This window comes from Eleutherodactylus coqui, chromosome 8 (genome assembly GCF_035609145.1).
Source record: "Eleutherodactylus coqui strain aEleCoq1 chromosome 8, aEleCoq1.hap1, whole genome shotgun sequence".
In the NCBI taxonomy this organism is placed as follows: Eukaryota; Metazoa; Chordata; class Amphibia; order Anura; family Eleutherodactylidae; genus Eleutherodactylus; species Eleutherodactylus coqui.
The window spans coordinates 16,432,508-16,558,391 of NC_089844.1; the positions used below are offsets into that span (position 1 = coordinate 16,432,508).

Here is a 125,884-nt window from a genome sequence, read left to right on the forward strand (position 1 = left end):
GGCTGGCTCATATACGCTCCCATCTGAGCTGTCTATCCCCTTCTCTCCCCCTTGCCAGCTCTCTGCCTTTCTCCTCCCGCTAACTCCCATTGCTGGCTACAGACAAGGGGCAGAGTGGGGGTGGGGGCTTAGCTCCACCCCCTTCCCCTCCCATTGCAAACAGCCAGAGGGGAGGAGAGAGGCAGAGAGTCGGCGAGGGGGAGGGAAGGGCATAGACAGCTTAGATGGTGGCGTATATCGGCCGGCCAATATAAAGCCCTTAGGCAGTGAGGGCTGTTTTTTTTTGCAGAGTGAGCTGTAGTTTTTATCGTTACCATTTTGTGAAATATACATCTTTTTGATCACTTTCTCTTAAATTGTTTGAGGAACTGGGATAGAAAAATAAAATTATAAAACGCAATTCTGGCATTCTGTTTTTCATTTTGTTTTTCTTTTTTATGGCCTTCTCCATGTGGGATAAATATTGTGATATTTCAATCGTTTGAACTTTTACGTACACGGCAAGACCAAGGATGTGGGGTTTCTTAATTGCTTAATTTTTTATTGGCAAAAGATTTTTTTTAGGAACTTTTAAAAATGTTTTTTTTTTCCGAATTGTTAAAAACATTTATAAAATCCTTTTTTACACTTTCATTTAGTCTCCATGGGGGACTTGATCTTGTGATCATTTGAGCTGTTGTACTATATACTGCAGTACTTCAGTATTGCAGTATATAGTAATTTTTGAAATTGCCTTTCAAGCTCTTCCTCAGGCAGTTTTGAAAGGCATCTATGTGTGGCAGCCTTGGAAGCCTTCAGTAGCCTGAGGTAAACCCTGATCATGTACGCTACAGGGGATGTGGGAATGGGTTTCCCTCCTTGTTGACTGTTTTGATGTGTGGTCAGCCTTGACTGTGGGAGCTAAACAGTTAACTGCCATGATCAGAGCGAACTCTGATTACCAGCGGCTGATAGCCACCAGCTATGGAGAGGACCATACACACTTCAAGTGATCAGTCAGTTATTGAAGTTGATGTTGGAAGCAGGAAAAATGGAGAAGTGGGCAAATCTGAGCGACTGTGACGAGGACCAAATTGTGATGACTATTCAGAGCATCTTCATTATGGCCGGTCTTGTGGGTTGTTTCCAGTATGTAGTGGTTAGTACCTTCCAAAGGTGCTCCAGGGAACGAACACCGGTGACTGATGACAGGGAGATGGACGCTCAAGGCTCATTGACCTGTGTGGGGTGAAAGCCGCTCGTCTGGTCCGATCCCACAGAAGAGAGGCTGTAGGAGAAGTTACTGATCAAGTCTCTACCGGTGATAGAAAAGTGTCAGATCACACTGGGTATATGGGGTGATGTAGCCACAGACCGGTCAGAGTGCCACAGCTCACGGTATATGGGGCAATGTAGCCACAGACCGGTCATTGCGCCACAGCTCATGGTATATGAGGCGGTGTAGCCACAGACCGGTCAGAGTGCCACAGCTCACGGTATATGAGGTGATATACCCACAGACCAGTCAGAGTGCCGCAGCTCACGGTATATGGGGCGATGTACCCACAGACCGGTCATTGCGCCACAGCTCAATGTATATGGGGTGATATACCCACAGACCGGTCAGAGTGCCACAGCTCATGGTATATGAGGCGATGTAGCCACAGACCGGTCATTGCGCCACAGCTCAATGTATATGGGGTGATATACCCACAGACCGGTCAGAGTGCCACAGCTCATGGTATATGAGGCGATGTAGCCACAGACCAGTCAGAGTGCCACAGCTCTCTGTATATGGAGTGATGTAGCCACAGACCGGTCAGAGTGCCGCAGCTCACGGTATATGGGGCGATGTACCCACAGACCGGTCATTGCGCCACAGCTCGATGTATATGGGGTGATATACCCACAGACCGGTCAGAGTGCCACAGCTCGATGTATATGGGGTGATATACCCACAGACCGGTCAGAGTGCCACAGCTCATGGTATATGGGGCGATGTAGCCACAAAATGATCAGAGTGCCACAGCTCACAGTATATGAGGCGATGTAGCCACAGACCGGTCAGAGTGCCACAGCTTGCTGTATATGGAGCGATGTAGCCACAGACCGGTCAGAGTGCCACAGCTCACAGTATATGAGGCGATGTAGCCACAGTACTTATACATTTGTCACCTTAAAAGTTTGGGCGCAACCCATATCGGACAGTCCACGGACACTCATCCATGTGCTGCCTGACCTCTATGAACGCTACACATTGCACATCCTATTCCCGTCTGATGACAATAGGACAGAGATTTTTTTTTAAATGAATATTGGTCCGTATGATAAGTTATTCAAGTGAAGAGCCTGATAGGTTATAATGGAATACAGGCAAAGTGTGGCGGTGTGAGCTGGCCCGAGTCTGGTGGCAGCCGGTCATGGACCACAGATCATCTGCTGCAGTTCTCTTGCACCACCTGTGGCACCTTGACAGCAACTTAGGAATTTTCTTCCAGTTGAAAGGCAAATTGTAACGTTCATCACACGGAAGTCATTAACTTCAGGGAAGCTACTGCCAAACAAAAAATGACAAATAACTGCAAAGTGTCTCATTCAGAGGTGTTAATTTGCTGCTTGGGGCAGAGGTTGACACTGCGGAGGTCATGTCTCTCAGGCCGATCCCAGTGATTTGTAACTTTTTGGATTTACTCACAATGTTTTTCTTTTTGTACAATTGTATCGGATTCTTTGATTTAATGCACATTTGTATATTGCAGCTCTTTTTGACCTGTTTGATGGATTCTGCATGCTGTGGGTCCGCATTAATTAACTTCTCCTGACTCACCACATGGGAGCATTCACATCAATGAGACTCGCTGGTAGAACTCGGAACGGCCCATATAGATAATACAATGTTCTGAGCATGAGCATCTCTCCACGTCACCATTAATTACTAACAGGAAAGGCAGAAATTTGGGAGTTTTTTTAGTGCATTCATTTCACCTCAAAAAAGAGATGGGGTACCGGGTTGGAGAGATAACTGGTGCCTTTAAGTACGGCAGTTGCAAGACCTGTATATATATTTAAAAATTTTCCAAAGTTTTACCATGGGTAGGATCGATTCTAAAAGAGGCTTTGCCAGCTGCCGCTCCACAGGAGTAGTCTACATGTGTACCTGTGCATGCCCCATTACCTATGTGGGCAAGACCAAGCGTGAGTACTTGAGCATATAGGAGAAAATAAAAGTGATAAGACCATTCCCAACCAAATGAGGTCAAGACATGCTGACAACCCGGTAGGTCTGACGTTTCAGGTCATAGAAGTGATTCACTATGACGAAAGAAAAGGGAATTGGGACAAAGAAATACAAACAAAAATAGGCCGGGTGGATCAGGGGCGTAACTAAAGGCTCAGGGGCCTGGGTGCAAAAGTTCAGCTGGGCCCCCCTCCTCCATCTGTACTTGTACTCATACCTAAACCGTGCTGCATACAGCTGCAAAACAAATTTACATACATGATCTAGCCTCTTAGCGTAAGTGTAACACCCCAGAGGACTCTTTATTCCATCATCTTGAATTCACCGCGGAGAACAGAACGGTGGCATCACACATGGACTAAGGTAAACCACTCATAGGTTCACCTATTTAATAGCCTGCTCTCGGCCCCTTGGACGTGTCCCCGGTTACCCTCCGGGTGGGAGACAATAGAGCCACCGTGACAAGGCCTAAATCTACACCCTGCTGTTTCCTAGGCTTGGGCCCGCTCCTCAGACGCTGCATCCTCCCAGCGGATTCCTCGGTATGTGTCTTGCAGCCGATTTCATTACACCCGGCAAGGTGCACATCAGTACCGTTATTGAGGTTGTCCAGAGACTGCTGTGAATACCGCAACGGCCGACCCAGATAACACCTCCACCACCGCTTGCCAAGCCTATCCAGACCAAGTGATCAAAACCAAAATTTCCCCTTATAGAACTACAGAAGGTTTGAGTGTTGCAGTTCTAATAGATCCAAGCACTAAGATGCGGCCCTATTACGGCATCTGCTGCCCAAGTCTGGCCATTCTAGAAGATCTTTTCAGAGAGTTCCGTGACTTGTAATTTATGGAGTGAATTAATTAAGAAATGTGGTCCTGGGACTCGTGCAACTGGCATCTCCGGTTACATCGTCTTGTATTGTAGGATCTCCATCTTGACTTTCATTAAAGTTAATTGTGTATGAGATCTGAATCCATTTTGCCTGGAGCGCAGGATTAGTCAGGAGGGTCAATGGGGAGAGAGACTCCATTATGTAGATTTAGGAGAGTAATTAACCGCAGAGCCTTTGGTGAGTAAAGGAGAGGGTAACGAGTTTACACCTTCAGAGAGGGTTCATCAGCTAATGTGTGAATCGCCCTCTGGTCAGCCATAAGGCTCGCAGCTTTCTATCCTATCTGTGGTTTAAGGTTCCCAAGGGCCTGGGGCTTGATGAAAATTCTGGGCACCCCCTCCGCAATGAATCCAAAATTCTAAAATATTCTGACATTTACTACATAGAGACAATACCAGAACCAAGCTTACTACATAGATACGGTACCAAAAATAAGCATAAAGGGAATGTCTCATCAGAAAATGACCTATTATATAAATCACAGTTTTTATTAAAAATTTTTGGTGATTTTTTTTTGTGGTCACAATGAATATTTTGGTGTAAATCCTAAAATCGTGTTTTTTCCCATTAACTACAGATCCTAATGATCGTCTGACACTTCCTGATTTGTAGAGAAAGCAGCATTGATAAATATTGTATGCCCCACACATCTGAATACATGATCACACACGTACAGCTTTATTTACTTGCGCGCTCACACAGCGATACACCTTAGGGTTCTCATGTAACGGTGTGGAGAGTATACCAAAAAGGCGTGATGGGGAAAAACGTGCAGCAAAAAGGGTCCTGCGGACGATGTCAGGAGTCATTCTGACCAACAGGCGCTCACTGTCAAGTACATTTGTTTTTTTGTAAAGATTTGCCAGAGCTGCCCATAGGAGTCAATCAGGAATGCTGGCCACTCAGCCGATCAGTGCTGGACCAGCCAATCGTAGCTATCACTTCCTGGAGGCGGGAATTATGATTCCCGCAACCAGGAAGTCAGGAGCGATCAGAGGATTGCAGGCAGGAGCGTCGAAGAGTGAGAGGACCGGACAGCAGGGAGGACCCCAGCTGAGCTTTCACTCCCCTCAGTTATAGCACCTGGGGCTGCCCCCTTCTACGCCGCTGGTTTAACTACAGGACCACATGTCACAGGAGTGCAGCTCTGGAGTATAATACAGGATGTAACTCAGGATCAGTACAAGATAAGTAATGTATGTACACAGTGACTCCATCAGCAGAATAGTGAGCGCAGCTCTAAAGTATAATACAGGATGTGACTCAGGATCAGGACAGGATAAGTAATGTATGTACACAGTGACTTCACAGCAGAATAGTGAGTGCAGCTCTGGAGGATAATACAGGATGTAACTCAGGATCAGAACAGGATAAGTTATGTATGTACACAGTGACTCTACCAGCAGAATAGTGAGTACAGCTCTGGTGTATAATACAGGATGTAACTCAGGATCAGTACAGGATAAGTAATGTATGTACACAGTGACTCCAGCAGCAGAATAGTGAGTGCAGCTCTGCAGTATAATACAGGATGTAACTCCGGATCAGTACAGGATAAGTAATGTATGTACACAGTGACTCCAGCAGCAGAATAGTGAGTGCAGCTCTGCAGTATAATACAGGATGTAACTCCGGATCAGTACAGGATAAGTAATGTATGTACACAGTGACTCCACCAGCAGAATAGTGAGTGCAGCTCTGCAGTATAATACAGGATGTAACTCCGGATCAGTACAGGATAAGTAATGTATGTACACAGTGACTCCAGCAGCAGAATAGTGAGTGCAGCTCTGGAATATAATACAGGATGTAACTCAGGATCAGTGCAGGATAAGTAATGTATGTACACAGTGACTCCACCAGCAGAATAGTGAGTACAGCTCTGGGGTATAATACAGGATGTAACTCAGGAGCAGTACAGGATAAGTAATGTATGTAAACAGTGACTCCATCAGCAGAATAGTGAGTGCAGCTCTGGGGTATAAGTCCGACTGTAACTGAGTAGCAGTAGTATAGGGTAAATAATGAAATGTATTTACAAAGTTACTCAACCTTTTATGTAGATGAACATATCTATAGTGTAAAATGATGTTCCAAAGTGAACATCTATCTTTAATACCCATTTTATCTCCAGGTGACTGTAATACATTCCTGGCTGTGAAGATGCACACCGGGTATCACAATCATTTTATCTCTTGAGATAACTTGTAACCTGCAGTAAAGAACACAGCTAAAGGACTGCGGGAGTGCTGATGTCATCGCTAAGGTTGCTGATGTCATCGCTAAGGTTGTTGATGTCACCGCTAAGGTCGTTAGCGCCAGTGCAGAGCGTTTAGTCAGACTTCACTGCTGGATCGCTGGGTTCTCGCTGGCTTCTTTCTCAGCGCCTCACCTATGAGAATGCTGAACCAGCAGCGATTACACGGAACGAGTAGCGATAGTTTTTATGTTGACTGAAAACCAACAATATCGACTTGCGAACGAACAGTGAGCGATATTTTTGCATTTACACTGCATGATTGGTGGTCACATTTGTTCGTTTTAACGAGTTTTGAGCGACAATCGTTTCGTGTAAACGGCCATTAGTGAGGGGATCCCTGATTACACCTCTGGTAAGAGATTACAGGAAGGACTCATCACAGTCTGTAGAGATACGATGGCTACAGTATCAGGGCTTAGACAGAGGACGATCTGAAATCGCGCCCGACAAACCTGACAAAGCGAAACCATTGATTTCCACGATTGGTTTTCACGGCCGGCCAGGTCTTTCTCTCATGTAGTTTTTATAAGTCCGGCACAAACTTTTTTGTTCCTTTGATGCATTAGCATTAGAGATGAGCGAACGTGTCCGTTACGGACACATCCGCACCCGGACACCGGCTTTAGCGAACACTGCAGTGTTCGCGCGTAAGTGTCCGGGTGCCGCCGGGGGGCGGGGAGATGCGCGGCGGCGCGGGCGGCAGTAGCGGGGAACAGGGGGGAGCCCTCTCTCTCTCCCTCTCCCCCCCACTCCCCGCCGCACCCCCCCGCGCTGCCACGGCGGCCCCCGAACTTTTTCGCCCGAACACCGAGGTGTTCGCAAAGTTCGGTGTTCGGGCGAAAAAGGGGCGGGGCCGAACGTGTTCGCTCATCTCTAATTAGCATCAAAGTTTGAATGTTAAATTACAAGTACTCTCCGCAGCGGTCAGCGTATTTGCGCATGCATCTGTCGAAGCCTTCAGACGTAAAATAGGAGAATCGCCCAATCTGGGTGGGGAGTTTGCAGAGAAGGCCACTCAGGAGTCTACAGACACATCAAGAAATGAGGAGGAGGAGGAGGAAACAATAGAAGTCATGTCAGGTGACGGCTGCTTATTAGCTGGTGATAATGTCTGAGACATCGCTACATTCCAGTAATGTATAGCAGGAAGGTATAGCGCAGACATGTCAGAGCAGGACGGCCAGGAGAAATGTCAGGTATGCTAGATGAGTATCTATGGCGCTGCTCTCTGGTGTCACCTCTGCTCTGTAGGGGATTCCGGAGCAGAAATATATCGCCCCCCCCCCCCCCTTCCCCAGAGAAGCTTCTATATTGAATCTATACATATCATTCCAAAATTCTATCAAACCCCAATTCTGTGCCAGATGACCCCATGAGATCTGTTTATATGGTTAGGCTGAATGCACAAGTAATAACTCTTCGTGTTGCAGCCATAATAATGGGCATCTGATACTAGATATACATTTGGTTTTCACTTCGATATATCATACATTTTTTATATCTGAAAAAAAGAGGCTTATAGTAGACATGTAACTAGTACAGTGACTGGCACAGGGTGCTTGTATCATCAGTACAGTGACTGGCACAGGGTGCTTGTATCAGTGCAGTGACTGGCACAGGGTGCTTGTATCAGTGCAGTGACTGGCACAGGGTGCTTGTATCAGTGTAGTGACTGGCACAGGGTGATCATCAGTGCAGTGACTGGCACAGGGTGCTTGTATCAGTGTAGTGACTGGCACAGGGTGCTTGTATCAGTGCAGTGACTGGCACAGGGTGCTTGTATCAGTGCAGTGACTGGCACAGGGTGCTTGTATCAGTGTAGTGACTGGCACAGGGTTCTTGTATCAGTGTAGTGACTGGCACAGGGTGCTTGTATCAGTGTAGTGACTGGCACAGGGTGCTTGTATCAGTGTAGTGACTGGCACAGGGTGCTTGTATCAGTGTAGTGACTGGCACAGGGTGATCATCAGTGCAGTGACTGGCACAGGGTGCTTGTATCAGTGTAGTGACTGGCACAGGGTGCTTGTATCATCAGTGCAGTGACTGGCACAGGGCGCTTGTATCAGTGTAGTGACTGGCACAGGGCGCTTGTATCAGTGTAGTGACTGGCACAGGGTGCTTGTATCATCAGTGCAGTGACTGGCACAGGGCGCTTGTATCAGTGCAGTGACTGGCACAGGGTGCTTGTATCAGTGTAGTGACTGGCACAGGGTGCTTGTATCAGTGTAGTGACTGGCACAGGGTGCTTGTATCAGTGTAGTGACTGGCACAGGGTGCTTGTATCAGTGTAGTGACTGGCACAGGGTGCTTGTATCAGTGTAGTGACTGGCACAGGGTTCTTGTATCAGTGTAGTGACTGGCACAGGGAGCTTGTATCAGTGTAGTGACTGGCACAGGGTGCTTGTATCAGTGTAGTGACTGGCACAGGGTGCTTGTATCATCAGTGCAGTGACTGGCACAGGGCGCTTGTATCATCAGTGCAGTGACTGGCACAGGGTGCTTGTATCATCAGTGCAGTGACTGGCACAGGGTGCTTGTATCATCAGTGTAGTGACTGGCACAGGGCGCTTGTATCAGTGTAGTGACTGGCACAGGGTGCTTGTATCAGTGTAGTGACTGGCACAGGGTGCTTGTATCATCAGTGCAGTGACTGGCACAGGGTGCTTGTATCATCAGTGCAGTGACTGGCACAGGGTGCTTGTATCAGTGTAGTGACTGGCACAGGGTGCTTGTATCAGTGTAGTGACTGGCACAGGGTGCTTGTATCAGTGTAGTGACTGGCACAGGGTGCTTGTATCATCAGTGCAGTGACTGGCACAGGGTGCTTGTATCAGTGTAGTGACTGGCACAGGGTGCTTGTATCAGTGTAGTGACTGGCACAGGGTGCTTGTATCATCAGTGCAGTGACTGGCACAGGGTGCTTGTATCATCAGTGCAGTGACTGGCACAGGGTGCTTGTATCAGTGTAGTGACTGGCACAGGGTGCTTGTATCAGTGTAGTGACTGGCACAGGGTGCTTGTATCAGTGCAGTGACTGGCACAGGGTGCTTGTATCAGTGCAGTGACTGGCACAGGGTGCTTGTATCAGTGTAGTGACTGGCACAGGGTGATCATCAGTGTAGTGACTGGCACAGGGTGCTTGTATCAGTGTAGTGACTGGCACAGGGTGCTTGTATCATCAGTGCAGTGACTGGCACAGGGTGCTTGTATCAGTGCAGTGACTGGCACAGGGTGCTTGTATCAGTGTAGTGACTGGCACAGGGTGCTTGTATCAGTGTAGTGACTGGCACAGGGTGCTTGTATCAGTGCAGTGACTGGCACAGGGTGCTTGTATCAGTGCAGTGACTGGCACAGGGTGCTTGTATCAGTGCAGTGACTGGCACAGGGTGCTTGTATCAGTGTAGTGACTGGCACAGGGTGCTTGTATCAGTGTAGTGACTGGCACAGGGTGCTTGTATCAGTGTAGTGACTGGCACAGGGTGCTTGTATCAGTGTAGTGACTGGCACAGGGTGCTTGTATCAGTGCAGTGACTGGCACAGGGTGCTTGTATCAGTGTAGTGACTGGCACAGGGTGATCATCAGTGCAGTGACTGGCACAGGGTGCTTGTATCAGTGTAGTGACTGGCACAGGGTGCTTGTATCATCAGTGCAGTGACTGGCACAGGGTGCTTGTATCAGTGTAGTGATTGGCACAGGGTGCTTGTTTCAGTGCAGTGACTAGCATGGGGTAGAGACATCAGTGTAATGACTGGCATGGGGTAGAGACATCAGTGTAGTGACTGGCACAGGGTGCTAGTATCAGTGCAGTGACTGGCATGGGGTAGAGACATCAGTGTAGTGACTGGCACAGGGTGCTTGTATCAGTGCAGTAACTGGCATGGGGTAATTGTATCAGTGTAGTGACTGGCGCAGGGTAATTGTATCAGTGTAGTGACTGGCGCAGGGTAATTGTATCAGTGTAGTGACTGGCGCAGGGTGGAGGTATCAGTGTAGTGACTGGCACAGTGTGGAGGTATCAGTGCAGTGACTGGCGCAGTGTGGAGGTATCAGTGCAGTGACTGGCACAGTGTGGAGGTATCAGTGCAGTGACTGGCACAGTGTGGAGGTATCAGTGCAGTGACTGGCGCAGTGTGGAGGTATCAGTGTAGTGACTGGCGCAGTGTGGAGGTATCAGTGCAGTGACTGGCGCAGTGTGGAGGTATCAGTGTAGTGACTGGCGCAGTGTGGAGGTATCAGTGTAGTGACTGGCGCAATGTGGAGGTATCAGTGTAGTGACTGGCGCAGTGTGGAGGTATCAGTGTAGTGACTGGCGCAGTGTGGAGGTATCAGTGTAGTGACTGGCGCAGTGTGGAGGTATCAGTGTAGTGACTGGCGCAGTGTGGAGGTATCAGTGTAGTGACTGGCGCAGTGTGGAGGTATCAGTGTAGTGACTGGCGCAGTGTGGAGGTATCAGTGCAGTGACTGGCGCAGTGTGGAGGTATCAGTGCAGTGACTGGCGCAGTGTGGAGGTATCAGTGCAGTGACTGGCGCAGTGTGGAGGTATCAGTGCAGTGACTGGCGCAGGGTGGAGGTATCAGTGCAGTGACTGGCGCAGGGTGGAGGTATCAGTGCAGTGACTGGCGCAGGGTGGAGGTATCAGTGCAGTGACTGGCGCAGGGTGGAGGTATCAGTGCAGTGACTGGCACAGGGTGGAGGTATCAGTATAGTGACTGGCACAGGATGGAGGTATCAGTGCAGTGATCGGCACAGGGTTAAGCATCAGTGCAGTGACTGACACACGGTAGAAGCACAAATTCAGTGACTGGAACACAGTGGAGGCATTAGTGCAGTGACTAGCACAGGCTAGAAGCACCAGTGTAGTAACTGGCACTGTGTGGAGGCATAAATCCAGTTACTGGCACTATGGAGGCTTTAGTGTAGATAAGCCTGGACACTGTATTCAGGATGGATTCGATGGGGGAAAGCTCAGTGAGAAGAAGAGCAATCAGTGGGGAGTTACAGGTGAGAGCACATCAGGGGAGCAGTAAGAGTTTTTGCAATTTCTACAACAGAATCTGTTGCCCAGAGTGACGTAGAGGCAGACAACGCCGCTGCTATGTGGGTACATTGGGAAAGGAAGTGACTGCTCCTGCTGCTTTCCTTTACAGTCATGTGAAAGGAAAAATTCTGCTTACCTGTAGCCACCACTAGAGGGAGTCACTGCATACATATTTCTACAGCTTTGAGTGAGCCAACTAACATTGACCTATATGTCCACTACCTTCCTAGAGGTGGCACTAGTGAAACAGTTCTTCTTCCTTGAGGGAAAGCTAATTAGCGTACCTTTTTTTTTTTTTACCCAGAAAGCATTGCATTGCCTAGGCCAATTTAGTACCCCCAGACCCAGCTATGGCATTTATAATTTATGCCTCATTTGCATATTATAGCCATCAGCAATATCTAGAAATGCAAACGATGAGGAGAAGATTAAAAACCGCCAAGAATTTTTGGTAGGAAAAGCAAACATTTCTGAAAACCTGACTTTAGAGAAACAGACGCAGTCAGAGATACATGAGCCAAACCCGACTGGCTGTGAGGTGTTACCATCTCCGTCATTGTGGGGTTCTCATCTGTGGCGCCTCCTGTGCTTGGAAGGTGTACAGAGTTTGAAAAAACCTTCTGGTCCCTTTAAACATTTCCCATAAATCAGAGCAGATGAAAAGATAAGAAAAGGAAGAGGATGGAGATTCATCTGGAGGAGACGTTTTCTGTCCCTTCTACATGCAGAACACAGAGAACCCCGTGTAACAGCAGGTCAACGCCCTTCAGTAAATCACATCTGCAGATTCGGTGACGCTTCCACGTCTTCTGTCCCGGCTAAATGATAAATACGGGAAATTTGCTGCCTGCCTTATTCAATTTACAAAACAATGAACCTTAAAGGTGTACTATCAGTGGGACGATGGCCCGTCTACAGTATATGTCATCAGTGGTAGATCACCGTGAGTCTGCTGCCTGGGACCCCACCTTATACATTTGTGCACTGAGCTGATGCGTGCAGGAAGCGACTGCTCCGTTCTCACTACAGTGGCCAAACCTGGTATTACATGTCATTCACTTCAATGTTAATTTTGCCTGTAATACCAGATATCAGCTCAGAGCACAAGTACACTGTCCCAGAAAATAGCTGATTGGTGGGAGCCTCTCAACAATCTATTATTGATGACCAATCCAATCCCAGGGATAAACCATCACTATTTTCCAAACCTGTAGAACCGTTTTAAAGGGGTTGTTCACATCCATTCATTTCAGTGGAGCAGAGCAGCAGCAACAGATAACCCATGGACAGGCGCAACACTATTTCTGGACCACCCCTTTAAGTATTACTTGAAGTCATGTCACACTTCTTAAACACTATAATAAATTAACTGCGCTGCGGAATAAGTTGGCACCATACAAATAACGATTATTATTATTACACCAAAATCCGGATTCTCAGATCTACATAATAAGAGGAGCTTTCAGATGACGACATATAACTTTCGCTTTACCTGCGGTTGCCTCACATGTGTCCCATCTTAAGGGTGGACAGCCACGGTGTTTTTATTTCTTGAGCTGCGAGAGCACGTAGAAACACTCACCTCGCAGCGCAAGAAAAACACTGCGATATCGCCAGTGATTTCAATGGGGCCAGAGCTGCCTGTAATTTGCTTAGCACTCAGCCAATCAGCACAGCCCTTTCAGGAGGCGGGGATTTTTAAATCCCCGCCTGCTGAAAGTGCTGAACAGCAGTGCAGGGGAGCCAGCCGGAGGACGCGTCTGAGTGGCGGAGAGGTGAGTAAAGTTTTTTTTTCTAACCAGCTAATGATGATTTTCAGGGAAGTGCTTATATTTCAAGCCCTTCCCTGAAAATCATGCTGTGGGGGTTGCCCCAAAACCGCTGCCTTCAATGGGGCGGCAGCAGCGCTGACCCCATTGAAAGCAATGGGATAGCATCCTGGACTTCTGCCACAGCTGTGGAAGAGGATTCCTTCATCCCCGCGGAGATGAAGGAAACTCGTGCCACAGCTGTCACAGCTGTGGCAGAAGTCCGCGATATTCTCCCTATGTTTTCAATGGGGTCAGCGCTGCTCCATTGAAAACACTGAGTGATATCGTAGGAAATAAAGGTCCGCTCTAATTTTGGGAAACTGCGCCATTCTTGTCCGCTGGCTGGGTATTGTTGCACAACCTAATTTCCTTAGGGCTTCTTCACATGGCGTGATTTCATCCCGTTATGCCATAATCACGCCTGCACGTCTGTTGTAGATCCATGTAACAGCATCACACAGACTGAGAAACTGACTAGAAACTGAACACACAACTCCAAGAAGATCAGCTGGTCAGAAATGAGATCACATGACCATCTGAGGAGAAAGAGGCCGGGAGTCTCAGATAGAAAGGAACAACTAACCAAGATAACTCTAGACCACTTATATATATACGGGGGGGGGGGGCTGCATACTGAATGAACAAAAAAAAAAACGGAGTGGCCCTTTAACTTCTCAGGTCCCACCTCCACCCGCTCCAGTAGCTGGATAGCTGGCCCTTGGCACGGTTTAGCCTGGTTTCCCCAATGCAGCCCAGCTTATATTTGGTCACACTGACTATCCGGTCTGCATTGCTGTATTCGTACGATGTTACTTATATGGTGCTGCTGCAGGTCACCTGTTTCTAAAGCTGCAGGTAAGGACAGATTGATCGATCAGAACATTTGGAAGAGCCCAAGGGCGCCGCTGATCGCCGGTCATAGATGGTTGTATCTATTGTGTGTCAGTCCTTCGCCATCAACTGTCTCTGTGGAAGGAAACACATCATAACCGCGGCTGGATGAGTCTCTCGCTGTACTTTAGCGCAATCCCATTGTATACAAGACAGAACGCTGAGATCTAAGTGTCAGAGGTCACATTATGTGACAGGAGGACCCCGGGGCCAAGACACAGGTAAATGGAAGGCATGAAGTGAACTCCAGATGTAGGAGAACCTGCACTTCTAGACGAAAAGCAGAGATTATGGGCTCATGGACACCCATATATTACCAGGGGGGCCCCAAATCTTTATTCTGCCTGAGGCGAAGTGTAAGATTCCCAAACCGCAAACAAAACAACAACACTAATTTTACAGGCATTGGAATCGCCAATACACAAGATACCCAACAGATATTTGACACAGTGAGACTTGTCTGAAGTGGCAGAGTAATAGCGCCCCCAGTAGTAGCCCCAATAGTGAGTCCCCCTTAGTGGCTGAAATAGTAATAGTAACCCCCTTAATGACCCCAGTACGTTAGTGGCCCTAGTAGTAATAGTAACCCCCTTAATGACCCCAGTAGTTATAGTGACCCCCCTTAGTGGCCCTAGTAGTAAAAGTGACCCCCTTAACGATCTCAGTAGTAATAGTGACCCTGTTAGTGGCCCTAGTAGTAATAGTGCCCCCATTAATGGCCTCGGTAGTTATAGTGATCCTGTTAGTTTGCCCAAGTTGTAATAATGACCCCCATAACGGCCCCAGTAATAATAGCGAACCTCATAGTGGCTTCAGTAGTAATAGTGTCCCACATAGTAGTTCCAGTAGTAATAGTGATCTCCATAATGGCCCCAGTCATAATTGTGACCCCATAGTTGCCCTAGTAGTAATAGTAACCCACTTAATGCCCCAAGAAGTTATAGTGATCCCCATAGTTGCCCAGGAATAATAGTATCTTCCATAATGGCCCAAGTAATACTAGTGGCCCCCATAGTGGCTCCAATATTAATTATGTCTCCCATAGTAGCCGCAGTAGTAATGGTGACCACCATAGTAGTCACAGTAGTATAAGTGTCCCCCTATTCATCTCTGGCCCAGCAGTAACCTGACAAGCTATTCAATCACCCAGTCTGTAACCCCTGAAAGGCCGGTGTCCGTATACAGGAACGCAGACGCCAGGTGGAGAGGTCAAGGGTCACACGCCCATCAATGGTAGCTGCAGGCTAGGTGAGAGAAATACTTGTGGGTTTGCTGCCCAACCAGCTCGCTGCTGGCAATTAATTCTTAGCAGCCATCTATGGCCAGCCGGGTGGCAACCGCTGCCCCTTTGAGGTCCTGCAGGCTGCTGCCTGATGCAGCATTCTCTGGTTATGGTATGATAGGGGGCGCTCCTGTATATTACTGGCACTTATAGACTACTATGGGCGTTCTTGATTGAAAGCCTCGGCCACCTCATGTTACCGACCATCAGGATGATCTCGGCTCTGACCTGGATTGTCCCTGGTATCTTCTGGTTCCTGATAAGACCCGTGATTAGTGCTTTCCATACCACATAATTCAACATAACAGCTTTACTAATACTCAACATGACATCATAATTCAAAAATGGTTGCAGATGTTGAATGACGGCACCCATCAATTTCTGATGAAGTTCTAGCCTTAAATCACGTATCTCATGACCCTTTTTACATTGAGGCTTCTTGGGCTGAGCCCACCTAGATGGCCCATAGACACCACCATAGAGCCAAAAGTTTTCACCACCCATCTAAATGTTCTACAAAGTTTCCTACTTGTATCTCTTTCTGTTCAGAAGATATTCTGGGTGGCCCTGACTTTTGAATCCCCCCCTATATGTGATGTTGCTTCTGTATATGCAGCGTTTGCTTATTAACAAGAAGTTGGTGAAACCGAAAGGATTGTTTTACTGGGATGAAATAACAGTCCCGCTGGTCGCACCTGTCGTGGGTTACTTGGCATCGGGAGTCGGCTGTGCTTGTAATGACCATCTGCCAGGCACTTCCCTTGCAGCGGGACGAGCGGCCCCTTCTGTTTGGAAGATGTTCTTCTTACAGTTCGACGGAATTTTCCTCCTGAGGGTTTCAATTGAGAATCTGCCAGGTATGAATGAAAATCACTTAATTTAGCGCAGGTCACATGATGACGGTCATTCAGCACTAGAGATGAGCGATCTCCCTTCCGTTCCTCCTTGCTCTCCCCGCTCCCCGCATCTTTAGAGACGAGAGGGGAGATACTCGGCTATATTCAGCACTAATGAATATCTGCCTTGGTGATGTGTTATCTTTAGGGACATCACTGTGGCGAACAGCTGGGTCCTGTAGTCACGTAAGATGGCGGGATCTCTGGTGGCCATCAGAGGGGGAAGTATAACGTTTAGCTGTCAGAGCTGTAGGGGTGGCCGTCCCCAGTGCTGTTGGGTTAGAAGAAAAGAATAATCTATATTGCACTTATAAACTGTCTGCCTGTATTGTACTTGTGCAGAAATACCAAGACCAGAACAGCTCTGTGCATAAATACTGTACCAGAACCAAGTTCATAACATAAATACAGCCTCAGAACCAACCTCTGTATATAAATACAGAACCAGAACCAAGCTCAGATAGATACAGCACCAGAGCAAACCTCAGTAAAAAAAAAATAGAAGCAGAAACAAGCTCATAACATAAGGACAGTACCAGAACCAAGTTCAGTACATAGATACAGCATCAGAACCAAACTTAGTACATAAGTATAATACGAGAACCAAATGATTGAGTTGTGGCACCAACGATCTGACAGCAGCACCTCAGAACATCAAAGGGAGGAGACAGAGCCAGGAGGAGGACATTGTGACACGGAGAAAGAAGATAATCTAGTTAGGTGGTCCTAAGGGAAAGTGGGGCGATTGCCTCCAGTCTCCAGCTGCCTAGTGCCCCCCTTACAAGCTGATAGCCGGCGCCTCATGCAACCACATGGGCAGCACAGAGCTACGGCCGGCCATGGCAGTGTCATCCCGGTCTTGGTGTCTGAGGGGTCCAAAAACCCCACTTCCATATAAGAAGACACCAGCATTGTAAATGGCACATGGTGTGAAGGGAATGGTGCAGATGTTGTATTGGGGTCCGGGAGGCTTACGTTGCTATCACTGTGAGCTTATCTGGGCCTAGGGGGGAATTTAGTAAAGGCTTTACAAAAGGCACAAATTGTTATACCCGCCTCATTGGTTTGGGGCTTCTCTCGCCACTTTTCTATAAGGGTCCTTTTACACTGAATGATTACACTGGACAACAAAAATGCACTTTGACATTTTTTCCTTTCTCAACATAGTTGAACTGCCCCAATTTTGGGTCCAGACACATGAATATGACATTCGATTTTGTTTATTAGCTCTGGTTGGAATCGCTGTCCATGTTTGTCACTCCGGCACCGCAGTTGTCAGGGAGGAAGTCCAGGTGAGAATGTAGGAGATGGATTTGGAGTGACGCGTTGCAGCCTAATCGATGGGACTTTTCTAGAAGTTTATTTACAATCTCAATGTTATTCAGCTCTTTTTACTATATATACTTTTGTTGATTTAATGATTTCCCTCTCTGGCCTAACTATAGGGGATGCAGGGGTTGCGGTTGCATCCGGGCCCAAGGGCCTTAGGGGGCCCATATGACCTCTCTTCTCCGTATAGGAGCCCAGTACTAGGAATAAACCATTATAATTGGGGTCCCTGTTACATACTTCACATTGGGGCCCGGGAGCTTCAAGTTACGCCTCTGATTTCACTCAGCTAACCGTCTGAATAAAGGTACATGTATTTAACGTAAATGGGCCCCATCTCAGAGCCAAGAGCTGACTCAAAGTTTTCAATGTCATCTGTTCAGTTTATTGCTGGATCATTCAAAACGGAATGATAGTCGTTCCGTATAAACACCGACAGCGACTCAACGACAGACAATAATTTCTTCGTTCGGTTGTGCAGACATAAATATCCCGCCGACAGGCCGTGTAAACCGGCAGCCGTACATCTATGAACAACTGCTTACTGTGAATGGAGGCGGCTGCTGGAAGAGATCTCTGGCCCGATCTGGCTCCATTCACTGAATGGTTGTCGCTCCTGTGTGAAACTTTAGGCACCCCACAGTTGACCTTTGTAAAAAGACCCTTAGGCACTCACGGTTTCTGTCATTTGAGGGGTCTGGCATGCCTTTTCCGTGATCGAATGGAAGAACAAAAGCGGTATAAAGGAAATGTGAACAGAGCCTAAACGGGCCAGAATGTTCACTAAAATGCTCTTTACCTGATCACCGGATTGTGTACAAGTGCAAAGGATCAGCTGAAGAACGAGCCAATGTTTGTACGTTGGTTGATCGCCTCGTTTATGTGGGTATATAACAGCGTCGCATGTTCAGTACATCTCCGTACACTAGATGTGTAGCCGACCAATGACCGCTGTAAGGGGACAAACGATCATGTTAACGCTTGTTCATCTGCTCATAGAGTCTGAGTGCATGAGTATCAATCTCGCTAATTAACCCTCGTCTACCGGAGCAATCACTCTTTATACAAGGATCTTAGGAATTAGAAAACATCTTTAAGTACAAAGTCATTGAGTCCTATTTTGCCAAGTTGCTCAAATTTTCAGTTTTTGTATGATATCCTTTTTTGGGAAAGATGGACGACTTCCAATATGGCTGCCATCCCTGCATCCTCAGAATAGCCTTCATGGACTGTAGGAAGGTTGAAGGCTAGTTGGGAAAACGTTATTCTACATGTAACCGTTTTAATGAGTTTTGTACCCTTCGGTGGCGGTGGTGAAGTGGCCCAGCTTTTAAGGGGCAGAGCTCCGTTCTGCGTTTGGGTTTAGGCTATGCCAGAAAGCGTAGTAGTGGAACACAACATTGTTTGTGAAAGGAGCTCAGAGAGTACTGTGCCGTTACCATGCGCGTCTTCTGGCCAGTGTGGATCTGTAAGCGTCTCAGCCCCGTATGTTCCCAGGGTTTTGAGTAAGACACTGGAATCCATTTTGGGCATCTGGTCTCCTATCTGCACTACCCGTCCACGGCACTAGACACCGAGGCACTGCTATCGTTCGGCACACCCATGTTATCGTTCCATGTCAATAAACCGATGATCATGTTTCAAGCAAACAAAGGTTTGTTACCGTGTTAGCCAGTAGAACAAAATGTGATTGTTCTCAGCAAGAGAAACCAAGTAATCCTGTAGATATGAGACCTTTTAATGGCTAACAAAAAGACATGATGTTATAGCGAGCTTGCGAACCTCTCGGGTTCTTCATCAGGCTGAAATGGAACAGATCCGAAGAGTTATGCATATTTATACACACTTATGACAAGGCACAGACATGGATGGGATTGGTTCGTACTTAAAAGGAATACTGCAACAGAAAACAAACTTTTTTGACTAGGCACTAGAGATGAGCGAGCGTACTCGGAAAAGCACTACTCGCTCGAGTAATTTGCTTTATCCGAGTATCGCTGTGCTCGTCCCTGAAGATTCGGGTGCCGCTGCGGCTGACAGGTGAGTCGCAGCGGGGAGCAGGGGAGAGCGGGCGGGAGAAAGGGAGAGAAAGATCTAGCCTCCGTTCCTCCCCGCTCTCCCCTGCAGCTCCCCGCTCCGTGCCAGCACCCGAATCTTCAGGGACGAGCACAGCGATACTCGGATAAAGCAAATTACTCCAGCGAGTAGCGCTTTTCCGAGTACGCTCGCTCATCCCTACTAGGCACTGATAGCGGAGTGAAAGTTTTATCGTCCCTAAATTACTGTTAGTGGGGTTTTTCACCAGGCCAGCAGTCTTATCTGTGCTATAGATGTCTCACACCTCCCATTCACCCATAAATCCTGGGGAATAATTTAACCCCGTATTCAGCGGGTCAAAAGTTGTTATAAATTTATATTCCCAAATTCTTCTTTGGTTTTGCGACTTGAAACCACCCTTCAATATCAAAACTCTCATATCTCCTATGTCATGTCCATGGTTAGAAAAGTGCTCGGCCACAGGCAATTCTCTCTTTCTGTGATTAATTGTGTGGCGATGAGATCTCATCCTGGCTCTCAGTCTTTGTCCTGTTTCTCCGACATAAAGACCCCCAACAGGACATTTACTGCACATGATCAGGTACACAACATTGGACGAAGAACATGTGAATGTCCCTGGGATCTTATAGTCCTGCTGTGTGTTGGGGATCCGTATCCTGTCCGCGGAGTTTGCTTCTGTTGCAGTATCTGTGCAAACCAATCACATCCATATCTGTACCTTGTGATAAGTATGTGTGTCATAAGTGTGTATAAATATTCATGCCTCTTCGGATCTATTCCATTTCTAGCCTGATGAAGAGCCCGAGAGGTTCGCAAGCTCGCTATAACATGATGTATTTTTGTTAGCCATTAAAAGGTATCATATCTACAGGATTACTTGGATTCTCTTGCTGGGAACAATCACATTTTGTTTCAAGCAAGAGACTTTGCATTGTCTGTGTGTCAGAATATCCCTCTGTACTGGTTGAGATGTCGGCCCTCACACAGCGCTTCCCAGTACCCGAATCCCAAGTAAAGGGTCCAGATTATGGCTTGCCTTCCCCTACACTAAGTCAAGATAAGCACCTGCCTGTAGGCCCCATGGCTGGGGGATTCCTAAAGAACCACCCTGTGAATGTAAAGTATGTGGACCCCTTGCCAGAGGAGGGTTCCATGCCTTTGATGATGTGGCTAGCATGTCAACGGCCAGAAGATTTGGCCCCATGATAGGGGAAGTGGAGGACTATGCTAGGCCCTACCTAAGCCACTGTCTCCATCGCTATAACATCACAAGGGTGGCAATAAGCCATGCCACCATGGCCATGGTACTTAGATACAGGGCTACAGGTCAACAAACTGCATCTTGGGCTCAGCTGATGAAGGACCTTTCTAAGCTTCTAAAGAGGTGTGTATATTTTTGCAAATGTTTTTGCTGACATCTTCATTGACGGACGATAACCTTGTAAAGGAAGGTACAAAGTGAATGTGGGCTTAGGAGAAGGGCGGATAATAAGGAGCCCGTATACCCACCGTCGCATCTCACTCCTCATAAATGACCTTTAATGACATTAATGTCCGCCTTTAATCTATTGTGGCTTATTGTACCGCCGCATACAGACCCTTTATACTGAGGAGGGAGACATGACTGAAGGAGGTTTAATAGCTTGCCGGCATTCATCGGGCTCCGTCCGGGTCCTGGGACAGTGCTCACACCCGGCTCACAGAAGGATCTTGGCAGCTAATCCCTCCACTGGGCAAAACTCCTTTCTGATTTTCTGCCTGACTGTTCTGGGAGCTGATTGCCCTGATTAAAAGCGCTCATTAGCTCCCTCATTACTTGTCACTCCGGTAAATAAAGCGATGGACGCCACCAGCGCTTAATAATTAGGCAACAAGTATTCCTTTCATGTCCATCATGTTTTCTCTTTGATAGCGAGCAGCTTGTGGAAAAATTTGAAAACTCTTTATACTCCTAAATCCTCGGCCCGGGGCGGGAATCCCTTTGTGATTTGCGCTGATCCAGTCGGGCGCGGGCTTAGAACTTTATTAGTCATTGTCTAAAGCACAAGTTGTTTGTGTCGATGCCCGCCGCTTGTTTCATGGGCATCTGTTCTATGGTATTTTTGCTGCAAATCTCCAATTTCTTATTGCGGCTACCAGGCCCAGCATTGTGGCACGTGAGAGGGTTACAGTTAGGCTAAATTAACACGGGCGAGTGCGATAACGGGCCGAGGGACTCAGCCCAATAACGCTCTTGCCAACGTGTGATTTTCACATCGTTTTTGATTAAAAATTGCATTGCATCGCTTCTGTGAAATTGCGGTCCTCAGGCGTGTGGAACATTGCATCGCACTCGCATGTACATTGCAAGGTTGCATTGAAAACAATGGGCGAGACGTTCCTAGGGGACGCCCAAAGAAAGCGCAGCGATGCTGTAAGGAAAATAAATCGCTTGTGTGAATGAATCCATTCAAAAGAATAGATTCCATATTTGTGCGAGTTTTGTGTGCATCGCATAAAACACGCACAAGAATATCATTCTACTAACGTCTGATACACTTCAGCTAGGATTTCCCTTCATTCATCCTGCAAATGTCTGGGGATTCCCTCAAAGAAGATGAATACTGGTCATATTTACGGACCCTATGTTCCAGTTCGTCCAAAAGATGTTCAGTAGGTTCAGGTGCAGCCAGTCCAATCGTGGAACATCCATATCCTTTAAACCAAAGTAAAGCAGCGTTGTATGTATGACAAGGCGCGTTGTCTTGTTGGAAGTATGGCCGACCATTCCCAGAGTATTGCCACATTGTCAGCAGCACATTATTGTCTAGAATGTCAGGTTCACCTCCGTGTTTGCGGTTCTTGTCACTACAACCAACGGACCGAAACCATGCCATGTAAAGCATCCCCAGACCATAACGGAACCACCGCTGTACTTACCTGATGCCACAACACACTCAATCAGCATAAGTTGTACGCCAGGATCCTCCACACCCGGGTACGTCCATCTGATGTGAAGATGGTGTAGTGTGATTCGTCACTCCATAGAATGTTCTGTCCAATGACAATGCTTCTTGCATCATTGTAGACGGGCCGATGCATTGCGCTTCATGATAGATGGCTTGTGTGCAGCAGCATAACCCATATATCCAATAGCGAGCAGCTCCCATCAATGTATGGCTGACACCCCCGAGGGGCTGCATCTCATGTACACTGGTTTGGGATTTGTTACCTGCTAATAGGGCACGATCCAGTCTACTAATAGGGAAGTCCGAATTCTTTTGGTAGGCTAATGCATATAATCTTTAGGATTCAGAATTTTTTCCAGTGTGTCCAGAATAAAGTGTCGCCTGTCTGTGACTTTTGGATAAGTTGTCCAACTCAGTTGGCGACCTTGAATGGGGCCACCAGCGCACCGTCCATCCAAGCCCGATATTCGCCTGTCATGCTAATTCTCAAGTGTCTTCTTCAACCTGTCATCACTTGTAAACGCCGCCTGTCGCTCAGCGCCCCCCCCCCCCGAGCTCATTAGTGTTATTGTCAAGAACTACAAAGTGACAATAGCTTCATCTGAGGAGCAGTAAGGGCAGGTGATGCGCGGGTCACAAGTGGATGCATCTGCGTCGGGGCGAGAAATACTCGAGTTGTAGAGCAAAATCCGAAACATCACTTCTGTCTGTCACCACATGAATTGCGCGGCAAGTCATACGTCGGATAAAACAATAATTATGCAAATTAGTCACATTTTATATTCATGAAGCTGCACATCTGTTACTTAAAAGATATCCGAGAAATCCCCACACGATGCCTTAACCCTTTAACTTGCAGTTTTTTCTTTTAATATTCCTTTTCGTGTTTCCGCTCTGCTTTTTTCAAGCCCAATAACTTTTTTCTATTTTTCTGTCAACGAAGCCGTATAAGGACTTGTTGTTTGCGAGGCGAGTTGTATTTTTTAACGGTTCCATTTAATGTATCATTGTTACCATGCGGCGGCTGCGGCTCCTCCCGAGGCGGTGGTGTGCTGGGTCCCGCGGTTGGGGCGCAACATCCTGACTTGCGGTCCGGCTGCCGGTGGGGGTGGGTGCCGGGCCGGCGTGGTGCTGGTGGCTCGTGGCGCGGTGCGCGCTCGGTAGTCCTGGCGGCGCCGTGCGAGCGCACCTAGCAGTGCAGCTGCTGTGCACGAGCTCCCTTTTTATGTGCTGCTGGGAGTTGGCTGTTTCCCTCTCTCTGCCTCTGGGCGGAGGCTTCTTCTTAAAAGTCTGGCAGTGACTGCAATCACTGCCAGTTATTGGTTTTCCTCAGGTTGGTAGCTAGTCTGCATCTGTAGGTCTCCTGCCTCTGTCAGCTTGTCTGCTATTTTGTTACCATCTGCCAGGTTGTTCCATCTGCCTCGGTACTATCAGTATTGTTTCATGTTGTTTTTTTTCATCTGCCTGTCCTGTTGGTAGTCTACCCATTTCATCTAGGTACACCAGCACTCTTTCTCGGTCCCTAGATAGCGTAGGGACCGCCGCCCAGTTGCCCGCCTGGGGTTAGCCAGGAGTGGAGGCAAGTAGGCAGGAACAGGGGTTGTGGGTAAGATCCAGGGCAACCCGGGCTGGCGTATCCAGGGTAGTATACCGTAACATAATAACTGGCCGTTAAGTTTGACCAGCGGGTTTTGTTTTTACTCTCCAATGGAGGCCATGAGTACCCTCACATGTCGGTTGCAGGAGTTAGTGGTTGTGATCCAAGACCTATCTGGTCGTATGGTGGCCCAGGAGCAGCGGGAGTCAGTGCATGTTTCTGCTGCTCCTTCCATTCCTGAGACCAAGTGTCCTCTTCCAGAGGTGTTTTCAGGGGAGAGAAGCAAGATTTTTGTTTTTCAGCAGGCATGTAGATTGTACTTTTGGATGCGGCCTCGATCATCTGGCTCAGAGTCCCAGAAAGTGGGATTGATTATGTCCTTACTTCAGGGTTCCCCCCAGACATGGTCCTACTCCTTACCCGAGAGTTCGGCTTGCCTGCAGTCAGTTGATTTGTTTTTTCGTGAACTTGGAGGTGTTTTTGATGAACCGGACCGTGCGGGGTTGGTGGTATCTCATCTCATGTCCTTTCGTCAGGAGGAGCAGTGGGTAGAGGACTATTGCTCTAAATTTAGACTGTATGCAGGGGAAACCTCCTGGAACGATAGTGCACTTAAGGATGTGTTTTTGTTGGGTCTTTCTGACGCTGTCAAATATCTACTCATTTCTCATCCCGCTCCCGTGACACTCAATGAGACGATGAAATTGACAGTCAAGGATGAGATCTAGAAAAGAGGAACGTCAGGCCCACAAAGCTAGGGAATCCAGCAGACCCACTCCCTCTTCTCCCAGGCCAACTTCTGGTGCCCAGCATATGGAAGTGGACCAGCTAAGTCCCGAGGAACGGTGATGGTTCTGGATGAGTCAGCGTCTCTGTCTCTATTGTGGGAAAGCCAGACATTGTGTAGCGACCTGTCCTCAGAAGCCGATGCAGCATCAGCCTGAACCAACGGAAAACTTCAGATCCTAGGCGACTGTCGAGAGGGTCGCCTAGAATCACAGGTACTCCCTAAGTTGTTGGTGCCCTGTCATATTGGCTTCCAGAATTTCACTCGGTCTGGTCAGGCTTTTATTGATTCGGGTGCTGCCGCTAATTTGGTTAGTCTAAGCTTTGTCAGACCTCTGATGGCTGAGTTCTCGGCATTGGAGATGCCCATACGCTTCACTAGCATTGATTTCACCCCTCTGTCTGCGGGTGTTGTCCAGTGGAGGACTCCCATGGTACAGTTCACTGTGGGTGTTCTCCATTCTGAGAATCTGTCATTCTTGGTAATGGAAAGGATGTCTGTTGATGTAGTGCTTGGTATGCCCTGGTTGGCACTGCACAATCCCCGATTTGATTGGTCCACTAGGTAATTGACACATTGGAGCTTCTCCTGTTATAGTCACTTAGCTACTGTATCCATGTGTTTAGCAGATGCCGTACTTATTCTGGAGTATTCATCTGATTTTCATGACGTATTTTCCAAGAACCTGTCTGATACTTTGCCTCCCCATAGGGAGTGGGACTGTGGCATTGATTTGATCCCCAATAGTCCCATCCCTAAGGGAGCCATTTTCAATTTGTCTGTGCGTGAGCACGAAGCCCTTAAGTCCAACATCTCAGAGTCTCTGGCTAAATGACACATCAGGCCATCCAGGTCCCCTGCTGGGGCAGGTCTCTTCTTTGTAGAGAAGAAGGATGGGACATTGAGGCCTTGTGTGGATTATCGGGCTTTGAATAAAATTACAGTGAAGAACCAGTGTTCCTTGCCCCTGATTCCTGACTTATTAAATCAGGTGGTAGGGGCCCACTGGTTTTCCAAATTGGACTTAAGGGGGGCGTACAATTTAATTCGCATCCGAGAGGGAGATGAGTGAAAGACTGCGTCCAACACCCCGTTCGGACATTTCGAATGTCTAGTCATGCCCTCCGGACTTTGTAATCCCCCCGCTGTGTCCCAGGGGATTTATGAACACGGTCTTCCACGACTTCCTGTGGGTATTTTTGGTCATATATCTCGATGACATTCTGGTGTACTCTCCAGACTGGGATTCACATGTGCGGCACCTGAGGCTGGTTCTGACTCGTTTGTGTGAGTACCAACTTTTTGTCAAGTTGGAGAAATGCAATTTTGGTACTAAACAAGTGTCTTTTCTGGGTTATGTGATTTCACCCATGGAGATTCAAATGGAGTATGATAAAGTGGCAGCAATCTCCCAATGGGTCAGACCAGATAACCTGAAAGCTCTCCAGCGGTTCCTAGGGTTCCAAATTTTTACCGAATTATTTGGTTATTGCGCAATCCCTGACCAATCTTACCAAGAAGGGAGCCGACACGGTAAGATGGTCACCAACGGACCTAGAGGCTTTCAGTCGTCTCAAAGGGGCATTTACTGCCGCCCCGGTACTAGTACAGCCTGAAGCATGGCGACCGTTCTTCATTGAGGTTGATGCGTCTGAGTTGGGGGCAGGGGCTGTATTGTCTCAGGAAGTCAGCGGGAGACCTGGGTATAGTCCATGTGCATTCTTCTCGCGGAAGTTCAGTTCAACGTAACGTTATTGGCGATTCAGTGGTCTCTAGAAGAGGGGCGTCACCATCTTGAGGGGGCAAGGCATCCCATTACCGTATATACTGATCATAAAAACTTGGTATATCTCACAGCTTGTCAGGCCAGGTGGGCTTTGTTTTTTGCCAGGTTTAACCTCGTCATTACATATATTACAGGGGAGAAGAACATGAAGGCAGACACCCTCTCACAGAGCTTCAGTTCGCCTGAAAGTGAGACAGTGGCTCCCGAGAATATCTTGGCACCTGGGGTGGTGGTGGCAGCTGTAGAATCTGATCTCGTTCCTCATCTACGGGATTGTCAGCAGCACGCTCCCCCGGGGGCTCGTATGTAGTTGCGTAGTGGGAGGAGTCTGTCGGTATCTGAACCTTACATGGTGGGACACAAGGTATATTTGTCTTCAGGAAATCTTAAATTGAAGGTTCCGTCTTTGAAACTGGCAACACGTTACGTGGGTCCCTTTGTCATCACATGGGTAGGTAATCCGCTTGCTTATGAACTTGATTTGCCAGCTACATGGAGGGTTCATAGGGTTTTCCATAAGTCTTTATTGAAACCTCTGTCCCTTCTGTTGATTGGACCAGCAACAGAACAACGCAGCATGGGAAGTAAGGTCAAGAAAGAAAGGACAGGGAACTACTGGCAAAATACTAGGCTTGTTGCATGCCCCCTCCTTGGTAATTTCTCTTTTTTATGCGGCGACCTGTAACTTTTATTGGTCCCATTTTTGAGTACATACCAGTTTTTGATAACTTTTTCTTCAGTTTATTTAGAAGCCCGGGTGCCTAAAAAATTTCATTTTTAGTTTTTTGTATTGTTTTTTTAATGACATGCAGGATTAATAGTGCAATATTTTAATAGTTGGAACTTTTACACGGTAATACCAATCTAGTTTATTTAATAAATATGCTGATTCATATGCCCAAGGTTTGGGGTGTCTGGTATAAATGGGCGGGGCATAGATTAAAAACAAGTGCACATTAGGCTTCGCCCACCACTTGGTTCATCTCTTCTTGGGATTTCTCTGATGTCTTTTCTGAAGTGTAGGTTAGACTGTAATAAAGGGCAATCTACCTGCGTCTCAGTAGTCGTGTTATGACATTGCTGTCAGCTATGTCACACAGCCGACGAGAGGGAATTGCCCGTTTCACAGCTAAACCCAAACACGTGTGTAGCATCTTGTGCGCCGCCGCCATCTTGCAGAAGCGACAGTAAACTATTTCTTGAACTTCATTTATCAGTCTGACACAAAGGTTTTCAGATGACAGATTTTGTGTTGTACTTGGCAAACCCGGCTGTTCTTGCAGCGTGCGACTCCAAACCTCAAGTGCTAATACCACCTTGAGAGCTCCTTCACACTGGTGTTCAGAATATCGCCGCTAGAAAATCGGGGCAAAATCACAATTTTTGAGCATCAGCGCTGCTTTTTCTCATGAAAACATCACTACCATTTCCGATTTTCTCGCATGTTTTTTTCATGCGATTTTACAGCGTTTTTTTAAACGCAAAAGTCAATAGGGCCTTCCAATGGTAAAACCGCATTGTAAAGCTTGGGAAACATGGGAGATAAAAAAAAGCGCAAAACGCAGAAAGAAAGGACATGCTGCCATTTTTTTTTCTCGCAGTATTGCATGAGTGAAAACATCGCAAATGTAAAGGAAACCATTGCAACTCATTGGCTTCATAATTCGAGGTTTTCACTCACTCTTGCATCGCTCAAAAAATGTGCGATTTTCTCGCAAGTGTGAAGGCATCCTGATAAGACTTTGACCTCTTGCACACGGGTGATAGCAATATCGCCACGAGAAAATCCCAGCGATATCCCAGCTGTGTTCTGTGCAATATCGCTGCGTTTTTTACAGCAGTATCGCGATTTTGTGGCGCTACAAAGTTATGCGACTTTGTAGCGCTCTTTTGCCAGGGTCTTCAGGGGGGGGTGGGGGGTGGAAATATAAGCCGTACCCTGAAAATAAGCCCTACCTGCTTTAAAAAAAACAGCAATACATTACCTAACAGGCGCTGTCTGCTCCGCCGCACTTCTCCTTCGGCAGTTCCGCAGCACTTGTTTGTAGTCTTCAGCTGCTGCTTCCTGGTCAGGGGGTTCATAAATCCTGCCTCCAGGAAGTGATGGCTGTGATTGGCTCTCAAGCACAGTGGCTCAGCCAATCAGTGCAGCGCTCGATGAACCAACCATAGCCATCACTTTCTGGAGGCGGGATTTATGAACGACCTGACCAGGAAGCGGCGACTGAAGACTACAATCAACTGCCAGAGGAGAAGTGCGGCGGAGCAGACAGCGCCTGTTAGTTAATGTATTGTTTTTGTTTTTTTTTAAATGCAGAGAGGTCTTATTTTAGGGGAAACAGTAAGACTTCCTGCTGTACAATGCGATGCAACACAAAGGAAGGCTCCATAGGGAAACATGGGCTACAAAACATTGCAAATCGCGGCTCGATAAACCAATCACAGCCATCACAGTAAATGGCTATGATTGGTTCATCGAGCACTGCAGTGATTGGCTGAGCCGCGGCACTTGAAAACCAATCACAGCCAGCGCTTCCTGGAGGGGGAGATTTTGAACCAGGAAGCGCCGACTGGAAACTACAAGCAAGTCTGAGGTACATGTGACTTTTGGATCGCTTTTTATTATGGTATTTGGAAGGTGAACAAAAGAAAAATAGCAATTCTGCTATTACTTTTTAAAATTATTTTTACACCATGTGAGATAAATAATTAAATATTTTCATTATTTGGCTCATTATGAATGCAGTAATACCTATTATGTGTTGTTTGTTTGTCTTTTTTATTTTTGGTATTTTATCCTATTAAAAAAGGTTTTTTTTCAATTCAAAATTCTTAAAATTAAACTTGCAGGATCTGAGGTTCCTCCACTACTGGCTGTTAGAGCAGGAGCCTGGTTGTCAGCCAAGCCACCGCCTTACGCTCTATTCACATCTGCGCTATGGATTCCATTTTTCCACGCCATTATGGAATCCCCTGGATGAACAGACCCGTTGAATAACAGAATCAAACTGTGCCGAATGGACCGCACATATATAAGGAGTTATTAGTAACAGGACCTTGGAACGAAATCATTCAAAATACGTACTGGTTACTGGTATTAGTGTATCTTGACACCACCAGGAAGTCCTGGTGGAGTCAAGACTGACAGGGGGTTGACGCCCCCTGTACCTGATTGGCTGAATATCAGGCTGCCAAATAGCTCCTGGAAGCCCACTAAAATAAGTGGTAACATGCTTGCCTGCGGCCCTTTGTGCAAACGGGCAGGCTGCCTAACAGTTGGAGCACAGAGGCTAAATAGTGTTGAAGCCCTTACTACTGAGCCGGCAGCGGTGCTTCACAAGCGGCACCCCCACCCACACGCGATGTGAGTTGAGCAGAGTGGCGGCAGCAGAGAAGCCACAGGACCGGGGGAAAGAGATATTAGGCGCCGGCCGCAGAGTGCAGGAGCACACAAGGCCGCATTCCACCCCCAGCTGATGCGGGTTTCCCAGCGGCGGACCACAAGTGCAGAGGGCCGCAGCTGTCAGCAATGGAGCACCCGGCATGGATGTCACATTAATGGCAGTGGAGCACAACCGCTAAGGACGGCAGCAGTGAGTGCAGAAGCGGGGCACACGCACCTCAGACAGGGGGACATGAGCCTTTAAGTGCAGCGCTGTAGCCCGCAGCGCAGCCGGGGGAGGTGAACATCGCAAGCGGGGAGCAGAGATGGAGGGGTGGGGGGAACAGAACATAGCCTATTCGCTGAGCCCCGCCGCCTTTTGCCACTAATCCAGGGTACTAGCACCTTCAGCTCTTGAGCCAATCCGAAGCTAGGGATGTGAGAGGGGCATTCCTCCTGTCCAACCCCTAGCTTCAGGTGGTGTCAAGGTACACTAATACCCTGGTTACTAATCACATTTGATCTCATTTCATTGTTGCTAATAGTTATAATAAACATTTGTATTCTTGTAAGTCCAGTGTCCACCTCGTATCCGGCTACTTGTGTCACCCACCACCCCTCATTACAGTACTAGTAATTATTAGGAAATTATAGTACCAGTGTTTCTGGTGGCACAATGCTCTGCTACATGCATGTCACACACGCACAGCTGTGCTACATGGTACATCCATTATGATCCCCACACATAACAGACAGCTCTAATACATCCATCCTGATTCACACACACAGCTGTGGTACATCCATGCTGATTTCCAGACATCACCAACTCAGCAGACTCCTGGATACAGTGATCCGCCTCTGGTCATGTGATCCCTGACTCCACCCACACGGGTGATCACATGTAGGTGACGTCATCACAGGTCCTAGGTGGCTGCTATTGGCTCATCCAGTATACAGTACTTTCGACCTAACTGTACAATGGCCCCTCCCCCAGCAGTAACGTCACCGCAGGTCCTTCAGTCCACCGGATCTCTGTGTGGCGGTAGTTCGGTGTCTTCAGGACCACTGAGTTGTGTCGGAGATAATAACGGCTTAGTTGTATTCTCATTTTGTTATTTTTATCCTCCCCTTCCCAGAGCCCTAACTGTGTTGTTCTTCTGTCGGTCAGGCTCTGTGTTTTATATATGTTGTAGGACCTGTGATGACATCACCAGGGTGCGGAGCGATGATGTCACCAGGGGGCGGAGCATGAGAAACACCCACACTCAAACATACATACTCACGGTCAAGTGGTCGTTGTTTGAATATAGACTGACCACATAGAAGTTTCTGGGTTTAGGCCACATCATAGATTTGGAATGTTTTCAATGTATGTTGCTACACATACCAGAAATACCGGAATATCGGCGAAAATGTGAGAAATCTTTGTCTAGGGCCACAATTAGTAGATTTATTACCTGGACCTACAGCAAGTCACCTCCTCATATATCACTGTCATTCCCTTGCAGGAGCCCTGCAGTGACACCAGCTCCATCAATGTCACCTACCATTGGAGATACATGAGGTAACCCAACAGGTGTTCATGTGTGATGCAGCTAATGTGACATCTGAAGTCCATAATGATTATCGGATTATATGAGAAGGCAAGCACACAATACCGGAACCAAATATACCCCGAATGGCAACTTTATTAGAGACCCCCATCTGGCAGAATGTTGGACTTCTTTGGCCTTCAGAACCGCAGTAATTCGTCATGGCGTATATTTTACTTGGTGATGAAATAGTTCTGCAGGAATACCGGCCCCTGCGGACAGGAAGCTTCTTGTAGTTGCTGCAGATTAGATGTTGGTGCTGACATGTTCTAACCAGCTGACAGGAAGGGGTCAGCGATTCATGCTGCTTGCGCCAAATTCCGACCTCCTATCAGCACAGTGCAACAGATATCTGGATCCATCTGACCAGGAGATGTTTTTCCACCGCTCAGTGATACAAGTTTTGTGCTCTTTTGCCCATGGAGTCTAGTCTATCTCTTTCCCTTAGACACAGCGGCGCTGGAGCTGATCGTCTGCTGTTATAGCCTGTCCGTGCGGAGGAACGGCGAGTTGTGCGTTCGGACATGTTATTTGGAGCATCAGTGTTGTAGTCACTTGCTCATGACTGTGCAGCCTGTTGGTCGGAACGATTCCTGACATCCTCCTCTGACCCCTTTCAGTGATGAGTTGACTATCCTTTCACTGGATATTTTCTTTGATCGGGCTATTCTTGATATACACTCCACACCGTTACCCGAGAAAATACCACAATGTAGTAAACAAACAATAAATATCAATGAGACAGATGTATGTGTGTATATCTATCTATCTATCTCATATCTATCTATTAGAGATGAGCGAACGTGCTCGTTTAGGACAATTACTCGATCGAGCATCACCTTTCTCGAGTAAATGCCTACTCGGGTGAAAAGACTCGGGGGCGCCGTTCGCTCATCTCTACTATCTATCTCACATCTATTTATCTCAACTCTATCTATCTCATATCTATCTCTTATGTATCTATCTATCTATCTCATATCCATCTATCTATCTCATATCTATCTATCTATCTATCTATCTATCTATCTATCTAACTATCTCACATCTATTTATCTAACTATCTCATATCTTTCTATCTTCTATCTCTCTCATATCTATCTATCTCCTATCTATCTATCTCATATCTATCTAACTATCTCATATCTATCTATCTAACTATCTCATATCTATCTATCTCCTATCTATCTCCTATCTATCTCCTATCTATCTATCTATCTATCTATCTATCTCCTATCTATCTCCTATCCATCTATCTATCTCCTATCTATCTATCTCCTATCTGTCTATCTATCTCCTATCTATCTATCTATCTAGCTCCTATCTATCTATCTATCTATCTATCTATCTATCTATCTATCTGTCTCATATCTATCTATCTGTCTATCTATCTGTCTATCTCCTATCAATCTATCTCTCTATCTATCTATCTATGTATCTCATATCTATCTATCTGTCTGTCTATCTCATATCTATCTATCTATCTATCTTCTATCTATCTCATATCTATCTATCTATCTATCTCATATCTATCTATTAACCTATTTTTCTATCTGTCTATCTATCATCTATCTATCTATCTATCTCATATCTATCTCTCTATCTCTCTATTTCATATCTATCTAACTCTTATGTATAATCTATCTATCTCATATCTATATCTTCTATCTATCTATCTCATATCTATCTCTATCTATTTATCTATCTATCTATCTATTTTATATCTATCTATCTATTTTATATCTATCTATCTCATATCCAACTATCTCATATCTATCTATCTATCTATCTATCTATCTATCTCATATATATCTATCTATCTCATATCTATCTCTATCTATCTATCTATCTATCTATCTCATATCTATCTATCTCATATCTAATCTATCTATATCTTCTATCTATCTATCTATCTATCTATCTCACATCTATCTATCTATCCATCTCTCTGTATACCTACAGTATATACATTACGACAGTGGATAGTTCTGCGTGTTTATCTCCGTGTCCTGTAAACTTTCCATGAGCCTGTTCTGCAGTTGAACATGAAATTGATCGCCCTCCTCTCTTCAGATCACACAGGGAAGGGCAGACAGGCCTTGTCACCGAACCAATGGCCAAGTCATGCAGGGCTGAGCGCCCTCCCATGGGCGGTGATGATGGCAGCCCTGAGCGATCCCTTGTTGTGGCTGCACTAATGTATTCAGAGCCGCTCACACATCATCCACAATACACAGTGTGGGGATTCATTCCTGATGGATACATGACGGAGCAGCCTATGGAGTGAGCAGGTGGGTGCGGGATGGCACACAAGGGGTGCGGGTACGTCTGCTCCTTCCTCTGACAATAAACTCCTCTCTTTCTTCTACCTGTTGGTCTGTGAGCTCCTGGAGCCCATCTCTGCCTAGATAATACATTCTGACGTGGGGGTATATACATGCTGCCTACCGCCAGCTCTTTCTGAAGTTGTGCCCAGCGGGTAGGCCCTGGGTGTACGGGCGATTCGGACTAAAATTAGCACCCGTCCGTATAATCAGGTTGTCTACGGTGACAACAGAATTGTTCACGACGGATGAGATTTGTTCTTTAGTTCTGGAACTTCGGAGATCCCTCTGTTATTGGAGAGGCAGAAAAAAGTTTTTGCATCTGTTGTATTTATTCAGCTGTTGACTCATCATGTGAAAAACATGTAACCGCATTGATCTGCGCCGCGGTCACGGCTGATCTGCTTGTATGGGGTTGGTAAATGGGGTAAACAAGTCTTGGAGACCATGCCAGCCTCGGGGGGTGCAGGGGGTACACTGAATGGGCACCCCAGTCCACGTACTAGGATGATGCCTGAGGCATGAAGAAGATTAGTGGTGCGTTCACACGGGCGACTAGCATGTGCAATATCTGACCGAATGCGATATGGTCCGATATCACGCATGAAAAGAACATGTTACGTTTACTGTGTTTTTACACGATCGTTTTGTATGTAGATGCCATTTTCGTGCGAGTTTGATGCGATTTTTCTATTTTTCGTATTGAAACGAAATGCAATTTTTCCAAAAAGTTTCATATTGCTGTTATGCGATACGTTTTACTCTCAAAGTGCATGGAAATTGTAGCAGATACCGCAGGTTTGCATAGGTGAGTTTCTCCGACCAATATCGCGCTTGCCCGTGTAAGCGTGCCCCAAGGGTATTGCGTTCACCTTTGTTTACACATCTGGTAATTTGGCTTCACCTCAATGCTAGGCTGCTGCTTGTAAAGCTATTCATTTGCTTATAAGCAGCATTCTGTAACATGTGGCTTGGCGACTGTCAGGGCTGGCTGGGAGTTGTAGTCCCACGAGAGCTAGAGAAGCATACGTTTTCTTACAACGCGACTCTTGAGGATGAGAAGGATGATAATGCCTTGCAGTCTGACGCACGTGGCGCAGTATATTCTAATATAAGGCCCTTTGTCACGGACCCGTAGCACTCTAATGCACAGGCGTATTTGCGCTCCATATCACACGCATGTGTGTAATATGGGCAGCATAAACCTCATTAATTCGTATTGGGGTATTCAGAGGTGAAAAAAATCGCAGCCTGTCCTATGTCAGTCCATCATACCAACCAAACTTTCCCATTAATCTCAAAGGGATCACGTAAATATGTGGTGAACACGTATGATGCATATATATTCACTGCGCATTTACATATGAAGGCAGGAGAAATCTACTGTGCTTCCCCGAAAATAAGACAGTGTCTTATATTAATTTTTGTTCAAAAGGGTTTAATTTTTTTACATGTATAGCTGCCTGGACACTATTTAAATTGACTTTTTTAATTAACTGTTAGCAGGGCTTAATTTTGGACTAGGGCTTATATTTCAAGCATCCTCAAAAAGCCTGAAAAATCATTTTGCATCCTCAAAAATTCTGGAAAATTATGCTATGTCTTATTTTCAGGGAAACTGGGTAGGGAATCTTCTTGTGGGTTTTTCCGTGCATGTAAGGCGCAGTGAATACGCATGCCATAAAACCAACTCAGTAAATGCATCTAGTTTCGGTCCGTGAAAACACTGCGCATTTCATGGACCGAAATGGCATACGCCCGTGTGACTGAGCCTTAATGCACAGGGGCCCTCGTCTCCTAATGACTAGGGCCCTCATGGTCTAATATACGGTCCCTTTAGATTGTAAGACTGGATTTGCCGAGCGAGTGTGATATCGGTTGCAGAAACGCAGACCAATGTCGCACTCCTAAACCTGCGATTTCTACGTGAGTGCGATGCATTTTTGCGAGAAAATTTCGATGGGATTTTTAGTAAATAATGGGCGAGTTTCCTGCGGTCTGACTGAAAAATGGACCCCGCTACAGTGTGTCTGTGATGTAAAGAAAAACACCCATTAACCCCTTGGAAGCAAGTTGTGCGGTTTTCTTGCCTGTGTAAATAAGCCCTAAGGCGAACGTCCTTGTATTCTAATTACTGGGCCCTTTGTAGTGTGATGCGGCGCGCCCCGTTGTGTTGTTATATACAGGTTTCTCCAATTCTGATGCACAAGGATACTTTTTCTTGAGGTCTCTCCTTGTACGGGGTCCCTAGTATCCTAATCACCGAGCCCCCTGTTTGCTCTTGTAGAAGACCCTTTCCAGCATTCCAGCTCTCCTGGCCCCTCAAGGTACCAGACCCCTCGTACTGTAACCGGGCCGTGACCATGTATAACTACACTTACAGACTGTTTATACATTCTCTGGCCTGCAGGAAATCTCAATGTTTGACGATTTGTATATAGATCTCAACTTTTTGGAATTTGTTATTTACATTTTCCTTTTTTTTAGGTTAGTTGTATATTGTAACGCTACACTGCAATATAAGTACTGCACATATATACAACGTGCGTTAGTGTAGGTGGGCATACTGGTTCAGTAAGTCTACTGTTGGAGATGTTATGGAGGTGACTTGCCCCAAGTCAATGAGCCATCTGCTATGTTTAACTCTATGGATGTTCATTCGGTGCGTCCGCCACATGTAGGTCCTCCGAACACCTTTGGAGTTAATTGCTATTTATGTACATACTCTGCTGAAACTATATTTGGGTGGCAAGTATCATATTAAATATTCTCCTGACAAACCGTACCAAAATCCTATCTTTTGGCAAATATTAGAAGGAAGGGCCGAGAACTTTTTATTTATTTTATTGGCATGTCTGATAACTTGTTTGAAGTGATGGAAGATTTTCCATCTGACTAAACTTTATTGCTTTAGTCCTGTAGAGCCAAGCAAAAGTGGGCGAGCGTCCGACCATTAATGATGTCTTCACAGGGACAGTTAACAAGTGTAAATGAGTAATGACATACTCAACGCAGGTTTTGTGGTTGAAGCCGTCCAGATGACAATCCAGAGTTTCTCTGAGTCTGAGGTTCCGTGTTACATACATTACATATGGAACGTTGTCTCCACATGAGCTGACGAGCCACCACCCGATTTATGGGGGGTCTATAGTTTTTGACAAACGATTTCTAAAAGAACTGTGCAAAAGTAGTCAGGGTCATCGGACTGGTCCACCAACCAGAGGACCCTTCAATGGCCGGGGGCTGACACAGTAATGGGCCACGACTGCAACAAGGCCACAAAGGTCCAGCAGAAGACAACTGGATTTGGAGATAAATTTGAAGCCGCCTTGACCCACTGGGGTCCCCAAGTATATGTTGTCCAGTATTGTATGCGTGCAATATCCCTGTTTTGTGACTCGGAACTTGGAGAATAATCGTCACATATAATTGGCAGAGCATCGGCATCCCTAAATCTTTGATAAGAACACAATCAGATCTCACTTCTAATATTCGCCACCAGCCGGACAACACATCAGTTGGGATACAACCGGCAACACAGGAGCAAATCTCATTTTCTGGATTCCTCTTCTGGGTTTGCAGAAGATTATTTAACGCTTTAATGACCAAAGCTACCAAAGACTTTGAGCAGTTTGTGCCGTGTGCCGTCCACGTGTTTATGTATTATAGCAGTTATTATATTTATTATGGGCTATTTTGTGAAAACTTGGGTTTAAATTTATAGATTTTTTTTTTATTAAATAGATCTCAAACATTTCCTAGAGTTATATCTAAAGAAATCCTAAAATATTTCATGACTATGTACAGCAGTCAGAGAGCAAACCTTGATCATATAGTGCAAACGGGGTCTAAGTGGACTACAGAATATTACAGGAGACTGGGGCAAGAGTCTATTGTGCAAGAATACCTGTACCCTCTGAATGAGGGGCTCAACTGGTGTTAATCCACTGCCGACCTTCTGGAGCCTGGAGCCTCTGTCATCTAGATAGATAGATCATTTCCATCTCTGTTCCTGTGGAGCATACGATCAGGCTGGAGGGGCGGGATGTAGAATATATGATGTTGGGAGCAGCCGGATAGCACTTGCTGCTGAGCGAGCCGAGGAGCGGGTAGGATGATATACCCTCCCGCGGTGTAACCGAGTAGAGGACTATGGCTGTGGAGGACTTTGTGAAGACATTTTGGATGAGATCCAGTATTGAACTTACCGGAAAGACTTCAACTTGGAATGCAGAGTGAATAGAAATTTATCAAAAAGCTGCTTGGAGGAAAATTAAAAGTAAATGCGTAGATTGCGGAACACGACGGATTTGGGATTTCAAATGTCTTTCTTCATGGTCAAAGTTTTTACTTTAAAGCAAAAAATTGGAAAAATCCACACGTCATAAAATTGAAAAAAAGTGTATTTTAGTCCCTAAAAAGATAGACCAGTTAGCAGACAGACCCCCGGCCAATCCTGTTTACATGTTTGAATAAGCAGACAGACCCCCGGCTAATCCCACTTACCCGTTTGACCGGCACTGTCAGGATACAATACAGGGGTGAAGGGAGTGAAGACGCTACAACACCCGCGTGGAGCACCACAACACCCGCGTGGAGCCTCTCGTGAGCTTTATACTATTAGAGGATGAGATATATAAAGAGTTAGGGCCCGTCCAATACAACCCTGTATACAATACACATAATACAACGTATAAAACGGTAATGAAGAACCCAACAGATTAGGAGAAAAAGCAAAACTTAGACAGTAAAATCGGAAGTCGATCTTGAGGCAATGAGACGCAGCAGCAGCAGGAGTTTTATTACGCGCCCTTGTGAATTGTTGTTGTTTTTTTGGCCTTGGCAATATAATCTGAGATTGAGGGCGTTCGCCGTACGAGGAACGCATCCTATTCAATGTAAATGAGAGGTTTGGGAAGAGATGTGATGCTTTGACATTTACAGATATTATATATAGAATTTACTTCGCTCCTGACTAGGATTGTTTTATATCTTTTTTTTTTTTTTCTACATTTTTAGATCCGTATCCCGATTAACAGCACATAATAACGTAATAGATAATTGTATTAATAGTAATTATGACCCTCAGGGGCCACTCCATTCACTTTCAGTGGGACGGTCGGAGATACGGGTACAAGCTTGGCTATTTCTGTAAGCCCTACTGAAATAAAGGGAATGGCAGCCACACATGCATGGCCGCTGATTCTAATGTGGGAGAAGCGAGTGACGAGAAGAGGCAGACATGGGAATCGGTGGGGGTCCAGCGGCAAGACCCGCACTAATCAGACTCTTATCCCCTATCCTGGGTATAGCTGATAAAAGTTGATTCAGGTACGACCCTTCAGTTTAGGATCTGCAAAGATCTGACTCTTCTTGGTAAACCTCCTGCATACAATCGGTGGACTTTTCCAGTGTTTTTTGTAACTCCTTGAACATTTAGTTTTTTGTCAAACTTTTGGTTTTCTGGTAACATTTTTTTAAGGATTTTTTGCCATCATTAATTAATATTTTCTTCTATTTTTCTTGTTTGTTTTTTTACATTTAGGAAATAATGAAGCTTTATTAGTTTGCCCAGGCCCATCCTACTTACATTAAGCTCATTATATGGCAAAACTGCCACAAAGCCATCACTTATGATCATTTGGTAAATGACAGGGTTGCTCCTAGCGGATTACGGAGTGCGGCTGCTTGACTTAAGTAAACATTAAACTGACTCCTCAGGACTTGAATGGGTTTCCATAAATGAAATGTAGCGGTGCTGTATATGGTGGCGCTGCCCGGTGTATCCTGAGTGCCATTTAGTAACCACACAGGTGATAAGTATGTTATCTGCCTTGTTCCTTCTTCTTTGGATTAACAAATTGATGGAATTTCTAGTTACTTGCCAACAGAACAAGGATGATATGACAGTCCATACCGTCTATGAGGCCGTCTACACAGAGGCGTAATGCAAGGGTGGTTTGTGTTCTTACAAAGTGTTGTAAATTCCATTAAATTCCAGGAAAGAAAGGGTTAAAGGGCAATTCAGAATGAAAGCTACTGCTCTTAGATATTCTGGAGGCATGAGGGTGTGAAGAATGGGCATCCTCTAGAATGTAGCCCACGAGACTTGTGTGTTTTGACTATTACAAAGTCAATGGTGGTTCAGTAGCTGCAGCTTTTACTTGTTTTGGCTTTCGACTTGGCACAAAAAGTAAAGTCCTGTGGGGCCTTCACTGTCTGCAAAACCGTTTCTTTAGGACCTTCAGGGATGAGATATGTGTGTATTTATAAGAACCGCATCTTTCCAGGTTTAATCCCAATGCCCCACAGGTTGACCCATGTGGCCATAGACGGCGCAGTAAATGATACATTTTTAAAGTTTGTATTAATACCTCATTGTCAAATTTCAGAGATTTGAAGGGAAAATGCATTCATACTTGGAGTGTTTTTGCATTATCAACATTTTTGTAAATTCACACATTTGCAAATTGACGGTCAATAGTTGCACATTTAGCCAATTTTATTTAGTTTGCTCTATCAGATTTTATTTTAGAAAAAAAAAAAGAAAAGAAAATAATGTCTGGGATCAAATGAACTAAAGGGGTTGTACCACAATGACAAGTAATCCCCTGTCCACGGGATATCCACAGAATAGGGGATAACTTGTTGTTGAGACCCTCGGCAATCTCGAGAATGGGACTCCTGTGTCCCGTTCTTCCTGTCACTGCGGGGGTCATTTCTCCCTCTGCAGTGATGTCAACATGAATGGAGTGCGAGGATGAGCGATCAGCGTTCCATTCATTTCAGTGGAGCTGACGGAATGAGTAGGTGCCGTTCGGGTATCTCCGTAGTCCCACATCCAGCACTCCATTTAGTCTTCTCTCCACTGCGGGCGGTGCAGTAACCCTGCAGTGAGGAGGATGGGGGATCTGGGACTCCTGTTCTCGAGATCGATGGGGGTCTCATCTGTGAGACCACCACTGATTAACAAGCTACCCCCTATCCTGTGAAAATCAAGTCAATAGGGAATAACTTGTAATTATGGCACAACCCATTTAAGGCCTTTTAGCATGACCTGTTTATTGGGCAAGACCGTTTGCTCAATCATGGGTCCATGTAAAAAGGACATTAATCTGTCGGCTGATCATTACTTTTCAGCAAGCATAAAAAGGAACCTCCAATGCAGATGTGAACCTGACCTGCATATAAGGCACTTGTCAGGCCCCACATGGAATACTGTGTACAGTTCTGGACTCCGGTGCTCAGGAAGGATGTTGCAGAGCTTGAGGGGGTTCAAAGAAGGGCAACTAAACTAATATATGGAATGGGAGGACTGGAATACCCAGAGAGGCATCAAAACTGGGATTATTTACCCTGGAAAAACAACTGCTAAGGGGCGACAAAAATAACTATGTATAAATACATGAGGGGACAATACAAGGATCTCTCCCAGGATCTGTTTATACCCAGGACTGCGACGGTAACAAGAGGGCCTCCGCTACGTCTAGAAGAAAGCAGGTTTCATCACCAACATAGAAAGGGATTCTTTACTGTAAGAGCAGTGAGACTGTGGAACTCTCTGCCTGAGGAAGTGGTGATGGCAAAATCCATAGAGAAGTTTAAGAGGGACTAGATGCCTTTCTAGAGCAGAAGGATATTACAGGATATAGACATTAGGGGACCAGCGGGTTGCTGATTCCGGGTAGGAACTATCAAGCGTTGATGCAGGGATTATTCTGACTGTCATTGTGGAGTTGGGAAGGAATTTTTTTCCCCCAAGGGGCTAATTGGCTTCTGCCTCATTGTTTTTATTTTGCCTTCCTCTGGATCAATAAGGAGGGGTGGAAACAGGCTGACCTAGATAAGCATTGTCTTCCATCAGCCTAACCTACTATGTTACAGTAGGTAGGGGTAATAACACTTAAAAAAATTATAAAGCAACAAGTCCTGACAGATACAATTATATGGCTATCTTTAGAAGAAATGTCAAATTGGGACTATCGGGCCATTGGGCACTAAGAGCAAGGGGAATAAACGATATGTAGTATTGTATATATCAGGTTCTCTAGAACATTACATATATTTATGTGGATAGAAGGATCTTTGTGTTTTCTTTTATTCTGTAAGTAACATTCTGTCTTTGGATAATACAGCAGAACAGCTGAAACCAGTGTTTTATGTCACAACTATATATACAAAAGCGAAAGCCCTCACTGACTGACTGACTCACCAATAATTCTATAACCTCCCGGTGTCGTACAAACATGAAATTTACCACGACCATTCTTTACGCCCTAATAGGAAAAGTAAAGGGGTTGGACTTTCAATATTCAATTCTATGTGTAAAAAACTGTGGAAATCCACGATACATGACATATCTCTTTTCTCAGAAACCATAAAGCCTAGGGAAATGATTTGTATACTGAGGAGAATCTACCTCACCTCTAGGTGTATATAGTGAGGAGAATCTACCTCACCTCTATGTGCATATACTGAGGAGAATCTACCTCACCTCTATGTGTATATCCTGAGGAGAATCTACCTCACCTCTATGTGTATATACTGAGGAGAATCTACCTCACATCTACGTGTGTATACTGAGGAGAATCTACCTCACCTCAAGGTGTATATACTGAGGAGAATCTACCTCACCTCTAGGTGTATATACTGAGGAGAATCTACCTCACCTCTATGTGTATATACTGAGGAGAATCTACCTCACCTCTAGGTGTATATACTGAGGAGAATCTACCTCACCTCTGTGCATATACTGAGGAGAATGTACCTCACCTCTAGGTGTATCTACTGAGGAGAATCTACCTCACCTCTATGTGTATATACTGAGGAGAATCTACCTCGCCTATATGTGTATATACTGAGGAGAATCTACCTCACCTCTATGTGTATATACTAAGGAAAATCTACCTCACCTCTATGTGTATATACTGAGGAGAATCTACCTCACCTCTATGTGTATATACTAAGGAGAATCTACCTCACCTCTGTGTGTATATACTGAGGAGAATCTACCTCGCCTATATGTGTATATACTGAGGAGAATCTACCTCACCTCTATGTGTATATACTGAGGAGAATCTACCTCACCTCTATGTGTATATACTGAGGAGAATCTACCTCACCTCTATGTGTATATACTGAGGAGAATCTACCTCACCTCTATGTGTATATACTGAGGGGAATCTACCGCACCTCTATGTGTATATACTGAGGAGAATCTACCTCACCTCTAGGTGTATCTACTGAGGAGAATCTACCTCACCTCTATGTGTATATACTCAGGAGAATCTACCTCACCTCTATGTGTATATACTGAGGATAATCTACCTCACCTCTATGTGTATATACTGAGGAGAATCTACCTCACCTGTATGTGTATATACTGAGGATAATCTACCTCCCCTATATTTGTATATAATGAGGAGAATCTACCTCACCTCTATGTGTATATACTGAGGAGAATCTACCTCACCTCTAGGTGTATATACTGAGGATAATCTACCTCACCTCTATGTATATGTACTGAGGAGAATCTACCTCACCTCTATGTGTATATACTGGGGAGAATCTACCTCACCTCTATGTATATGTACTGAGGAGAATCTACCTTACCTCTATGCTGGTATACTGAGGAGAATCTACCCCACCTCTATGTGCATATACTGAGGAGAATCTACCTCACCTCTAGGTGTATATACTGAGGAGAATCTACCTCACCTCTATGTGTATATACTGAGGAGAATCTACCTCACCTCTAGGTGTATATACTGAGGAGAATCTACCTCACCTCTATGTGTATATACGAAGGAGAATCTACCTCAGCTCTATGTGTATATAATGAAGAGAATCTACCCCTTACCTCTACATGTATATACTGAGAATTTACCTCACCTCTATGTGTATATACTGAGGAGAATCTACCCTCACCTCTACGTGTATATACTGAGAAGAATCTACCTCACCTCTATGTGCATATACTGAGGGGAATCTACCCCTCACCTCTACGTGTATATACTGAGGAGATTCTACCTCACCTCTATGTGTATATACTGAGGTGAATCTACCTCACCTCTATGTGTATATACTGAGGAGAATCTACCTCACATCTATGTGTATATACTGAGGAGAATCTACCTCACCTCTATGTGTATATACTGAGGAGAATCTACCTCACCTCTATGTGTATATACTGAGGAGAATCTACCTCACCTCTATGTGTATATACTGAGGAGAATCTACCTCACGTCTATGTGTATATACTGAGGAGAATCTACCTCAGCTCTATGTGTATATAATGAAGAGAATCTACCCCTTACCTCTACATGTATATACTGAGAATTTACCTCACCTATATGTGTATATACTGAGGAGAATCTACCCTCACCTCTATGTGTATATACTGAGGAGAATCTACCTCACCTCTATGTGTATATACTGAGTAGAATCTACCTCACCTCTATGTGTATATACTGAGGAGAATCTACCCTCACCTCTACGTGTATATACTGAGGAGAATCTACCTCACCTCTATGTGTATATACTGAGGAGAATCTTCCTCCCCTCTATGTGTATATACTGAGGAGAATCTACCTCACCTCTATGTGTATATACTGAGAAGAATCTACCTCACCTCTATGTGCATATACTGAGGAGAATCTACCCCTCACCTCTACGTGTATATACTGAGGAGATTCTACCTCACCTCTATGTGTATATACTGAGGTGAATCTACCTCACCTCTATGTGTATATACTGAGGAGAATCTACCTCACCTCTAGGTGTATATACTGAGGAGAATCTACCTCACCTCTATGTGTATATACTGAGGAGAATCTACCTCACCTCTATGTGTATATACACTGAGGAGAATCTACCTCAGCTCTATGTGTATATAATGAAGAGAATCTACCCCTTACCTCTACATGTATATACTGAGAATCTACCTCACCTCTAGGTGTATATACTGAGGATAATCTACCTCACCTCTATGTGTATGTACTGAGGAGAATCTACCTCACCTCTATGTGTATATACTGGGGAGAATCTACCTCACCTCTATGTATATGTACTGAGGAGAATCTACCTTACCTCTATGCTGGTATACTGAGGAGAATCTACCCCACCTCTATGTGCATATACTGAGGAGAATCTACCTCACCTCTAGGTGTATATACTGAGGAGAATCTACCTCACCTCTATGTGTATATACTGAGGAGAATCTACCTCACCTCTGTGTGTATATACTGAGGAGAATGTACCTCACCTCTATGTGCATATACTGAGGAGAATCTACCTCACCTCTATGTGTATATACTGAGGAGAATCTACCTCACCTCTGTGTATATACTGAGGAGAATCTATCTCACCTCTATGTATATATACTCAGGAGAATCTACCTCACCTCTAGGTGTATATACTGAGGAGAATCTACCTCACCTCTATATGTATATACGAAGGAGAATCTACCTCAGCTCTATGTATATATACTGAGGAGAATCTACCCCTTACCTCTACATGTATATACTGAGAATTTACCTCACCTCTATGTGTATATACTGAGGAGAATCTACCCTCACCTCTACGTGTATATACTGAGAAGAATCTACCTCACCTCTATGTGCATATACTGAGGAGAATCTACCCCTCACCTCTACGTGTATATACTGAGGAGATTCTACCTCACCTCTATGTATATGTACTGAGGAGAATCTACCTCACCTCTATGTGTATATACTGGGGAGAATCTACCTCACCTCTATGTATATGTACTGAGGAGAATCTACCTTACCTCTATGCTGGTATACTGAGGAGAATCTACCCCACCTCTATGTGCATATACTGAGGAGAATCTACCTCACCTCTAGGTGTATATACTGAGGAGAATCTACCTCACCTCTATGTGTATATACTGAGGAGAATCTACCTCACCTCTAGGTGTATATACTGAGGAGAATCTACCTCACCTCTATGTGTATATACAAAGGAGAATCTACCTCAGCTCTATGTGTATATAATGAAGAGAATCTACCCCTTACCTCTACATGTATATACTGAGAATTTACCTCACCTCTATGTGTATATACTGAGGAGAATCTACCCTCACCTCTACGTGTATATACTGAGAAGAATCTACCTCACCTCTATGTGCATATACTGAGGGGAATCTACCCCTCACCTCTACGTGTATATACTGAGGAGATTCTACCTCACCTCTATGTGTATATACTGAGGTGAATCTACCTCACCTCTATGTGTATATACTGAGGAGAATCTACCTCACATCTATGTGTATATACTGAGGAGAATCTACCTCACCTCTATGTGTATATACTGAGGAGAATCTACCTCACCTCTATGTGTATATACTGAGGAGAATCTACCTCACCTCTATGTGTATATACTGAGGAGAATCTACCTCACGTCTATGTGTATATACTGAGGAGAATCTACCTCAGCTCTATGTGTATATAATGAAGAGAATCTACCCCTTACCTCTACATGTATATACTGAGAATTTACCTCACCTATATGTGTATATACTGAGGAGAATCTACCCTCACCTCTATGTGTATATACTGAGGAGAATCTACCTCACCTCTATGTGTATATACTGAGTAGAATCTACCTCACCTCTATGTGTATATACTGAGGAGAATCTACCCTCACCTCTACGTGTATATACTGAGAAGAATCTACCTCACCTCTATGTGCATATGCTGAGGAGAATCTACCCCTCACCTCTACGTGTATATACTGAGGAGATTCTACCTCACCTCTATGTGTATATACTGAGGTGAATCTACCTCACCTCTATGTGTATATACTGAGGAGAATCTACCTCACCTCTAGGTGTATATACTGAGGAGAATCTACCTCACCTCTATGTGTATATACTGAGGAGAATCTACCTCACCTCTATGTGTATATACACTGAGGAGAATCTACCTCAGCTCTATGTGTATATAATGAAGAGAATCTACCCCTTACCTCTACATGTATATACTGAGAATCTACCTCACCTCTAGGTGTATATACTGAGGATAATCTACCTCACCTCTATGTATATGTACTGAGGAGAATCTACCTCACCTCTATGTGTATATACTGGGGAGAATCTACCTCACCTCTATGTATATGTACTGAGGAGAATCTACCTTACCTCTATGCTGGTATACTGAGGAGAATCTACCCCACCTCTATGTGCATATACTGAGGAGAATCTACCTCACCTCTAGGTGTATATACTGAGGAGAATCTACCTCACCTCTATGTGTATATACTGAGGAGAATCTACCTCACCTCTGTGTGTATATACTGAGGAGAATGTACCTCACCTCTATGTGCATATACTGAGGAGAATCTACCTCACCTCTATGTGTATATACTGAGGAGAATGTACCTCACCTCTGTGTATATACTGAGGAGAATCTATCTCACCTCTATGTATATATACTCAGGAGAATCTACCTCACCTCTAGGTGTATATACTGAGGAGAATCTACCTCACCTCTATATGTATATACGAAGGAGAATCTACCTCAGCTCTATGTATATATACTGAGGAGAATCTACCCCTTACCTCTACATGTATATACTGAGAATTTACCTCACCTCTATGTGTATATACTGAGGAGAATCTACCCTCACCTCTACGTGTATATACTGAGAAGAATCTACCTCACCTCTATGTGCATATACTGAGGAGAATCTACCCCTCACCTCTACGTGTATATACTGAGGAGATTCTACCTCACCTCTATGTGTATATACTGAGGAGAATCTACCTCACCTCTATGTGTATATACTGAGGAGAATCTACCTCACCTCTATGTGTATATACTGAGGAGAATCTACCTCACCTCTATGTGTATATACTGAGGAGAATCTACCTCACCTCTATGTGTATATACTGAGGAGAATCTACCTCACCTCTATGTGTATATACTGAGGAGAATCTACCTCACCTCTATGTGTATATACACTGAGGAGAATCTACCTCAGCTCTATGTGTATATAATGAAGAGAATCTACCCCTTACCTCTACATGTATATACTGAGAATTTACCTCACCTCTATGTGTATATACTGAGGAGAATCTACCCTCACCTCTACGTGTATATACTGAGAAGAATCTACCTCACCTCTATGTGCATATACTGAGGAGAATCTACCCCTCACCTCTACGTGTATATACTGAGGAGATTCTACCTCACCTCTATGTGTATATACTGAGGAGAATCTACCTCACCTCTATGTGTATATACTGAGGAGAATTTGCCTCACCTCTATGTGTATATACTGAGGAGAATCTACCTCACCTCCATGTGTATATACTGAGGAGAATCTACCCCACCTCTATGTGTATATACTGAGGAGAATCTACCCCACCTCTATGTGTATATACTGAGGAAAATCTACCCCACCTCTATGTGTATATAGTGAGGAGAATCTACCTCACCTCCATGTGTATATACTGAGGATAATCTACCTCACCTCTATGTGTATATACTGAGGTGAATCTACCTCAACTCTATGTGTATATACTGAGGAGAATGTACCTCACCTCTATGTGTATATACTGAGGAGAATCTACCTCACCTCTATGTGTATATACTGAGGAGAATCTACCTCACCTCCATGTGTATATACTGAGGAGAATCTACCTCACCTCCATGTGTATATACTGAGGAGAATCTACCTAATCTCCATTTGTATATACTGAGGAGAATCTATTCAATCTCCATGTGTATATACTGAGGATAATCTAACTGACCTCTATGTGTATATACTGAATGGCTGTAATGTGCATAAGGAAGCGACCATGGACTGCAGGGATGGAGCCTTTAGGGCTAAGAAGGGGCAGCAACCTCCCATCTGGGGTTACATTTGACTAAAAAGGGGCGATACTTTTAAGGGTATAAAGTGAGGAGAGTGGGAGAGGTGGCACATTCTGCAGAGGGACATCGGTACATGCAGCCTGAGAAGAATCTTAACGCTCCTCTGTATGTATACAGATTTTATTCCTCGGTTCCTCTGAAGTAACCTCCACTTCATAAAATTTTTCGTGGAAACAACAGGTAAACATCTGGACCAAGTTAACTTGAGCGACGCCGGGTATATCAGCTAGTCCATTATGGAAGTGAGGGATTTAGGGCCCATTGTGTATTGTTTAGCAGGTGAGGTGCAGAACAATAGCACCTGAGTGGTGATTGCAGAAGTGTATTCAATGACTTAGCACTAGAAAGTCATTTAAAGGGAAAGTGTCAACAGAAAATCATTACTTATATAAATACATTTTTTATGTTAAAATAGCTTTTGGGAATTGTTGGTGATTTTTTTTCATCTTTTGATACTACAAACTATATTTTAGAAATTTCTATAACCCTGCAGTACTCCCACTGACCAATAAGCCTAATAATAGTCTGACACATCTGTTCTGTAGAGTAAACCTTTCAGACGTCATCTCATTATCATCACAGGCAGGCTTACAATGAGAGGTGATATCTATATATATAGATAACGCAGGATCCACCATTCGCAATAGTGATGTCACAGCTCACCTCCTCCGCCCTCCCTGCACACTGACCACTAAGCCTAAAAATAGTCTGACACTTTCTGTTATACAGCCAAGCGCTCCGTGCGGGGTATGCAGAAGAAAAGTGGGGCCGTTTGTCTTCTGCATCCAGCTCTTCCCCGCTCGGAGCGCCCGGCTGTTATACAGCCGAGAGCTCCGAGCGGGGGATGCAGAACACAGCTGGACCGCTGTGTTCTTCATACCCTGCCTGTGTTCAGGGAGTGGGAAACAGCTGAAACAATAGTATCAGCTGCATCCCGCTGTGAATTCCTGATAACTGATCGCCGATCTTTCAGCACGCTGAAAGAGAAAACGATGAGCGACTGGTAAACGAAAACTGCACGATGCCAGTGCAGTTAGACACAACGATTATCGCTCAAAAGATGGCTTTGAGCGATTTTTGAGCGAAAAATTGTTGTGCCTAAATCAACCTTTACACCTCTGTGTAGATAACACAGTATCCACCATTCACCCTCCCTACACACGTCACGCAGTTTACCCACAACACTGTCCTTTAGAAGAGTGTCGGTGATTGTCACAGCTCACCTCCTCCCACTCCTTGCACAGAGCATGCCAACAACACTCTTCTCTAGAACTGTATAGGTGATGTCACAGATCACCTCCTCCTCCTACCTGCATAGGTCACAGAGCATGCCTAAAACAACATCTCACATAACTCAATTAGTCAGCAGCACCTGTTCATTGTGTAAAAGGCCAATGAAGCTGCTGTAAAGCATTTCTCTTAATGCTGCTGTAAAGCATATCTCTGCAGCTAAGGCAAGATGACCGCCCCCTCATGGAATAAAGAAAATCTATAATAAGAAAATTAAAAAAAAACAGATTAAAAAAAATGGAGCATGTTTCACCATCTGGTTTTAATGAGTAAAACATATAGGTGATACAGGAACCGACTGAGGCCATTCTTTGTGTAAAGGATTTCCATCGACAAGCTAGTAGAAAATGTGAGGGGAATAGAGTTCCTCTGTTTCTAAAAAAAAACTGAACGATCACTGCATTAGCAACAGAGGCAAGTGACATCTTGTGATCAGTAACATGGTACCACGTGATGGACACGTCACAATGTGCTGACCTCTCCGCTGCGCAGCAGAAGGCAACATTTTGCAGTCATGGGTACACGTGGTGACTTTGACCGCGGGCAGATTGTTGGTGCTCGGAGATCTGACAGTATTTCCAAAACAGTCGTACTTGTTAGCTATTCCCGAACAACAGTGTCAAGAATGTACCAAGACTGGTTGACCCATGGACAGACTTTCCACAGAAGATCACACAGTGGCAGGCCACGCGTGTTTGATCCTAGAGGTGAGCATCGGTTGACTCATCTGGTATCTGATGTGCTACAGTGGGCCAGCTGGCCCAGCAGTACAACAATAAGGAAGTCAGACAGATAGCCACAATGACCTTACGTCGACTGGAGTTTAATAGTCGAAGACCAACAAGGCTGCCCCTGATGCCCTCTCATGGGTCCACAAAAGAAACGGACACATGGCAGAATGTTGGAGTAACGGGTCCCATTTCCTGATGACCACTTGAATGGCCAAGTCTGCATCTGGTGAAAAGAACCTGCAACTGTATGCCATGGGTGTACTGTAGGGATTCAGAAGTCTGGTGATGGTGGTGTGATGATCTGGGTATCATTTACCCGCCAAGGCGTAGGACCATTGGTCATTATACCACAATCTTTGTATGGTGAATACTACAGAGACCTGTTGGCTGACCATCTGCACCCATACTTTTAGAAAGCCTTCCCCGAACACAATGTCATCTTTCAACAGGACAGCGCTCTGTGTCATCGAACTTGGATCACTAGAGAGAAGTTGGAGGAACACGACAATGAATTCACAACATTGCCTTGGCCCCCAAACTCACGGGACTGTATCTCCATTGAAAATGTTTGGGACATGCTGGAAAGGGCTGTGAGATCCGCAACAACTTATCCATATTCCACCAACTGATGGAGCTGCTGCAGCGGGCGCGGGGTGAGAGGAGTACGGAGAACGTTCACCATCTTGTGGAATCTGTTCCCCAACGCCTGAAAGCAATGATTGCCCAAAAAGGTGGACCAACCCGTCATTGGATACATATTCCTAATGCAGTGATCGTTCAGTGTATATACAATGCATAAACTATAAGGATGACGTTCTGAACTCAACTTCTCTTTCTTGTCTAACAGATATTTAAATGGACCTAAAGCTACTAATAATTACAAGTTTCGATCGTTTTGCTCCCGAGGGAATTTGAACAATAATCGTCCCATGTAAATGCATGCAGAGAGCTGAAGAACATGCCTTTCGGTCACTTCAGAACGACTGTATGCTTACTGTGAATGGAGGGGGGTGGGGAAAGAATGCTCCTCAGCCGACCCTCCTCCTTGCCGGTTGCAAGTGATGCCAGCAATACTCGCTGCTATGTAACAGCACAGGAGCCAGCATGACTAGGACGAGCTGCCGGGCATTGTTCGCCCAATGGCTCATTCCGTGTAAATGGACCATAAAACCATAAAGGGCCTTTTACATGGCCAATGAACGGTCTAGAATGCATGTCTATGGAGTAATAGCCGAATGAATATGCAGCTGAAAGCTATCTAAAGTATATGGGCACCTTTAGGTGGGTTGGTGGCAACCAAATCCATTGTTTTTCAACCCAATTAAATCTCTTCCACTGGTTACAACTGTGATTGGTCATACTTCAAAACTAGAGATGAGCAAACTTTTGAAAAGTTTGGTTCGGCCGCTTCCTCGAATTTTTGGAAAAAGTTTGCACCATTATTTTGAAACGAACTGGAACTTCACCAATACCTCTAAATAATGATCCCAGCCAAACAGTGGTGGTGGTGGTCCTGTAGCTCAGTACTTAGCACTGTTGCCATGCAGTGCTGGGGATCTAGGTTCAAATCTGACAACATCTGCATGTTTTCAGTGACTATGTATGTTCACCTTGCGTTTCATAATAATCCCCTTTATTTATATAGCCCATACATAGTGCACAGCACTTTACATCACTTGATACTGGGTTTTGTCCCCGTTGGGGCTCGCAATCTGTATTCCCCTAATTCATATGTGGGAAGACCCCAGAGTACCCGGCAGAAATCCCCAGAAACACGGGGATAACGTATAAACTCTATGCAGATGATGTCAGAATTGAACCTCCGACCCCAGCGCCACCATACCATTACCTTCCTATGTGGGTTCGGTTGGGACGAACCTCCTGAGGTTCACCGTGAACTGGACGTTTAGCGAAGTTCGACCTTAAGGGGGGGTTCAACTGGTTCTTTTCGCTCAGCGCTATTCATGTTTCTTATGATTAGTTAGGACTGCAAAAATGTTAGAAAGTGTCTGCGTGTTCCCGTTCGGGGTCCGGTCTCTGTATGTTGTGGTTTGAACCTGTCATCTGTTCAACCAGTTCTCATCAATGCAAAGTCCCAGTTCTGCGGGCGTGAAGAGTTATGCAAACAACATATACCCATTAATGTTTTTCTTTTCTTTTTATGATTGACGGGAGATTCTAAGTAGCCTTTGTAGGAGCAACCACCATTGCAAAACAAGTGGAGCTACATGTAGCGCCGGCACCTCGTCGGTCACCAATCAGAGGCATGGAGCGCGGCGGGCGCCGGACAGCAGTTCATGGTCACACTTCCTGTAAAAGTCGCGTCAATGAACTATTTTTTTAAAATTCATCTATATTTTCTAAATCTGGTCTTGTAAGTGACCCCGGCCATCCACTCACTGATGCTTCTTCCCGGCCCGGAGCTGTCAGACCCCCTGATGGTCACAGGAGCAGCTTTGATATACTGATTAGGTTTTGGAAACGCCCGTCATTGTTGGGTAGAACCTGCCGCCTCTCCCAGAAATGTGCGCATTGATCATCACAGGGCTGATGTTATCAGTCAGGTGGAGGGGGGGGGGGGGGGGGGGGGGGTGATATACCGGGGTCACAATATTCAGCTATTTATACTAATTATGTTCATTGCAGCCTCTGGCGACTGGAAGGGTCCTTAACCCCTTAATGACAGAGACCGTATTCTTACATTTTTGTGTTTCCTCCAGTGTAGCCGTCTGGGGACTTGTTGTTTTTTTTGCGGGATGAGTTGTATTTCACAGCAGTAATACGTAATGTACCAAATAACGTACTAAAAAAGTTAAAAACATTTCTAAGTGGAACGAAATAAAAAAAAACAACACAGTTTTGTCATCAGCAAAAAGGACATGATGACTTATTCTATCGGTTAGTGGAATTGGGAATGGTCTGTCTGTGATAGCACTCACACCCGCGATCAGCACTGGCGCTTATTGCGCCTGTTAACCCTTTAAATGCCTTACAGGGGGACTGAACAGCCTGGGGTGTTAAATGGAGGTTAAAGGGAATCAGGAAATTATTTATTGTGTAAAACTTTTGTTTAAGCTAATTTTTGCGATTTAAAATATATATATTTATACTTGTATATGTTATAATTATTATTATTATTATTAAAGCACCATCACATCACATGACAGGCGGTGTGCAGTTGATGTGGGAAAATACACCATATTACATAGACACATGCAAATACTGTTACATATATAACCACATTACATAGATAAGACAACAAGAATGGTAAACATCCACTAACTAACAAGTTGATACAGAAGAAGAGAAGAACCCCGAGGGCTTATTGTGTACAGGAGAAGGAGACAAAAGGTGGGAGTAGTAAGTGCTCATATTTAGGAGGCATCAAGATATAAGGTCAGAGATGTATGGAGGGACAGGTTGTATATAGATTACATGTGGGGGTATCAGTATATTAGGTCAGAGATGTATGGGGGGGCAGGTTGTATATAGATTACATGTTGGAGGTATCAGTATATTAGGTCAGAGCTATATGGAGGGACAGGTTGTATATAGATTACATGTGGGGGGTATCAGGATATTAGGTCAGAGATGTATGGGGGACAGGTTGTATATAGATTACATGTGGGGAGGTATCAGGATATTAGGTCAGAGATGTATGGAGGGACAGGTTGTATATAGATTACATGTGGGGGGTATCAGGATATTAGGTCAGAGATGTATTGAGGGACAGGTTGTATATAGATTACATGTGGGGGATATCAGGATATTAGGTCTGAGATGTATGGGGGGACAGGTTGTATATAGATTACATGTGGGGGGGGGGTATCAGGATATTAGGTCAGAGATGTATGGGGGGGATAGGTTGTATATAGATTGCATGTGGGGGGTATCAGGATATTAGGTCTAAGATGTATGGAGGGACAGGTTGTATATAGATTACATGTGGGGATATCCTGATATTAGGTCTGAGATGTATGGAGGGACAGGTTGTGTATAGATTGCATGTGGGGGGTATCAGGATATTAGATCAGAGAAGTATGGAGGGGACATGTTGTATATAGATGACATGTGGGGGGTATCAGGATATTAGGTCAGAGATGTATGGAGAGGACAGGCTATATATAGATTACATGTGGGGGGGGGGACAGATTGTATATAGATGACATGTAGGGGGTATCAGGATATTAGGTCAGAGATGTATGGCGGGACAGGTTGTATGTAGATTACATGTTGGGGGTATCAGGATATTAGGTCAGAGATGTATGGAGGGGACAGGTTGTATATAGATTACATGTGGTAGGGTATCAGGATATTAGGTCAGAGATGTATGGAGGGACATGTTGTACATGTGGGGGTATCAGGATATTAGGTCAGAGATGTATGGAGAGGACAGGCTATATATAGATTACATGTGGGGGGGGGGGACAGATTGTATATAGATGACATGTAGGGGGTATCAGGATATTAGGTCAGAGATGTATGGCGGGACAGGTTGTATATAGATTACATGTAGGGGGTATCAGGATATTAGGTCAGAGATGTATGGAGAGGACAGGCTGTATATAGATTACATGTGGGGGGGTATCAGGATATTAGGTCAGAGATGTATGGGGGAGACAGGTTGTATATAGATTACATGTGGGGGTATCAGGATATTAGGTCAGAGATGTATGGAGGGGACAGGTTGTATATAGATTACATGTGGGGATATCCTGATATTAGGTCAGAGATGTATGGAGGGACAGGTTGTATATAGATTACATGTGGGGATATCCTGATATTAGGTCAGAGATGTATGGAGGGACAGGTTGTATATAGATTACATGTGGGGATATCCTGATATTAGGTCTGAGATGTATGGAGGGACAGGTTGTGTATAGATTGCATGTGGGGGGTATCAGGATATTAGATCAGAGAAGTATGGAGGGGACATGTTGTATATAGATGACATGTGGGGGGTATCAGGATATTAGGTCAGAGATGTATGGAGAGGACAGGCTATATATAGATTACATGTGGGGGGGGGGGGACAGATTGTATATAGATGACATGTAGGGGGTATCAGGATATTAGGTCAGAGATGTATGGCGGGACAGGTTGTATGTAGATTACATGTTGGGGGTATCAGGATATTAGGTCAGAGATGTATGGAGGGGACAGGTTGTATATAGATTACATGTGGTAGGGTATCAGGATATTAGGTCAGAGATGTATGGAGGGACATGTTGTACATGTGGGGGTATCAGGATATTAGGTCAGAGATGTATGGAGAGGACAGGCTATATTAAGATTACATGTGGGGGGGGGGGACAGATTGTATATAGATGACATGTAGGGGGTATCAGGATATTAGGTCAGAGATGTATGGCGGGACAGGTTGTATATAGATTACATGTAGGGGGTATCAGGATATTAGGTCAGAGATGTATGGAGAGGACAGGCTGTATATAGATTACATGTGGGGGGGTATCAGGATATTAGGTCAGAGATGTATGGGGGAGACAGGTTGTATATAGATTACATGTGGGGGTATCAGGATATTAGATCAGAGATGTATGGAGGGGACAGGTTGTATATAGATTACATGTGGGGATATCCTGATATTAGGTCAGAGATGTATGGAGGGACAGGTTGTATATAGATTACATGTGGGGATATCCTGATATTAGGTCAGAGATGTATGGAGGGACAGGTTGTATATAGATTACATGTGGGGGGTATCAGGATATTAGGTCAGAGAAGTATGGAGGGGACATGTTGTATATAGATTACATGTGGGGATATCCTGATATTTGGTCAGAGATGTATGGAGGGACATGTTGTACATGTGGGGGGTATCAGGATATTAGGTCAGAGATGTATGGGGGGACAGGTTGTATATAGATTATATGTGGGGATATCCTGATATTAGGTCAGAGATGTATGGAGGGACATGTTGTATATAGATTACATGTGGGGGGTATCAGGATATTAGGTCAGAGATGTATGGAGAGGACAGGCTGTATATAGATTACATTCGGGGGGGGGGACAGATTGTATATAGATGACATGTAGGGGGTATCAGGATATTAGGTCAGAGATGTATGGCGGGACAGGTTGTATATAGATTACATGTAGGGGGTATCAGGATATTAGGTCAGAGATGTATGGAGAGGACAGGCTGTATATAGATTACATGTGGGGGGTATCAGGATATTAGGTCAGAGATGTATGGGGGACAGGCTGTATATAGATTACATGTGGGGGTATCAGGATATTAGATCAGAGAAGTATGGAGGGGACATGTTGTATATAGATTACATGTGGGGGGTATCAGGATATTAGGTCAGAGATGTATGGGGGAGACAGGTTGTATATAGATTACATGTGGGGGGTATCAGGATATTAGGTCTAAGATGTATGGAGGGACAGGTTGTATATAGATTACATGTGGGGATATCCTGATATTAGGTCAGAGATGTATGGAGGGACAGGTTGTGTATAGATTGCATGTGGGGGGTATCAGGATATTAGATCAGAGAAGTATGGAGGGGACATGTTGTATATAGATTACATGTGGGGGGTATCAGGATATTAGGTCAGAGATGTATGAGGGGACAGGTTGTATATAGATTACATGTGGGGGGTATCAGGATATTAGGTCAGAGATGTATGGGGGAGACAGGTTGTATATAGATTACATGTGGGGGGTATCAGGATATTAGGTCTAAGATGTATGGAGGGACAGGTTGTATATAGATTACATGTGGGGATATCCTGATATTAGGTCTGAGATGTATGGAGGGACAGGTTGTGTATAGATTGCATGTGGGGGGTATCAGGATATTAGATCAGAGAAGTATGGAGGGGACATGTTGTATATAGATTACATGTGGGGGGTATCAGGATATTAGGTCAGAGATGTATGAGGGGACAGGTTGTATATAGATTACATGTGGGGGGTATCAGGATATTAGGTCAGAGATGTATGGGGGACAGGCTGTATATAGATTACATGTGGGGGTATCAGGATATTTGATCAGAGAAGTATGGAGGGGACATGTTGTATATAGATTACATGTGGGGGGTATCAGGATATTAGGTCAGAGATGTATGAGGGGACAGGTTGTATATAGATTACATGTGGGGGGTATCAGGATATTAGGTCAGAGATGTATGGGGGACAGGCTGTATATAGATTACATGTGGGGGTATCAGGATATTAGATCAGAGAAGTATGGAGGGGACATGTTGTATATAGATTACATGTGGGGGGTATCAGGATATTAGGTCAGAGATGTATGGGGGAGACAGGTTGTATATAGATTACATGTGGGGGGTATCAGGATATTAGGTCTAAGATGTATGGAGGGACAGGTTGTATATAGATTACATGTGGGGATATCCTGATATTAGGTCAGATATGTATGGAGGGACAGGTTGTGTATAGATTGCATGTGGGGGGTATCAGGATATTAGATCAGAGAAGTATGGAGGGGACATGTTGTATATAGATTACATGTGGGGGGTATCAGGATATTAGGTCAGAGATGTATGAGGGGACAGGTTGTATATAGATTACATGTGGGGGGGTATCAGGATATTAGGTCAGATATGTATGGGGGAGACAGGTTGTATATAGATTACATGTGGGGGGTATCAGGATATTAGGTCTAAGATGTATGGAGGGACAGGTTGTATATAGATTACATGTGGGGATATCCTGATATTAGGTCAGAGATGTATGGAGGGACAGGTTGTGTATAGATTGCATGTGGGGGGTATCAGGATATTAGATCAGAGAAGTATGGAGGGGACATGTTGTATATAGATTACATGTGGGGGGTATCAGGATATTAGGTCAGAGATGTATGAGGGGACAGGTTGTATATAGATTACATGTGGGGGTATCAGGATATTAGGTCAGAGATGTATGGGGGACAGGCTGTATATAGATTACATGTGGGGGTATCAGGATATTAGATCAGAGAAGTATGGAGGGGACATGTTGTATATAGATTACATGTGGGGGGTATCAGGATATTAGGTCAGAGATGTATGTGGGGGACAGGTTGTATATAGATTACATGTGGGGGCTATCAGGATATTAGGTCAGAGATGTATGGGGGACAGGCTGTATATAGATTACATGTGGGGGTATCAGGATATTAGATCAGAGAAGTATGGAGGGGACATGTTGTATATAGATTACATGTGGGGGGGGGGTATCAGGATATTAGGTCAGAGATGTATGGGGGAGACAGGTTGTATATAGATTACATGTGGGGGGTATCAGGATATTAGGTCTAAGATGTATGGAGGGACAGGTTGTATATAGATTACATGTTGGGGGTATCAGGATATTAGGTCAGAGATGTATGGAGGGGACAGGTTGTATATAGATTACATGGGGGGGGTATCAGGATATTAGGTCAGAGATGTATGGGGGACAGGTTGTATATAGATGACATGTGGGGGGTATCAGGATATTAGGTCAGAGATATATGGGGGGACAGGTTGTATATAGATTACATGTGGGGGGTATCAGGATATTAGGTCAGAGATGTGTGCGGGGACAGGTTGTATATAGATGACATGTAGGGGGTATCAGGATATTAGGTCAGAGATGTAGTGGGGGACAGGTTGTATATAGATTACATGTGGGGATATCCTGATATTAGGTCAGAGATGTATGGAGGGGACAGGTTGTATATAGATTACATATGGTGGTGGGGGGGGGGTATCAGGATATTAGGTCAGAGATGTATGGGGGGGACAGGTTGTATATAGATTACATGTGGGGGGTATCAGGATATTAGGTCAGAGATGTATGGAGGGGACAGGTTGTATATAGATTACATGGGGGGGGTATCAGGATATTAGGTCAGAGATGTATGGGGGACAGGTTGTATATAGATGACATGTGTGGGGGTATCAGTATATTAGGTCAGAGATATATGGGGGGGACAGGTTGTATATAGATTACATGTGGGGGGTATCAGGATATTAGGTCAGAGATGTGTGCGGGGACAGGTTGTATATAGATGACATGTGGGGGGTATCAGGATATTAGGTCAGAGATATATGGGGGGGACAGGTTGTATATAGATTACATGTGGGGGGTATCAGGATATTAGGTCAGAGATGTGTGCGGGGACAGGTTGTATATAGATGACATGTAGGGGGTATCAGGATATTAGGTCAGAGATGTAGTGGGGGACAGGTTGTATATAGATTACATGTGGGGATATCCTGATATTAGGTCAGAGATGTATGGAGGGGACAGGTTGTATATAGATTACATATGGTGGTGGGGGGGGGGGTATCAGGATATTAGGTCAGAGATGTATGGGGGGGACAGGTTGTATATAGATTACATGGGGGGGGGTATCAGGATATTAGGTCAGAGATGTATGCGGGACAGGTTGTATATAGATTACATGGGGGGGGTATCAGGATATTAGGTCAGAGATGTATGGGGGACAGGTTGTATATAGATGACATGTGTGGGGGTATCAGTATATTAGGTCAGAGATATATGGGGGGGACAGGTTGTATATAGATTACATGTGGGGGGTATCAGGATATTAGGTCAGAGATGTGTGCGGGGACAGGTTGTATATAGATGACATGTAGGGGGTATCAGGATATTAGGTCAGAGATGTATGGGGGGGACAGGTTGTATATAGATTACATTTGTCGGATATCAGGATATTAGGTCAGAGATGTATGGAGAGGACAGGCTGTATATAGATTACATGGGGGGGTATCAGGATATTAGGTCAGAGATGTATGGGGGAGACAGGTTGTATATAGATTACATGTGGGGGGTATCAGGATATTAGGTCTAAGATGTATGGAGGAACAGGTTGTATATAGATTACATGTGGGGGTATCAGGATATTAGGTCAGAGATGTATGGAGGGACAGGTTGTATATAGATTACATGTAGGGGGTATCAGGATATTAGGTGAGAGATGTATGGGGGACAGGCTGTATATAGATTACATGTGGGGGTATCAGGATATTAGGTCAGAGATGTATGGAGGGGACAGGTTGTATATAGATTACATGTGGGGATATCCTGATATTAGGTCAGAGATGTATGGAGGGACAGGTTGTGTATAGATTGCATGTGGGGGGTATCAGGATATTAGATCAGAGAAGTATGGAGGGGACATGTTGTATATAGATTACATGTGGGGGGTATCAGGATATTAGGTCAGAGATGTATGAGGGGACAGGTTGTATATAGATTACATGTGGGGGGTATCAGGATATTAGGTCAGAGATGTATGGGGGACAGGCTGTATATAGATTACATGTGGGAGTATCAGGATATTAGATCAGAGAAGTATGGAGGGGACATGTTGTATATAGATTACATGTGGGGGGTATCAGGATATTAAGTCAGAGATGTATGGGGGAGACAGGTTGTATATAGATTACATGTGGGGGGTATCAGGATATTAGGTCTAAGATGTATGGAGGGACAGGTTGTATATAGATTACATGTTGGGGGTATCAGGATATTAGGTCAGAGATGTATGGAGGGGACAGGTTGTATATAGATTACATGTGGGGATATCCTGATATTAGGTCAGAGATGTATGGAGGGACAGGTTGTGTATAGATTGCATGTGGGGGGTATCAGGATATTAGATCAGAGAAGTATGGAGGGGACATGTTGTATATAGATTACATGTGGGGGGGTATCAGGATATTAGGTCAGAGATGTATGAGGGGACAGGTTGTATATAGATTACATGTGGGGGGTATCAGGATATTAGGTCTAAGATGTATGGAGGGACAGGTTGTATATAGATTACATGTTGGGGGTATCAGGATATTAGGTCAGAGATGTATGGAGGGGACAGGTTGTATATAGATTACATGGGGGGGGGGATCAGGATATTAGGTCAGAGATGTATGGGGGACAGGTTGTATATAGATGACATGTGGGGGGTATCAGGATATTAGGTCAGAGATATATGGGGGGGGACAGGTTGTATATAGATTACATGTGGGGGGTATCAAGATATTAGGTCAGAGATGTGTGCGGGGACAGGTTGTATATAGATGACATGTAGGGGGTATCAGGATATTAGGTCAGAGATGTAGTGGGGGACAGGTTGTATATAGATTACATGTGGGGTTATCCTGATATTAGCTCAGAGATGTATGGAGGGGACAGGTTGTATATAGATTACATATGGTGGTGGTGGTGGTGGTGGGGGGGTATCAGGATATTAGGTCAGAGATGTATGGGGGGGACAGGTTGTATATAGATTACATGTGGGGGGTATCAGGATATTAGGTCAGAGATGTGTGGAGGGGACAGGTTGTATATAGATTACATGGGGGGGGGTATCAGGATATTAGGTCAGAGATGTATGGGGGGGACAGGTTGTATATAGATGACATGTGTGGGGGTATCAGTATATTAGGTCAGAGATATATGGGGGGGACAGGTTGTATATAGATGACATGTGTGGGGGTATCAGTATATTAGGTCAGAGATATATGGGGGGGACAGGTTGTATATAGATTACATGTGGGGGGTATCAGGATATTAGGTCAGAGATGTGTGCGGGGACAGGTTGTATATAGATGACATGTGGGGGGTATCAGGATATTAGGTCAGAGATATATGGGGGGGACAGGTTGTATATAGATTACATGTGGGGGGTATCAGGATATTAGGTCAGAGATGTGTGCGGGGACAGGTTGTATATAGATGACATGTAGGGGGTATCAGGATATTAGGTCAGAGATGTAGTGGGGGACAGGTTGTATATAGATTACATGTGGGGATATCCTGATATTAGGTCAGAGATGTATGGAGGGGACAGGTTGTATATAGATTACATATGGTGGTGGGGGGGGGGGGTATCAGGATATTAGGTCAGAGATGTATGGGGGGGACAGGTTGTATATAGATTACATGGGGGGGGGTATCAGGATATTAGGTCAGAGATGTATGCGGGACAGGTTGTATATAGATTACATGGGGGGGGTATCAGGATATTAGGTCAGAGATGTATGGGGGACAGGTTGTATATAGATGACATGTGTGGGGGTATCAGTATATTAGGTCAGAGATATATGGGGGGGACAGGTTGTATATAGATTACATGTGGGGGGTATCAGGATATTAGGTCAGAGATGTGTGCGGGGACAGGTTGTATATAGATGACATGTAGGGGGTATCAGGATATTAGGTCAGAGATGTATGGGGGGGACAGGTTGTATATAGATTACATTTGTCGGATATCAGGATATTAGGTCAGAGATGTATGGAGAGGACAGGCTGTATATAGATTACATGGGGGGGTATCAGGATATTAGGTCAGAGATGTATGGGGGAGACAGGTTGTATATAGATTACATGTGGGGGGTATCAGGATATTAGGTCTAAGATGTATGGAGGAACAGGTTGTATATAGATTACATGTGGGGGTATCAGGATATTAGGTCAGAGATGTATGGAGGGACAGGTTGTATATAGATTACATGTAGGGGGTATCAGGATATTAGGTGAGAGATGTATGGGGGACAGGCTGTATATAGATTACATGTGGGGGTATCAGGATATTAGGTCAGAGATGTATGGAGGGGACAGGTTGTATATAGATTACATGTGGGGATATCCTGATATTAGGTCAGAGATGTATGGAGGGACAGGTTGTGTATAGATTGCATGTGGGGGGTATCAGGATATTAGATCAGAGAAGTATGGAGGGGACATGTTGTATATAGATTACATGTGGGGGGTATCAGGATATTAGGTCAGAGATGTATGAGGGGACAGGTTGTATATAGATTACATGTGGGGGGTATCAGGATATTAGGTCAGAGATGTATGGGGGACAGGCTGTATATAGATTACATGTGGGAGTATCAGGATATTAGATCAGAGAAGTATGGAGGGGACATGTTGTATATAGATTACATGTGGGGGGTATCAGGATATTAAGTCAGAGATGTATGGGGGAGACAGGTTGTATATAGATTACATGTGGGGGGTATCAGGATATTAGGTCTAAGATGTATGGAGGGACAGGTTGTATATAGATTACATGTTGGGGGTATCAGGATATTAGGTCAGAGATGTATGGAGGGGACAGGTTGTATATAGATTACATGTGGGGATATCCTGATATTAGGTCAGAGATGTATGGAGGGACAGGTTGTGTATAGATTGCATGTGGGGGGTATCAGGATATTAGATCAGAGAAGTATGGAGGGGACATGTTGTATATAGATTACATGTGGGGGGGTATCAGGATATTAGGTCAGAGATGTATGAGGGGACAGGTTGTATATAGATTACATGTGGGGGGTATCAGGATATTAGGTCTAAGATGTATGGAGGGACAGGTTGTATATAGATTACATGTTGGGGGTATCAGGATATTAGGTCAGAGATGTATGGAGGGGACAGGTTGTATATAGATTACATGGGGGGGGGGATCAGGATATTAGGTCAGAGATGTATGGGGGACAGGTTGTATATAGATGACATGTGGGGGGTATCAGGATATTAGGTCAGAGATATATGGGGGGGGACAGGTTGTATATAGATTACATGTGGGGGGTATCAAGATATTAGGTCAGAGATGTGTGCGGGGACAGGTTGTATATAGATGACATGTAGGGGGTATCAGGATATTAGGTCAGAGATGTAGTGGGGGACAGGTTGTATATAGATTACATGTGGGGTTATCCTGATATTAGCTCAGAGATGTATGGAGGGGACAGGTTGTATATAGATTACATATGGTGGTGGTGGTGGTGGTGGGGGGGTATCAGGATATTAGGTCAGAGATGTATGGGGGGGACAGGTTGTATATAGATTACATGTGGGGGGTATCAGGATATTAGGTCAGAGATGTGTGGAGGGGACAGGTTGTATATAGATTACATGGGGGGGGGTATCAGGATATTAGGTCAGAGATGTATGGGGGGGACAGGTTGTATATAGATGACATGTGTGGGGGTATCAGTATATTAGGTCAGAGATATATGGGGGGGACAGGTTGTATATAGATGACATGTGGGGGGTATCAGGATATTAGGTCAGAGATGTGTGCGGGGACAGGTTGTATATAGATGACATGTAGGGGGTATCAGGATATTAGGTCAGAGATGTATGGGGGAAAGGTTGTAGGTTGATTACATGTTGAGGGTATCAGGATATTAGGTCAGAGATGTATGGAGGGAAAGGTTGTATATAGATTGCATGTTGGGGGTATCAGGATATTAGGTCAGAGATGTATGGGGGGAAGGTTGTATATAGATTACATGTTGGGGGTATCAGGATATTAGGTCAGAGATGTATCGGGGGGACAGGTTGTATATAGATTACATGTGGGGGGGTATCAGGATATTAGGTCAGAGATGTATGTGGGGGACAGGTTGTATATAGATTACATGTGGGAGGTATCGGGATATTAGGTCAGAGATGTATGGGGGGACATGTTGTATATAGATTACATGTGGGGAGGTATCAGGATATTAGGTCAGAGATGTATGGGGGAAAGGTTGTAGGTTGATTACATGTTGAGGGTATCAGGATATTAGGTCAGAGATGTATGGAGGGAAAGGTTGTATATAGATTGCATGTTGGGGGTATCAGGATATTAGGTCAGAGATGTATGGGGGGAAGGTTGTATATAGATTACATGTTGGGGGTATCAGGATATTAGGTCAGAGATGTATCGGGGGGACAGGTTGTATATAGATTACATGTGGGGGGGTATCAGGATATTAGGTCAGAGATGTATGTGGGGGACAGGTTGTATATAGATTACATGTGGGAGGTATCGGGATATTAGGTCAGAGATGTATGGGGGGACATGTTGTATATAGATTACATGTGGGGAGGTATCAGGATATTAGGTCAGAGATGTATATAGGGGACAGGTTGTATATAGATTACATGTGGGTGGTATCAGGATATTAGGTCAGAGATGTAATGGGGGGACAGGTTGTATATAGATTACATGTGGGGGTATCAGGATATTAGGTCAGAGATGTATGGGGGGGACAGGTTGTATATAGATTATTTGTTGGGGGTATCAGGATATTAGGTCAGAGATGTTTGTGTGGGGAAACGGGGGGACAGGTTGTGGACGACCTTGTATTTTAGTGATAATAACTTAAAAAACCTTTAGTCCGGTGTCGCGAGTAGAGCGAAGCGTGATTGTTCTCAGTGAGAGAAACCAAGTCATCTTGTAGATAGGAGACCTTTTAGTGGCCACCAAACATACATGATGTTACTGCGAGCTTTCGGACCTTCTCAAAGCATGAACATCATGTATGTTTGTTAGCCATTACAAGGTCTCATATCTACAAGATGACTCGGTTTCTCTCACTGACAACAATCACATTTTGATAATAACGTCAACTGGACGCTCTGGCCGGTCGGCAGACGGTGAAGGGATTGGCAGAGCGGAGAGGTGGAGAGTCCGGGCAGCAGATGGATTGGGTAACGGGGGCGCAGGGGCATTGGAAGGGCAGCCACAGAGGAGAGTATTGCAGTAGTCTAGGCAGGAGATGATGAGGGCAGCGCTACCAGTTGTGTTTGCTCAGTGTGTTGACTTTGGTGCGGTGTCATGATATGGATTGTAAAACATCCTAAATGGTGCAGTTCTCACGCTGACCACTAAGGGGTCATCCACACTGTTATAAGTGCATTTCAGCCCGTGAAATAAGCAGCATTTTTACTGCATGTACATTTGTGTAATTGCTGCATATGTGTTTATGTGTTTTTTTCACGGGCACAAAAAAAAATCAAGAAGACACAATTGATTTCACTAGTTTTATAACCGCTGTCTCCTGCCAACATGAGTAGAAATGTACTGAATGTGCATGCAACTGCGTGATTGCTGCATATTTACACAATACCATAGACTTCAATGGGCGATTTTGGTCCGGGCGTACGCACCAAAATAGGACATACTACGGTTTTTTGCATGCAATGAAAGTGGCATGAACAATGTAGTCATCTGAATACCCCAATGCAAATGAATGGGGTCTATTTGTCCTTAAGGGCTTCTTCACACAATACGCAGAGAATAGAACTTATTGATTTCCATAGGTCTGCTTGTAAGAGCGTGTTTTGTACGCACATTATTTGCACATGGTCTATTCTTGTGCCCATAGAAGTCTATGGGAGGTGCGCTACTACGAGAGGCAATGCGTGAAACACTGTGCAAAACTGCGGAGAAAAGAACACATCTGGACCTCATTAGGCTAATAGCCTTTTAATCCATGGAAGGGTGCATCACACGTGTGTGAAATGACCCTGCGTGCGCAAAAAGTACAGTACTATGTGCAGACACGTGCCAAAATCTACCTGCAAGCAAACGACTCATTCACTCGTTCATGCCAATTAACCGCTTCATGTAATAGAGCCTAATAATAGTCTGCCACTTCCTGTGGTGCAGAGGAAACTTTTCAGCTGTCATCTCATTATCATCACAGGGAGGATTACACTGAGAGATGACACCTATATAGAGGTAACACAGGAGCCACCATTCACAATAGTCACAGCTCACCTCTTCTCCTCCCTGCTCACAGGATTACACTGAGAGGAGACACCTATATATAGATAACACAGGATCAGTCATTCATAATAGGTAATATCACAGCTCACCTCCTCCCCTTCCTGCACACCATTGACTACTAAGCCTAATAATAGCCTGTCACTTCCTGTTCTGTAGAGAAGACTTCTCAGCCATCATTGCATTATCATCACTTGCAGGAGGTTTACACTGAGAGATGACACCTATATATAGAGAACACATTATCCATCATTCACAATAGGTAATGTCACAGCTCACCTCCTTCCCCTCCCTGCACAGGTCACAGACCATGCCCATAACACTCTCTAACAAACCCCGTTGTCAGCTTTACACCTGGTGACATCCCCCCACCAGACCCTGTTGTCAGCTCTACACCTGGTGACATCCCACCACCAGACCCTGTTGTCATCTCTACACCTGGTGACATCCCACCACCAGACCCTGTTGTCATCTCTACACCTGGTGAAATCCCAGCACTAGACCCCCATTGTCAGCTTCACACCTGGTGACATCCCACCACCAGACCCCGTTGTCAGCTCTACACCTGGTGACTTCCCACCACTAGACCCCCATTGTCAGCTTTACACCTGGTGACATCCCCCCACCAGACCCCGTTGTCAGCTGTACACCTGGTGATATTTCACCACCAGATTCCATTGTCAGCTTTACACCTAGTGACATCCCACCACCAGACCCCATTGTCAGCTCTACAACTGGTGACATCGCCCTACCAGACCCCATTGTCAGCTCTACACCTGGTGACATCCCCCTACCAGACAACGTTGTTAGCTCTACACCTGGTGACATCCCACCACCAGACCCCATTGTCAACCCTACAACTGGTGACATCGCCCCACCAGACCCCATTGTCAGCTCTACACCTGGTGACATCCCCCTACCAGACAACGTTGTTAGCTCTACACATGGTGGCATTCCCCCACCAGACCCCATTGTCAGCTTTACACCTGGTGACATCACCCCACCAGACCTTGTTAGCTCTACACCTGGTGACATTCCCCCATCAGACCGCGTTGTCGGCTCTACATTTGGTGACATCCCTCCACCAGACTCCGTTGTCAGCTCTACACCTGTTGACATCCCACCACCAGACCCTGTTGTCAGCTCTACACCTGGTGACATCCCTCCACCAGACTCCGTTGTCAGCTCTACACCTGTTGACATCCCTCCACCAGACCCTGTTGTCAGCTCTACACCCAGTGATATCCCTCCACCAGACCCCGTTGTCAACTCTACACCTGGTGACATCCCCCCACCAGACCCCGTTGTCAGCTCTACACCTGGTGACATCCCCCCACCAGACCCCGCTTTCAGCTCTACACCTGGTGACATCCCCCCACCAGACCCCGTTTTCAGCTCTGCACCCGGTGACATCTGATGGTTTCTGTACTGGGGTCTCCTGTGTTATCCTCTCTTTTATTCCTAATGCTCAGACATCACCGGACCGTACAGGACTGCTGGGGGGGCCAATACTTTCTTCAGTATAGTATATAAAGTAGATCCCAGTTTCTAATCCAATTATGCGAGAGAAATCTTCCAATTTCAAGTACTCCGTAACAATTTCAATCACTGCTGGTAACAACAGCAAAAATATGTGCATAATAGTGCCAACCACAGTGCCCCATAACAGTGAGGTGAGCTGATGTACGGAGCTGGAAACAGTGTCCCATAATAGTGCCAGCCACAGTGCCCCCATAACAGTGAGGTGAGCTGATGTACGGAGCTGGAAACAGTGTCCCATAATAGTGCCAGCCACAGTGCCCCCATAACAGTGAGGTGAGCTGATGTACGGAGCTGGAAACAGTGTCCCATAATAGTGCCAACCACAGTGCCCCATAACAGTGAGGTGAGCTGATGTACGGAGCTGGAAACAGTGTCCCATAATAGTGCCAGCCACAGTGCCCCCATAACAGTGAGGTGAGCTGATGTACGGAGCTGGAAACAGTGTCCCATAATAGTGCCAACCACAGTGCCCCCATAACAGTGAGGTGAGCTGATGTACGGAGCTGGAAACAGTGTCCCGTAATAGTGCCAATCACAGTGCCCCCATAACAGTGAGGTGAGCTGATATACAGAGCTGGAAACAGTGTTCCATAACAGTGCCAACCACAGTGCCCCCATAACAGTGAGGTGAGCTGATATACAGAGCTGGAAACAGTGTCCCATAATAGTGCCAGCCACAGTGCCCTCATAACAGTGAGGTGAGCTGATGTACGGAGCTGGAAACAGTGTCCCATAATAGTGCCAGCGATAGTGCCCCCATAACAGTGAGGTGAGCTGATGTACGGAGCTGGAAACAGTGTTCCATAATAGTGCCAGCCACAGTGCCCAAATAACAGTGAGGTGAGCTGATGTACGGAGCTGGAAACAGTGTCCCATAATAGTGCCAGCGATAGTGCCCCCATAACAGTGAGGTGAGCTGATGTACGGAGCTGGAAACAGTGTCCCATAATAGTGCCAATCACACTGCCCACATAACAATAGTGACCGCATAATTGAAAAAAAGAAGACTTCTACACTTGGCCACAGTGAGAGTTCTTGACTTTGCAGACCCCATTGTGCACCTTTCTCTGTATATTCCGGGTTATAACTTGTGTTATTATACGGACCGCCTTGCTCTCCTCATTATCGCTCTTTTGTGTCATCTATTTCTGGTGGCTTCTGATTTCAGACTAATAAAACCCTCCATTAGTGTCGTTACCCGTTGATTTGTCACACTTATACACTTGCCAGTCTGTTGTTGAGTTTTACAACGTCTGCAGCGATCTTGAGATTGTAGGAAAACTCTTAATTACCTTGCAGAGGGCAAGTAGCTGCAGGTCACCGACAACCATCTATCATTACGAAACCACAAGACGACTTTCATCCTATCAGGATTCCTCGCTGAACCTGCTCACATTAGACATTTGTCTTCTCCACCTGTTCTATGATGGCCCAAGTGTGACACAACGTTATCATTACCGTCTGCTTATAAAGAGGCTCGTAATAACAGCGGCTCGATGGAAACACCCAACATCAAGACAGCCGTCGGGTTAACTCATGTGAAACTCTTTGATATCAGTGAGATTTGCAGATAATACCATAAATGGGTCACTGCTTTGAATGTGCACATCCTAGAGGTCGGTCACACTTACAGTGGTCAACGTAGTCTTCAGTAAATCAACTTAAGAACAGAACATTGAAAGATTATGTTCTAGCAGAAGATGGAAGGACTGTAGGTATCTCCAGTATAGGTCATGGTGTGTTTGTGGTAGAGCCACACTGCCTACAAAGAGTGCAGAGTCACATGCAACATCACATCCAATGACTGTCAATCTGGTTGCGGTGTGATTGTCATTGAACATCCTGATTGGCTGGATTTTGACCCAGGTTGCAATTCAACTTTTCCATCCTGGACAGTGTTAGTAATGACGCACCTAATGTGACTGACACGACAGCGGCAGGAAATCCAAATCTGTTGAATTTTGGATGCAAGCTAATCTTCCCCCATTAATGTAAATCACATGCAAATTGCCTTTTTTTGAACAGCCAAATTGCAGATCTGAAGAAATCACAAACAAGTTGCACAAATGTTTTGGCGCCGTGTAGCCCTGGCCTTAACCCTTTGCAATCCAATTTTTAAATCAGGGTTTCCTAGGGGGCTCTCTCTTTCTGCCAATATACAATGGCGCCATCTGCTGGCTAGAGCCAGTACTGTGATATGGGACATGCTGGAGAGGCCCCCCCGACAACAGAGCGGCCAGTAATATCCAGTAAGAATACCCTGCTGGACGTCTTCTGACATTGGGGCTGTGCAGCCTTCAATCAGAATGTCTTCAGACGTCAGACAGTGGATTGGAAAGGGTTAAAGGAGCACTAGACACAGAAAATACAGAAAGAAACCCCAAGACATCCAACCTTAAAGGGGTTATCCGGGGCTTTCAAAACTGATGGTAGCCCATCCATGGCCGATAGTGGAGGGCCAAATCCCTGCACCCCCACCAATCAGCTGATTGGAGGCTTCATGGTGGTCGTATGACCACTGCAGCCTCTTCACCGCTTACATCGGTCCTCCAAGCCGTTTGTACCCAGAATGCCATACTGCCATGGGACAGAGAAGTTGAGGTGCTCGACTATCTCCCTCCATCCCACAGAAGTGAATAGAGCAGTGGTCACATATGCGCTTCCACACGCCATTTACATGGGCTGCACAGTTTTGGTGATTGCCGAGGTCCCAGCGAACAGACCCTCAACAATGAGACATTTCTCAGCTATCCTGTGGATTGGGGATAAATATCTATAGTGGGAAAACTGCCTTAAAGGGGTTGCACCAGGATTACAAGATATTCCATATCCGCAGGAGACCCCCACCAAATGGAGTCCTGTTATACCTTTGCGGTTATTGCACCCGCACAGTGATGAGGAGATTGTATGGAGGGCTGGTTGCACAAGCTCGCCGCCGCCATATGCATTTACATTGGGACTACAGAGATAGCTGAGCGGCAAGTGCTCCCGTGTTCCCGTGAACTACCAACTGCGCATGCTCAGCCAGCGCGCCATTCATCGTGACGTCCCTGCAAAGGGAGAAGTAAGCCCTCAGCAACAGGGAGGGAGAATTGACCCCCGTTCTTAGGATTGGTGGGGGTCTCTCCCACCGAACAGCAAGTTTTCCGCATCCTTTAGGTCTGTAGGAGCTCCTGAGAGTTGGATATACGTGTTACTGCCATATTTACGGTATTATACCCGCGATTCTAGGTCTGTAATAAACTGAAGCGACTGATCTTCGTTATGGCAGCTATAATCCCATCAAGGAACGCCGCCATTTGGATGCAAGTCTGATAAATTGATTACACGGGAAGTTCACCTTTAAGCAAGGATTAAATCCCAATCATATTAATCCTGACCAAAATTTAGGGCGGGGCAGGCGAATTCGGCAGAGGTGCGACAGATGCCCCCAGCTGTTCTTCCTTTGCCAGGAGATGCTTAGGACGGCTTGTTGGCATCATTCGCACTTAATCCCATCGGCGTTGTCTGTAATGTTCGCAGTATTATGTAAACGCTTCTTGTCTTATGAAGAATAGCTGTACACGAGCCCCTATAAGACGGCAGCGCTGCCAGCATATTATTTCACTGCCTCTTAAAGGTAACTGCTTAAAGGAAATGTTGTATAAAGCTGATAGCTACAAGTTCGGCTTCTTCCACCCCCAACCTTTAGGAAAATTTCCATCTGCACTAATAGGGTACATGAATAGAACAATCCCTTTAAAGGGGTTGTCCCGCGGCAGCAAGTGGGTCTATACACTTCTGTATGGCCATATTAATGCACTTTGTAATATACATCGTGCATTAATTATGAGCCATACAGAAGTTATAAAAAGTTTTATACTTACCTGCTCCGTTGCTGGCGTCCTCGTCTCCATGGTGCCGACTAATTTTCGGCCTCCGATGGCCAAATTAGCCGCGCTTGCGCAGTCCGGGTCTTCTGCGGTCTTCAATGGGGCCGCTCGTGCAGAATGCCGGCTCCGTGTAGCTCCGCCCCGTCACGTGCCGATTCCAGCCAATCAGGAGGCTGGAATCGGCAATGGACCGCACAGAATAGCTGCGGTCCACGGAGGGAGCAGACCCCGGCGGCCATCTTCAGCAGGTGAGTATGAAGCCGCCGGACCGCCGGGATTCAGGTAAGCACTCTCCGGTTTGTTTTTTTAACCCCTGCATCGGGGTTGTCTCGCGCCGAACGGGGGGGGGGGGGGTTAAAAAAAAAACAAAACACGTTCCGGCGCGGGACAACCCCTTTAAGGCTCGGTCCACATCTCTGTTCGGGGTTTCCGTTCAGTCATCGGGATAGAAAAACGGAAGCAAACGTTTCAGTCTAATTTGCCATCGATTTCAGTGGTTTTAGGGCTCTCATGTCGTGGCCGTTCCATCAGATTTCTGTTTTTCTCATGGAAAAAGTATCGTAGTTCGCTACACTATTGTTTCCTTCCAAAAACCAGAAACCTGACGGAAAGTTTTTTTCCCCCCGTCAGACATTTACATCAGGAGTCCTCGTGGTATATACTGGGTTTTTCGAACTATGAGATGCGTTCAAGTTTATACAACAGAAAATAGTATAAAAACATTTCATACTAATTAAAACTTCTGTGGCGGACTAAAGAAGTGGACCTAATAGTAATTGTGCCCCTTCTCAGTCACCCCTATAGTAATCGTGCTCCGCCTCAGTGGCCCCAGTAGTAATAGTAGCCCCCCAGGGGTCCCAGCATTAATTGTCACCTCCAGTACTCCCAGTAATAATAGTGGCCCGCAGTAGTAACAATGACCCCCAGTAATCCCAGTATGAATAGAGTCCCCCAGTAGTAATAGTGCCCCTCCAGTGTTCTCAGTAGTAATAATGCCCCCCAGTGGTAAAAGTGCCCCAGATACCTCAGACCGGACAGAACACCACCAGGAAGTACTCTACCTCTCCCGTAGCTCCAGTCCATACACCGCTGGTTATAAAGATTCTGACCTCTCCTCCTAGCATCTGTGGTACTGCACATCCTGTATGTAGCGCAGACAGCGGGAGGAAGGGTAAGAGGTCACAGTCCCTAATAATCAGCAGAGGCTGGACTGGAGTTATAGAGTGAGGTAAAGTACTTCCCGGTGGGGCTGGTGGTCCCAATGGTCAGTTATAGTGCAAAACTGCTGAGTCTGATCATTCTAGAAGTGGTCCGTACCGCTGACTGGAGGCTCCGAACATAGTCTGGACGCTCCCTTACATGTTCCATTTAACGGATCCGTTTTTCTCTTCCGCACATGCTCAGAAGGAAACTAGAAAAATGACTTAAGGCTCATTCGCTTCTATGTTAGAGGTTCCATTTGGAAGCTTCATTGCAGATTCCATTAAGTTGCCAGGAAAAATAGTACAACGTGCGGCGCTATTCGGTAAAAAGCTGGACACTATAATGGAAAGCTTTCAGACCCCATTATTGTCAATGGGGTCTGTCTGGCCCCATTGGTGATCTGGCAGTGCCGTTACTTTCCTTGTTCTGTTCTTACAACATGGCAGAAAGTTATAATGGTGTCAGGCTCCAATGTGAACGAGCTCCAATACTAAAAAACGGAATGTCCAAACAGATGCCACGCGGATACGAATGGGGGATAATGTTTCCGTTTTTTTAAATGAATCCAACAAACTGATCCGTCAAAAAAAATGGAAACCATAGTTTACATTTGATTCAGTTTGGCATCTGCTCATCAGATTGCAGATGGATGTGATAAAATATGGGAACCTGAAGGCAGATGTAAACAGAGCCTAAGGCCCAATGCACATGGGCAGATTTTTGCTGCGGAATCAACGACGGGCGTCTGCCCGCGGGTCCCACAGCACTGTCCATCCATAGTGATTGTTCCACGCACACAAGTGGAAAGTGTTTTCTGCACGGATGGCTTCCATAGAAGTCAATAGAAGATGTCTGATCTGCGGCCTATCCGGAATGACAATTGTAGCAACGGCACAGTGAAATCTGTACTGCGCATGTGTGCCGGGGCGACGGCCAGCACAGCCGCAATACAGAAGACACGGACAGGTATGCAGGGTTTCGGCCGCGGGCATCTGTCGCGGCATCTGTGCGGACCGGAGTGCCTTCAGCCTAAGGCCGCCTGCACACGGGCGGAAATCCCGCGGCGGCATTTCCGACGCTCAAAGCCTGCATAGGATTGCGTTAACAAACGCAATCCTATGCAGACGGCCGCGGTTTGGCCGCGCAAGATATCGCGCGGCAAACAAGCCGCGGCATGCCCTATTTCTGTGCGAGGCTTGCAGAGACCCGCACAGAAACGTCGCTCACCTGGCCGCTGGCTCCGGTCTGCGCATGCGCCGGCTGCCTGGCAGCCGGCACATGAAAGAGCCAGGGCCGCTGGGCGCGGGTGAGTACACGCTCGTCCCTGCAGGCACTCGGGTCGGATCCCACGGCGAGAATCCTCGCCGCCGGATTCGACCCGCTCGTCTGCAAGTGGCCTAAGAGTGTTTTTACATGGGCTAAATTCTCAGCCAGATACATGCACATGTAGTGGCCCAGAGTTAGTGGGGCCCCTCCACCAGTGTATGTATTTGTTTCGTGCTTACTGTATGGTCAGTGTCTTCTATGTGTATGAATATGATGTGTATTGCTTAGCTGAGGCACTGAATGGGTTACTGCTCGGGTTATGTCTGGAAATGTATCTTTTGTTAGTCATGTGATCGTGCTATGTATGTGTAGTTGCAAGTAGTCTGCAAGAGGGTGCTGTTCTGGGCTTGCAAGAGAGAAGAGCTAGAGAGTGCTGTCCTGCAAGTGAGCCACACAGAGTCTATCTGCACTGTGCGGTCCGGAATGGAGAAGGCTGAGAGGAATTCAAGGTCTGTACTGGGCCTGCTCTGCCTGGGAGATGCCGGTGTTGCCCTTGAACACCGAGAGAATGAGGAGCCGCCATGCAGCGTACTCCTATGTCCAAATGTGAGTGATGACCGGTAGAGAGCTGTGGAGAGAAGGAAGTGTGTTGCCGGGATCAGGACCCACAAATAACGGGACTATGGTTTCTCCTGTGTACCCGTGAAACCTCCCTGTCACACCACTTTGTGTCTTGTACTACTTTCCTGCTGGCATGTATTACTGAACTGTTGATTTCAAGTAAACGAGCTTCCCCGACCTTTCCCGGTTTGGCTCTGAAAGTTAATTCCCCGTGTGTGGACTTTTTATTGGTAACAAATGGATTCACCACAAAGGATGGAACGGTGGCGTCACGAGTGAGAAAAGGACTACGGTAAGCCACTCATAGGTCAACCTATTTAATAGCCTGCCCTCGGCCCCTTGGACGTGTCCCTGGTTACCCTCCGGGTGGGAGACGGTAGAGCCACCGTCACAAGAGCCTACCATCAATCCCCGCTGTCTTCTAGGCTAGGGCTCGCTCTTCGGACTCTGCACACACACTGTACACACAATATAGTGGGTTTACTAACCGTTTGGCCAGAATGCCAGATTCCCCTGGGAATGTAAAGGGACGGGCATTCAGATACTGCCTCCCTGCTGATTGGACGTGCAATGCAGCATGGGAAGTAAAGGCAAGAAAGTCAGGACAGTGAACTACTGGCAGAATACGAGGCTTGCTACAGGTAACCTCCCTGTTAGTGAATAGCAAACTAGAGAGCAACAGAAAAATGTGGAAGACCACCTAAAAACAGAACTTATAAACATGAAACAGGGTGCAAACAGCTGCAAATAAGAAGTAAGGAGAACTTGGGGTATTTTAGAAAACTTGTTGAAGACTAAGGTATGTTTTAAAGCTGTCATTTTCAATATATCAACAGGAGGCAAGTTATAGATGAAAGAGAAGATTTATCTAATTTATGGCGCGAGTATTGTAGGAGGCACAACGGAATTTTTTATTTAAAATAGGATAAAACCTTTAAAAGTACACAGGATTGTATAGTTATCGGGTACTGCGGCAGTAAACGTGGCCCCATAAGCCTGTCTGAACTATTAACTGATGTCTAAGTTCTTGTTTCTTGCTACTAAAAAAAAATTCTGTCGTGTCTCTAGAAAAATGATCTGACCGCCCCCAAAAGTCTACAATAATGTGTCCGTTCCGGCGCACAACTCAAGATATTTTTGTTTTTTTTCTCCGTCTAACATAAGGATTTATGGATTTCCTCTAGAACAGAAGGGAAAATCCACCGTGTGCGTTTCCTGGCAGAACGTCGTCATCAGCAAACTAAGCAGAAATGTAGTATTTTCAAAAACGGTAAAATAATATTTTTCATGGTCAGGGCGAGTTTGTTTGGTTTCTTGGTTACTAGATGTGCGCACATCGAATTCACAACCTTCACTTGCATGTGTGAGGGACTGCAGAGTGCGCTGCAGCGATCACTGGTACCATTATGGGGCGCTTTACGATTTCTTGATCATCTTTTTTTCACTTTTTTCTTGGCCAAAAGGTTGCTTAAAAAAAACAAACAAACAGAAAGTTATAAACTCGTATACATATCATATGCTGAGTCCTGCGTCGTTATACCACCAGTGATACACGCTCCATCAGACATTATATTTACAGAGGTTGAAAGGAGTATGGCTTCTAAAGGACACTACCTCCATACAGATGGGGTCTGATGGAGTCTATATGACAGCGTACAGACTGGTGAGGTCAACATCCACTGCCGTACAGGCTGCATGCACTTTGTGCATGAGAATTAAAGGTGTCCAATCATATTAGGTGAAAGTTGGCCAAATGTAACGATGTTGGTGGGATCCATTGACCACCTGATATGGGCAGAGGAAACTCTCAAGAAGTCTCATAGAACTGAGGCAAATGTAACAAAAAGTTTGTTAATGTCCTATTAAAGTGACCCTCTGATCCTAGGGACAAAATTTGTCTGTTGTCTGGAGGGTGGAGTTACATTACCTGCCTCCTCCCTTTTCTTGGTTTGGTCACCAATCTGCTTCTTCTTGGGACCCCTCTTCATTCTTCCAACACGGCTGTAGCGCTCCTGTCACACTGTCCGTCGGTAGTCAAACACTGCATGTGTTGGCCAATCAGAGGAGCATGAAATGCCCCAGAATATTGATGTGCCACCAGTGCTTAGTGTGCATCGGGCAGTCTAAGAATCACCATGGCCATCTTGAAAGAATGAAGATGGACCTTTGGAAGAAGTGGGTCGAAACGTGGTTTGAAGTGACCAAACTTGTAAAAGGAAAGCAGCAGGTAATAAAACTTATGCCTACTGGTCCTTGGACAAATCTTGTGCCTGGGAGCAGAAGGTCGCTTTATATAAATTATTGAAAAATGCAAAGAAAAAGAAAAATATTCAAATTTTAAAAAGTCGATAACATTAAATCACAAAGTCCATTAGTGGAGTTTTTGGAGATATCACCATTCATATTACATTAGACTTATTCATGTAATACATATAGAAATGCATTAAAACCACCTCCTAACGATTTTTCATCATCAGTGCTAAAGGTCCCAAACATTTGTTACTTTGACCTTCCGCCTCCCCCGGGGTGTCATGTGATCTCGTTATCCTGCAGAAATCCTTGGTCTCTATCCTCGTACCCGCTCTTCTTAAGTTACTTAAATTTTGTTTGATGAAATTGGAAACTTGAGTAGCCTGTCCGTCCCCCCCGGGCGTTATCCACACAACAGCCTTTGGGTTCAGAAGGTGGATAAGTTCACGGAGTAGTTAGGTTCTTAGCACTGGGATGACAGAACAGACATGATGAGGAGGTCACTCCATGCTCTAACTCTTGCCGTGAGGTAGGATTAGCCCCAATGAACCACCATGAATTCTGTCACCCACTAATGACAAGCCAACATTTTTCTTGTAGGCAATAATTTTAATGTTTCTTCAAAAACATTTGTCAGATTGATCAATTCCATTCATCCAGGTCAGCAGCATGACCGACATGATTATAGCCTCTCCGTGTGAGGTGTAAGTACAAGGAATCTTAGATATAAACCTAAACCTTTGAGGTTGGACTCGTGGGGACATTTGCCCCAAGTGCGCTAACAAGTCTACATCGTGGGGGCACTTTGCCTAAGCCCGGAGATTAAGATACAGGGCAGCAAACTGAATATTTGCCCTGAATGATGCAAATGACCGATAGAATATGCCTCCACAGCATCACCAATTTGACTGGTAGCTGCCATATGAGTCAATATCCAATCATTTAAAAGGCCTTGCAATATTGACAAGGGATGTAAGCCCAACCAGAAAATTCATGTTGACTCATAGGGTAGCTACCTTCCAATAGGTGAAGCTATGGAGGATTATTTTATCACTCATTTGCATGGTTTTTTCCCAAGAAGCATTGCATGGCCTATAAGACTCCCTAAACCCTTGTTGTGCTCTCCTCAAGCAGAAACGTTATCTCCTTGACCCTGGGTGATGAAAAGCTAAAGTCCACTGTGACCATTACCCAATAACCTGGAGATTGATCTAAATACGGTATTCTGCTATAGCTATGCAGCTAACTGGCGGGTATCTAGAACTACAATACATAGTGTGTTTACTTGGCACATCATGGGCCCTCTGATATCCATGGATGGACACCATGATGAATTACTGCAGTTCTGAAGGCCAAAGGAGGTCCAACTAGTGTAGTGTCACTAATAAAGTGCCCATTCAGTGTATAATATCTTATGAAGGCAAGTTATATGGAAAGAAAAGTAAAACGCCTTATCAGCACTTTTCTCTAAGCTCCCGGAGACGCTGATCCGTCTGCTCGGAGGGCGCTGGGTGACAGGTCATCACTTCAGAATGTAATCCCATAATGTGCTCTTTACCTGTCAGCAAGAACTTGCAGATTCAGCAAGTGAAAATTACAACTCGATTATTCAATGCTAAGTGCAAAAGTATCGGCACCCCCTGTGTAATGTACCTAATCTAATTCTCTAATTTCCCAGTATCATGCAAACATGAAATTTGGCACAACCATTCTTTAGGTCCTAAATAGGAAAAGTAAAGGCGTCACAACTCGATTATTTAATGCTAAGTGCAAAAGTATTGGCCCCCCCCCCCCTTGTGTAATGTACCTAATCTAATTCTCTAACTTCTGGGTATCGTACAAGCGTGAAATTTGGCGTGAACATTCTTTAGGTCCTAAATGAGGAGAGTGGGAGGGATGGCACATTCCGCAGAGGGACATCGGTACATGCAGCCTGAGGAGAATCTAATGCTCCTCTATGTGTATACAGATTTTATTTCTCGTTACTCTAAAGTAATCACCACTTCATAAAACTTTCCGCGTGAACAACAAGTAAACACCTGTATCAAATTAACTTGGGTGAGGCCGGGTATATCAGCTAGCATATATATATGAAGATGAAGCCGGGTATATCAGCTAGTCCCTGTAGAAGCGGATGAGAGGGACTGAACATTAGGGAGTCAGGAAGGAATTTTTTCCCCAAAAGGGCTAAATTGGTTTCTGCCCTTGGGGTTTTTTGCCTTCTTCTGGATCAACACAGGAGGATAGACAGGTTGGACTAGATGGACATTGTCTTCATTCAGCCTTACGTACTATGATACTATGTAAGCGCTGTTTAAACCAAGAAGGGAATGAGTTAACGGTGGCTTTTATGCCTGCAGAAATTGAATGACGATTGATAAGTGGATGATTCTTGTTCGTTGTTGGCTCGCTTTGCATGGAACAATTACTTTTGCTCATTTGAACAATTTTTGGAATGATAACCGTTCCGTCTAAACGCAGCATTACCTTCAATGGAGGCACAGATGTAACTTGGTGGAGCCATTAATAGCCGACAAGGGACAATGTCTGATAGTGGTTCGGTTGACTAGTGGTCGTCCAGTCCTTAGAATGACCCCTTAATGAGTAGAAATGTGAACCTTGCTTTATATATCTGTCATGGCGCACTACCACCAGTGCCCGCCTGTCACCGCAGCTATGGTGGGTGGCACCGTTCCCCTTGTCCTGCTGTTAATCTCAGTTCAGGTTGGGCTATATTAGACATCCTTCTCCTATGGAAGAAGCCTGCTTGACCACTAGGACTGGGGGGACTCACTACTTCCCCTATTATCGCTCCTTTCCCAATAATTGACTACTTGCACCGTTGGCTGGCTTTTATCGTGTGATAGGACACAGCTTTATTAAAACATATTTCTAACAATTTGTAAAAATTTTTACATTTCAAAAGACCAACGGTCCTTTCCATGCCTCATAAAAAACTTGAGTCCAAAAACGAACCAAAAACGAGGCGTAAGAAAGCCCCATAAAATGGGCTTGAAAAGCCACCTTCCAGACGATTGCTAGAATGGAAAGTACAAAACTCCCACAACCCTTCAGCTGTGACAACTTCCATCTCCGTAAGTCCACAAGATAAGATCTAGGTCTATCCCCCTATTCCCCCCCCAGATCCTTGGATGGGCGGACGGGTGTCCTCTTCCTTCTTCTCCCTGGTCCCAACTGTCAGGCTCCTCCTCTTCCTCCACTTCCCTAACCCATCCTTCAGCCGGTCGCGTCTCCACCCCCTTTACTAAGCAAACATGCCCCCCAGTCCCTAGCAGCCTCGTTAATCACTTTGCTGCTTTACATTCACAGCATCAGTTACTGCGTCTCGGCCCTATGCAACGTCAGAAGCCACGGGAGTATTTGCACAAGTAATAGCTTGGGGACCCCGCAGCAAAAACTGTATCTTACTAGGAGGGGTCAATGGAAAAACCAGGGTTTCCCGGGTGCTGCCACCTCAGCCCACAGCCAAACCATCTGCAGGTCATGTTTTCTGGATGTCCTCAGTATTGCACAGGTGATGTCACTACTGTCGGTCCTCAGACAGTGCCACCGGGGTTCTTACCATTGGATATCCGGAAAACATGACCTGTTGGGAAGCACTGATCTGGAGGGACTATTCCCGCTCACAGCTGTCTGTCCTGGGCGGCAGTACAACGCACTCCATCCTTCTGTTGGGCCCATAGCGATTCACCGGACTACTTCTGCAAGTTCAGCTACCGTCAACAAGGGGTCCTCCGCTGTCTGACACGAGCGTCCGTTTGCCAGCTACCGCCAGCAAGGCACACTGCATGCTTAACCTCATGTCAAGGCACTAATTTACACGCCTTATATACATCATGGGCCCCTTTCTAGCAGAGGGGCGTTTGTAGCCTGAAAAGAGGGGTTGCAGCAATTAAAGGGAATCTTTGACCATTGCCAAGTGGTGTACGACCAGCAGTGGTACGTGACATGGAGATGTGGGCGCTAATCTACATGTTTGTGTTCCAGGCCATGGACGGATATTCAGAGTTGGGTCGGGCAGCAAACAATTTGTCATCCAGAAGACTGAAAACATGAAGCCCGCGCACTGATTACAGCGTGACTTATTCTGCGGCTACTTGGGTTTTCCTCTTCATTGGATCGGTAAGTTACATTCCTATCTGCTCCTCATTTCATATAACTGTTGAGGGGAAAGCTGGATGCCATCCAACATGGCTGCCATGTAAGGGCCCCGTCCGTAGTCAGTCACATGACCTGCAAAAACAATTCTAACAGAAGGAAAGTACAAAAACAAAGAAGAAACCAGGAAGCCAGTGCATAACGGCGTCCGTGAGATACGCTGTCATGCAAAGGCATACGCGATCAAAAACACGGTGATATACAGCTCCACCTGACGGTAAAATGCTGAGATTTTTAAGCAGCGTTTTACCATACGGTCGTGTGAGCCCGACCAAACTTGGTTCTGGTTCTGTAGTTATGCTGTGAGTTTGGTTAAGGGGCTGTATTAATGTTATGAGCTTGGTTCTGGTGCTGCATTTATGTTATGAGCTTGGTTCTGGTGCTGTATATATGTTTCGAGCTTGGATCTGGTACTGTATTTATGTTATGAGCTTGGTTCTGGTGCTGTATTTATGTTATGAGCTTGGTTCTGGTACTGTATTTATGCAGTGAGTTTGGTTAAGGGGCTGTATTGATCTTATGAGCTTGGTTCTGATACTGTATTTATGTTATGAGCTTGGCTCTGATGCTGTATTTATGTTTTGAGCTTGGTTCTGGTACTGCATTTATGTTATGAGCTTGGTTCTGTGCTGTATTTATGTTATGAGCTTGGCTCTAGTGCTGTATTTATGTTATGAGCTTGGCTCTAGTGCTGTATTTATGTTATGAGCTTGGCTCTGGTGCTGTACTTATGCAGTGAGTTTGGTTAAGGGGCTGTATTAATGTTATGAGCTTGGTTCTGGTGCTGTATTTATGTTATGAGCTTGGCTCTAGTGCTGTATTTATGTTATGAGCTTGGCTCTGGTGCTGTATTTATGGTATGAGCTTGGTTCTGGTGCTGTATTTATGCAGTGAGTTTGGTTAAGGGGCTGTATTAATGTTATGAGCTTGGTTCTGGTGCTGTATTTATGTTATGAGCTTGGTTCTGGTGCTGTATTTATGTTATGAGCTTGGCTCTGGTGCTGTATTTATGGTATGAGCTTGGTTCTGGTGCTGTATTTATGCAGTGAGTTTGGTTAAGGGGCTGTATTAATGTTATGAGTTTGATTCTGGTGCTGTATTTATGTTATGAGCTTGGTTCTGGTGCTGTATTTATGTTATGAGCTAGGTTCTGGTACTGTATTTATGTTATGAGCTTGGCTCTGGTAGAGTATTTATTCACTGAGCTGATGTGGATATTCTTCTATATTGCTGATTTCTGCAATTGCAGATTACATACAGACTGCCTGTCAGCGCAATATATAACTCTTTCTTATGACTGGGAGAGCACAAAAAAAATTCTGCAAAGGGTGCCATCTTATCCAAGCCTGGCAGTGCCTGGCAGCGTCATATGAGACCTGTTATGATATCTCTCATGACTTTGACCAGCTATGACAATATACGCTTCTGACTGTATACTTGGGAATATTCACCCCTTTTCCTTTTTTTGTACCCTTTGCATTGTTTGTACGAGGCACTGATCTCTTTTCCTAACTTTCTCCTAACTTTTTGGCCCACTCTCTTGACCTAGGCCGCCTGCACACGAACCAATTTCAATTGCAGAATCTACGATGGGCACCTGCGCGGACGATCTGCTGTAATCATCGCTCGTTGGAAGGCATTAAGTTCCGCAGCTTCAAGCAGGCTTGCTCTATTTTTGCGCGGATTTTGTGCGGACGGCCTCCACTGATCTGTATGGGAGCGATCGAACATTACATTACGGATGGGCGCGGATTTGTAGGCGGATAGTTCGCAGGTTGCTAGGAGACAACATAACAAAATGAATAAAAGGAAGCAGGAAAGCGGGGAAAGATTGCAGGACCGATTTTTTTCAGAGAAGAACCCCCCATCGTCCATCACAGCGGCCGGGGATTGGGTATGGGCTGGTTCAGAGCCGTATGCCCTTCTGAAGGCTCTAAGCGCTCACCACCACAAAAGCTGAAGAGTCTGTCGTCTGGGCAGTAACCTTTTGTACAGGGGGTTGGGCAACTTTCCGATGTAATCACCTGCTTGCGATCTTTTTTTACGAGCGGGCGATACGCTGCACATCCACGTACATCCGCGCGGAAAAACAGTTGCATCCGCGATCATCTGCAAACAATCACGATTCATTTCCACAATGAATCGCAGGTATTCTGTGGCAGAAATCCGCTTGCAGAATCTGACCCGTTCGTGTGCAGGCGGCTTTAACCCTATTCCTAACATACAATCAAATGTCGCAGTCAGCTGAGCCTTTGTCAGTTCTGGCATCTGATATGTTTTATCTCAAGCACACCTGATACAACTAATGAAGCCCCTGATTTGTTACATCAGGTGTGTTTGAGACAACTGAATTACAAATATGCGCTCTTAGGAGGGATGCTGATCGGGGGTGAACATGCCTGAGACTGCAGTAGTCATTTGGAGATCCGCTTGTTACATTAGTTGTGCTTTTGTTCTCATTTGGTTGTTTTTTTCTGCACTCGGCTGAAAGTTTGTAAATTTACAATGCAGATGGAATAATTCAGATTGCAGTTGTTACATAATGGAGATGGTGACATTTTGCTCTGGGCAAAGAGAGACTCCAGTATACTATCAGAGTACAGTGTACACCGCCCCTTTAAGAGGAACGGTATTGATGTCACGGACGTGACAAGGGGATTTCGGCCAGCCGATCACCTACTCCTATACAAATAAACAGCAGGAAGGCGTTTTATGTTTTGTCAGGACTTTGTTTTTTGTGGATTAAATTTGGAAAAACATCCTGTGAATCGGAGCCAAATAAAGCAGTGCCGGCGGCTGCGAGACTAAATGTTATTCCTATTCCATAATGTGCTTATCCTGGCGGATGGTGCGAATGGATGTCACAGATTGAGGGAATTGATAAGCGGCGCCCTTTCAAGTTCTGATGGTATCGCTGATGGCTGCCAGGACTGATGGACTGAATGTACACAAATAATTACCAGTAATTACGTGTATGGCGCCGATCTCATCGCTCCCCGCTCTCTGTCACACACAAGTAGACATCTGTCTATTTTTTTTAAGCGTGGGGGGATGTAGATGTGACCACGGTGGATTGGAACCCTGGACTCAAAAAATAGATCAATGCTATTCCTGTTGCTACCTGGAAACCATCAGCAAGCAGGTGGCAGATAATGCCTACCTGTGCCTCTGCTCAGCAAATACGTCCCTACCATGCTATGGAAAAGCGCTTTTTCCTGCACACGAGTGGATTGCAATTGCGACTTTCCACTCGTGGCGGAAAAATAACAGCATGTTCTATTTTTGTGCGGTCTCCGCACGGAAGCTTTCCATTGAAGTTAATGGAAGCTGTCCGACCCGCCGCCCGTCCGCAATTGACAAGGTCGTGGATTCCACACCCTTGTTAGGCGGTGATGCAGGTAAGGCAGGTTTAACGAAAAATCTGTACTGCGCACATCTGACAGCGAGCCGTGCGGACCATCCACAGTACGGAAAAGAAGAAATGACGAGTGCATACGGATGCCAGCCGGGCATAGGGTCCATTCCACTGTGGGCGCCCGCAAGCAGGATCCGACCCGGTCGTGTGCAGCCGGCCAGCACCAGCAATTATTAGGCGGATGCAAACGGGCGCGGCAGCGGGAAAAAGGATAATTACCTGCGCAGAAACGCTCACAGGGAAACCATCAGCATGGAGGTCAGCCGCTTATACAGTAATACAATGCAGAGCTCAATACTTGGCAGTTTGTAGATTGTTACATTTTTGTATCCTCAGGTATTAAATGGCGACACTGATGGCTGCATGACCTGGAGCTGGTTCTGCGATGGAGGCGCGGCCGGCGGTGGCCTGGCTCCTGCTCTTTAGTCACCTAGCGGACTGGCTGCAGCCGGTTCACACCCGAGACTTTACAGTGCAAGATATCGTCTTCCTTTACCCATCAAGTAAGTGAGATTTACCGCCAACCGTCTGTCGGTAACGCCGCGCGGAGCCGCAAACCCATGTGTGGAGTTTCCCTTTAAGAATTGCGTTGTGGTATTTCCGCAAACTGCGGCAGAACCGCGATTCTGCCCTAAAAGAGGTTGTTGTGCAAATCATCGTATATAGAAAAAATACGCAACTTCTTAACACAACTTGTACTCCAGTTTCTCACCATTTTCAAGATCTCTGCTTGCTGTCAGGAACGGGCCTGAATGAGAACACGCAGAGGCAGAAATCTGATGCTAAAGGACGGTTTCACACGGGCGAGAAAATTGCGCAATTTTCACGCGATGTGAGAGTATGGGAAAAAACGGAATTATGAGAACAATGGTTTCCTGCGATGTTGCGAGAAAAAAAAAATATCACCCATTGCTTTCAGCGCTGCGGCTGTGAACTGCAGCCCGGTATCACCCTCGCCCGTTCACGGGTGGGTGCTGCAGACGTGTTACAGTGCGCTCGTCTGCAGCCGCCCTAACTTGCTGGGCGATTACTACAACCGTATTCAGTCCGCACGGCAGAATTCACCACAGGTTCTGCGGCAAACGCACGTACTGTAAGCGTCCTGTCCGATAAATGGCGATCTGCGCCGAAGTCTATAAAAAAAAATGTCACCTTTAGGTGCAGAATCCGTGTCGGGTTTTCCACACACAGAAAAGCCCTACTGAATGGCGCTAATCCGCATTCGGCGCTGCGGAGCTTTTAGTGTACCCAGCGGATAACCGTGTAGCTGCAGCCAGACACCTGAGCTGCAGAAATCCCCTCGCTGTCCTGGTGGAACGGACACCGCGCCATTTTGTGACAAGTCCACATCTATTTCCAGCATGTGAACGCGGCGGCGGTAGTGACGACCCCCATGATGGAGATATGCTTCCTAACAGTTGTGCCTTCTGTCTTCACAGCGACGCCGTACCCCGGAGGATTTAAATGCTTCACCTGCGAAAAGGCGAGAGATAATTACGAGTGCAACCGCTGGGCCCCCGATGTCTTCTGCCCGCGAGGTGAGCGCCGTCATGCGTGAAATCACATCCTCTAATCCCTTCACAACTGTCACTAAATGAAGTTTTGACCTCGTGATGAAAGCGCGTTCATCACACTTCCACGGCGCAGGGCTTCACAACTTTGTCTGCGTGTCACTTTAATTCTGCCCCCCCCCCACCAAAACTTTGTGAACCCTGTAACTTGTGCGACTTACTTCTGAGGAATGTTAATCTCTTCGTGTCGGTTTTAATATTCCGATAAATAGAAAGTTGGGGGATTTCTTCCGCTGATCCTATTGATGCAGAAAGAGGAAAGCCCCGAGCGTCGCCGCGCTGTACGAGCCGCCATCGCCTGCGGACCGCGACAGCTAACAACACCAGTGATGGAACCCACCTGACGCAGAGTAGCGGGTTCTTATTTGTGTCCCCGGAGCCCACAAGGCGGCACATAAGACTGGGTTCTCACACGCAGCGAAAAACCGCAAGATTTCCGCCGGGAAAAGCGCTGCTTCAAAACCCGCAGCACTTAGCCACGGGTTTTGAAGTGGCCCGGCCGCTCGCTCCTCCGCTGCGGCCGGCGCTCCCATAGAGGAGAGTGCGGCCGCAGCAGAATAAAAATTAAAGATGGACATGCTGCGGCCGGCGAATCCGCGACGGTTTCTGCCGGCTTTGCCGCAACGGATTTGCTGGCCCATGTGGACGAGATTTCTGAGTAATCTCATCCACATGGCTGGCTAATTCGGGGATTAGTAGCCGCAGGCAGATTTGCTCTGTGTGAACCCAGCCTAAAAGTTCTGCTGCTCTAAACTGAATGGCCCTTTATTAGACCCCCGGCCGTCTCACGATTGGCGATCCCCCGTATAGTAATTCTCCCCGTGACCCCGGAGTGCTGCGTAGAATCACGTGACAAGTTTTCCGCGGATCAGTTTCAGTGAATCCACATTAGATGGAAAATCCAGCGATCGGAGCGACTTCCAACGAGGCCGGTCATCGGTGCTAGACTAGTCAGGGCCTCGCTGCCAACCGCAGGGGAGGATGACATGTAACAATATAATGAGTGTACCAAAAATGGTGCGATGGAGAAAAAGATCCAGCGAAAGGGGATCCTGTGGACGGAAACAACTCATCACTGAAAGGGGTCGGAGGAGGATGTCAGGAATCGTTCAGGCTGCACAGTCAGCTGACTACAACGCTGGAGCTCCAACTAACGTGTCCGATTCGCCGTTCCTCCGCACGGATGGTATAACAGCAGGCGACCAGTTCCAGCGCCATTGTGTCTAAGAGAAACAGAAAGACTCCAGCGGGCAAAGGAGCGCAAAACTTGTATCACTGAGCAGCGGAAAAACATCTCCTGGTCAGATGGGTCCAGATTTCTGTTGCTGATGGGAGGTCAGAATTTGGCACAAGCAGCATGAATCGCTGACCCCTTCCTGTCAGCCGGTCAGAACATGTCAGCACCGCCATCTAATCTGCAGCAACTACATGAAGCTTCCTGTCCGTAGGGGCCGATATTCCTGCAGAATGACTTATTCACCTTTTGGAATCTACACCGCGATGAATGCTACAGATCTGAAGGCCAAATAAGGTCCAACGCTACTAGATGGGGGTTATAAGGGGGGGGGGGGGGGCGGTGAGCGTACGCTATGAAGCCATGTACCGCTATATAATGCTCCATACAGAGCTGTGGGACTTCCAGTAGAGAAAACCTCCATAATGTGACGCCCGTGTCCGTATAGACAGAAACCTCGGTGGGCCTCCATAAGACGCACATACAGGTACAGTAAAGAGATACTCTTGCCTTCCTCTGGATCAACAAGGGGGAGGACAGGCTAAACTAGATGGACATTGTGTCCCTTCAGCCTAGTTACTATGTAAAGTTGCATATATCGCAACCATAAACATGCGCCCAGCTCCATAATGGAGGCAACGCAGAGCGCAGCGCGCAAAAGAAATAATGCATCAAGACAGGAAGGCGCCCTGCGGGTCATGTGACCAGAGACACGTATGCAGGAGATATCACAATCATGTCACCACTGGTGACTATAATACAACCAGCAGACTGATACTACATATTCACATGTACAGGACAATAGTGCCAACCTCATGACCTGCGCATCAACGCGCGCTTCACCAAAGCTTCCTCAAGAGGCGCCCTTGTACATGTGACTATTGTTGTATTATAGTCACCAGTGGTAGCATACGTCTCTGGTCACATGACCCGCTGGACGCCTTCCTTCCTTGATGCTTTCTTGTTGTTATGTGATATTTTAATATAATTCTATTCAATAAAATGTAATTCCTTATATTGAGGTTTTGCGCACTGCGCTCTGTGTTGGTAATACAGGTAGAGTAGCGCCACATAGAGGTGATTACGCCCATGTGAATTGATGCATTGTAAACCAATGCATCAGATGGGCAGCATATATCGGCCGGGCATGGAAGCGCAGCATATATGCTCATGTGGATGATGCTTGAGAGTGTTGAATCAGTCTCTTACAGTGGAGACTTTACACCTGGAGATGAGCGGTTCGTGGTTCGCAGTACGGCAAGGTTCCATTATCTTGGCCATATAATTAATTGGATGTGCTTCCGAATGTTAGAAGACAACCCCAGATCTGGTGTAGAAGCATGGGCTTTAGGAGAAATACAAATCACACCAAGCTGTTGCGGTATCAAATGATTTCTAATGTATTCAAAGTTGCATGTGGTTTATATACCATAAATGACATCACAGGAAGAGTACATACCTCCAAGATTAATAAGAATACATGCTAGGCTAAAACTAAAATGATTAACATAAGTTACACCTTTAAATGTATAACTATAACAGACAAAGAAACTGTTATTATTTCATTAGGAAGCAATGCAAGGGAGGGAGGGGGTCTGAGGGGCTCTCTTATCTCTGTGCTATACACATTAATAAATAGAAATGGTTACATTAACCCCTTCACTACTCCTACTAGCAGCATGCTATATCTTCCTAGTCTATAATCTAATAGCAAAAACAATTACCTGATACGCTGATCTACAATTTTCTTAACAGAATTATAACCCTCCATTGAGGGAAATGTGGTTGCATATTAGGAAATCGGCCATATGTGGGACTAAAGGCGAATATTAGGGGCGTTCACCCGCAGGTTTCTACATCTGAAGAACGGTTCCGTTTTTCTGATAATCGTGTTTTCAGCCTCAGTAAATATACTTCAGAGATGGGAAGTCTGAATGGTATCGTGGGATCATCTGTGTAACCTGGCACTCTGATGGGCACTCCAATGGGCACTCCGATGGGCACTCAGCACCTCACATCAGACATTGCTTAGATTTATCTGAGGGGACCGAGCGAATGACCTGAGACGGCGCATTTTATAGTCTATCAGTCTTTAAGTGTCGTCATTCTAGACGTCCCCCCCCCCCCCCCCCCCCCGCGGCGGCCGCCGGTCCGCAGGCCGCACACAAAGGTTTTCATTCTTACAGAGAGAAGCCAGGAAAGAAAACAAGGAAAACTTTTTGAGTCAACAGCAAAAATCAATTAATAGCGTAAATTTCCCGGCGGCTTCCGCTTTCTTTACCGTCTGCGATGCTTCATCGATTTTCTGATCGTAGATTTTTTTATTTTATTGTCTATATATGAAGATGAGGGCGGCCATCCTGCCTGTGATGATAATGCGATGACAGCTGAGAAGGTTTCTCTCCAGAACAGGAAGTGTCAGACTAGAATTAGGCTTTGTGGTCAGTGTGCAGGGAGGGGGAGGAGGGGAGATGTGACATCACATCATTGAATGGTGGATCCTGTGTCATCTACATATAGGTGGCACCTCTCAGTGTAATCCTGCCTGTGATGATAATGAGATGACGGCTGGGAATTTTTTTCTCTACAGAACAGGAAGACTGGGGATTGATGTTCTCATTGATCCCAGCTGTTGCAGCAGTAGGCCGGCTGGCAGTCACAGCTGTCTCTTGCTGCAGGATGGCGTGGGCTCTCTTCTGAACCAGTGCCATCCGCAGGACGTAAGGTTATGTCCTGTTACGTTAAGCGGTTAATGCATTATGATTAGTCAACCGCAAAGTACTAGAATGCTGTACATCAAGGCATTATGATGCGCCAGTCATGTTAAGCATTGCTACCTCTGTATACACCATTATTGAAAATGGGGGTATATGAGAGATATGAACCTCCCCCCCCCCCCTCCCTTCCTCGTTCTTCCCCCACTCTTTCCCTGTTGGACACTCTGCAAAGTTTCTTGTGACAGATTCTCCAACCCCAGAGTAGTCCATCTTCTATTTAACACGTTTCAGCACTGATCTGTGTTGCTACATCATCGGGAGTAATAAACTATATATTAAGGTAATAGAGAATAACAAAGACACCGGACTCCGATGGAAGGTCAGATGACAAATATCAGACTGGTGGGGCCAATTCCCAACCCCCCCGCCCATCAGCTGTATGAAGGGCCTGCTTGTGTAGGCACCACAGCCGCTTCATTATATACCCGACACAGCGCTGTACATGGTGTAGTGGTGGTGCCAGGTATTGCAGCTAAAGCCCATTCACTCGAATGGGACTGATCTGTGCAGGCGCTACGTGACTGATGAACGTGGTGTCACAATACTCGCCCAAGTCAACACCCATCCGATCTGATATTGATGACCTATCTGAAGGCATCAATATGTAAGTTGCGGATCCCCTGAGATCGTGCGCTGCAGCCATGTTTGTGTCCCCCGGACTTCTGACAACTCATGATTCATACATCACCTGCTGCGTATCACTCAGCTCCGCCCCTGATGTCTGCGACCAGCGAGGAGGACGCGTTTCAATGGGAGAAACTCTGCAACCTGCCGCGAAGGCACCCTGCATCCCTAGAGTGATTTCCTCAGGGAATTTACATGGTGGAGAGTGCGATATGGGGTCGGGATGCACAGCCCCATATCGTGGTCGTCAATGTGAAGTTAGCCCCAAGGACCAGACACGTTTTGGGGATTTTTTAAAACTTATTTTAAAACTTTTTTTTGTAACTATTTTTAAACATCTATGCCCCCCATTGGTTCATGTAAGACCTCTGGGGGCATCCACAACATCATTTTTTTCCCTTGAATTTCACGCTCTATGCGATACTCCCCTGTGCTGTACGGTCGCCGCAGCCCCATACGATACTCCCCTGTGCCATACGGTCACCGCCGCTGTATGCGATACTCCCCTGTGCCGTACGGTCGCCGTCGCTTTATGCAATACTCCCCTGTGCCGTACGGTCGCCACCGCTCTATGCGATACTCCCCTGTGCTCTACGGTCACCGCAGCCCCATACGATACTCCCCTGTGCCGTACGGTCACCGCCGCTGTATGCGATACTCCCCTGTGCCGCACGGTCGCCGCCGCTCTATGCGATACTCCCCTGTGCCGTACAGTCACCGCCGCTGTATGCGATACTCCCCTGTGCTGTACGGTCGCCGCAGCCCCATACGATACTCCCCTGTGCCATACGGTCACCGCCGCTGTATGCGATACTCCCCTGTGCCGTACGGTCGCCGTCGCTTTATGCAATACTCCCCTGTGCCGTACGGTCGCCACCGCTCTATGCGATACTCCCCTGTGCTCTACGGTCACCGCAGCCCCATACGATACTCCCCTGTGCCGTACGGTCACCGCCGCTGTATGCGATACTCCCCTGTGCCGCACGGTCGCCGCCGCTCTATGCGATACTCCCCTGTGCCGTACGGTCACCGCCGCTCTATGCGGTACTTCCCTGTGCTGTACGGTTGCCGCTCTATGCGATACTCCCCTGTGCTGTACGGTCGCCGCAGCCCCATGCGATACTCCCCTGTGCCGTACGGTCGCCGCCGCTGTATGCGATACTCCCCTGTGCCGTACGGTCGCCACCGCTCTATGCGATACTCCCCTGTGCCGTACGGTCGCCACCTCTCTATGCGATACTCCCCTGTGCTCTACGGTCGCCGCCGCTCTATGCGGTACTCCCCTGTGCTGTACGGTTGCCGCTCTATGCGATACTCCCCTGTGCTGTACGGTCGCCGCAGCCCCATACGATACTCCCCTGTGCCGTATGGTCGCCGCCGCTCAATGCGATACTCCCCTGTGCTCTACGGTCGCCGCCGCTCTATGCGATACTCCCCTGTGCTGTACGGTCGCCGCCACTGCATGCGATACTCCCCTGTGCCGTACGGTCGACGCCTCTCTATGCGATACTCCCCTGTGCTCTACGGTCGCCGCCGCTCTATGCGATACTCCCCTGTGCTCTACGGTCGCTACCGCTCTATGCGATACTCCCCTGTGCTGTACGGTCACCGCAGCCCCATACGATACTCCCCTGTGCCGTACAGTCACCGCCGCTGTATGCGATACTCCCCTGTGCCGCACGGTCGCCGCCGCTCTATGCGATACTCCCCTGTGCCGTACGGACGCCGCCGCTCTATGCGATACTCCCCTGTGCTCTACGGTCACCGCCGCTCTATGCGGTACTTCCCTGTGCTGTACGGTTGCCGCTCTATGCGATACTCCCCTGTGCTGTACGGTCGCCGCAGCCCCATGCGATACTCCCCTGTGCCGTACGGTCGCCGCCGCTGTATGCAATACTCCCCTGTGCCGTACGGTCGCCACCGCTCTATGCGATACTCCCCTGTGCCGTACGGTCGCCACCTCTCTATGCGATACTCCCCTGTGCTCTACGGTCGCCGCCGCTCTATGCGGTACTCCCCTGTGCTGTACGGTTGCCGCTCTATGCGATACTCCCCTGTGCTGTACGGTCGCCGCAGCCCCATACGATACTCCCCTGTGCCGTACGGTCGCCACTGCTGTATGCGATACTCCCCTGTGCCGCACGGTCCCGCCGCTCTATGCGATACTCCCCTGTGCCGTACGGTCGCCGCCGCTCTATGCGATACTCCCCTGTGCTCTACGGTCACCGCCGCTCTATGCGATACTCCCCTGTGCTCTACGGTCGCCGCTCTATGCGATACTCCCCTGTGCTGTACGGTCGCCGCCGCTCTACGCGATACTCCCCTGTGCTGTACGGTCGCCGCAGCCCCATACGATACTCCCCTGTGCCGTACGGTAGCCGCCGCTGTATGCGATACTCCCCTGTGCCGTACGGTCGCTGCTGTTCTATATGATACTCCCCTGTGCCGTATGGTCGCTGCCGCTCTATGTGATACTCCCCTGTGACGTACAGTGGCCGCCGCTCTATGCGATACTCCCCTGTGCCATATGGTCGCCACCGCTCTATGTGATACTCCCCTGTGACGTACAGTGGCCGCCGCTCTATGCGATACTCCCCTGTGCCATATGGTCGCCGCCGCTCTCTGCGATACTCCCCTGTGCCGTACGGTCGCCACCGCTCTATGCGATACTCCCCTGTGCCGTACGGTTGCGGCCCTATATGCTACTCCCCTGTGCCGTATGGTTGCCGCCCTATATGATACTCCCCTGTGCCGTACGGTCGCCACCGCTCTATGCGATACTCCCCTGTGCCGTACGGTTGCCGCCCTATATGATACTCCCCTGTGCCGTATGGTTGCCGCCCTATATGATACTCCCCTGTGCCGTACGGTCACTGCCGCTCTATGCGATACTCCCCTGTGCCGTACGGTCGCCACCGCTCTATGTGATACTCCCCTGTGCCATACGGTTGCCGCCCTATATGATACTCCCCTGTGCCGTACGGTCACTGCCGCTCTATGCGATACTCCCCTGTGCCGTACGGTCGCCACCGCTCTATGCGATACTCCCCTGTGCCGTACGGTCGCCACCGCTCTATGTGATACTCCCCTGTGCCATACGGTTGCCGCCCTATATGATACTCCCCTGTGCCGTACGGTCACTGCCGCTCTATGCGATACTCCCCTGTGACGTACAGTGGCCGCAGCTCTATGCGATACTCCCCTGTGACGTACGGTCGCCACCGCTCTATGTGATACTCCCCTGTGCCATACGGTTGCCGCCCTATATGATACTCCCCTGTGCCGTACGGTCACTGCCGCTCTATGCGATACTCCCCTGTGCCGTACGGTCGCCGCCGCTCTATGCGATACTCCCCTGTGCCGTACAGTCACCACCGCTCTATGCGATACTCCCCTGTGCGCTACGGTCACCGCCCTATATGATACTCCCCTGTGCCGTACGGTCACTGCCGCTCTATGCGATACTCCCCTGTGCCGTACGGTCGCCGCCGCTCTATGCGATACTCCCCTGTGCCGTACAGTCACCACCGCTCTATGTGATACTCCCCTGTGATGTATAGTGGCCGCCGCTCTATGTGATACTCCCCTGTGCCATACGGTTGCCGCCCTATATGATACTCCCCTGTGCCGTACGGTCACTGCCGCTCTATGCGATACTCCCCTGTGACGTACAGTGGCCGCAGCTCTATGCGATACTCCCCTGTGCCGTATGGTCGCCGCCGCTCTATGCGATACTCCCCTGTGCCGTACGGTCGCCGCCGCTCTATGCGATACTCCCCTGTGCCGTACAGTCACCACCGCTCTATGTGATACTCCCCTGTGATGTACAGTGGCCGCCGCTCTATGCGATACTCCCCTGTGTCGTACGGTCGCCGCCGCTCTATGCGATACTCCCCTGTGCCGTACGGTCGCCACCGCTCTATGTGATACTCCCCTGTGCCGTACAGTGGCTGCCGCTCTATACGATACTCCCCTGTGCCGTACGGTCGCCGCCGCTCTATGTGATACTCCCCTGTGCCGTACGGTCGCCACCGCTCTATGTGATACTCCCCTGTGCCATACGGTTGCCGCCCTATATGATACTCCCCTGTGCCGTACAGTCACCACCGCTCTATGTTATACTCCCCTGTGATGTACAGTGGCCGCCGCTCTATGCGATACTCCCCTGTGCCGTACGGTCGCCGCAGCTCTATGCGATACTCCCCTGTCTTTATCACAACCATAGTATGTAGTATATGTTGTAGCAGCGCTATGACAATTGAAAGCTGCGCTCTGATTGGCTGCGACGGGTAACAAAGACAGTTCGGTCTTTTGACAGCCTCATAAATCTCCCGCAGATTCTGACAACGCTCTGCCTCCGTGCGCCGCGTAACATCCATTAATTACAGCGAGTACGTCAGCTTATCTCTCACAAATCACTTATCGCACCCGCCTGCCAGCAGAAGTCAGAAGTTTTTAGCTTTTTTTTTCTTGCGGGATAAACATTTCTCTTCCAGTCGTCACCGTACGGAGATGAGAGATTTGTCAGGCGGCTTGCAGTAACGCGGCGCGGCGGCCGCTGCAGACGATTTGTCATTGTCTTGTTTTCTTTCAGGTGGAGATCAGAATTTCATTGCAAAAAGAAAACTTTTATAAGAGTTCAACCATGAAAGTTAGATTGTCATGGCGACTTTTGGTTACATGATGGCGGCCAGAAGATCATAGTGTCACTATCGCCACACAACCCCAGGGTCAGAGACCTCCCATGAAGCTGCTGGCCCCCAACTAGATTGCTTCAACTATAGTACTGGTCTCCTTGTATGTGCCCCCACAAGGCTTCAGGGCCCGGATGGGACTGCATCATCTGTACCCATTGTAGATACACCCCTGCACATTATAGATACACCCTTGCACACTGTAGATACGCCCCTGCCCATTGTAGATACGCCCCTGCCCATTGTAGATACGCCCCTGCCCATTGTAGATACGCCCCTGCACATTATAGATACACCCTTGCACACTGTAGATACGCCCCTGCCCATTGTAGATACGCCCCTGCCCATTGTAGATACGCCCCTGCACATTATAGATACGCCCCTGCACATTGTAGATACACCCCTGCTCATTGTAGATACGCCCCTACGCAGGGTTTCAATAAGGGTAAAAGGCTGCATGATAACCACATAAATTCCTGTGATCACGGGAAGTCACCAGAGACTTTCCCCCCATATGTAAACTTTAAACTTGTGCTATAATTGTGGTGACTAAGTTTACCACAATTATAATGAACTCCAAAGGTGCTATGGAGCCGGAACTCTTATCTACAGCTTGTAGATATGCCTCTACTCACTGTAGACACACCCCTGCTCATTCTAGACATGCCCCTGCTCATCGTAGATACGCCCCTGCTCATCGTAGATACTCCCCTTCTCATTCTAGACACACCCCTGCTCATTTTAGACACGCCCCTTGCACAGGAGTTCAATAAGGAGACAAGACTGCATGATAGGGTCATAAATTCCTGTGATCACAGAAAGTCACCTGAGACTCCCCCCCCCCCTCCCCCGTGTCTAAATTTTAAACTTGTGCAGTGGCCGTTGTGACCACGTTTACCGGAACTAATACATCAAATAGGTGCCACGGAGCCTGAACTCTTATCGACGCTTTATCACTTGGGTTACATGAGGTTATTCTCATGCATATTAACTCTGGGATGGTTATGTTGAAAGTCAGATGAGAAAAACATGGCTGCTTTCTTAAAGAAACAGCACCTCTCTTCCTCATTAGCTGTGTGCTGTATTGCAACACCATTCACTTTAATCGAAATTAGTTGTAATACCTAACACATCCTATAGGCAGGTGTGGAGCTGTAAAAACACAGTTCCTCATTTCTAGTCCCACCAGGACTCCACCAATCATGATCAGATTGACGCCAATCATAAACCGATGGCCAGTCTTAGCGCACGGACTGCGAGCCGTGTGTTTGTGGGGCGCAGTACAGAGGGAAGGCATAAATCTGGAGCAACATCAGACGAGCTCTAATCCGAGATTAAAAGCATTAATCAAATCGCTGTATAATTAAAAGTTCTGCAACTTTGTAATGTAGTTTGAATTACAGGAAGGTTAAGCTGCTTCTACACCTCATTAGAGGGGTTGTATGAGATCAGAAAAACATGGCAGCAATTTTAGAGAAACAGCGCCACACTCGCCTGTGGTCAGTGTCTGGTATTGCTACTTCGCCTCATTCAGTTGAAAGGAACTGAGCTGCAATACCTCACACAGCCAATAGAGAAGGACAGCGCTATTTCTCTAAAAAAGCCACCGTGTTCTTCTAAACTCCAACAACCCCGTTCAGGCTCCTTCGGACGGCGTTGGGCATTTTTCTCACTCTGTTGGGGAGGGTGTGGCCGTGCGTTATGCTCACATCATGTATTTGTTTGCCAGATACCAGATATTGTTACTCGCAACACATTATGGATGCAACAGGGGACAGCTTGTCAGTGACTAAGAGCTGCGCGCCGCTGGAGCAGTGCCTGAGCACAGGATGCGGGGAGTCCGCTCTGCAGGGACGCAAGGTAGGACGGAGTTTTACTTGTAGAAAATTTACCTAATTTTCCAAAATTTACCAAATTGTCTTTTTCTAGGAGCCAGAAATCCCCTTTAAATGGATCAAATCACCAAAAATATTTTGCATTAATTAAAACTAGAAATATTTTTCATTTTTTTAATCTGTTTTTATTTTCTGATTGCAGATATTTTTATTTTGGGGTCTTCTTGTCTATACATGACTCTGGCGGCGGCCATCTTTCCTGAGCTACATTTTGCAGCATTTAGAACATTTGGAGAGACACTTTACTGCAGTCTGATGGGCCATTCATACAATGGACAGGAAGGGACCCAGTGCTTAGTATGGGAGACTATTTTAGCCATGCTCCATGACCCGTGCAGGGGTCAGCATGCAGGGAGGAGAGGAGGTGAGCTGTGACATCACCTATTGTGAATGGTGGGTCCTGTATTCTCTATATATAGGTGTCAGCTCTCGGTGTAATCCTGCCTGTGATGATAATGAGATGACGGCTGAGAAGTTTTCTCTACAAAACAGGAAGTGTCAGATTATTATTAAGCTCAGTGGTCAGTATGCAGGGAGGAGGAGGAGGTGAGCTGTGACATCAGACTATTATTAGGCTAAGTGGTAATGTGAATACATTACCTGTAACTGAAATTGGGTCCTATAAAAACTAGAAATCATCCCCCAAATACACTGACAAAAAAGTTATGACCACTGGAACACAAAGGTGAAACAATTACTGCTTCTTAAGGCTAAAATTAGTCATGTCACTAAAAATCCTCTTAAGGCGACGGAGTTCTGTGACAAATCTATTTACATGAGACATAAGTTTAAAATCGGTCAGCGCAGCGGTGTCGTTGTTGTGTGCGCCGTCCCTGTAGTGAGTTGTGATTGGACAGTTTCCGCTGTGCATTAACCCCTTGCGTTCTCTTCGTCCTCCAGGTCTGCACTTCATGCTGTGAAGGGAATATCTGTAACCTGGCCGTACCCCGGAACGATACAGACGCCATCTTTACAACAACGTCCCCCCTCAGTCACTCCCAGAGACACTGCGCCCACAGCGCCACCTACCTGCTATGCTTATTCTGCACGGTCCGCCTGTTGCTGACGTGACCGGTATCCGCACCTCGCTCTACATAGAGGCGTTATTGTACATTTGTATATAATTATTGTATCCGTGTTGCTGTATAGACTGCACATCGGGGTCTTGCTGGGGATCCGGGCAGGTTTTGGCTCCTCTATAAAACCGATGCAGACAAAAGTGGAGCATTTCTCCACCGTGAACCGTCAGATTGCAACCCCCAAAGACAAGCAAATGACTGGCCGGACGCGGCACTGCTTCTTCCCGTTTGTTCTTTGCCCGTGGCCCTTTAAGGAATCTATATATCATTGAAGCTCATCCATTAAGTGATGGAAAGCTACATCAAGTACACAAGAAATAATCTGTTTCCCACCATTTTCAATATGTCAGCTGGCTGTCAGTGAATGGAAATATACGTATACATTCAGTGACTGAAAAAGCCTCCTGATGTCTGTGTGACGTTGGGGTGTTTGGACAGGATGGGGCTCCCTCAAATGTCCCAGGAGGACCGCGGATTCAATGGGTTTTGATGCAGACTTCCAGCTGCAGATCCGCCCCACATAAACATGACCTAATTAGTAATTCGGGCGCGGTAGCAGCGGGCGGATGGTCAATTCAGTGTAATCTAATCCACTGTCAGAGAATCCCAGTATGTGCAAGTTCTAGATAAATGAGCCAATTACAGTTCGGCGTTGAAACCCAATTATCCCACCAACAAATGATTTCATGCACTGAAGAAATGATGTGCGGCACCTTCATGGGATCTAATATCCGCTACTCCTGCTTTAAGTCCGGTATGGATTAGTTTAATTGGGTATCTGTATAGGGGAGCGTCGTTTATGTGACCTGATAGATGAAAGAATTCTGACTTCATGGAGCCACCACTAGGGGGAGCTCACTGCATATGGAATTATATAGGTAGTATTGAATGCACTGGGTGATGTATACCTGTGTATGTAGTGAGCTTCCACCATAGTGGCAGCTGTATATATTTGTATGCAGTGAGCTTTCCCTAGTGGTGGCTGTATACATGTGTATACAGTGAGCTCCTCCTAGTTGCGGCTGTAGGCATCTACATACAGTGAGTTCCCTCTAGTGATGACTGTATATATCTGTATATAGAGAGCCTGCTCTAGTAGCAGCTGTATACATCTGTATACAGTGAGCTCCCTCTAGTGGTGACTATATATATCAGTATACAGAGAGCCCTCCCTAGGAGCAACAGTATACATCTGCATGCAGTGAGCTTCCCCTAGTGGCAGCTGTATACAGTGAGCTCCTCCTAGTGGCAGCTGTATACATCTACATACAGTGAGCTCCCTCTAGGGATGGCTGTATATATCTGTATACAGATAGCCCTCCCTAAAAGCAGCTGTATACATCTGCATGCAGTGAGCTCCCCCTAGTGGTGGCTGCAGGTAGCCACCATGCAAGCAGGGGAAACAGTTCTGTTCTTTTCCTGATGTATTGCCTAATCTTCCTACCGTTTTGTGTTCAGCAAATGGTTGTTTGGTGTAGAAAACTAATTTTCAATTAGGGAATTCTGAGATATTTGATAAATTCAGATCTAATAAAGTTGCCACATTCAAGACGCTCATCAACTACGCAGAAGCACAGACTGGCGACAAAGAGCGATTTCTCTTGCTTAGGACCCGGCTGTTTAGTGCATTACATGGACAGCCCATTGATTTCACTAAGAGCCGTGTAATGCTTTGTTTCTCCTTCGGGGGCGCTGCAGCAGACATGAACACTCCCTTGCAGTCAGATTCTCCCATGGACAGCAGTTGATGATTGGGGCAGCGGGACCACCTGTGATCAGCGGAGGACCCTTCTAACACAATGAGCCACCAAGCGCTTTGTCCCTTATGACCACATTCTTCCAGCCTGGAGCAGCTTTATCCGTGGGACATGTGATATACCGGATTCATATGTGATAAGCGAGGAGCATGAAGGTATAGACTCTTCTATATCCCCACCGATCCTATACGTCTTATGGGTTTCCGTATGCAGCAAGCGATGTACATATGTAATGTGTATCATGTACAGATATTTATTGATGGAGGACTGTATATAGTGTACAGCTTTCTACTTTGGTTATATTTCCTATGTGTAATATAATATATATCATATGGTGACATCTATGTTTAATGTAGATGCTTATGGCAGACCGAGGGCTGAAAATGGGACGTACAGTATGGAGGCGAGTAAAACTTTGTGTGAAAACCCCTCATATCCTATGGACTTATTACACTGTCCTGCTGGTATCTAATACTATGTTTCCCCAAAAATAAGCCCTACCCTTATTTTTCACGATTTTTTAGGAGTCTTGAACTATAAGCACTAACCCAAAAATAAGCCCTGGTCACACTACATTAAAAAAAGGAATATCTTACCTAGTAGGTGCAGTCTGGGTCCCTCCTGCTGCCCTCCGGAGCTCCAGCATGCTTATTGCATTCCTTGGCCGTCGACCGAAGATCACTTCCCGGTTACAGGATTCATAAATCGTGCCTCCAGAAAGCGATGGCTCTGATTGGTTCTGTGAGAGCTGCTCAGCCAATCAGTGCAGCACTCGCTGAACCAACGTGATGACTGTGATTGGTTCTTTGACTGCTGCATTGATTGGTTCTTCAACTGGTGCTCAGCCAATCACAGCCATCGCGTTATGAAGGCAGCATTTATGAATTTGCCAATCAATGCCATGGCTCAGCCAGTTCATAAATGCCGCCTCCACAAAGCGACGACTGTGATTGGTTCTTCAACTGGTGCTCAGCCAAGCAATGCATCTATCTATCTATACATATCCATCACAGCTGATTAACAGGTATATATATACATATATATGATAGCTATAGGATCAATACAGGAATTCAATCTCAGATGTGAGAGCTTTATACAAGGAGATACCAGCCTAAGGCTGGGTTCACATGGGGTGGATTTGCCGTGGAAATTCCGTGCAGAGTTTCACCGCGGCTAATCGGCATGCGGCCGCTAATGCCGGGATTAGCCAGCCATGTGGACGAGATTTCTGAGAAATCTCGTCCACACGGGACGGCAAATCCGCTGCGGCTAAGCCGGCAGAAGCCGCTGCTGCGGCGCGGATTTGCCGAATGCAACATGGGAGCGCCAGCCGCAGCGGAAGAGCGAGCGGCCGGGCTGCTTCAAAGCCGCCACGGCTATTTCCGCTGGCGGTTCTCCCGGCGAAAATGTCGCGGTTTTTGCTGCGGCCAAACCGTGACATTTCTGTCGGGAATCCGCCCCGGGTGAAACCAGCCTAAGAGTTTCAGCATTCACACACATTTGATATTTGAGTAAAACTGCACAACTGTTGATTATACCAACCGCATAAAAAAATGTAAAGTCCTCAGTGCACATTTTGATCAAAGCATTTGGGCCCATCTGCCACGTTCAGGCGAACCCTATTGGATGAGTCCCTGGCTCCATAGACACCTCCTTCGGCTATATGGACAGATGGGTGAATGGAGGGAGGGCAGCCACTGCTTGTTGTCGCATCTACATCACATTAAGAATCATTTTCGAGGGGCAGATACCTGCTGACTATCCGGCGGCACCTGAACAAGACAGTGACAAGTCCTGGTGCCGGCAAGCAATCCACAGAGAAGCACCTGCGGTTGTGGCAGAGATCCAGGCTGTGCGCGGCGCCCTTAAGAAATCAGGTGGAGGCTTTAGTTTGTCTCTGAAGGAGGCGATTAAGACATCTTCATTGTTCTTAGAAACCAGAAATGCTGCTTTGACTTTAGAGATTTAATAGTAAATGACGGCTAAAAGGCTGCGCAGCGGAAGTCACCCATTATGGGATTAATGGCGGAGCGAGGTGATTTCCACAATATTAAAGTCACTATTTACTGAAGTGAAGTGTTTGACTCAGAGCCATGAGATATAAAATACCGCAGGTGTGAAACCACATGTACTGCCCAATGTACAGAAATCGCCATTATTACAACCGTTAGAAGGTAGATTGGCCACATTTACAAACTTTTAGCTGTTTGCAACAAAAACAATCAAACAAGAACAATTTAATTAGCTCAACACAACTAATATAAGGGCGGCTTCACGCCTGCGCTCGGGGTTCTGCTTCCTGCATTGTTCGGGGAGCATGAGAGGGGAACCCCTTGGCCGGACGGCACCCTCGTAGGACGGAGACAAACAGTACCGAACACACCCTATTGGCTGTAATGTGGTCTGTCCACTTTTCGTTCTTCAGCCGGTATGCCTGCAGCCCTTTTTCTTCCGGTATTTTGTGCCAGATCTGCAACTGAATTTCCAACCGGAGGTTCCAGCACTGCTGTGCCACCGCCTAACAATGAGCCGCATTTACAAATCAGGTCTTGTCTCAAACACATCTGATGCCACTAATCAAGGGCTTCATTTGTTACATCAGGTGTGCTTTAGATAAAACACATCAAATAACTGGATTGGCGAGGGCTTTGTTGACTTTGACGTCTGACTGCGTTTTAGAAATATGGCTAAGGCCTAATGCACACGGGCGTATTTGCACTGTGGGATCTGGAGCTCCGGATACCACCGCAAATACAGCCCATAGGACATGTATTGGGAAATGCATTTCCATGCGAATGAGCTGAAATCAACTGCGATATTCCGCTTGCGAGGTGGAAATCGCAGCATGTCCTATTTCAGTGTGAGCCTCACACAGGCTCGCACAGCCACGTCATCGCTGATGCACTGGCACTGCCAGCCGGCACATCCACAGCACAGAGTGAAGACGACGGACAGGTAAGCCGGAGGTCACTGCAGGGGCCCAGAGTTGCATCCCCATACAAACAGATATATAGGCGCTGAATGTTTCTAGAGATATAGCTGGAAGCAGTTCACATGTTTACAGAAGCACTGGCTGCACTACCTGGACGTGGCAGAAAGAGGGCGCTATCACTGGCCATGATTCCTGAGGAGGCAGGTGGTCATAAACCTAACAGTGACTACAAAAGACCTGCAGCGATATCTGGTGGCGGCAGCACTGGGGGGTTCCGTTTGCACAGTAAGACGAATACTAAACGCTGAAGGTCCTCATGCCTGCAATATGTGAACCTCTATGTACCCAATAACAGGAAAAGTCGACTCCAATGTACTCAAAACCAAACTAATAAACCACAGAGGTTTTGCACACCTCATCGGCAACCCACAGTGCGAATGCAAGGTACTAATGTCTTCCCATGGCAGCCTGAAGCCTGACAAAGGCCTCCGTGTTTGCCATGTAACTCAGCCTATTAGACCCCGCCACTGGCAGAGCCTAATAGACTGCTGACAAAGGCATAGTAGAATGCACTATATGAGTAATGCAGTGTATTATCCTAGTAAGCGAATGATTGCATCTTCAAGTCCCCTTCAGGGGCTAAATAATAGTATCAAAAAAGTTCAATTAGGTTTAATTAAATCCCACATGGTAACACCGTAAAAATAATTATTAAAAGCATCGCTAATAGAGATGAGCGAGCGTACTCGGATAAGCACTACTCGCTCGAGTAATTTGCTTTATCCGAGTATCTCCCCGCTCGTCCCTGAAGATTTGGGTGCCGCTGCGGCTGACAGGTGAGTCGCAGCGGGGAGCAGGGGAGAGCGGGCGGGAGAGAGGGAGAGAAAGATCTCCCCTCCGTTCCTCCCCGCTCTCCCCTGCAGCTCCCCGCTCCGTGCCGGCACCCGAATCTTCAGGGACGAGCACAGCGATACTCGGATAAAGCAAATTACTCGAGCGAGTAGTGCTTATCCGAGTACGCTCGCTCATCTCTAATCGCTAACATCACTATTTTTCTTTTGTTCCCCTCCGAAAAAACGCAATAAAAAGAAATCCGAAAGCCACACGGACCTCAAAGTGGTGCCAATAAAAACTACAACTCTTCGTGCAGAAAAGACGTCCCCACAGAGCAGCGTTACCGCAAAAATAGCAATGTCCTGGGTCTTAGAATGCAGCGATGCACTCAGGTGTCTTATAAAAAATGGAACAAATCTCTATAAACCTGATATTGTGATAATCGTGTCGATCAGATGAGAGATGCTGTAAAAACAAGACCCCAAAACAATGGCTGAATTTCTGGATGCTTTTTCCATCTACCCCCCTGTCCACCCAATAAATGTAATAAACCTTCTACAACCCATTATTGGGATCCCAGAGTGCGGCCATTAAACTATACAACTCACTACAGAAACAAGCCCTCATACGACTGTCAATGAATAACCACTCCTGCAATGCGACCATGAAAATTGCTTGGTCCTTAAGGCACTAAACTGGCCAGTCACTAATGGGTTAAGCAAGTGAATTAGTACTTTCGAGTTCCTAGTTGCTAACTAAAATGTAGGAATGACAAGACTCTGCACAACAGGTAATAACAGTATTACTTGTGGACAATGTCAACAGCACTCAATAATTAACAATACTGTCTGGAAGGAACATAGATGATGGATGCAACGCACAACTTCACCTTCAGTGAGCAGCGGCCCAATCCAACCTTTCAGAGACACCTTATCCCGTATACTTGCGGGATGTTTCTTAAAATAACACAGCAAATTTCAGTGTCCGTAATACTAATCCTTCCTCCTATAGCAGGCCTGCTAACCACTGTCCCCATCAGTGTGCACACCTAGCAGTCATACTGAGGCTGTCCTCACTTACAAGTCGTTGCAGACGAAATCTCCTCCCTGTGTGCCCTGTCTGTTCTCATAGCATGGGTAGTGGCTTTTCCTTGCTGTAGACCGCTGCTCTCACAGTTCAGGCCAGCTGTCTCTCTGACTCCCACACAGCTCCTCTCTTGGACAGCGGCCCCTGCCCCTTGACTCAAGAGTTCTCTCAGCCAGCAGATCCTCTCCCTTGGTTACAGTCCCTGCGCTCTCCCAGTGGCACAGCAGAAATTCTCCCTTTTGTAAGAAAGCCTCGGCCAAGCAATAAATGTCCTCTGCACGTGATCAGTTCCCTTGTTCTGAAATTTGGCTCAAATTTTGGTGCTAGCTAGAGATGAGCGAGCACCAAAATGCTCGGGTGCTCGTTACTCGAGACAAAATTTCCGCGATGCTCGAGGGTTCGTTTCGAGTAACGAACCCCATTGAAGTCAATGGGCGACAGGAGCATTTTTGTATTTCGCCGATGCTCGCTAAGGTTTTCATTTGTGAAAATCTGGGCAATTCAACAAAGTGATGGGAACAACACAGCAACGGATAGGGCAGGCGAGGGGCTACATGTTGGGCTGCATCTCAAGTTCCCAGGTCCCACTATTAAGCCACAATAGCGGCAAGAATGCCCCCCCCCCCAACAATTTTTACTTCTGAAAAACCCTCATTAGCAAGGCATACCCTCAGCTAAGCACCACACTACCTCCAACAAAGCACAATCACTGCCTGCATGACACTCCGCTGCCACTTCTCCTGGGTTACATGCTGCCCAACCCCCCCCCCGCACAACCCAGTGTCCACAGCGCACACCAAAGTGTCCCTGCGCAGCCTTCAGCTACACTAATGCCACACACTGGCCTCACACCACCCTATTTATAAGTGCTTCTGCCATGAGGAGGAACCGCAGGCACACACTGCAGAGGGTTGGCACGGCTAGGAAGCGACCCTCTTTAAAAGGGGTGGGGCGATAGCCCATAATGCTGTACAGAAGCAATGAGAAATCCAATCCTGTGCCACCTTCATCAGGAGTGCAAACGTGGGCATAGCAATGGGGAACCCATGTGCCACACACTATTCATTCTGTCAAGGTGTCTGCATGCCCCAGTCAGACCGCGTTTTTTTATAAATAGTCACAGGCAGGTACAACTCCGCAATGGGAATTCCGTGTGCACCCACAGCATGGATGGCTCCCTGGAACCCACCGGCTGTACATAAATGTATCCCATTGCAGTGCCCAGCACAGCTGAGGTAACACCAGGTTTAATGTAGGTGGGCTTCGGCCCACACTGCATGCCCCAGTCAGACTGGGGTTCTTTAGAAGTGGACACATGGAGTTACAACTCCGTGTGGACTGACAGCATGGGTGGCTCCCTGGAACCCACCGGCGGTACATAAATATATCCCATTGCAGTGTCCAGCACAGCTGATGTAACGTCAGCTTTAATGCAGGTGGGCAAAAAATTAATTGGATTACACTGTAGGCGAGGGCCCTAAAAAATTGGTGTACCAACAGTACTAATGTACCTCAGAAAAATTGCCCATGCCCAACCAAGAGGGCAGGTGAAACCCATTAATCGCTTTGGTTAATGTGGCTTAATTTGTAACTAGGCCTGGAGGCAGCCCAGTTAAAATAAAAATTGGTTCAGGTGTAAGTTTCAACGCTTTATTGAATTGAGAATTGAAACGTATAAACATTGTTTACAAAAATTATATGACTGAGCCTTGTGGGCCTAAGAAAAATTGCCCGTTCGGCGTGATTATGTGAGGTTTCAGGAGGAGGAGCAGGAGGAGGAGGATGAATATTATACACAGATTGATGAAGCTAAAAGGTCCCCGTTTTTGATGGTGATAGAGAACAATGCTTCCATCCGCGGGTGCAGCCTACGTATTGTTTAGGTATCGCTGCTGTCCGCTGGTGGAAAAGAGAAGTCTGGGGAAATCCAGGCTTTGTTCATCTTGATGAGTGTAAGCCTGTCGGCACTGTCGGTTGACAGGCAGGTACGCTTATCCGTGATGATTCCCCCAGCCGCACTAAACACCCTCTCTGACAAGACGCTAGCCGCAGGACAAGCAAGCACCTCCAGGGCATACAGCGCGAGTTCAGGCCACGTGTCCAGCTTCGACACCCAGTAGTTGTAGGGGACAGAGGCGTCACGGAGGACGGTCGTGCGATTGGCTACGTACTCCCTCACCATCATTTTACAGTGCTCCCGCCAACTCAGCCTTGACTGGGGAGCGGTGACACAGTCTTGCTGGGGAGCCATAAAGCTGTCAAAGGCCTTGGACAGTGCTCCCCTGCCTGTGCTGTACATGCTGCCTGATCTCCGCGCCTCCCCTGCTACCTGGCCCTCGGAACTGCGCCTTCGGCCACTAGCGCTGTCGGATGGGAATTTTACCATCAGTTTGTCCGCCAGGGTCCTGTGGTATAGCATCACTCTCGAACCCCTTTCCTCTTCGGGTATGAGAGTGGAAAGGTTCTCCTTATACCGTGGGTCGAGCAGTGTGTACACCCAGTAATCCGTAGTGGCCAGAATGCGTGTAACGCGAGGGTCTCGAGAAAGGCATCCTAACATGAAGTCAGCCATGTGTGCCAGGGTACCTGTACGCAACACATGGCTGTCCTCACTAGGAAGATCACTTTCAGGATCCTCCTCCTCCTCTGGCCATACACGCTGAAAGGATGACAGGCAAGCAGCATGGGTACCCTCAGCAGTGGGCCAAGCTGTCTCTTCCCCCTCTTCCTCATGCTCCTCCCCCTCCTCAATGTGCGGAGATATAGACATGAGGGTGCTCTGACTATCCAGCGACATACTGTCTTCCCCCGCCTCCATTTCCGAGCGCAAAGCGTCTGCCTTCATGCTTTGCAGGGAACTTCTCAAGAGGCATAGCAGAGGAATGGTGACGCTAATAATTGCAGCATCGCCGCTCACCATCTGGGTAGACTCCTCAAAGTTTCCAAGGACCTGGCAGATGTCTGCCAACCAGGCCCACTCTTCTGTAAAGAATTGAGGAGGCTGACTCCCACTGCGCCGCCCATGTTGGAGTTGGTATTCCACTATAGCTCTACGCTGCTCATAGAGCCTGGCCAACATGTGGAGCGTAGAGTTCCACCATGTGGGCACGTCGCAGAGCAGTCGGTGCACTGGCAGATTAAACCGATGTTGCAGGGTGCGCAGGGTGGCAGCGTCCGTCTTGGAACTGCGGAATTGTGCGCTGAGCCGGCGCACCTTTCCGATTAGGTCTGACAAGCGTGGGTAGCTTTTCAGAAAGCGCTGAACAAGCGTGAGGCTGCCGAGCTGCAGAGCCGCCACCAGGTTACGACCGTTGTCACACACGACCATGCCCGGTTGGAGGCTCAGCAGCGAAAGCCAGCGGTCGGTCTGCTCTGTCAGACCCTGCAGCAGTTCGTGGGCTGTGTGCCTCTTCTCTCCTAAGCTGAGTAGTTTTAGCACGGCCTGCTGATGCTTGGCCACGCCGCGCGACACCGACTGCTGGCGACGTGCTGCTGCTGACACATCTTGATTGCGAGACAGAGGTTGTGTAGGAGGAGGAGGAGGAGGAGGGTGGTTTAGTGGAGGAAGCATACACCGCCGCAGATACCAGCACCGAGTTGGGGCCCGCAATTCTGGGGGTGGGTAGGACGTGAGCGGTCCCAGGCTCTGACTCTGTCCCAGCTTCCACTAAATTCACCTAATGTGCCGTCAGGGAGATATAGTGGCCCTGCCCGCCTGTGCTTGTCCACGTGTCCGTTGTTAAGTGGACCTTGGCAGTAACCGCGTTTGTGAGGGCGCGTACAATGTTGCGGGAGACGTGATAGTGCAGGGCTGGGACGGCACATCGGGAAAAGTAGTGGCGACTGGGAACCGAGTAGCGCGGGGCCGCCGCCGCCATCATGCTTTTGAAAGCCTCCGTTTCCACAAGCCTATACGGCAGCATCTCCAGGCTGATCAATTTGGCAATGTGCACGTTTAACGCTTGAGCGTGCGGGTGCGTGGCTGCGAACTTGCGCTTGCGCTGCAACACTTGCGCTAGAGACGGCTGGACGGTGCGCTGAGAGACATTGCTGGATGGGGCCGAGGACAGCGGAGGTGAGGGTGTGGGTGCAGGCCGGGAGACGGTAGTGCCTGTGTCCTGAGAGGGGGGTTGGATCTCAGTGGCAGGCTGGGGCACAGGGGGAGAGGCAGTGGTGCAAACCGGAGGCGGTGAACGGCCTTCGTCCCACCTTGTGGGGTGCTTGGCCATCATGTGTCTGCGCATGCTGGTGGTGGTGAGGCTGGTGGTGGTGGCTCCACGGCTGATCTTGGCGCGACAAACCTTGCACACCACAGTTCGTCGGTCGTCTGCACTCTCAGTGAAAAACTGCCACACCTTTGAGCACCTCTGCCTCTGCAGGGTGGCATGGCGCGAGGGGGCACTTTGGGAAACAGTTGGTGGATTATTTGGTCTGGCCCTGCCTCTACCCCTGGCCACCGCACTGCCTCTTCCAACCTGCCCTGCTGCTGCACTTGCCTCCCCCTCTGAAGACCTGTCCTCAGTAGGCTTAGCAAACCAGGTGGGGTCAGTCACCTCTTCGTCCTGCTGCTCTTCCTCCGAATCCTCTGTGCGCTCCTCCCTCGGACTTACTGCCCTTACTACTACCTCACTGATAGACAACTGTGTCTCATCGTCATCGTCCTCCTCACCCACTGAAAGCTCTTGAGACAGTTGCCGGAAGTCCCCAGCCTCATCCCCCGGACCCCGGGAACTTTCCAAAGGTTGGGCATCGGTCACAACAAACTCCTCCGGTGGGAGAGGAACCATTGCTGCCCATTCTGGGCAGGGGCCCGAGAACCGTTCCTGGGAGTCTGCCTGCTCCTCAGAATGTGTCATTGTAATGGAGTGAGGAGGCTGGGAGGAAGGAGGAGCAGCAGCCAGAGGATTCAGAGTTGCAGCAGTGGACGGCGCAGAACTCTGGGTGGTCGATAGATTGCTGGATGCACTTTCTGCCATCCACGACAGGACCTGCTCACACTGCTCATTTTCTAATAAAGGTCTACCGCGTGGCAGAGCCAGGAAACAATTTTGCGCAAACCTGTAGTGAGACGTAGGTGCGTATGACTGAGCTAGTGGAATTCACAGCGCAGAAGCAGTCAAGGGTCCAAAGGCCACTAGTAGGCCTTAAGTATTTTGCTTCTATTTTTTTAAAGGCTGAGCTGAGACAGCAGACAGATACTGTAGGCAGCGTATATATGTATACTGTTTCCCTCTGGACGGGATGACGGCGGTGATGTAACGGGCAACGCAGAGCCAGAAAACAATTTTGCGCAAGCCTGCCGTAACACTTAGCTGCGTATTAATTAGGACTACTACTCCCAGCAGACACGCAGTACACTGAAGACGGTCACAGGCAGCCCAAAGATAGTTTTTTTCCAAATTTGTTTGAAAAAGCCCACTGCCTATATAGACAGTATATCTCTTTCACCTTTCCCACTGTCCCTGCCTCACCAGTACTGGCCCTATACTATGTAAAATTACTGCAGACTGTTTCCCTCTGGACGGGATGACGGCGGTGATGTAACGGGCAACGCAGAGCCAGGAAACAATTTTGCGCAAGGCTGCTATAACACTTAGCTGCGTATTAATTAGGACTACTACCCCCAGCAGAGACACAGTACACTCAAGACGGTCACAGGCAGCCCAAAGATATTATTTTTCCCAAATTTGTTTGAAAAAGCCCACTGCCTATATAGACAGTATATCTCTTTCACCTTTCCCACTGTCCCTGCCTCACCAGTACTGGCCCTATACTATGTACAATGACTGCAGACTGAGGACGCAATGCTCTGCACGCCCGATATACAAAAAAAAAAAAAAAAGTGCAACACTGCTCACAGCAGCCTCAACAGTACTGCACACGGTTAGATGTGGCCCTAAGAAGGACCGTTGGGGTTCTTGAAGACTAAAATAACACCTAACGCTCTCCCTATAGCAGCAGCAGCAACAGCAGCACTGTCCCTGATCTCTGTCAGAACGCATCTGAGGCGAGCCGCGGGCGGGGCAGATTTATATACTCGGGTGACATCTGATCTCCCCTGCCACTCACTGCAGGGGGGTGGTATAGGGCTTGAACGTCGCAGGAGGAAGTTGTAATGCCTTCCCTGTCTTTCAATTGGCCAGAAAAGCGCGCTAATGTCTCAGAGATGAAAGTGAAAGTAACTCGAACATCGCGTGGTACTCGTCACGAGTAACGAGCATCTCGAACACGCTAATACTCGAACGAGTATCAAGCTCATCTCTAGTGCTAGCCCCCAGAACTTCTTCACTGAATCCATAGGATCATGACTCTCTTCTGGAGATGGGATTCCACTTATCTGTCTCCATTAAATCCTCGACCGTCTGCAAAATTTTGTACGTTTTGACATTTTGTAAAAGGTCTTTCTTTTCTATTTTCTTACCCAAATTTTAAGGTCTGAAGACAGAAATAAAATAAACTAGACATAAAGGATGTGCGGAGTAAAAGTTGCCTTTCCACCTTTGCAGCCTGTAGGCACAAGCAGGTGGCGGTGCGATGACCCTGGAGGCCATTCCTTTCTGCGCATTAGTCATGTCCACAGCCGCTCTGTAAGATGCAGTCTGAGCTGTCAGGCCTTCTTAGTGGATTTATGGGCAGCAGGAATGCGACTTCTGGGGTCCGGACCTCCCAGCATTCCTCCACTGACAATCTCAAGACACTGCAGAGTTCTTACCATCTCGGTGTTCGCCCCTTTACCCTTGAAAGTTCAGCAATGAAACATATATTTGGGAACGATGAGAGAGAGATATGAACTGCATACATTACAGCAGGCGGACAGAAGATTCCTTATTTCCTGCTTCAGACATCTGTAAAGGATTTGTTCCAAAAAGTCAAGCTGTAGTAAAGAGGCCTTACAAGAGGACCCTTCAACTCAAGTGGTATGATTGCTACCAGTGCTCTGACTATCAAATAGCCTCAGCAGTGCTAGCACTACTAAATTATCCTACAATCATATACATTATATACGCAGTATTTATATATATACCGTAAATATACATACATATATATATATATATATATATATATATATATATATATATACACGTACACTCGCATACCGCTAGTGGTTGCAGTTGCGCCCCTGCCAGATACAGTCTCACCGCCGCAGCACTCAAGGAGGGAGGGACTGTTACCGGGGGGAGCCAGCAGCCAGTTACAGGATGCAGAGTCCCTGGCTGCACGCTCCTCCCACTGAGAGACTGCAGTTGTGATTGGTCACAAATGCAGTCTATAATTGTACAGACAGACGCGTGATTTGTCTGGCCGGTGGCTCACTGACAGTGTTGGGGAGCAGAGGAGGAGACCGGAGGAGGAGTACATGCAGTGGTAAGTACTGTATATACTCAAATATGTAGGACTGGTTTAAAAATGTGTCGATCCTATTAAAAACAATGGGTGATGCGAGGCTTACTGACGAAATGACCAGAGATAGGGCATCCCACAATATTTTCCCGCTCATGTGTATGACGCCATTCAGATTTGTGTGTCTCGCAACGCAAAAATCTCATGTAATTTTCTTGGCTGTGTGAAAGGGGCCTGAGGGGCTACAGATTTTCACATGGTTCGGGAAATGGGTCATGTTTAGAAAGCTTACACCAAGGGGCTAGATCATGTATGTAAATTCGTTTTGCAGCTATATGCAGCATGGTTTAGGTATGGGTACGGGTACAGATGGAGGGGGGGGGGGCAGCAGAACTTTTGCACCCCGGGCCCCTGAGCCTTTATATATATATATACCACTACGGCAAAAAACCATGTATTAGCGTTTTCACAATTGTTGCGGGATGATATTTTGAGTTAACAGCTGGATTTTAGTTGTCACGGGTGACGCCACTGTTCCTACACACCAGAATAATCCTCGGCGGAGAATAAATGTAGACAGAGACAGTCTTTGAGTACCGCAGTGATTTTATTACAGTTAACCTCTCAAGCGCCGCAGCTGTGCAACAAACACACTGGATATGACAGGACAAGCTTTGCACAGTGCATCCACATAGGACAAACATGTATGACATTTATGGAGGTGACCAGGATGGTGCTCTGGGCCCCTACAATGTTGCCATCACATAGATCTTCTCCTGGCTCCTCCAGTCCCCCGGGTCACCTCACCTCCAGCTGGCCGGATCCTCTTCTTCCTGTCTTGGAGTGTCCATTAGCTGCAGTTCACAGGGCAAGGGTTCTCTCACATGAACGTTTGTCCGCACTTACCGCGCCTGTATCTCTCACGCGGGCAGCAGTATACGATGCATTGCTACTGCTGCATGCAGACAAACCCTGTACACTATCTTGGTGTGTATGCTACCACAGGCTCAATACAAATGGCGCTCCACCTTATAAGGCCACCCCCACCCTAACGCACTCTATTAAGCCCAACCCCATAACATACCCCTTCACGGCCACGTCCCGCACCCCCGTCATGTTTTATCCCGTCACAGAGGGACTTCAATCACTTTTATACTTACCTGATAGGTAAGTATAAAATCTCTATCCATATTCGTGCTGCACAACTGTCCGTCCAGGGAAAACTGCAGATGAGTTTACTGTACTAGGTGCCGCCATCTTGATGCTTGGATGGAGCACAGCCAGCACAATCCGAGTATGCTCCAGTAATGATGAACAGCTAGAGACGCTCCTGGCAGTGATGAAGAGCCGGAGCATGTGTCCTGCACTCTGAGCATGCTCAAAATGTAACAATGTGTCCGTCACATGACCAGCACCATCCGAGTATGCTCCATGGGGTGTGCTCCAGTAATGATGAACAGCTAGAGAACGTGCTCAAGAGACGCTCCTGGCAGTGATGAAGAGCCGGAGCATGTGTCCTGCACTCTGAGCATGCTCAAAATGTAACAATGAATATGCCTTATGTGTCCGTCACATGACCAGCACATGCGGGTGCCCAATAGATAACAGCAAGCAGAGATCTTGAAAACAGTAAGGATTTGATTCAGAAGGTCTATTGGAAAGCTGTGTAACTTTGCATTTATTTGCGGACCCTGGGGTATCCCTTCAGGAACACTTCAGTAGCCGTCAGCACCCGGGGGTCACAGTCACAGCCCAGCACACGGCTGAAATGTACAAATCACCAATCCGTTTCATGTCCTGAGAAAGGAAATGCGGCTGGGATTATACGGCTGGAGTTACAGAATCTCCGGCTTATCAGTCACTTTATAACTTTACTAATTGCTCTTCTGTAATTCAGCGGTCATGTTATGTAAGAAACTACTTCCATGTATGAGAAACAGTGGAGACCCTTAAGATGGCGACACAGAAGGCTAACGAGCGCGAAGCCAGATACGGAAATACTCCGAGGTTTACGGGTCCAACAGTTACCTACCTGTGACGTCCGGCACCCAGGGGCCGACCGCAGGGCCGACTATTTCCAGGTCCTCCCTGCACTCGTGCAAGATGGAGCCCAGATCGCACCCAGCACGTCCCGGCACACTTTACTGTCACCACTGACCGTTTCTGACAGCCACATCGGTTTCCACCAGCCGACACACAATTAACACACTTTGGGGTCATCAATCGCTTAAAGCAATAAAGGAAACTGACCAATAAAGTTTAAAGCTTTAAGGCCCATTTAGACACAAAATTCACTTAAATGCCATATTTTGAGCGACGATCGTGTATAAATGTGCTCATCTTTTAGTTTTCTGACGAATGACGGTCTACAGTTCAGCCTGAAAACCGCCCTTCAGCAGAACAGCTAAGAGGGACCGCACGCTGTGCTCTGCCTGGGGGCCGCTGATAACAGCTGATTACATTGTATCAGCTTTTCTCAGCTGTCAGCCCCGTCCGCAGAACAAAAGGAATTTATTTAGAGAACAGCGGGTGGTCCTCTGAATAAATACAGCTCCTTGTGGCTCACATGCTACTAATTGGTACTAATAGGCATTAGTACTAGAGATGAGCGAACACGTTCGGCCCCGCCCCTTTTTCGCCCGAACACCGAACTTTGCGAACACTTCAGTGTTCGGGCGAAAAAGTTCGGGGGCCGCCGTGGCAGCGCGGGGGGGTGCGGCGGGGAGTGGGGGGGAGAGGGAGAGAGAGAGGGCTCCCCCCTGTTCCCCGCTACTGCCGCCCGCGCCGCCGCGCATCTCCCCGCCCCCCGGCGGCACCCGGACACTTACGCGCGAACACTGCAGTGTTCGGCGAAGCCGGTGTCCGGGTGCGGATGTGTCCGTAACGGACACGTTCGCTCATCACTAATTAGTACCAATTGGCAGATTATGCAAAATGATCGCTCAAAAGTCATCTTTTCAGCGATCATCTATATGTCTAAACGGGCCTTTATTCTAAAAAGGGTTAACACGGCTTAAAATAAAATGCATATAAAAATATGCAAAAAGAGATATTTACAGAAGGGGGAGGAGCTACAAATACACACAAAATAGGATGAAAACAAAAAGGAACAAAATAATAGAAAATACCAGTCAGTAAAGTTGTTTCATATAGCCCCAGAGGCGAGAAACATGCTGAGTGGGGGACGGTCCTCTAATTAGATGCAACTCTTCATTCTGACAATGGGGGGGAAGATCCCCTTTAGCTTTAAAGTCCCCCTGGGTCCCACCTCTGCCGTCCTCCTTATGACATCACTGAAGGCTGGCAGAGTAGATGCGCAGATCTTCTGAATGGAAACACATTTAACCTTTCATCCATAACTCCCTAGGAGGCTCTCCAATAGGGTAGCTATGTCCAGCATGTTTCATATCATGAATTTACCTACAAGTGGATACCAGACATGATATGCGACTGACAATTAGCGACGCAGTTGTGCGATTCTGTGGGTCCCGGGGCTCACACAGCGACAGAAGTGAATGCACATGGACAGTTTTGAAAATATAAGTGCTGTTGAGCTGGGACCTTCAAATGACCCATAATCCCCATTATTAATTTTTGCTTTGACTCGTCTCAGTGGAGGGAAATCGCAGTCAGCAAGTCTGGAGGATGCGTATTGGAGGGGCAGCGAGACAACGGGATCTCCTGTAAATGGCCAATTTCGTTATCACTACAACAAAAGGCTTCCAAAAGGAGCAAATGGGATCAAAAGCCCCTCTGCTACAGGAGTGAGAGGCAGTGGAATGAAGAGTGATGAGCGCTGCGAGGCAGGAAATACACATAAACATCTGCTTAAATCCACTCAACTTTCCCAGAGCAGAAAGGTGGCAGATTGGCATGAAAAGATGAGTGCCGGACTGCCGATCTATCAGTATCATCTCATCACAGAAATGATCATAAAATCATGAAGCTCCTATATACTCTGCTATACACTCAGCAGTGAACCGTACAATGGTCCCCTTTAAGCAAGCTGTGAAAAATCCTATTGGGAGATTCCTTCATTACACTGGTCTCCAGGAACCCCGGGTGACAACCTCTGTGGCTGCTATTACCGCACCTACAATACTAGATCGGTAGGAATCAGTCACCTGGGACCACCTGTTCGCCAGACTGGTGTGCTCATGCACTGTGCAGATTTCTGCAGGAAGCAGACAGCTCTGTTCTCACTGCAGTAGCCAAGCTTGGTATTACAGGTTCTCATTCATTTCAATGCCTGCAATACCATGCCTGGTCCCTGCAGTGAGAACGGAGCTGTCTGCTTCCTGCAGAAATCTGCACAGTGCACAAGCACATTAGCCTAAAGAACAACTGATAGGCAGCGATCCCTGAAGATGGACCCTTGCCCGTACACTATTGATAACCTATCCTGAGGACAGGCCACCAATAGTTTACCACCCTCTAATGGTAATGGATCATCAGAAAAAGGCTTATTGTATGAATCAAGGTTTTATATTCAATATATTTTTTAATTTATGTCATGATGTATATTCAACCACTAAGGCTGCCTACACACCGACGAGCCTTCTGATATAATATACAGGTGGGGGGAGGGGCGCTGCCAGTGTAAAGTTAGTTTTGGCATAAAGAAAAGTTCGATAATAAAAGCGGAAAATCTGATTACCCCGCATGTCAGTGCGATGTGAAAATAAGGATATCTCCCGTCACGCGGGCCGCGCTGTTCCGGCCCCAGTTGCCCGGGGTAACCGAACTGAAAAGGATCTGCTTTCTCTTTTCAAGCTTTTTTTTTCTAGCAGAGGCTTAAGTTTCCTCCGAGCTTCGGCCGCTGATAATTGCAGTTTTGTTGGAAACTGTAAATCCAATAAGAGGCTGGGAGAGCGGTGACAATAACTAACGAGCGGGAATCTATTCTCATTGGTAATCGGCCATCGCCACGGATACACCGGAGTCAAATAAGATTAAGTGAAAGCAAAGTAATTGGTCGGTCTTGTAACTTTTGACCCCTATTGTGTTAAGTTGGGGGATATTTACACTGAATGGCCACTTTATTATAGAGACCCCCAGCTAGTAGCCTGTTGGACATCACCAAAAATGCACCATACTGCCAAACCCGGAGCAAAATGCATGTCGACCGCTTTGTCATTTGTGCATCAGTATTACTACATCCATCCATTGTATCCTAGTACAGACTCAGCTACATACTGAGCGGCCCCTTTATCAGACCCCCATCTAGTTGGACCTCCTTCCTTTGGTCTTCAGATCCGCAGCAGTTCGTCGTGGTGTAGATTCCACTCGGTGATGGAATGGTTCTGCAGGAATACCGGCCCCTGCGGACAGGAAGCTTCTTGTAGTTGCCGCAGATTAGATGGCGGTGCTGACATGTTCTGACCGGCTGACAGGAAGGGGTCAGCGATTCATGCTGCTTGTACTAAATCCTGACCTCCCATCAGCAACAGAGATCTGGACCCATCTAACCAGGGTTTCCAAGTTTTGCACTTTTTTGCCCGCTGGAGTCTCATCTTTCTGTTTCTCTTAGACACAATGGCGCTGGAACTGGTCGTCTGCTGTTATACCATATGTGATAAGGAACGGCGAGTTGTGCGTTCGGACATGTTAGTCGGAGCTCCAGCGTTGTATTCAGCTGACTGTGCAGCCTGTTGGTCAGAACGATTCCTGACATCCTCCTCCGACCCCTTTCAGTGATGAGTTGTTTCCATCCGCAGGATCCCCTTTTGCTGGATGTTTTTCCTTGATCGCGCCATTCTCAGTATACTCCTCACACCGTTACATGAGAAACCCCCCGTGGTTGGCAGTGAGCCCCCGGCTAGTCTAGCACCGATGACCAGCTTCATTGGAAGTCGCTCCGATCGCTGGATTTTCCCATCTAATATGGATTCACACTGAAACTGATCCACGGAAAATGTGTCATGTGATTTTATGCTCCGGGGTCACGGGAAAAATGTGAGATGGCAGGGGCTCTAATAAAGATGCTGTTCATCAGTGTATATTTGTGAGAACCCCCACTGGTGTCTATTGTTGCCATAGAGACGGACTGGGGAAGATACGCCAAAATTGTAGCATTTACTAAAATTTGTTGCAACAGAATTGAGCATGCTCACTGGACATTAACTGTTTGGCTGAAGTCCTGACCAAAAAGAACCATTTTTGTTGTGTAGTGAGCTGTGCAGGGAGTTGAAGCAAGGCACAAAGAGGGGAGAGAGCGGTCCGGTCAGCATTGGCAAGGAGATAAAGTAAGGAGTAGAGAATAGCACTCCCGACCCTGGGTAACGCTGTGAAATAGATCGGGTCAGTTGAAGCTGTGACTCCCATATAGCGAACAGTAAGTGAGGCCGGCCTCTATAAGGACACACCAATAAGAACAGATGACAATTTGACTGGAGGCCAGGAGGTATTAGCCATCATTTACTGAGGAAGTTAAACTGTTGAAGACTATTACTATCACTCCAGCTTTCGAGAGCGGCTATGGGATTGGTGAGCATGAAAAACTCATTATAACCGAGAGACCTTTTTCGGGAAAAATATAAAAAACTGTTAGTAAGACATTTCTATGCTGCAGTCACTAGTATACGGTGAGAGAGATAACAATGAAAAACTACTTGTTTATTATTGTTGTCCTTTCAATAAACACTTTGTACTCCATCCACTGCATTGTATATTGCTACGTGAACGCCGGCCACATGACCCCGCTGTATGTTTGGGGTTAGGGTCGCACTCTTTTATGCAAATTCTTTCTTTTTTCCCAAACAAGTTTGTCAACCTGATAGAATAAGTGCCGATAATCTGTCTCTGCGAACTAAAGAGCCAGTAAAGAAGCCACAGCGCTCCAGTGTGCCCCGCTGGTCTCCTTATAATGCTGAACGGTGGGGATCCCAGCAACGAGACCCCCAACAATGTTACATACAAGAGTTTTGTAACTAAAAAAAAATTGCCAGAAAACATTAAAAACTTGTGAAAAACTAAGGACTGATTTATTAGAGACGTCTAAACAGCAAGGTAAACTAAAGGTCCATTTACACAGGACGAATGTCGGGCAAATGATGCCTGATACTCGTCCCTGTGTCTCCGCGCTCCTGTGCTGTCACACGGGAGGTAGCAGAGCTGTCCCACACACGGAGCGGCCGGCAGGGGGGCGGGGCAGTGCAGGTGATTTCTCTCCTCTCGCTCCCCCGCCCCTCTTCACTGCCAGAACACAGCGGCCGCTGTTTAACTGAACGATGAGCTGATCGTCCATCGTTTATATAGCATAAAAGATCAGCAATGAAGCTCATCGCTCAGTTTAAACAGCGGCTGTTCAGTAGTGAACAGCCGCTGTGTTCTGGCAATGGAGAGGGGCGGGGGGAGCGAGAGGAGAGAAATCTCCTGCACTGCCCTGCCCCCCTGTTGGCCGCTCGGTGAACCAGCCAGCTCCGCTAGCTCCCATGGAAATGGAGCTTTAACAGTAAGGCCACGGTCCCACGGGGCGGATTCCCGACAGAAATGTCGCGATTTGGCCGCAGCGGGAAACTGCGACATTTCGGCCGGGAGAACCGCTGCTTCAAAACCTGCGGCGGTTTTGAAGCGGCCTGGCCACTCGCTCTTCCACTACGGACGGCGCTCCCACAGAGCAGAGCGCAGTCGCAGCGGAAAAAAAACAAAAAACAAACATGCTGCGGAAATCTCGTCCACATGGCTGGCTAATCCCGGGATTAGCGGCTGCATGCGGATTTGCCGCTGCGAAATTCCGCACAGAATTTCCGCGGCAAATCTGCCCCATGTGAACCCAGCCTAAAGGTATTTTAAAGGACTACTCTGGTGAACATGCATTTTTCAATCCCTGCCTCCTCACCTGATTGCTGTCACACTCTGGAGGTCCCCTCTGTGTATTGCAGTCACTTCCCTGCAGTGCAGCCCCCAGTCTGATGCTTATCAGACACCATCTTGAGAGTCAGACTTTTTTTTAAGTTGCACTTTCACATCTATCCTATGATACATTATACATCATATCAGCATTAGTTGAGGCTAAACCACTTCTGCCTGCTAGGAGGACAGTTTAATTATCATCGCCTTCTTTAGCCATCTAAATAATCTGCAGCCCATAAGTATACAGCCATGAGGATGAGCTTTGATCTCCTCTATTATACCTGTGTGATCCTCATCAGTAACTGTGATAAGAGTGCCTGCTGCGGCCCCCTAGAGGTAGATTCATGTAACAGCATCACACAGACTGGGAAACTGAGTAGAAAATTAATCCATAACCTCAAGTAGATCATGTGACCATCTGAGTTAAAGGAGACCAGGAGTTTTAGATAGAAAGAAATAACTAACCAAGGTAACTCTAGACCACCCCTATATACCGGGGGGAGAGCTGCATAATGAATGAAAAAAAATACCGGAGTGGCCCTTTAAGAGTGAATGAAGCAGATCAGACTGATGAGGGTTCTCAAAAATTACAAGACTCTTTCAAAGCGGCACGACATGAATAAAACATACTTCAGCCATTCTAGCTGACGTTGGATCACCTCACCTGTCGTGGGTCAGCTCCTCTAAAATTACAAAGCGTGCGATTTAGGGCACGACGGCCGGGACGTCGCGTGTTGAATGACACCTCAATTATGAAGAAACAATAAAAGGAACTGGAAATCAAGATGGCAGACAAGAAAGGGCGCCCTCACTCCGGAGAAGGACCCTTGAACTTGTTTTATAAGATTTCTTTCTCTACCGGCTGTACAGGCAGAGGCGATATAATGGGGCCTTTACAGCTCCCGGGCCCCTGAATGACGCCGGCTGCACCGCCACGCTCTTATCTCAAAGGGCTGCAGGAATGGATATTATTTGGCGCAGCTCCCCAGTGCCCGCGAGATCAGCCGGATAAGTGACAAGCTGGAGAGTCTGAGTTAGATTGTGTAATCTATGGAATAATCCGATGCCTGGATCTGCAACGAGGAGCGTAGATGGGGAGGATTCTCTACAAACAGCAAAGTACTTCTACATCCCTGTGTCATCAAACCAGGTGTTTAGGGCAAACATGTTTTTTTTAGAATTTTTGGTCATTTTTTTTAACATTTTTAACGTCACAGTCTGTATTAAAAAAAACAACAAATCTTGAAATCCTGCAGTTTTCACAGTGACCACTAGGCCTTATAATAGTCTTACACTTCCTGTTCTGTAGAGAAAACTTCTCAGCCCTCATCTAGTTATCATCACAGGCAGGATTACACTGAGAGGTGACACATATATATATATATATATATATATATATATATATATATATATATATAAAAACACAGGATCTACCATTCACAATGGGTGATGTCACAGTTCACCTCCTCCCCCTCCCTATCCACAGATCATTAAGCCTAATAATAGTTGGTCACAGAAAAAATTGCAGCCATCATCTCATTATCATCACAGGCAGGATTACACTGATAGGTGACACCTCTATATAGCTAACATGGGATCCACCATTTACACTAGGTATTGGCACAGCTCACCTCCTACTCCTCCCTGCGCAGGTCACAGGGCATGCCCACAACACTCTCATATAGAAGTCAGTGGGTCCTCTTCTATCCACAGCGTCTATGGGCCATGAGTTCTGCTGTAAAGCATCTCTAAATGCTGTTAAGTGCAGGACAGGTCGCCCCCACAGTTGTGTACAGACAATAGAAAAAAAAATATCTACAAAATCAAAACATAAGAACATATTAGAAAATGGAACATTTTTCACTATCATGCCCTCAACACTCCAGTAGTAGTCAGTAAGTGTTAACCATAGGCCACCTCCCTCCCTGTGTAGAGCATGCCCTCAACACTCCAGTAGTAGTCAGTAAGTGTTAACCATAGGCCACCTCCCTCCCTGTGTAGAGCATGCCCACAACACTTCAGTAGTAGTCAGTAAGTGTTGACCATAGGCCACCTCCCTCCCTGTGTAGAGCATGCACACAACACTCCAGTAGTAGTCAGTAAGTGTTGACCATAGGCCACCTCCCTCCCTCCCTGTGTAGAGCATGCCCACAACACTCCAGTAGTAGTCAGTAAGTGTTGACCATAGGCCACCTCCCTCCCTGTGTAGAGCATACCCACAACACTCCAGTAGTAGTCAGTAAGTGTTGACCATAGGCCACCTCCCTCCCTCCCTGTGTAGAGCATACCCACAACACTCCAGTAGTAGTCAGTAAGTGTTGACCATAGGCCACCTCCCCTACCTCCCTGTGTAGAGCATGCCCACAGCACTCCAGTAGTAGTCAGTAAGTGTTGACCATAGGCCACCAAACTCCCTCCCTGTGTAGAGCATGCCCTCAACACTCCAGTAGTAGTCAGTAAGTGTTAACCATAGGCCACCTCCCTCCCTGTGTAGAGCATGCCCACAGCACTCCAGTAGTAGTCAGTAAGTGTTGACCATAGGCCACCTAACTCCCTCCCTGTGTAGAGCATACCCACAATACTCCATTAGTAGTCAGTAAGTGTTGACCATAGGCCACCTAACTCCCTCCCTGTGTAGAGCATGCCCACAACACTCCAGTGGTAGTCAGTAAGTGTTAACCATAGGCCACCTCCCTCCCTGTGTAGAGCATGCCCACAGCACTCCAGTAGTAGTCAGTAAGTGTTGACCATAGGCCACCTAACTCCCTCCCTGTGTAGAGCATGCCCTCAACACTCCAGTAGTAGTCAGTAAGTGTTGACCATAGGCCACCTACCTCCCTCCCTGTGTAGAGCATGCCCACAGCACTCCAGTAGTAGTCAGTAAGTGTTGACCATAGGCCACCTCCCTCCCTGTGTAGAGCATGCCCTCAACACTCCAGTAGTAGTAGTAAGTGTTGACCAAAGGCCACCTACCTCCCTCCCTGTGTAGAGCATGCCCACAGCACTCCAGTAGTAGTCAGTAAGTGTTGACCATAGGCCACCTAACTCCCTCCCTGTGTAGAGCATGCCCTCAACACTCCAGTAGTAGTCAGTAAGTGTTAACCATAGGCCACCTCCCTCCCTGTGTAGAGCATGCCCACAACACTCCAGTAGTAGTCAGTAAGTGTTAACCATAGGCCACCTCCCTCCCTGTGTAGAGCATGCCCACAACACTCCAGTAGTAGTCAGTAAGTGGTGACCATAGGCCACCTCCCTTCCTGTGTAGAGCATGCCCACAACATTCCAGAAGTAGTCAGTAAGTGTTGACCATAGGCCACCTCCCTCCCTGTGTAGAGCATGCCCACAGCACTCCAGTAGTAGTCAGTAAGTGTTGACCATAGGCCACCTACCTCCCTCCCTGTGTAGAGCATGCCCACAGCACTCCAGTAGTAGTCATTATGTGTTGACCATAGGCCACCTACCTCCCTCCCTGTACAGGTCACAGAGCATGCCCACAATATTCTCCCATAGAAGTCTCCATTTAGCCAGCTGCTACATACAGTAAAAGGTTTCTGTCCCGTGAGCCGTGTACTATTAAAAAGATGTGCAGCACATTCCGCCGTGTAAAGAATAAGCTGTGCAGCACATTCCGCACTACGAGCCCTCATGCAACAGGCCAGTGGGAAAAGCTGGGGGCTCTGAGAGATGGAGAGGAAGATCGATTATAAAAAATTGCTGCACTGTTAACCCTTTAGGGCGCCTTCACATTGGTGAGAAAATTGCGCGTGACGCACAAATTTGAGCCCCATTCACGTTTTTCTTCATGGCACCGCGATGCAGGAAACAAACCGCAGCGTGTTCCATCTTTCTGCGAGATCGCCCGTTGTTTTCGGCAGCAGCGCCGACCCCATTAAAAGCAATGGGAGAACTCTGCGATCCTCTGCTGCGGCTGTGGGGGATTCCCTTCATCTGCATTGGTGGGGGGCCAATTTAACATGAAAACGCCACTCACCCACAGGGCTTTCATATGGTGTCGGGGGCGATAGGGTCCTCGCCGGGGTGAAGGAGCCATTAGTGATGGGCCCATTTTATGCCCTAACGACCAACTAGTTTTTCAGTTTCTTGCTGTTCCCAGAGCTACAACCTATTAATGTTTCCATCGACCGCCGTATGACGGCTTGTTTTGCGAGGCAAGTTGTGCTTTTTAAATCACACCATTTTTGGGTACATATAATGTATTCTATAACTTCTATTTAATATGAGGGAGGGTGGGAATTTGGTGGAACAACATCCCCCATTTTTACGGCATTGAGCATGCAGAGT

At 46.8% G+C, this 125,884-nt stretch overlaps 1 protein-coding gene across 1 annotated transcript; it reads left to right on the plus strand.

The window, feature by feature from the left end:
• Positions 1 to 33,946: 33,946 nt before the first annotated feature.
• LYPD6 (LY6/PLAUR domain containing 6) lies at positions 33,947 to 101,968 on the plus strand. The gene is made up of 6 exons (XM_066575195.1): positions 33,947 to 34,055; positions 82,319 to 82,453; positions 86,241 to 86,407; positions 87,344 to 87,442; positions 98,534 to 98,664; positions 99,600 to 101,968. The coding sequence occupies exons 3-6, from the start codon at positions 86,290 to 86,292 to the stop codon at positions 99,768 to 99,770; spliced, it is 519 nt and encodes a 172-aa protein (XP_066431292.1). The 5' UTR covers positions 33,947 to 34,055; positions 82,319 to 82,453; positions 86,241 to 86,289; the 3' UTR covers positions 99,771 to 101,968.
• The last annotated feature ends 23,916 nt before the right edge of the window (positions 101,969 to 125,884 follow it).

Excerpts from the sequence above, each read along its gene's own strand:
- LYPD6 (XM_066575195.1), top strand. The coding sequence starts at position 86,290 with ATGGAGGCGCGGCCGGCGGTGGCCTGGCTCCTGCTCTTTAGTCACCTA. Across the intron at positions 87,443-98,533 it reads CGATGTCTTCTGCCCGCGAG|ATACCAGATATTGTTACTCG; the intron begins GTGAGCGCCGTC and ends TTTGTTTGCCAG. Across the intron at positions 98,665-99,599 it reads CCGCTCTGCAGGGACGCAAG|GTCTGCACTTCATGCTGTGA; the intron begins GTAGGACGGAGT and ends TTCGTCCTCCAG.